Source organism: Lithobates pipiens, unplaced genomic scaffold (assembly GCF_037356315.1).
Source record: "Lithobates pipiens isolate NorthernLeopardFrog02 unplaced genomic scaffold, aLitPip1_a1.2 Scaffold_22, whole genome shotgun sequence".
NCBI classification, from domain to species: domain Eukaryota; kingdom Metazoa; phylum Chordata; class Amphibia; order Anura; family Ranidae; genus Lithobates; species Lithobates pipiens.
This window is the reverse complement of record NW_027507784.1, coordinates 280,548,799-280,692,977: the sequence shown is the minus strand read 5'-3', so window position 1 is coordinate 280,692,977 and position 144,179 is coordinate 280,548,799. Positions and strand designations below refer to the sequence as shown.

The window sequence follows — 144,179 nt, the reverse complement described above, 5'->3', positions numbered from 1 at the left end:
TTTCACCTAGTGATCCTGCCAGTAACACACTTCCTGTCTTAAGCTGACCATAGATGGATCAGAATTAATCAGGTTCAGCAGGGACCTGTAAAACTTTGATTCATCTATGGCCATTCCCATTGCAGAGAAGTTGACCAAACGATTACCCTTTCTCTCAAACCGGCTTGTTGGAAAGTTTTCCTTCAATCAGCACTGCCACCAATCAGTGTATTCTGACAGCGTAAAAGTCCCTGGTGTCAGAATGCAATAACACAGCAGGAAGATTCCTCCATCCACCTCGCTTGTGTGAGATAGGGAATGTACATAGTGCAGGGGTCTGGGGTGGGGAAATTTTAATAGTGCAGGGGTCTGGGGTGGGGAAATGTTCATAGTGCAGGAGTCTGGAGTGGGAGATGTACATAGTGCAGGGGTCTGGGGTGAGTACTGTACATAGTGCAGGGGTCTATGGTGGGAAATGCACATAGTGCAGGGGTCTGGGGTGAGTACTGTACATAGTGCAGGGGTCTGGGGTGAGTACTGTACATAGTGCAGTGGTCTGGGGTGGGTAATGTACATAGTGCAGGAGCCTGGGGTGGGAAATGTACATAGTGCACAGGTCTGGGTTGGGAAATGTACATAGTGCAGGGGTCTGGCAATCTTTAATATGGTTTGGGCCCTGGGCAAACATTTTTTTTGCCCCCCCCCCCACCCCCCACCCCAATGCAATTTTTCTCTTCACCCCAATATCTCAAAAAACAGACACACACATAGAATTGTCAAAAAAAAAAAAAAAAAAAAAAAAACTTCACAGCAGTCCTACGGTGTCCTCAGTTCCCTTTCATGTCACAGCACTCCATTACATTGCAGCCTGTTCACATCACAGCCCCCATTACATCGCAGACATTTCCACATTATAGTGACCTTTTAAACATCACAGTGCACCAGCACACAGCGACAGGGTTGCTGTTAGAAATTATGGGTCCCATAAAGTCTACCTGACAAAGCTCCCTACACCTGACAGGGGTACAATGTTCTATGAGGTGGGGCAGGGTGTATAGTGAGGGGTACAGTGTTCTATGAGGTAGGGGCAGGGTGTATAGTGAGGGGTGCAGGGTTCTATGAGGTGGGAGCATGGTGAACTTGCCTGGCAGTGATCTCCCACTGTCCTCCTTACTCCCGTGCCTCCTGTCCAGGACACATCTGTGGTTTTAGGAAGGTCTGGTCCGCACCCGAGCCAAGGTCCAAGGTCAACCCCCTCAGTCTGGGGAGCTCTCTCCAAGGCCACGACAGTATACTCCAGTTTCAACCCAAACTACTCCTCCCCAGCTGGGCTGTCCCCGAGTATTTGAGGGAGGCTGCCCCCTGCCAATCGAAGTTGGGGATTTGTCAGGGCCCTCAGAATACTGAGTCATCCAACTCTCCCTGGATTTCTATCAACCCAGGAAAAAAGACAGACAGCCAAGACTGCATAAATTTACCTACACTTACAAAAAGAAGAACTGTCTACATTTCTAGCACTGGAGGGTGCTACACATCTGAAAGACAATTAGTGCAAATCCATTTTTCTGACTTAACAATCACCTTGTAAAAAAAAAATAATAATTCAATTTAAGGCTACTTTTACACTGAGGCGCTTTACAGGCATTTTAGCGCTAAAAAAAGTGCCTGTAAAGCGCCTCTCCTGTCACTCCAGTGTGAAAGCCTGAGTGCTTTCACACTGGAGCAGTGTGCTTGTGGGACGTTATAAAAAGTCCTGCAAGCAGCATCTTTGGGGCAGTTTAGGATCGGTGTAAGCTCCTAAAGCTCCCCTGCCCATTCAAATCAATGGTCAGCGCCGCCAGATCAATTCCTGGGGACCGCCAGCATCTAAAAAAAGGAGAAATGCTGTGTCGCATTCATCGCAATCAGTGGAAGGCCACTGAACCAAATGCAATCTCGAATCATATTGATAATAATGGTGAGTCTGACCCCTACAACCACCGGGCAAGGGTTGTAGGGATGAGGCCCTTGTCCTCATCAACATGGGGACAAGGTGCTTTGGGGGCTTCTCCAAAGCACCTTCCCCATGTTGAGGGCATGTGGCCTGGTACAGTTCAGGAGGGAAGGCGCTCTCTTGTCCCCCTCTTTTTCTGCGGCCTGCCAGGTTGCATGCTCAGATAAGGGTCTGGTATGTATTTTGGGGGGACCCCTACACCATTTTTTTTTAAAATTTGGCGCAGGGTTCCCCTTAATATTCATACCAGACCCAAAGGGCCTGGTAATAGACTGGGGTGGAAATGTTTTTTCAATGAGTTTTATCTATATTGCCAAGACCCAACAATTCCTTACAGCGGTGATAAGTTTTAAATTACTTTTTTCCTTTAGAAATTTAATTTTGCTGTGGTACTGTTCTAAACATGGGAAAACTGCCACTTTATAGGAATACTATAGACACCCTGCCCCCCCCCCCCCCCCGGCACGATATTTAAAGGAATATTAATTTCTTTTTATTGTTTCACTTTAAGCATTATTAAAATCACTGCTCCCAAAAAACACCCTTTTTTAAAACTTTTTTTTGCATTGATACATGTCCCCTGGGGCAGGACCCGGATCCCCAAGTACTTTTTATGACAATAACTTGCCTTTAAAATGAGCACTTTTGATTTTTCATGTTCGTGTCCCATAGATTTTAACGGTGTTCATGTGTTCTTCCGAATTTTTTGCCTATTTAGATGTTCTGGTGTGAACCAACCGGAGGGTGTTTGGCTCATCCTTACTCTCGATCCTTTGGAAACAAATATCGTCCACTTCAGTCTTTTCAGCCCTTCCCTTTTAAAAAAGGTTTATGCTTCGGGTGCAATGAAGGGCAATATAAATGGCCCAATTCATGTTGGTACAAACATAAATGCGCTACTTGTTCTGGAGCTCATCCAGCTCTTTGCGGCTTCAAAAAACGAAGATCTTCTGCTTCTAAGTCTCAATCTAGAGATCATTTTCGTTCTGGCAATAACGCCTGTGAAGTTAACCGCCATGTTGCCATTTCTTCAAATTTGACCAGACCATCCGATGGCGGATCTATTAATAAAAGTTTTTTCTTTTGGTTTTCAAATACTGGAAATGTACTTGCGTGGTTGTGTTTGTTACAATAACCTCCCTTCAGTTCCTCGCTTCTCCAACAGTTTCTGAAAATTTTTTGAAAGAAGTTACAGAGGGTAGAGTTGATGGCCCCTTTCAGTCACCACCATTTGAGAATTTTAGAGTTTCGCCTCTTGGCTTGATACCTAAGAAAGAAAAACACAGTTTTCGTTTTATACATCACCTGCCGTATCCTTCTGGTTCATCTCTTAATGATGATATTAATGCGTTGCAAGTTCTGTTTCTTATGCATCCCTTGATGACGCAGTGGTTAAAATCCGTATGTTTGGAAGGTCTCCTTTGCTTTCAAAAGCAGATACTAAGTCAGCTTTCTGCCTGTTACCAAGCCATCGTTCAGATTTTAATTCTTTTGGTTTTTGTTTCGACGGAGCCTATTATTATGATAAATGCTTGCCCATGGGCTGCCCCTTGTCTTGCAAATATTTTGAAGGTTTTGCTTCCTTTCTTGAATGGACAGTGTCGTTTCAAGCAGATTCTACTCACATAATACACTATTTAGATGATTTCCTATTTATGGGTCCGGCTAAATCTTCACATTGTCTACATTTATTTTGTGAATTTAGAGTAATTTGTAGAGGTTTTGGTATTTCCCTAGCTGAGGACAAATCAGTTTGGCCTACTACTTGCCTCAAATTTTTGGGCATTACCATTGATACGGCCTTGATGGAGTGTCATCTCCCTCATGTTAAAATTTGCTGTTTGCGTGCTTTAGTCTTATCTTATTCTTTCTAAACCTAAAGTGACCGTTCAAATTTTACAATCCTTATTAGGTTTGTTTGCAGTTGCAACTCGGATCATTCCAATTGGTCAGGTTTTTTCTAAATGGTTATATAAAGCTATAGCGGCTTTTAAATCTCCTTATTTTGTACGCATCACATCTGAACTGGTTTTGGATCTTTTAGTTTGGAATGAATTTTTGGCATCTTACAACGGTTGCTCTTTCTGGCAAACCCTACTTCTGTGATGCCTCATTGTTCACTGATGCAGCAGGATCTATTGGTTACGGTGCATTTTGGCCTGGTCCTTAGTCCATGGATTTTTGGCCTACTTCTTGGATAGAGAAGGGATTGACTAAAAATATTGTGTTACTTGAGATATTTCTTATTTTGGTAGCCCTAGAGCTCTGGGGCGATCAACTGTGTGATTCTCATATTTTATTTCATTCTGATAACAAGGGTGTTGCTTTTGCAATCAATTGTATATCATCTAAATCTTTACCTGTTTTAGCTGTATTGAGACGTTAAGTTCTCAAATGCCTTTAATTTATGGATTAAAGTAAAATATATTCCTGGTCATGTTAACATTGTTGCTGATTCTTTATCCCGATTCAGTTGGATCGATTCCGAAGTTTGGTGCCAGATTTGGATCTGCTTGGTTCCCCATGCTGGAGCAGTTATGGTCGGTGGTTAGTCCTCGGTGACTGTAGCTTTTACAAATTCTTTAGCTGCTTCCATGTGGCGCGTGGTCTTTGTGGTGGTCTTTTTTTAAACTCTGTTCATTTGCCTATTCATTCCTTCTCTGAACTATTGGTTTTGTCTTTTCTGGATTCTGAATGAATAGAGCCTATTCTTATTCTGAAAATGAATCAGATAATTCCAATAGATTAAGTGAAATCAGCTAGAACAATTCATATACAATCAAAATTAAGTGATAAATGCTCAAAATTAAATATGATTAAATTAATATAGTGATTAATAACAATTAAAAAGTGAATAAATAATTATAAATGAATAAATTAATTAATTGACTATAAATAAATTTAAATTAACTATATTCAATAAACAAATAATTATAAATAAATACAGTGATTATTAATTATAATTAAATAAGATAAAGACCCAGTGACAAATTAATAAAAAATTATATCCATAAAAAAGTGAACCAGTGACCCACAACCAATGAGAAAAGTCCAAACAAAAAGTATAATGGAAGAGATATCTCTTTAAGAGGGTGCCAGTCAGTCGTGTGATCCACCTTCACCAAGCCAGAAACCTGTGAGTCATCAGTGGGAATGCACGCTTACCAGAAGGTGGTATGTAAATGCTCATTAAATTTGTCACCCGAACTGCACCAATCCTGACCCCTATTACGGAAACACTTTCGAATGGACCATGGAGATTTTCACATAAGCAGGCAATGGTTTAGATGGTAACTCGGAAAACATAAAGAAAGCCTCCCATAGCGTAAACCAGGCAGGATATTTTTATTTAAATAAATAAAATATACTCACAAACATATCAGTAAAAAAAGTATGAAATGCCGGCCGGCATGCGAACCGCCCCTGACAGAAGGTCAACGTAATTGCGTCAGCACATCTGGACCACCCATCATGCGTTTCGCCGTATGGTGACATCGTCTGGGGTATCTATACCCCATTTTCATATGTGGGCGGGACTTACGTATGCGCTCGCTTCTGCGTACGAGCTCACGGGGACAGGGGCGCTTTAATTTATTTTTTTATTGTTAATTTTACTTTTATTTTTTTAGTTTGACACTTTTATTCCTATTACAAGGAATGTAAACATCCCTTGTAATAGGAATATGGCACAATCGGACCTATTTACAGTGAGATATGGGGTCAATAAGACCCCATATCTCACCTCTAGGCTGGGAAGCCTAAAATAAAAAAATTTAAAAAACAATCACGGCTTCCCAGCCAAATCGGTGCCGTTATTTTAAATGCAGAGGCCTGGCGTGACGTCATAACATCGCGCCCAGCCTCCGAACGATCATAGAGACTCCGGGGACCATCTGGTCCACCGGAAATCTCTATGGTATCATCCAGGGGCCGGCGGATCCTGTGACGGAACTCACCGATGGAAGCGGTGAGTCGGTAGAAGCACTGGAGGGTGGCGGGAGGGGGGGGGACGCCCCCTCCCGCCGCCTGTAAGAACGATCAAGCAGTGGAACAGATGCTATGATCATTCTTATGGTGTAGGGAATCGCCGGCTGAAAATGCCGATATTTGAATGATGTCTGTGGCCTCAGGCATCATTCAGATATAACCACCGAAAGCCGAGGCTGTCCCTGGATGTCCTACCGGCGCGAAGTGGTTAAATCTTCTGCCCTTGTTGTTTTAACTTTGGAATGTAAAACATTGTTTCTTGTCTGGTAAAAAGCCTAGGCTTATAATACCATGTGCATCTCGCTCTCGCTCTCTCTCTCTCTGAGTCATAAGAGGGCCAATAAGAGCTGCAGAGCTTGAGGTGTTTGTGTTTGTGTAAATCCAGGAAGTGAACAGGCAGCAGCTTCAGCTACCCACAGTTAAAATGGATGCAGCCAAACTCAGTGGAGGGAGATTTCTGCAGCATATTTGGCAACTACAGAATCGCAATATATATATATATATATATATATATATATATATATATATATATATATATATATATATATATATATATATATATATATATATATTGTGACAGCAGGCAGGTAAAATCACCTGGTTGTATCCAGGATGGAAAATATGTATGCCCTAGATTCAGGCTTTATGCGGACTTGTACAACTAGAGGGAAGTGCTGGGAGTCCTATAGGGTAAGAGTTAATGAGCCCAGCTGAAGTAAGTGGGCTCATTAAGACCTCTACAAAAACCCCAGCATGCTTAGGGAGATGCTCCATCCTGGAACCAGTTTTGTGTTTGTATAGTCTGGGGAGTGTGACACCTGTTCTGTGCGGTGAGTTAACGCCTGTGTGGCAATCCTCTACAACAGAGACAGAGACAGGGACTGGTGCAGCACAAGGCTGCACTCAGTTGTTAGACAGGGAATCTATGTGTGTAATTAGAGGTCAAGCTGACCAGGATTTATTTTCATGTTTTTTTTTTGTTTGGCTGTTATATTTTTCACTGCATGTAGCATAAATAAACCGCACCTTTTGTTTTTTTCACCTACAACGCTGTCTGCTGTGCCTGATTTTGTGTTGTGAACCCATCCAGGGGGTCACACACACCCGCTGCCGAGCTAACCCCTCACAGTTGGTGGAGAATGCGGGCAGTTTTGTTTTTTTAAGGCCAGCATTGAGGAGATACTGAGACAGCTGGCTCTAGCAAATGCAAATCAGCAGCAAACAAATGCGGGTTTACAAAAGAGCCTTGCAGCTCAACAACAGAGCCTTGCAGCCCAGCAGCAGACAAATGCAACTTTGCAGCAGAGTCTGGAAGCTCAGCAGAAAGCTCACCTGCAGAGTCTGGAAGCTCAGCAACAAGCCCAGCAGCAATCTGAAGCCCGCTTCATAGACCTGTTGCAGAAGCAAGAGCAGAGTTTTCAACAGCAAATAGAGACATTAATACAGCAACGTTCGCAGACCAATGAGGCAAGTGGTTACACTAATACCACATCCTTTGGTGTGAGCCGTTTACTGACAAAAATGACTGGAGAGGATGATCCGGAGGTGTTTTTGACCACATTTGAAAGGACTGCTGAAAGGGAAAAGTGGCCTAAGGAGCAGTGGGCTGGACTGGTGGCCCCTCTGTTAACTGGGGAATCGCAGAAAGCTTATTATGACCTAGAGCCTGACCAAGCAAAAGACTATGTGGTGCTAAAAACAGAAATATTGGCACGGCTGGGTGTCACCCTGGCCGTCCGGGCTCAGTGTGTGCATAATTGGACTTTTCAGGTTGGAAAACCCCCCAGGTCTCAAATGTATGATCTCATTCACCTGAGCAGGAAGTGGCTGCAGCCAGAGACTTTGACCGCACCAAACATTGTGGAACGTGTTGTTATGGATCGTTTCCTGAGAGCTCTTCCTACTGCCATCCAAAAATGGGTAAGCCATGGAGACCCAGAAAATGCAGATAAACTTGTGGATCTGGTTGAGAGGTACTTGGCTACAGAGAACCTGACCACCTCTTCCAGGGACTCACGGACTTTCCACCCTAAAACCAGATCATCCCCAGTGGCAGGTAAGATGACTCCAAGGGGTGAGGGTGGAGAGAGTGAAAGGGTGGGAGTTCTACCTAAGGTCTGGCGGGAGCAGCCCGGGAAGCCCAGGCTGCAAGAGGCAGCGAAAAGATTATTTGCTACCGCTGCCGGCAAGAGGGACATATTGCAGCCAATTGCCCAGTTGTGGATGAGCCTATGCAATGTGACTTTATAAGGGAGAGACGTCAGTCGCTGTTTGCGACAGTTGCATGCACTGCCATTCGGGGACCTGAGAAACATTTATGTAAAATGTGTATTAATGGTAGAAATGTTGATGTGTTGCTGGATTCAGGTAGCCTGGTAACATTGATAAAAGCTGAATTAGTTACTACAGAGGTCTCTGGGAAGAACAAGGTGGCTGTTATTTGTGTGCATGGGGACACCCGAGAGTATCCTGTAACTTCAGTGTTTTTTGAGACCCCCAAAGGTAACCTCTCACATCAGGTGGGGTTAGTGTCTCACTTACCACATGATGCTATTGTGGGAAGGGATTTTCCAAAGTTCTGGGAACTCTGGGATTGTCCTGAGCCCCCCACTGGTGCCCCTATTGACCAGGAAGATGACCAGAATTCCTCTGGGAGTGGTGAGGACTCTCCTGAATTTCCCTTGTCGGTATTGGCGGGGGAAACTCGAGAAACTGGGGAGGAGCCAACATCCTCAGATGAAAACATCTCTGTCTGTGGAGTTTTCGGATCTTGAGGTTCACAGGGAAAATTTTGCTACAGAACAGTTAAAAGACCCCACCCTAATAAAGGCATGGGAAAATGTGGTGAAAATAGATGGCGAGTTAGTGAACCCAGATAAGACTTGCACTTACCCGTACTTCACTATGGAAAGGGACCTGCTGTATCGAGTGGCTCAAAGGGCAGAAGAAACCATTGAGCAACTTGTGGTGCCCAAACCTTACAGGAAGTTGGTGTTAGAATTGGCCCATGGGCACATTCTGGGAGGTCATCTGGGGACAGAGAAAACCAGAGAGAGGGTATTGCAGAGATTCTATTGGCCTGGGGTCATGAAGGAAACAGAAAATGATTGTTCCTCCTGCCCTGTGTGTCAGAAGTCGGCACCTATGCCACATTTCCGTAACCCGCTGGTACCTCTTCCTATCATTGAGGTCCCCTTTGAGAGGATCGCAATGGATTTGGTAGGTCCGATAATGAAGTCCGCTAGGGGGCATCAGTACATTTTGGTTATATTGGACTATGCCACCCGTTATCCGAAAGCAATTCCTCTTCGAAATACCTCGGCCAAAACCATAGCTAAAGAGCTATCTCTTGTTTTTAGCCGCCTGGGTATTTGTAAGGAACTGCTTACGGACCAAGGTACACCCTTTATATCCCGGATTATGAAAGAACTATGCAAGTTGTTCAAAGTGACACAATGGCAAGGTCCATACGAAGTAATTGGAAAAATTAGTGAGGTGAACTACAGAGTTAGACAGCCAGGAAGGCGAAAGCCGGAACAGATCTATCACGTCAATGTGCTGAAAGCCTGGAAGGATAGGGAATCCCTAGTCGCAGAGACTTTGTCACAAGCCCAGTCTGATTGCTTAGTTCCTGAGGTTGGAATAGCAGTCACCTTATCGAAACCCCAACAACAGGAGGTTAAAGAGTTTGTACTTCGTAATAAAGAGATTTTCTCTGAGCTGCCGGGACAAACATCTGGCGTAGAGCATGACATTATCACCCCGTCAGGAGAAAGGGTAAAACTAAAACCTTATAGAATACCAGAGGCCCGACGGGAGGCAATACGTGGGGAGGTTCAAAGGATGCTGGAATTGGGTGTGATAGAGGAGTCCCAGAGTGACTGGTCCAGTCCTATCATACTAGTGCCCAAACCTGATGGGAGCTGGCGGTTTTTACACCTACCCCATGCTGCGTATAGATGAGTTAATTGACCGGCTGGGAACAGCCCGATATATGACAACTCTTGATCTCACCAAAGGGTATTGGCAAATTCCCCTGGCTGAGTCGGCCAAGGAGAAAACTGCGTTTGTAACCCCAGATGGGGCATTCCAATATAAGAGAATGCCATTTGGGTTACAGAATGCACTGGCAACATTCCAGCGGAAAATGGATAAGATTCTGAGGCCCCATCAGAAATATACTGCAGCTTACCTGGATGATGTGATTATCCATAGCACAGACTGGGTCTCACATTTGCCAAAAGTACAAGCAGTCCTAGTCCTAGACTCTATCCGGGAAGCTGGGTTTACGGCCAATCCAAAGAAGTGTACCATTGGACAGGAGGAGGCCAAATATCTTGGGTACACTATTGGGAGGGGGGTGATAAAACCCCAAGTCAATAAAGTCGAGGCCATACAGAGTTGGCCACGTCCCAACAGCAAGAAACAGAGCCTTTCTGGGAACCGCAGGCTATTATCGACGATTCATTCCCCATTTTGCTTCTCAGCCCCTCACCAACCTGACAAAAGAGAAAGAGTCTGTCATGGTTAAATGGTCCCCAGAGGCTGAAGAAGCATTTCAGTCCTTAAAAACAGCCTTATGTAGCCAGCCAGTGTTGTACTCACCAGACTTCTCTAAGGACTTCGTTGTACAAACTGATGCATCAGACGTTGGGTTAGGAGCAGTGTTATCCCAGGTCTGGAACGGGGAAGAGCACCCAGTCATTTACCTCAGCAGGAAGTTGAAGTCCCATGAGGTAAATTACGCCACGATTGAGAAGGAATGTTTAGCAGTGAAGTGGGCTCTAGATTCCCTTCGGTACTATCTGCTAGGTAGGCACTTTGACCTGGTGACTGATCACGCTCCTTTAAAGTGGATGGCTCAAAACAAGGAGACCAATAGAAAGGTAAATAGGTGGTTCCTGGCCCTACAGGAATTTAACTTTACAGTTAAGCATCGCCCTGGTGTTAAAATGGGGAATGTGGATGCTTTGTCTCGGATACATGCGTGTCTGACTGCTTGTGTTACAACCCCAAGGTTGAAACAAGAGGGGGGGTATGTGACAGCAGGCAGGTAAAATCACCTGGTTGTATCCAGGATGGAAAATATGTATGCCCTAGATTCAGGCTTTATGCGGACTTGTACAACTAGAGGGGAGTGCTGGGAGTCCTATAGGGGAAGAGTTAATGAGCCCAGCTGAAGTAAGTGGGCTCATTAAGACCTCTACAAAAAACCCCAGCATGCTTAGGGAGATGCTCCATCCTGGAACCAGTTTTGTGTTTGTATAGACTGGGGAGTGTGACACCTGTTCTGTGCGGTGAGTTAACGCCTGTGTGGCAATCCTCTACAACAGAGACAGAGACAGGGACTGGTGCAAACAAGGCTGCACTCAGTTGTTAGACAGGGAATCTATGTGTGTAATTAGAGGTCAAGCTGACCAGGATTTATTTTCATGTTTCTTTTTGTTTGGCTGTTATATTTTTCACTGCATGTAGCATAAATAAACCGCACCTTTTGTTTTTTTCACCTACAACGCTGTCTGCTGTGCCTGATTTTGTGTTGTGAACCCATCCAGGGGGTCACACACACCCGTTGCCGAGCTAACCCCTCACAATATATATATATATATATATATATATATATATATATATATATATATATATAAAATAATATGCAAAGATGTTTTTACTACAAATTGTGTGAGCAGACTGTAGTTCCACTTCAAAGAAAATGGGTGAAAAATCTTGAGTGTCGGTAATGTCTTTAAAAATATATAAGCAGCTGACCTCAGATGGAGTGATTTGGAACAGTTATCAGATTTTAAAATATCACAGGAAAAAACACTGGTACTGCCCAACCACAGATAGCTTCAAAGGTCAAAACTTACATTTGCAGTTTTGCATTTGATCATGGTATGCAGCCAACTATGTGCCCCAATTATTTGCAGTTATGCTTTGAAGGAAGAAGCAGTAAGAGACACTCACAGCAGGTTCAGGCATAGCAACTCCTTATCAGGGCACTTGGACTAAAGACCATGGAGTCAGTGTTGTAGTTAAAGCTGAACTCCGGCAGATGGAACAGGACACAAGTCCATGTAGGTACTGTATGTGGTCCTTAATAAATCCTAGCTGCAGAGCCCAAATTCATGTTTAGCACTGACTCCCGAAGGAGCGGCTGATTTTATGGGCTTACCATTACCTTCTTCACCTTGATTTGCGTCTAGGGGTTTCCCATGGTAGATGGCCCAAGAACTATAGAGACTGACGACAGATCCACTTAAAGGGATTTTTATTTGCAAAAACTTAGTGAACAAACAGTCTCTCAGTATAGGATCAGAGGGCTTAGGTGAAAAGTGCAGGTACTCTTATTGTCAAAGACATTATAGGAGAACTCTCTTACTTTGAATAAATCCAGAGAATAGACCATTCACAGCTGGATCTTCACCGTAGTCGGATAGTCCTTCTCTCACCAGGCCTAGCAGCCAACAGGGTGCTTGAGTCAGGAACAAGTCTCTGACACAGACTTTATGATAAAAGACGTGTAAGGAAACTTTAGAACTTGTAGAACGCTTGTGTGGTACCAGTATCTTGCAGCCGGTCCGGCGATATCCCGCACGAGATTGGATTCGCTTAGGTCCTTCAGCTTTACCAGGCTCTTGTCGAGAAGCCAACCCTTGCATGGCCCTCTCACGAAGAGTCCTCCTCTGGATAACTTTGAAGTTGCTGGGCCTCTCCACAACCTGAGACGGCACCGGACCACCTCCGAATCCTTCCTTTAGATTCCTCACCTCGTGCTAGACAGCCCCGAGACATAAAGTTGGGTGGATCCGCACCCCGGGCCATAGGCGTCCTGGGGGATGGTCACGAGGACCAGGACCATGTAGTCAGAACATAATTCTGGACCGGAACCCCGAAACACGTGACATCCGCATCTTAAGTACCCTCTCCCAGAAGGCACAGCAAGAATTACACTCCCACTGGGCTGACTCCGAGAGAAAGTAACCTTAAAGCACCCAACCAGACTGTGTTACCATGCCTACCAGAAGTGACAGACCCCCCCCCCCCCCCCATGGCCAGGCAGAACATCTTGTAGCCTAGTCAGACTGATGCTGAGGTCAAAATTTGGAGTAATCAAACCCAAACCAAACTGCGGTTCTGATTAAGCATTACATTTCAAAAACACATAGCACATGCTCTTCAGGAGCCGGCTCTACACATGGAACATGCTGACGAGGGAAAGCAGCTCTTCAGTCTGCTGCCTCTTATTTTCAGTCAAATCACAAGGTGGCAGAGGGAACGTACCTAGTTGTATTACTGATCTAAACCCACAAGCAAAATGTAGTATATCACAAGGTGAATACAACGGGAAAATGCCTAAAAAAGAAAACAAATGCAGACACCACATTTAAATAGTATGAACTCCCAAACCAAAAATTGAATATATTGCAGCTTACTAATCATTAGATGTGGTGGCTGCCTTAGTTTTCTTTTGTTTTTCTTTTTCTCCTTTGTTTTCACCTGATGATCTGGCCAGTAAAACACCCCCTGTATTATTGTAACACAACTCTGGAGAAATGATCACAGGAGGCACAGCAGACAGCATCATTATCAGTATGGGTGTTAAATGTACGAACATATTTAAACACAATAACAAATACCAAACTCCAGCTACACTTTAAAATCGGTTATAGAAATATTTGTTTTCCTTTTTGGGTAAAGGTTTTAAATGAATAGATAAAAGACGATCATATTAATTACCCCTGTCAGTGTTAAGTGGTCTGTCTCATCCTTGTAATCGGATACATTCTGCTGTAGAGCTTGTGCTTCTGAAAAACAACAGACTTACTGGCCAGATCACCAGATGGAACTAGAAGAAAGAGCCTAAAAAACTAATGCAACCATCACATCTAAAGCTTCGCACACACGATCGGATTTTCTGACGGGAAATGTGTGATGACAGGCTGTTGGCGGAAAATCCGACCGTGTTTGCTCCATCGGACAATTGTTGTCGTATTTTCCGCTGAGAAATGTTGGATCACAGGTTTTCCGAGGACAAATGTCTGTTGTCGGATTTTCCGAGTGTGTGTACACAAGTCCGTCAGACAAAAGTCCAATGTACAAACACGCATTCTCGGAAGCATGGATGAGCCGGAAGCAGTCGGTCTTGTAAACTAGCGTTCGTAATGGAGAAATTCTCTTCTTTAGTGGGATAATAATGAAGCTGCTTTGCTGGTGATACTGATGGAGTTATTGCAAATGAATTTTCAAAGGCTTTTTTTTTTCTAGTGATATCAAGAATAATATTATTATGGTTTTTTTTTTATTATTTGGCCAAGTTACCACAACACCATTATCCCGTCGTGTTTAAGATCAAAGATACAACTATGTTGGTATCTCTTGTCAATTTTACATTGTATTTTTTAAATGTAACTGCCTATTCCCAAACTGTCATTTGAAGTAAAACACATAGCCAAGTATTATTCTACACAATTGTTTTCTTGTGCATTAAAAAAAGAAAACAAATAAAATTAGACATCCTATATGTCAATAGAACTTAAAGAAAAAAATGCATTCTATGCATCCAAAAATATAGAAAATATAACAAATCAAATCATTATTCAACCAAAAAAATAATGTCAAAGCAATAACTCTAAAGCCAATAATAAATAACACGTTATCTCCTCCGATTCCACAACATGGCTGGTTGACAAACGGCCGTTCAGAAACAAAATGAAAAGCGCAAACTAAAAAGCGCAAAATGAAAACCGCACATTAACACTCACCAAACTTCTACTAACACAAAATTAGCAGAAGGAGCCCAAACGACGGTGCTAAAGAGCTGAAAAACCACATAGTACGTCACTACGTTTGTTTTTGTTGGCCGACAATTCCTTGTATGCAAGACAAGTTTGGGCCAACATCCTTCGGGCAAAAGTCCACGGTTTTGTCGGCCAATAATCCGATCCTATGTACGAGGCTTAAGAATTGGTAAATTTCAATATAATAAATGTTTGCTTTTGGGCTTAGTACCACTTTAAAGTGATTGTAAATTATCACCTCGCAAAATAACCCATTCAGTTTAAAACTGAAATGAAAGGCAAGACATTTGTGTATAGATATAAAAAAAACATTATAAATACCTTTTTTTCTTTTTTTATAAGTGATCACATAATCTCTGTTCCCAGCTGCATAAGACCTGCCAGAGGAGAAGCAACAGCACACTGAACTTCCCAGTAAATGGCTGTGCGGGGGGGGGGGGCGTGTCAGGACCAGTCTGATCATTGGAGGACAGTAGGGTGAGTTCCCAGCATAGCTAGAGAACTGACCCCAGTGTGCTCTCCTGCTTAGTGTTGTCAGTTTCTAATGAGGGACTGGCAGGAACACAGGGGATTTCACACAAAGGAGGCAATATAAGTAGAGCAGGATTCACTATATCTGATCTCCCACAGTACACAGAACATGGAAATGCAATTATTTTAGTAAATATAAACTGCTAAATACCCTTTCTCATCAGCAGTATATAGCAGTCTTGTGACTTGTATAAGTGTCTGGCCAAGCACTGGTTAAAGCTTGTAGGAGGAGTTTTCATTCTCCTCTGACTGTCCTATGAGGCTGCATTGCCCCTAACCCTCTGTCTGGACAGTGCTGAATGGCCCTGTGCTGATCACATGCACCCTCCCCCCCCAAAAAAAAAAAAAAACTCTCTAAAAATACACACCAAACTGAACATGTGCAGAGTGACTCCAAGGTTCTGTACTATCACCAGTTGGATTGGGGTCAGTAAGAGAAGGGGAGGACCAGAGAAGGCAGGATTAAACAGCTTTTTTACACAGTGCAGAGTATTAGCCCCTTAGGTGCAGCAGTGAGTATAAAAAGCATGCTTTACTGCATATACACACGGATTTGACTGTTGTGGGTTTAATAACACTTTAAAGGCAAAGCACATGGAGCACTTTTCTTGGAAGTGGACTTTATTTTATGATTGACTTTAATGTTTTAAATTAAAGTTTCTGCACAATTGCTGTTTACACTAAGCACTGTAGCTGCATACATAAGCCGTACTTGCTATCAGTGAGAAATTAATCTATAGACTGTATCTCTTTGCTGCGAAATAACAACCACGTACAAGTACACGGTAACAGATGCTTCAATTATGTCACCAGTCCCCCTCATCCTGTGACCATCCAGTCCTTTATTTTCTACGAAACTCTGCTGTAAACACACAAAAATAATTGCAATAATGGTAACAAGAAGGCAAATTCTAGAAAAAAACAACTAGAGTAATAACAATAAAATAAAAGGAGATTCATCCATTTGTTTTATATAATAAATATATTAGAACAATAGTATGATGGAACTTACTGCAGTACATCTATTCTTCTGAAAAGCAATAACTTCAGAAATACAGCTATTCCAATTAACCTGAAAAGCCCTAGATTTGTATTCCCATTGAAATTCTAAGAAATTAGCTCTTTGCCATTACTTTCCCATTTCCTTCTCGTAGGTTTTAGATAAGTATTTGCCAGTTCTTATTATCATTATCTTGCTTCCTTGCTTTATTATGTAAAATTTGTAAAAGTCACTTTATTTATTGGATTACAAGGTCAAGTTTCCATTCACTCTAAAGCCTCATACACATGATAGGACTTTGTACAAACTTTCCCTTGGATTTTTGTACAAAGGGCGTCGGCCCTGAATTTGTGTTGCATACACACAGCAGGACTTTTTCAGCCAACTTTCACCAAACCACGTGGTTTTTCTGCTCTTTACCGCCACCTTTGGTCAACTTCTGTATTGTTTTCTGATCTTTTGCATTGGTTCTGAGCATGCCTGTTTGTACTTTGTACAAAAGTCCTATGGTTTTCTGTACACAGGATCAGACTTTGCTCCATCGTACTTTTGTTGCCAGAAAGTTTGTCCATTCGCACAGCCAACAAAAGTCAGATGAAAACCAAAAATGTTTGTCCGACGGAGCGTACACACGGTCGGATGTTGCTCCAAAACAGCTAATTTGCATGTTTGTTGTCAGAAAGTCTGATTGTGTGTATGGGCCTTAACATGCTGAGGAAGGATTCCAAAGTGACATAGCACTGCAGTAAGGCAGGCCATAAATTATACTTTTTTTTGTCCAACCCTTGGATTTTTGTACAAAGGGCGTCGGCCCTGAATTTGTGTTGCATACACACAGCAGGACTTTTTCAGCCAACTTTCACCAAACCACGTGGTTTTTCTGCTCTTTACCGCCACCTTTGGTCAACTTCTGTATTGTTTTCTGATCTTTTGCATTGGTTCTGAGCATGCCTGTTTGTACTTTGTACAAAAGTCCTATGGTTTTCTGTACACAGGATCAGACTTTGCTCCATCGTACTTTTGTTGCCAGAAAGTTTGTCCATTCGCACAGCCAACAAAAGTCAGATGAAAACCAAAAATTTTTGTCCGACGGAGCGTACACACGGTCGGATGTTGCTCCAAAACAGCTAATTTGCATGTTTGTTGTCAGAAAGTCTGATTGTGTGTATGGGCCTTAACATGCTGAGGAAGGATTCCAAAGTGACATAGCACTGCAGTAAGGCAGGCCATAAATTATACTTTTTTTTGTCCAACCAGAGGGTTGAACAGAAAAAAAAAAGTGTGAATTTCCCCATCCACACATTCGAGGTGGATGTGGGAATCCCTGTCGCTGTGAAATTTTATTCTGCTGGAGGTGAGCCTTCCTTGCCTGCAGAATACAATGATCAGTGCTGCCAGCTATAGCACTGATTGTTTTGGGGAAAAAACAGACAGTCTGGTCATGCACAAGTTGATATTAGAGGTTGTTAGATGGTGATCGATAAATTACCAAGTGTAATTTGAGAATTTGCCCTTGACAAATGGTGACTCAGTGAAGGGGCACAAAATGAATCCCCGGGCCAGCTCAGTCTGCAACAGATTGTCAATAGCCTGATCGTCAGTGGAGGCTGAGCAGAGGTTCCTGCACTCATGGATGGTGTGGGGTAGGGTGATGAATCCAGAGATATACCCTCACACCAGGAATATGCGGGTGACGGGTGAGAGGAAAGGTAGAACTTCAGCCATCATACATTCACCTGGCTCAGTCAGGATGAGTTGGGATGCTTGAGGGTGCACCTGCTCTTGGGATGAGCTTGATGACAGTTGACACAAATGTGGAACTGTCGGCATTGGTTGAAGCTGTAGGTGCCATAGTTGAAGTTGTTGCAGATAGGCGTCTTGCCTAGTAACTCGACGGGCCATCTCAACTTGTCCACCTAAGGATGTTGCATAGGGGCAGGCATGCCCTGAGCACTAGAGAGGTAGAAAGGAAGGTCAAGGAACGTCTGACATCCATGTTAGGGCACCAATTTTCCGTGTGCGTGGAGGACTGGCAAACGGCTCAAAGCGTAGGGAATGCAGACTCGCAAAGTGGCGGCAGAACAACTCTGTGTTCACAATGCTCCAATTTGTGCTGGTTTGGAACTGGGCAAGTTTAGCTGCAGCTCTGGCTGCGAATGAGCAGTGGTAGTCGTAAAGGGCAGAGCCTCCGTATTTGTACCCCAAGTCAACCACAACATGGAGGTACAAATCCGTCTCTTCCTTCCTGCTGGGGTTGGCCGAGATCAACATGTCCCTAAACATGCCGAGGGCCAGCACAAACTCGGTGATTGACAGTTTGCGTTTGAGCCTGGGGTTTTGTCCTTCAGAACCAAGGACACTTCCTCCCAGGGGTAGGACTTATTCACGGCCAGATCGTGGACCGAGATGAGCAGAGAGGACAGGTTAATATCCTTTCCCTCCAGGATGTTCTTCCTGATGCCGACAAAGACAATGTGTGTAGAAAAATAGTGTAACTAATGTCCCGGGTACCTTTGGGTGGTAGTGCCAAGATGGGTGTCTAGGGGGGTCACTATTGGGCGCAACTCTAGGACTCCTACTCTCACCTGCAGGTCGGAGACTGCTGTAGTCAATGTTCTGATCATGGTGTGCAGCTGAGCGAGAGCAGAGGAGATGGACTGCAGGGATGCCTGCTGGGTGCCGGGTGCAGCTGCTCCTGGTGTTGGGAACAGCAGCCTAAATAATTTGGCTTCCCTGGCTGTGGTGGGGTAGGATATGGCCCTACGCCACAGCTCTGCTGTGAGCTTGGGGATAGTCCATCTCCTAAGGGATTGAGTGTTGCCTGGCTCTGTGGTGGGTGACAGAGGGGCAGAGACAAGGTCCTTGATGCTGGACCGTGACATGACTCCAGCTATGAGAAAAGAGGGGAGGGGGGAGGGTGTATGTTTAAGAAGAGTTTTTAGAAAATGAGAACAGCGGAGGAGAGACGTAGTATGTAAGATTAAGTAAGAAGCAAGGGGGAGGAATAACAGAAAAAGGAACGACAGGCTTAGTGAAGAACACAATGCATTCTGGCGAAATGCTGAAGAGTGGTAATTTAGAAAACTCGAAGCGTGTGGGGCAACCGAGGTTAGCTAGGAGGTGAGTGGCCAAATAACCGATAGATGGGGCCGAGAAAATAAGCAAGAAGCAAGGGGGAGGAAGAACAGAAAAAGGAACGACAGGCTTAGTGAAGAACACAATGTGTTCCGGAGAATGCTGAAGAGTGGAAATTTAAAAAACTCGAAGCGTGTGAGGCAACGGACCTGTGAACCAGAGCCCCATACTGGGGTGAAAAGCTGCAGTCTAGTTGTGGTCTAAGTAGGAATGTTGCGTTTTGTAGTAGGTTATGTATGGTTGGCCTACTAATTAGTGATAGACGAACTTCCGACGGGACGTTTCGCGAATGCGGACTGCGAACGCGGCCGATAGTTCACGAACCGTAACGTTCACGGCGGGCCCCATTGACTTCAATGGGAGGCAAACTTTGCAAACCTGCAGGTCAAATTTGCAGCCACAAAATAATTACTAGCTGTGCAAACATAGTCCCACCACATGGCCAATGACATAACACATGTATGAGGTGAATCTGGGATCGACAACTACAAGCATTCTTTTTTTATATGTGAAATTGTTGTGACAATTCAGGACTGTGAAGCGCAAGAAGGCAATGGAGGAGAGGGAAGGTCAGGGTAGGCAAAGAAGAGGGTGCAGGAGATGATCACCAGCAGCGTGACATACAGCAATGACACCTGCACCGTGATAGAGTGATCTGACACCAGCACCGTGATAAAGAGCACTGACATCAGCAGCGTGACATACAGCAATGACACCTGCACCATGATAGAGTGATCTGACACCAGCACCATGATAGAGAGCACTGACATCAGCAGCGTGACATAAAGCACTGACACCAGCACGGTGATATACAGCACTGACACCAGCACCGTGATATACAGTACTGACATCAGCAGCGTGACATACAGCAATGACACCTGCACTGTGATAGAGTGATCTGACACCAGCACCGTGATAGAGAGCACTGACATCAGCAGCGTGACATAAAGCACTCACACCAGCACCGTGATATACAGCACTGACACCAGCAACGTGATATACGGCACTGACACCTGCACTGTAAGCAGCCCCAGGAGGAAGTCACCATAGCACAGGGATGGTGGGAGCCCCTCATAATGAGCATAGCACAGGGATGGTGGGAGCCCCTCATAATATGCACAGCAGAGGTACAGCCCCAGGAGGAAGTCAGCACAGCACATGGATGGTGGGAGCCCCTCATAATAAGCAGCCCCAGGAGGAAGTCAGCACAGCACAGGGATGGTGGGAGCCCCTCATAATGAGCATAGCACAGGGATGGTGGGAGCCCCTCATAATATGCACAGCAGAGGTACAGCCCCAGGAGGAAATCAGCACAGCACAGGGATGGTGGGAGCCCCTCATAATAAGCAGCCCCAGGAGGATGTCAGCACAGGGATGGTGGGAGCCCCTCATAATAAGCAGCCCCAGTAGAAATATGACACCGCTCAACCTCTTCAAACAGGAGGGTACGGGCATATAGTACAGTGTGCTTTTTTTGGACAAGGAAGTGAGCCAAATGAAGAAAGAAGGTCTGTGTGCTCGATTAAAAAAATTGTTTATAGACATATACATGATCCATGCCTCATTCATTTTTAGAAATGTGAGGTAGTTAACACTGTCGTGAGCTAGGCGAGTACGCTTATCGGTCACGATCCCCCCTGCTGCGCTGAATGTCCTTTCGGACAGGACACTGGACGAGGGGCAAGCCAACAGTTCGATTGCAAATTGGGCAAGCTCTGGCCAGAGGTCAAGCCTGCCCACCCAGTAGTCCAGGGGTTCATCACTCCTCAGAGCATCCACATCGGCCGTTAACCCGATGTAGTCGGACACCTGGCGGTCTAGGCGTTCCCTGATGCTGGATCCGGATGACACCTGTTGATGGGTCGGCTGAAAGAATGACCTCATATCCGAAGTCACCAACACATCTTCAAACCGGCCTCTTCTTGCAGGCGCTGTTGGATTGGTACCCGCAACTCCTTCTCTGGGAGTGGGAATTGCTCCTCTGCCAGTGCACACAAAAGCAGAATGCAGCATTTCTCGAAACAAGGCCTGGAAGTGCTCCATTCTGACAGCCCTCTGTGACGGCGGCAACATTTCCGCCATTTTGTGTTTGTACCGGGGGTCTAAGTATGTTGCCACCCAGTACTGGTCCTTCACCCTTATGCTTTTTATACGGGGGTCCCTATTAAAACACTGGAGAATGAAGGCCCCCATTTGCACTAAACTGGAAGCGGTGTGGTGGCCTGGCTCCTGCTCATCATCCAGGATAATGTCATCCTCTTCATTCTCCTCTCCCCATCCACGCACAACAACGGGGATCCCAGAAAGGTTTAAAGCATCCTCCTCTGACTCCTCTTCAGACTCCTGTTGTTCACTTGTCTCAGATAGAGTAGCCCCCCCTGGGAATTCATCCAGCATTGCGACTTTCTCATCTTCCCGCTCCTGCTCCTCCACAGCTTGATCAATGACAAGACGTAATGCACGCTCCATAAAGAAGGCATAAGGTACCATGTCACTGATGGCACCATGGCTGCGACTGACCAGTTTGGTGATCTCCTCAAATGGGCGCAGAAGTCTGCATGCGTCGTGCATGAGCAGCCACTGGCGCGGTGAAAAAAACCCCAGCTCCCCAGAACCTGTTCTGCTGCAGAGTTCATACAGGTAGACGTTAACTGCACGTTTCTGCTGGAGCAGCCTATCAAGCATATAGAAGGTTGAGTTCCATCGCGTCGGGCAATCGCAAATGAGACATCTGACTGGCAGATTGTGTTGCCGCTGAATGTCAGCAAGGCGAGCCATGGCCGTGTAAGATCTTCTGAAATGAGCCGAGATTTTCCTTGCCTGCCGCAAGATGTCCTGGACCCCAGGGTATTTGACAATGAATCGCTGCACGACCAAGTTTAAGACGTGTGCCATGCATGGCACGTGCGTAATTTTGCCCTGTTTCAATGCGCTAAGCAGATTGACACTGTTGTCACACACCACTTTACCAACTGTCAAATTGAGCAGTGTTAGCCACTGATCTGCCTGTGAACGCAAAGCTGAAAGGAGTGCCGGGCCAGTGTGGCTCTTGGCTTCCAGGCACAACAGACGCAGCACGGCATGGCAACGTCTCACCTGGCATGTCGAATAGGTTCTGGGGAGCTTGGGCGGCACAGCGGAAGAGACGCTAGCAGCGGAAAAGGAGGAGTCAGCCGAGGAGGAGAGGGAGGAGGATGGAGTAGGAGGAGGAGAAGAAGAGCCAGGCCTGCATGCAATCCGTGGTGGTAAAACCAAATCCACACGGGTGCCACAGGTTACATGCTTGACGGCCGTCAGAAGGTTCACCCAGTGGGCAGTAAAAGTGATATACCTTCCCTTCCCGTGTTTGCTAGACCACGTGTCTGTGGTCAGATGTATCTTGGCACCGACACTGTGTGCCAGAGATACATTCACTTGCCGCTGAACATGGCCATATAGCTCTGGGATGCCCTTCTCTGAGAAATACTTCCTTCCTGGGACCTTCCATTGTGGTGTTCCAATAGCCACAAATTTTCGAAAGGCCTCCGAGTCCACCAGTTTATATGGCAGTAGTTGGCGGGCTATCAGTTGTGACAAGCCAGCCGTCAACCGTTGGGCAAGAGGGTTATCCGGCGTCATCATTTTTTTACGCTCGAACATTAGGTCCACGGAAGCCTGCCTTTTTGCAGAAAAACGTGAGCTTGGCGTGATGGTAGGTGGAGTGGAGGACAATTGTGAGGAGAGAGGAGAAGGAGAAGTAGAAGACGAGGCTGGACGGTGAGAGCCTGGAGTGTGGCTTTGTGCGTTCCGTTGCTCCCACTGGGCTTGGTGATGGCTGCTCATGTGCCTTCTTAAGGCGGTCGTCACTAGGTGAGTGTTGGGCTTACCGTGACTAAAGCGTTGACTGCAAAGATTGCAGATGGCAACGCTATTGTCAGCAGCGGACACGTTAAAAAAAGCCCACACTGCGGAGCCATGTGCCGGCGTCCTGGGAGCGCCAGATGTGACCGTACATGGTCGATGACTCGCTCCTGATACATTAGCAGTCTGCTTTGTCCCTCCTGTGCAATGTAAGTTATTCCTGCTTCTCCTCCCTATCTGCTGGTCCATATCTCCCTCTGAACTCCCCTCCTCTTCCTCTCTTGTGGGGACCCACGTGACATCACTAGACACGTCATCATCGACGTCACCTTCCCCACCGCTATAAGTAGAGATCTCGGAGTAGGCAGCAACACCGGGGACCAACCTCCTCCTTGGGCTGATCTGGGTACTGTCGTCAGACTGCTGAGTGGCGGTTGTTGCTACCTCCTCTTCCTGATCCAATGCCTAGCGTGGCTGCGCATCAGAAATGTCTTGATATGGATCGGAAAATAATTTCTGTGACTCAAACGGAAGGTATGTGGTGGTGGTGGTGGTGTTGTTGGTGGTAGTGTCTTTGGGGGTGCACATAGCAGAGAGTGAAGAAGAGGGTGCATATCGAGAGGATGAGGAGGGTGCAGAAGAGTAAGGCTGAGTGAGCCACTCAACCAAGTCTGGTGCATCCTTTAAAGTAATTGAACGCACCTTCTGCAACTTCCCACTTTGGCTCAAGCCTGTTGCTCCTGCCCTACCCCTACCACCCCTGCGGAAGGGCCTGCCTCTTCCTCTGCCTGTCATTTTTTAAATGACCCTGTGACAAAACTCTCAGTCCCTATACTGATAAAGGACTGCTGCAGAATAGGGCAGCAGTCAGCAGTAGTGCACCTCAACCCTATATATTGTGGACCTATACCAGTCCTTAAGGATTAGCAGACTGTACCTCACTCAACCCTATGTACTGTAGTACCCTATACCTTACCAGTCCTTATAAGGACCTTTGTGGAACTAGTAGGTTGTGAATGATAAGCAGACTGTACTTCAGTCCCTATACTCATAAAGGACTACTGCAGTATAGGGCAGCAGTCAGCAGTAGTGCACCTCAACCCTATATATTGTGGACCTATACCAGTCCTTAAGGAATAGCATACTGTACCTCACTCAACCCTATGTACTGTAGTACCCTATACCTTACCAGTCCTTATAAGGACCTTTGTGGAACTAGTAGGTTGTGAATGATTAGCAGACTGTACTTCAGTCCCTATACTCATAAAGGACTACTGCAGTATAGGGCAGCAGTCAGCAGTAGTGAACCTCAGCCCTATATATTGTGGACCTATACCAGTCCTTAAGGAATAGCAGACTGTACCTCACTCAACCTTATGTACTGTAGTACCCTATACTTTACCAGTCCTTATAAAGACCTTTGTGGAACTAGTAGGTTGTGAATGATTAGCAGACTGTACCTCAGTCCCTATACTGATAAAGGACTGCTGCAGTATAGGGCAGCAGTCAGCAGTAGTGCACCTCAACCCTATATATTGTGGACCTATACCAGTCCTTAAGGAATAGCAGACTGTACCTCACTCAACCCTATGTACTGTAGTACCCTATACTTTACCAGTCCTTATAAGGACCTTTGTGGAACTAGTAGGTTGTGAATGATTAGCAGACTGTACCTCAGTCCCTATACTCATAAAGGACTACTGCAGCAGAAGGGCAGCAGTCAGCAGTAGTGCACCTCAACCCTATATATTGTGGATCTATACCAGTCCTTAAGGAATAGCAGACTGTACCTCACTCAACCCTATGTACTGTAGTACCCTATACCTTACCAGTCCTTATAAGGACCTTTGTGGAACTAGTAGGTTGTGAATGATTAGCAGACTGTACCTCAGTCCCTATACTCATAAAGGACTACTGCAGCAGAAGGGCAGCAGTCAAGTATAATATTCTTTGTATATTTGGAAGAAAGAATATTATACGTGTACAAGCCTATTACCATACCAGTCCTGAAAAGAACCTTTGTGGACCTAATAGTAACAGCTACTGATTAAACTGACTGTCCCTCACTGCCACACACAGCTTCCTGCCTGTCCCTATTTAAACTGACAAAACACAGGCTGCTGGAACAATAACTTGAATAGAACTCAAAACTATATCCTGTACTACTTTACCATACCAGTCCTGAAAAGGACTTTTGTGGACCTAATAGTAACAGCTAATGATTAAACTGACTGTCCCTGCTGCACAAAGCGTCCTGTCTCTCTCTCTACACTGAGAAAAGACAGGCTGCTGCAACAATCACTAGCACAGCACTGCCTCAAACCTATATCCTGAACTACACCTAACACCTATACCATACCAGTCCTGAAAATAACTTTTGTGGACCTAATAGCTAGCGATTTGGGTCACTGAAGTCTCTCCCTGCTCCACACAGCAACCTCTCCCTATAGTGACATATGAAAGAATGTAAAATGGGCGGCGGATCGGGTCTGTTTATAAGTTAGGGGGAATGTCCAAGTGTCCATGTGCTGTAATGTCTCATTTGGCTGTCCTGTACCCCCATGTTGGATGTGTCATCATAGGTCAAAGTTCTTTTACACAATGAACACGGAAGTCCGCCGAACTATTGGCAATAGTCCGCCAATCGGGCGGACGGCGAACAGCCGAATTTTGCCGCGAAATGACCGCCGGGCGAACCGTTCGGCCATCCCTACTGCTAATGCCTGCACTATCAGCAAACAACTGTTTAGCAATCATGTCTGCGTAGTTTGAAGGTGATGTGCTTCAGAAAATAGGTGAGAAAGAAAATGTGACCGTAGCTAAGCGCCAGACCGGCAGCCAAATTTATGTGTATGAGGTACCGAGATGGCTAAAGGGTGCTGCGGGTTGATGTGGAAAAGTGTCAGGTGTACTACCCACCTGGCTCGTGCCCTGATAGACTAGAGGCCCTGGTTGTGGCCGAGACTAATCTTGCAACCGGGAACCTGAAAAAGGTAAGATGGAGGTCCAGGTTTACCCTGGTGTGGAAACCCTAAACCCCTCTCCCCCTAAAACGTGATAACTATGCTTTGTTTTTGTTTTTTTTGTAGAAAGCATGTCTAACAACTGGTTGCTCACAAGAGACACCAAGCTGCAGGAAGCTTATGATGTGTGTGACAACTGGAATCCACTTGTGTCATGCCAAGGATACAAAACACCATGTCAACGACACCACCGGGATTCAAATTGAGCCATCATAAAGTGTTAGGGTGGCACTCCCTTCTCCAAAACTAACACCCAGCCTCTGAGGCTAATCAAAGTGCATACAAGGCTCTAGGTGGGTCTAATTATCACCTCAATCAGCTACAGAACCTGTGAAATCAATACATGCTAATCTCCAAATGGATGAGGCGGCAACCCCATAGGCAATGAATCCTATAACCAGCCTGTGTCGAGTGATATTGGATGACTGACAGGGGCTCGTTGGCTTGGATCTGCAAATGAATCGTATGTTTGTGGATGGGATGACAAACAAGGCAGAGGGAACCTACAGATCTACTATGCCTGTGCAAAATTATGTCGGGACACGACCGTCAACAACCTGGGGCAGGGACAGCTAAGTACGAAAGGGATGCAGGATAGGAAACATAATGAATGGTAACATTGCGTATGAAACGAACAAGGTTCAAATTCTACCTGCAACAGCGAGCGAGAACCGCCGACGAAGACCACAAACTGAGAAGCAGCAAAACAGACATCCCAACCTGCAAAAACTAATTTCAGGGAGGTGGCAAACTCGTTTCAGGGGGTGGCACTCCACGCCTGCAATCGCTCACCCCCCCCCCTCCAAATTTTTAAATCACCTCTTCAATATTTTTTCACAGTGCCTCTGGGGAAGGAAGTCGAGGGTATGTGGCATTGGAGGGTGTCAGTAGTTTTCTATTTTTACGTATTGATTTTTTTACAATTTTATTTATTTTTATTTTTTTCACAATGCTTTTTGGGGGAGGGGGTTGGGGCAGTGGACAGTGTTGGTAAGGCAGGGATGAGTGGTATCAGTTGTTTTTTATTAAATTTTTTTTACATTTTCATTTTTTAGAATTTTTTTTACAATAATTTTTTTATATTTTTTGGGGGCTTTGGTGAGATATCAGGGAGTCTAAACTGTTGTCCTTACCTGTCAGAACGGCTATCTGCCTTGTTAACATAGACATATCGCCGATCTGCCTCTTTGGTGGAACGATCGTGGGTGGCCAGTGGACATCAGGTCCATTGGACCCACTGATTGTCTCCCTTCCTGTCCAATGGGCGTGCGTGCCCACAGTATCTATTGCATGAAATGACGTACAGGTACATCATTTCACGCAATAGAGTCACCCTGCCGCAGTATATATGTGGTAGGCAGTCTTTAAGTGGTTAAAGTACAATTAAAGGCACATGTGTTACAGGTAAACAAGTAACAAAACCAGTTACTATATGCACATGCCACATAAATAAAATAAGAATCTTCCTTTACCCTTTTCGACTAAGCCAAATCCTCCTTCATTTGTGTCTCACGTGCTCCCCCTTTCAGACACTGCAGTTTACAATGGGAGGAATTCAGCAACAAAAGCAGTGCTGTCAGTCCAGAAAGCAGTGGACAGGACTAGGTTTGGCCAGACAGGTGGTGACTGATAAGCTACAGGCTTGTGAATTAACAGTGACAATGCTGATAGCTACACCCACTACAACATCCTCTCATCCCACTGTGTTAGGCACAGCCAATATGGGGGTTGCTCTTAATTCAGGAGCAGTGCAGTATTGTTGTCATCCCATCACAGGAAGCTGCATTGGGTGAACTTCACTGGCAGGTTCAACAGCTTTGTTTTACTTTTCATGTGGTCCAAGTGAAAACTATAGGTGCAGATACACATATTCTTTTTAGTGGTTCCTTTCAGAAGTTTGAAGAACCTTGATAGATACCAAGATGGTCATGTTTTTTTAAACATGTAAAAGCAGTGGCAGCCCATCCATGGGGGTGCTTGGGTGCAAGCTTTTGGCAAAAACCCCCCCCCCAAAAAAGTCACTTTTAGCCTTTGTACACGCGGTCAGAGATTCCGACGGAATGTGTCCTATTGGACCGTTTTGTCGGATGCTCGCACGCATGCTCAGATCAAATTCCTAGACCAAAGCTATTGGCTACTAGGCTGAACGTAGTCCCGTCATAACTAAATAACGTCATCACGTTATGTACAATTGGATTTTCCGAAAACTTTGTCCGACCGTGTGTATGCAACAGTTTCGGACAAAATCCGTCGGACAAAATCCAACGGATTTGGTTGTTAGAATGTCCGACCGTGTGTACAAGGGCTAAGAGTGACTGGGCGCTGGACACACATCAGTCTATGGGAAGCTTCCCAGCTTGCAGTCAGCTGATTGCAAGCTGGGAAGTTGATTTGCCTGTGTGTAGGGCATGTGCAGGGCATAAGCCATGCGCCTATACACACTCCTACTCTCCAGTGATTTGTCCCTGGCTCTTTGTCCATTTTCATTGGACGGGACCGAAGGGCGACTGGGCGGTGCTTTTTCAGCACTACAGTGTCACTTCCAGTTTCGCTGGAGTCAGAGTGGAGTACTTTATTACTGCAACCCGGGACCCTGTGATGTGAGGCAGGGAGCGAATCACAGATGCGGCGGATGGGTGCAGAGCTGAGCCCGAACGCGGTGTACCAGAGCAGAAGGTGAGTGACTGAGTGTGGGGATTGGAGGTGATCTCTCTCACTGACTGTGAATGACAGAGGATTTTTGCATGTCTCTCCCTCCTGGCAACATGCTTCCCCATCCCCCGAGTCATCAGACTCCTCTGCAGGGCGACTACAGAGTGACTGCTCCACCCGGTATGCAGTGTGTCCTGCCGTGAGCCTGGCTCCCTCTTCCCCCATCTCTGTTCACATTTCTCAGCTGCTGCCGAGCTTCATGGAGGGGGGAGGGTGGGCCTGCTGAGTGTTGTGGTGCAGGTCAGTGACTGGCAGCTGTGGGGTTCCCAAACCCCCCTTTCCTGCATCCTAAAGCAGCCCCCCTCCCTGCCTCTCTACTCTAAAACCCCCCGCCTCTCCACCCTAAAACAGCCCACCCCTGCATCTCCACCCTAAAATGGCCCCCTCTCCCTGCCTCTGCATCCTAAAATGGCCCCCTCTCATTGCCTCTCCACCCTAAAATGGCCCCCACTCCCTGCCTCTCCACCCTAAAATGGCCCCCCTCCCTGCCTCTCCACCCTAAAACGGCCCCCTGCCCCTCCACCCTAAAACGCCCCCTGCCTCTCCACCCTAAACAATAACCCCCTCCCTGCCTCCACACTAAACAATAACCCCCCTCCCTGCTTATCCACCCTAAACAATAACCCCCTCCCTGCCTCCACCCTAAACAGTAACCCCCCCCGCCACCACCCTAAAAAATAACCCTCCTCCCTGCCATTCCACCCTAAACAATAACCCCCCTCCCTGGCCCTCCATCCTAAACAATAACCTCCATGCCTCCAGCCTAAACAATAACCCCCTCCCTGCTTCTCCACCCTAAACAATAACCCCCTCCCTGCTTCTCCACCCTAAACAATAACCCCCTTCCTGCCTCCACCCTAAACAAATCCCCCTCCCTGCCTCACCACCCTAAACAGTAACCCCCTCCCTGCCTCTCCACCCTTAACAATCACCCCCTTCCTGCCTTCACACTAAACAAACCTCTCTCCCTGCCTCTCCACCCTAAACAATAACCCCCTTCCTGCCTCCACCCTAAACAAACTCCCCTCCCTGCCTCTCCACCCTAAACAGTAACCTCCCTCCCTGCCTTTCCACCCTAAACAATAACCCCTTTCCTGCCTCCACACTAAACAAATCCCCCCGCCTCCCCACCCTAAACAATCTTTATACCGTATCTGTGGTGCTGATCTATATACTGTATCTGTGGTGCTGATATCTATACATATCTGTAGTGCTGATCTGTATGCCGTATCTGTGGTGCTGATCTATATACCATATCTGTAATGCTGATCTATATACCGTATCTGCGGTGCTGATCTGTATACCTTATCTTTGGTGCTGATCTATATAGCGTATCTGTGGTGCTAATCTATATACAGTATCTGTGTTGGTGTGCTATATACCGTATCGTTGATGCTGAGCCGTATATACTCCTGACACTATGGTTGGAAGCAAATGGAATATAGGGGACGGAGTGGGTGGATTCGATAAGGGGTGGGGCTTATAAGAAGTGGGAGTGGTCAAAATGGAAGGGTGGGGTCTGTTGCCCCCCCCCATCCTATAACTTCACCAGCCGCCACTGTGTAAAAGTATGTAAAAAGCTATTTTTCTAACCTTACCTTACTGTGCAAGTGTAGCATTGACAGTAACATATGAAGCTTTTAACAGTCGCGTGTACCTCCTACTTATTTCAGAACTAACTTCTTTAGAAATTAGAAGACAAGTCCCTGGAGGAGATGTCAACTATTTATAACTATCAAATGATCGCAACGCCTCTCCAACAGGAAATGAAGCAGTGATTTTCCTGAAGATAAGAGTCTTCTAATATTTCTCACTCTGACACACACACAGTAAACTTTCACAATATTGGGAAGGACACTGACAGGTATGATTTTTGCATTTAATATTTCTTTACTTGTTAAAGCCTCCAAAGCATGCAGTTTGTGTTGAAATTAAAGCAGAACAACCTTTTTTCTGTATTTCAAATGCAATATTTTAATTTTAACTGTAAACATGTGCCAATTTTAAATAATGCAAACAACAATTTAATGATTTTTTTTTAAATTCTGTTTAAAGAATAAATGCTTTTTTATGTTTTTAAAAAACAAAACATTTTTATAGCTTTATGTATTACTTTAATGTTGGATAAATGCCGGTTCACACAGGGTGGCTTCAAAGTGGTCGGACTCTAAAGCCACCCCATACAGCATGACTTTAGCACGGTTTGCAAAATGACTTCTGTATAGAAGTCAATGCAAGCTGCTCCAAAGTAGTACAGGAACCTTTTTCTAAGTTGGAACGACTTGAGTCGCTCCTATTAGAACGGTTCCATTGCAATGCATGGAGCGTTACTTGTCAGGCTGACTGTTTTTGTTTTTGTTGTATTATTGTCCATTTTGCAACTTTTAAAAATGATTTTGTATAACAGTTTGAAGGTAGAATTGTATTTAATTGTCTACATGCTATACAACCAATAAAATGTGGCAAAATATTAATTTCTAATTTGATTCCAGTAGGTTAAGGTTTGATATATCTTTATTTTTTGAGTAATAGAACTGATAAGAATATGTAAGAATAATTAGATGTGTTTTAGATGGTGGGTTTCTCTTTAGATTTGTGTTGTTATGGTGTAGATTTTTGCATTAACGGGTACGGCCCAGTAGTGTTTGATTGTGTACCTTTCAAAGATCAATAATATCTATTGAGTAGTCTACAAAATGGTAATGAGCGGATATCCTCATTTACACTGGCATTGGATTCCTGAAAGTGCATGTCATTTATAAAATTGTTTATTATTACTGAAAATAATGGACATTGCTGTAATTGGTCTTCACACATGCAGTTTAGACTCTACGTGCACCTTATAGATGTGATTGAGGAGACCTGCTGTACACTAGCAAACCAGCATGTGCCAGAATAGGTCAAACCACAGTGAGGATCCATGTATTGTACTATATCTACGCTACAGCACTATCTGCTCTCAAACAATTGTGAAAATAAAATTAAATAATAAAAAAAAAGAAAGCCATTGCACTAAATATCAAAATTATACTGTCCACATAAAGGCAGCGCTATGCACATGAACTGTTACATTCAAAATCATATACAAATGCATATGATTAACAAACAATAAATAAAAAGTTCCTTAAATTTCAAAGTCCAAAATACATTTTGTGAACATAAATCTTCACCTATCTACCAAGTGATTCATAAAATCAAAATGCACTTTGTGATAATGCATCACCACCTTCAGAAGATACTCTATACAATATAAAATTAGGATTATATAGGACATAATGTAATCCAAATCCGAGTTAATTCCACTTTGTGAACATCTCTCACCCTCCCTCCACATATGATCATCATTAGCAGAGAAGCAAAAGACAATTTATTAGGGTATTTCCACTTAAAAAGTACACACAGAATTATGGATAATCTGTTCGTGGATAAAATGTAAAAAAACATGCATCTTCAAGTGCACTCATATAGCAACGTGATGATGTCACTTACCTGGTCCTTTCCAACATGTTTCATTAATGAGACATCGTTATGAGCCAGTGATGAAGTCATATTCATGAAACGTGTTGGGCAGGAAAAGACAGGTGATGCCATTTGGGACTTTGGAAGTTAAGGAACTTTTAATTTATTGTTTTTTACATGCATTTCTATGATGATTTTGTATGTGACAGTTTAGGTGTAAAGTGCTGGTTATGTGTGGACACTGTGTCTGTAATGTCTGTAATGTGCCTGCTAGCAGAAATCGAAACCAGAGAGTATCCTATATTTGTAAATCTCTATAAATAGAGTACTGCAATACCTTCACACTTTGTGCACCATCACATCTACTCACATTCTCTCATCCTCAGTGTGCCTTGCTATCGTGTTATTTCAAACCAAGCTTTGTAATTGCAAGGAAACATACTGAGCCAAATAGTTAGTCTTCCTTTGCTGACCTTCTTCTAAAAATGATTGGTACCTGACTGTAATAATCTCGTAGTCACTGATCCAGGCATGTAGAAACTGAAAGCAGAACACCTGCTTTGTCTGTTAAGATTTTCACTTATCAATGCCATATTATGGCTAGGATTAGTTAGTTACATTCATTAGGACTTTATTTATTTGTTACAGGTGCTTATATAGCACCGAAAATTTACACAGCACTTTACATATATATTGTACATTCACATCAGTCGCTGCCCTCAAGGAGCTTACAATATAAAGTCCATAACTCACATTCATGCACACACATACTAAGGTCAATTTAGTCAGGAGCCATTTAACCTACCAGCATATCAATGGAGCATGGGAGGAAACCGGGGTACCCGAAGGAAAGGGATTGTTATAAAAAAGGGCAGACGTTTCAGCACTTATCCAAGTTGCTTCTTCAGTCCTCTAATTCATACACATGTGCAATGGTGGCTCTGTCACCATAATTCAAACAGCATGTGCGGTGTGGGCAGTGTGTGTAGATCAGCGTTCCTAAGAGATGGATTTCGCATTACAGTTCTGTACTCTCCTCCATTTTGGAGGAGTCTCACCAATAGCAGCCTTCCCATTCACTTCAAAGCAAACTGGAAGCGGCGTGTTGTCACTTCCTGAAGACGCCAATCATGGCGAAACATATGTCGGAGAGAAGGATCCGCTACTTCCGGGTCCTAACTTGACAACCCACACTAGGCTTTGCCCTCCGGAGAGAGATGTGGAACCTCTAAATTTTTAACCCTTTGTTAGGACAGGCAGTGTTCAAATCTAGTTACAGTTGATAATATAGATCTGCCTGCACAGAACAGACAGATATAATTATGGCAAACACAGTCCCCCTACCGTTCAACAAATTATGATGACCATACACCAGTGGAAGAAACATTGCATTTCTCTGCTTGGTCGCATTGCATCCATAGAAATGTCGATACTCCCTAAACTCCTATACTTGTTTGAAACGTTTCCCATTCCTGTCCCTGCTTTGCATCTTAAAAAGCCATTTATAGACTTACTAAACTTTGTCTGGAACTATAAACGGTATAGAATACCTTGCACAGTCCTTCCGGCATCGCAATTGGATCATGGCTAGCATTTCAAAACCTTTGAAAGTACTATCAAGCAGCCCCTCATAAAAAAGAAAACTATGTAAGATTTTTTCCTTGCTAAAGGGTCAAGAGTAGAGCATCTAAAAAAGGTATACTACAATTTTGTATATCTTTTTTAATTTATGCTAATTTAATGGGGAAAAACAACAAATATAAAAGAGGTGTTATTCAAATGTGGCATGCAAATGCGGAAATACAATTTAGGAGTTATCCATGTTGCTGACTTTGCTGCAGTTGACCAGTATTTTTGTAGTCTCACTTTTCAAAATAGTTTTTTTCAGTTCTCCAGTACACTGTCCTGTAGATGTCTGCTTATACATAGTAAAGTAGTTACTGGTTCTGTATTTATTTCAATAACTGCCAAAGCATGACATTGTAGCTAGATTCACACCGTGCCCCATTGTATTTTTCCCAAAATATGGTAAAAAACTGAAACGTCACCTATCCAGATTATGACATTATATTTTCTGCTATATATTGTGATTGGATTGTGTATGTGTGCTACCTTTGTTTTGCTTTTGATAAAATGTTAAGTTAAAGAAAAAACTTATGTCTAGGTTTGCACTAGTTACATGTTTTTTGATGCATTTTCATGCTTCATGCATTTTTTTGTAGGAGACCTTGCCAAAAATGCACCAAAAATGCATGTGCTCACGTTTTTCATGTACTCCCATTGAAATCCATGGGGCCAAAAACAGACTATGCTGCACTAAAAGAAGCATCATGTTGTATTCATGTGAATAGTTACCCTAGAGAAGAATGTGATTACCATTGTTGTGCATAGCAGTGCAACAGCAGACACAGGAGTAGTCACTCTAGTGTGTACAGACCCTTAGTGGGCATGGAAACATGTCTTCTCTGCAAGGCGGTAACTACCTATGAAAAGCTTTCATTGCAAAAATATTAACAGGCCCCTCTCACTTTAACCACTTAAGCCCCGGAACATTTTGCTGGCCAAAGACCAGAGCACTTTTTGTGATTCGGCACTGCGTCGCTTTAACTGACAATTGCGCAGTCGTGCGACGTGGCTCCCAAACAAAATTGACGTCCTTTTTTCCCCACAAATAGAGCTTTCTTTTGGTGGTATTTGATCACCACCATGGCTTTTATTTTTTGTGCTATAAACAAAAAAATAGCCACAATTTTGAAAAAAACACATTTTTTTTACATTTTGCTATAATAAATATCCCCCAAAAATATATAAAAACAAATTTTATTTCCTCAGTTTAGGCCAATACGTAGTCTTCTACATATTTTTGGTAAAAAAAAAAATCGATAAATTGCGCAATAAGCTTTTATTGATCGATTTGTGCAAAAGTTATAATATTTACAAAATAGGGGATAGTTTTATGGCATTTTTATTAATAATTCGTTTTTTTACTAGTAATGGTGGCAATCAGCGATTTTTATCATGACTGCAACATTATGGCGGACACATCAGACATTTTTGACAAATTTTTGGGACTATTGTCATTTATACAGCAATCATTGGTATACAAATGCACTGATTCCTGTGTAAATGACACTGACAGTAAAGGGGTTAACCACTAGGGGGCAGTGTAGGGGTTAAGTGTGTCCTGGGGCGTGTTTCTAACTGTGGGGGGTGTGGCTGTGTGTGACACGTCACTGATCTCTGCTCCCAATGACAGGGAGAAGAGATCAGTGACACTGTCACTAGGCAGAACGGGGAGATGCTCGTTTACATTAGAATCTCCCCATTCTTCCTCCCTGTGAGACTATCGTGGGTATCCCCACGGCGATCGAGTTCACGGGACCCATGATCCGACTCACAGAGGTCCCGGCCGGCATGCGCGCGCGCCGCCGTCGGCGCGCACGCGATTGCACGGCGGCAAATTTAAAAGGACGTACAGGTACACCCATTTGCCTGTCTGTGCCATTCTGCCGACGTACATCGGTGTGTGCCGGTCGGGAAGTGGTTAAGCTCCACATAATAATGATAATAATTGTTCTCAAAGCTGTTCCCTAACAGTATATACATTAATTTCAACCAAAAATGATTTGACAAATGCTCTTGCAGTCTGCACAATTCATAGTGTAGCCAGGCAGCTCTGGGTCACCTTTGTTTCTGTTGGAGGAACAACAGCAATCTGCTTACATACTGTGACTGTGTATATGTATTATACCTATCTATCCAGCAGGTGGCACTGTAGTATAATAGTGTGTTATCTATGGTAAGGTAATCAGAGGACGTACCATCCTTATTATGTTATATGCACTTGTTTGTGTTCTCTTCCTCTTCTCTTCCTGTTCTATGATAAAAGGCATGTAATGTATTTCTCCATGAAAGTAAAGGTGTTCTGCTGCATACAAGAAGCTTCCAGCATGTAATTTCAATACTCTGCATAACAGGTTATGGGTCCCAGGCACCCAGGTACATTCAGGCACATCCAGACATTGGAGAGGATACTACAAACAGCAGCAAACCCAGCACCGCCCCAGGCACTGAAAAAAAGGGAATTCTGCAAGACAGTGAGTACAGTGAGTCTGTGAATATTGTATGCAAGAAGATGAAAGATGGCAAATAGTTCAGATGTGAAGTTTGCAATTGCAAAGCTTAACTATGCCAATTACCAGCTGTGGAAGTTTAAACTGGATATTCTTTTTTTTAGCATGGATGACTTGTGGCAAGTGCTAAATACAGATAGACCCACAAATAGAGAGACGGAGACTGGGATAGGAAGGATAGGCAGGCAAAAGTATTATAAGCTTGCTAGTGCAAGATGACCAGCTTATCCACATAAGAAAATGACAAAAGGTATGTGGACTTCATTACAAAAGCTGCATTAGTGTTCAAGTCTAAACAACAAACAATTTTTGCTATGAAAGTTGTATAGGATGAGACTCGAAGAAGGCCAGAAAATGTGTAACTATGTGAAATCTGTGCTAGAGATCATAGGGAAGCTACGGAACATCGGATAGGACATCAAAGATAACCATATTGTTGCCCTGCTCTTGTGCAGCCTTCCAGAGACATATAATGCTCTTATTAACACTTTAGAAACCAGACCCAAGCAGGAACTAACACTAGATTATGCCAAAGGGAAATTAATTGATGAATTTGACAGAAGGAAAGAAAATACGCACCAGGATGACAAAACTCTTAAGATGTACAAAGGCAAAGAACACAACAAAGAAAGCAGATCCTGTTTTCGCTGTAAAAGGACCGGTCACTTAAAAAAGGACAGTTCTATCTGGAAAGCCAAACATGAAAGCTAGAGCTATCCATAGGGCTGGACTACGACAAAAATTTGGCCCTGGACTTTATCATGACCGGCCCACTTTAATTTTCAGTGTCCCCACCAGCAGCCCCCTTCACATCAGAGTCCCCATCAGAAGCCCTTCACATCAGAGTCCCCACCAGCAGCCCTCTTCACATCAGAGTCCCCATCAAAGCCCCCTTCACATCACTCCCCATCAGCAGCCCCCTTCACTTTAGAGTCCCCACTTCACATCAGAGTCCCCATCAGAAGCCCCCTTTACATCAGAGTCCCCATCAGAAGTCCCCTTCACATAAGAGTCCTCATCAGAAGCCCCCTTCACATCAGAGTCCCCACCAGAAGTACCCTTCACATCAGAGTCCCCACCAGAAGCCCACTTCACATCAATCCCCATCCGAAGCCCCCTTCACATCAGAGTCCCCACCAGTAGCCCCTTCACATCAGAGTCCCCATCAGTAGCCCCCTTCACATCAGAGTCCCCATCAGAAGCTCCCTTCACATCAGAGTGTCCTCCCTCTCCTCCCCATCCCACATGTACTCACAGTTTTGAAGGCAGCTTTTCTTCCTCTCTCCAGTCATGTGATAACAAGTGATAAGGGGAGAGAGAAAGGAAAGTCTGGCAGCTGTCTATCTCCCCCTGCTCCCTAATGCTCTCTCCAGCAAGTGACAGAGCTGCTCCTCCTGACAGGAGTGAAATCGCAATCACTCACTGTCAGAGAGGAGTGGCTCCACGACTGCACTTGACCGGTCCACTGAGCCATCTGCCCACCGGGAATCTCCCGGTAGTCCCGATGGCCAGTCTATGCCTGGCTATCCACAAAAGAAAGAGCCAAAGCAGCCACAAAGGAAACTGCATGACAGCCAGGAAGTGGTTCAGTTATCCTGACTGGGCGTCATATGATGTCCAGCAGGATAGGCCATGATCACGTGCCCGTGGGGGCACGCATCGCATCAATCGGTGGTGTGGTGTATCAGTCTGACACACCGCATCAATGATCTCGGTAAAGAGCCTCTGACTGAGGCTCTTTACCATGTGATCAGTCATGTCCAATCACGGCTGATCACAACTTAAACAGAAAGAGCCATTTATCGGCTTTTCCTCACTCACGTCTGAAGACGCGAGTAGAGGAGAGTCGATTGGCAGCTCTCCTGACAGGGGGGTTTGTGCTAATTGTTTATCAGCGCAGCCCCCCACATATGCCCGCCCAGGACCACCAGGGATGCTGCCAGGACCACCAGGGATGCCCACAAAAGGAATCCCAACAAGTATGCCACCCTAGACCACCAGAGATGTGACAATTAGTGCCAAGGCAGCTGCCAATCAGTGCCCATTAATAATGCCTGCCAGCGGCATCAGTGATGCCTATCAGTACAATCTATCAGTGCCACCCATCAGTGCCACCTATCAGTGCCCAGCAGTGCTGCCTACCATTGGCCAGCAGTGCCCCTTACCAGTGCCAGTGCCACCCATATGTAGCCATCAGTGCAGCCTTTCAGTGACCATCAGTGTTGTCTATCAGTGCCCACCAGTGCCACCTATGAGTGCCCATCAGTGCCGCCTATCAATGCCCATCAGTGCCGCATATCAGTGCCACCTATAAGTTCCACCTATCAGTGCCCATCAGTGACGCCTTTCAATGCCTATCAGTGTCACCTCATCGGTGCCGCCTTATCAGTGCCCATCAGTGCAGCTTATCAGTGCCCATAAGTCAAGGAGAAAACATATTTTTTTTAAAGATTTTATAACAGAAACAAAGAAAACTTTTTTTACACAATTTTCAGTGTTTTTTTATTTGTTTAGCAAAAAATAAAAACTGCAGAGGTGATTAAATACCGGCAAAAGAAAGCTCTGTTTGTGGGAATAAAGTGCAAAAAATGTTGTTTGGTTACAGTGTAGCATGCCCACGCAATTGTCGTTGAAAAGTGACAGCGCTGAAAGCTGCAAATTGGCTTGGGCAAGAAGGGGGGTAAGTGCCTGGTATTGAAGTGGTTAAAGTAACACAGAGCAGCAAGCCACGTGGCTGGTGCATAGACTCAGGAGTGACAAACCACATGACTAGTGATGAGACCTTCTTCACAAACTTTGATTACAGTGCAAAAGACAACGTTTTCCTAGCAAACGGGAAAAGCATCACCTCAGAAGGTAAGGGCTTCCTGAACTGCATTACACCACAAGGTAAACAGAGTATCCTTGTAAAGAAAATGTTCCAGAACTAGAAGGCAGCCTTCTATCAGTGAAAAGTCTTGCAAACAACGGTCTCACCATTAAGTTCCAGGGTGATGAATGCACAGTTTACAATAATAAGCGATTCCTCACAAAAGGAAAACGAAATGATCACCTATACAAGCTCATCACCACAGACCAGGAAGCCAATATAGTCTCTAATGACCTACACAGAAAATGTATTCATTTATGGCACAAGTGGCTGGGGCACAGAAGTCCAGAAGCTATACAGGACATTATAAAGAGAGGCTTATCAAAAGATTTGACAATAGCGCCTTGCAGAAATTCAAGTGCTGCATTGAAGCAAAAGCCACACGTGCTCCCCTTCCAAAGGCACCTCAAAGAAAAACTACCCACCCCCTACAGCTCATAAACAGAGGTATGTGGTCCAATGAAAACCCAACGTCAGGCGGGAACAGATATCTACTGAATTTCATTGATTATTCCAGGTACACCTATCTGATGAAACAAAAGAATGAAACATCAGAGAAACTTCAAGAGTTTGTTGGCATGTCTAGCAACAAATTCCAAAGGAAACCAGGAACAAAACGCACTGACAATGGGGGAGAATACATTAGCAAAGAAGTGACCTCATGCCTAAAGAGACAAGGAATAATATACCAGACAACCACACCATACACTCCTGAACAAAATGGTGTAGCAGAAAGTAAAAACCGCACAATTATAGAAATGGCCTGATGCATGTTGTCGGATGGCAACCTACCTCACAAGTACTGGGGAGAAGTAGTCATGACGGCAACCTACTAAAGAACAGACTACTCTCAAGAGCCATTAAAAGCACTCCCTTCGAAATGTGGCATGGATCAAAGCCTAGCACAGGGCACATCAGAGTGTTTGGATGTAAAGCATATGCCTATATTCCAAGTGCAAAGCGATTTAAGCTGGAGAACAAAGCCATAGAGGGCATTCTAGTAGGCTACAATGAGCAAATTAAGGGTTACAGAATCCTACACCCAAAGACTGACAAAGTAACAATAAGCTGTAGTGTTTTGTTTTGATGAGAACCCATCACCAGACACACTGATCCCTGAAAGCTGTGAAGTAAATATGGCAAGCAAACCAGAAGACAAGGTCGACCAAAGCGAACCTGTGAAGGAGTCTGAACAAGAGGTGGAACTCACAATACCCAAACCAAGTTCCCACCAGATCTTGCTGATCTGCCTGAAATCAGAAAATCCACCCGGACTAAAAAAGGGAATACCACCCACAAGCTGTCATACACTGTCAAAACACACAGCATACTTGAACCAATATCCTGGGAAGACATAGAAAAACTGCCAAAACATGAAGTCAATGAACGGAGAAAGGCAGCAGAAGAAAAATTAAGGTCACTTCAAGAAAATAAAACCTGGACACTCACAGAGCTCCCCTCTAACTGCAAAACTATAGAATGTAAGGCCGCGTACACACGCGGGGACTGTTCGCTCAACTTTGTCCGTCAAACAGTTTCAGCGGACAGTCCGCTCAAAATTAGCATGGACGGACTTGCCCACACACGACGAACGAACAGTCCGCTGAAACCGTGCGCGATGACGTGAACGGCACGTACGACGGGACGAAAAATACGACGTCCTATACACTGCAATGCAAACTTCGGCGTGTAAATCCTTTCTGAGCATGCGCGGAACTTAGTTTGACGAACAAGCCTACACACGAGGGGACTGTTCGCTGAAACAAAGTTTCAGCGGACAGTTTTTCGGAATTTCCGAAAAACTTTGTTCAGCAGACTGTCCGCTGAAACTGTCCGCTGAAAGCCCACACACGAGCGGACTGTCCGCCGAAACACTGTTCAGCGGACAAAGTTGAGCGAACAGTCCCCGCGTGTGTACGCGGCCTAAGTGGTCTTTCAAAGTAAAGTAAGACACAGAAGTGAATATACACAAATACAAAGCCAAACTAATTGCCAAGGGTTACTCCCAGATATTTAGTGAAGATTACGATGAAACATTTGCTTCCGTCGTAAAACACTCCACCATTAGGCCGCGTACACACGCGGGGACTGTTCGTTCAACTTTGTCCGCTGAACAGTGTTTCAGCGGACAGTCCGCTCGTGTGTGGGCTTCAGCGGACAGTTTCAGCGGACAGTTTGACGAACAAAGTTTTTCGGAAATCCGGAAAAACTGTCCGCTGAAACTTGGTTTGAGCGGACAGTCCCCGCGTGTGTACGCGGCCTTAGAGTGCTTCTTAGCTGGGAAGGGCATGCAAGTGAAAAACCTAGAAGTTAAAACTGCTTTCCTATATGGAGACATTAAGGAAGACCTCTAAATGGATCAACCACTAATATGGGGCGCTCGCGGAATGCTTCTTAATGCACTGCGAGATTGCAGTGCATTGCTGTATAATGATTGGCCAAAGCATGCATCTGACCTGCATGCTTTGGCTAATCACAGCGCGCTCTGCTGAGAGAGCCATAATTGGCCAAAGGCAGGGTACCTTTGGCCAATCATGGCTCTGGGAGACTAAGTCCACACCCCACACTATATAAGGCTGCTTACATAGCGGCCATGTATAGTGTGTGGACGGAGATAGATCAAGCTAGATTAGGCAGGCAGGTTAGTCAGTGGCAGTGTATTTATCATCTACCATTTATTATCAAGCAACTGTGTTTACTCTTTTTAAATCATAATCACAACAGAAACTACCCAAATTACCCTGATCAGAAGTTTACATACCCCAGTTTTTAATACCATGTATTGCCCTCTTTAACATCAATGACAGCTTGAAGTCTTTTGTGGTATCTGTGGGTGAGGCTCTTTATCTTCTCAGATGGTAAAGCTGCCCATTCCTCTTGGCAAAAAGCCTCCAGTTCCTGTAAATTCTTGGGCTGTCTTGCATGAACTGCACGTTTGAGATCTCCCCAGAGTGGCTCAAATATATAAGGAGATATGTCAGGAGACTGAGATGGCCACTCCAGAACCTTCACTTTATTCTGCTGTAGCCAATGACAGGTCGACTTGGCTTTGTGTTTTGGATCATTGTCATGTTGAAATGTCCAATTATGTCTCATGTGCAGCTTCCTGGCTGATGAATGCAAATGTTCCTCCAGTATTTCTTGATAACATACTGCATTCATTTTGTCATAAATTTTGACCAAATTTCCCATGCCTTTGTAGCTCACATATCCCCAAAACATCAGCAATCCACCTTCATGTTTCACAGAAGGAAGGGTGTACCTTTCATCATAGGCCTTGTTGACTCCTCTCCAAATATAGCGTTTATGGTTGTGGCAAAAAAGCTCAATTTTGGTCTTATCACTCAAACTGACTTTGTGCCAGAAGGTTTGAGGCTTGTCTCTGTGCTGTTTGGCGTATTGTTAGTTGTGATACTTTGTGGCATTTGCGTTGTAATGGCTTTCTTCTGGCAAATCCACCATGCAGCCCATCTTTCTTCAAGTGCCTTGAAACAGCCACACCACATGTTTTCAGAGAGTCCTGTATTTCACCTGAATTTATTTGTGGGTTTTTCTTAGCATTCCAAACAATTTTCCTGGCAGTTGTGGCTAAAATTTTAGTTGTTCTACCTGACCAAGGTTTAGTTTCAACAGAACCACTCATTTTTTACTTCTTGATTACAGTTTGAACAGATCCGTTGACAATTCTTTTGCTTTCCCCATGACTCAGAATCCAGAAACTTCAGTGCAGCACTGGATGAAAGATGCAAGGGTCTGTCAGGAGTCCAGAAACTCATTGACCTTTTAAAACACACACACTATTTACAAGCAAACAGATCACAGGTGAGGATAGTTACCTTTAACCACTTCAGCCCCGGAAGATTTGGCTGCTCAATGATCGGAGCATTTTTTGCGATATGGCACTGCAACGCTTTAACTGACAATTGCGCAGTACGCTGTACCCAAACAAAATTGATGTCCTTTTTTTCCACAAATAGAGCTTTCTTTTGGCGGTATTTGATCATCTCTGTGTTTTTTGTTTTTTGCACTATAAACAAAAAAAGAGTGTCAATTTTGAAAAAAACACAATATTTTCTACTTTTTGCTATAATATCCCAATTTTTTTTTTAAAAAGCTATTTTTTTTTAGTTGAGGCCGATAGGTATTCTTCTTCATATTTTTGGTAAAAAAATCGCAATAAGCATATATTGATTTGTGTGCGCAAAAGTTATAGCGTCTACAAAATAGGGGATAGATTTATGGAATTTATTTTTACTAGTAATGGCGGCGATCTGCAATTTTTATTGTGACTGCAACATTATGGCTGACACATGGGACACTTCTGACACATTTTTCGAACGATTGAAAATCATGCAGCAATCAGTGCTATAAAAATGCACTGATTACTGTATAAATGCCACTGGCAGGGAAGGGGTTAACACTAGGGGGCGATCAAGGGGTTAACTGTGTTCCCTGACTGTATGTTCTAACTGTAGGGGGAGGGGACTGACTATAGGAGATGACAGATCATGGTTCCTAGCTATTAGGAACTCACAATCTGCATCTCCTCACAGAACAGGGATTTGTGTGTTTACACACACATGGCCCTGTTCTGCCTCTCAAACCTGCGATAACTCATGGCCGGTGGTCATCGCGACTGCCGATCACGAGCATCAGCACCCCCGCAGTGCATCTGGTGCATGCGTGCACCTTTGGCAATACATTACAGCCCGAGCAATTTACATGACTTTTTTTTCCTTTAGAAATGTCATTTTGCTGCAGTACCACTATAAAAATTGGAAAATTGCGCTACTTTACAGGCAGACTAAGGGGGCCCCCTAGGCACAATATTTAAATGAATATTTCATTTTTATTGTTTCACTTTAAGCATTCTAAAAATCACTGCTCCTGAAAAAACTGCTGTTTTAAGAACTTTTTTTTTTTTTGCATTGATACATGTCCCCTGGGGAAGGACCCGGGTCCCCAAACACTTTCTATGGCAATAACTTGCATATAAGCCTTTAAAATTAGCACTTTTGATTTTTCACGTCCGTGCCCCATAGAATTTAATGATGTTTGCATGTTCGCACAAGCTTTTACTCTGTTCGCACGTTCTGGTGCAAGCTGAATCTGGAGTTGTTCGGTTCATTCGTAGTAATGACATCATAACTTGCTTTGAACAAGAAGGGGATTACAATCAGATAGTTCAGAAGCTGAAAGAAAATTTTGAAATAATAGAGCTAGGGAACATTAGCTACTATCTGGGAATGCAAATAAAGAGAGAAGAAGATGGAAGTTATCTTCTCAACCAATCTCAGAAAAGCTCCAAAATATTGGAACTACTCGAATCTTGCTCTAGTCAAAAGCAAGCAACTGTTGCTCTATCTTCAACTGAAGCAGAGTACATTGCAGCAGCACACGCATGTCAAGAAGCAATATGGATTTGTCAACTTTTTGTGGACATTGGGATAGACATGAAAAAACCAATTCCCATTTTCAAAGACAACCAGGGATGTATAAAGCTTACGTAATCAGAAAGGGTCAATCTTAGGACCAAACACATTGATGTAAAGTATCACCAACTGAGGGACAATCAAGAGCAAGGTGTTATTGACATTCAATGCTGCCTGTCAGAGGAGATGATTGCTGATGCACTCAACAAGCCTTTGTTGAAGGAACATCATAGTTATTTCCAGAGCTGAATATAATTTGACAAAGCACATGCTGTTGAGAAGGGGTGTTGGAAGAACAACATCAATCTGCTTACAAATTGTGAGTGTGGCACTGAAGGTGAAGGTGGCACTGTAGTATAATAGTGTGTCATCTATGGTAAGGTAATCAAAGGAAGCACCATCCTTATTGTGTTATATGCACTTGTTTGTGTTCTCTTCCCCTTCTATGATAAAATGCATGTAATGTATTTCTCCATGAAAGTAAAGGTGTTCTGCTGCATACAATAAGCTTCCAGCACATAATTTCAATACTCTGCATAACAGTTTCTGGGTGCTAAAGCGGCCGCATGGCTATAGTTCAATTTTTGCGTCTCAGTAAGCTAGAAGAGATTTTTTCACATCTTTGTGTTTTTTTTTGCAGTATTATTACTTATACAATTGACTCATTTCACTAATTTGTTTTTTCCCCCTTAAAATCTGCAGTAAAATAGGGCATAGTGCTTTTACATTTTTTCTGCAATTCACTAAGCAACGTTACTAAAACACTGCATGTGCTATTTCTTTAAGTGCAGTATTTTAGTAGTGAAAAAACATGCAGTATATTAATGCTGGCACCTGCGGGCATTCTTAACAACCAGGAAATAGTAAATAATGGTTATTAAGGAGCCGCCACTCGCGGTGTCCTTAACAACTATGACTCATCTGCTGTCAACAGGCGTGCTCTCTGAGAGCAGAATATAAATAAAAAGAGAGCCAGCATAATAAAAAAAAAGAAAAAGAGAGTGGCTCCCCAATCCATACCAGACCTTTATCTGAGTATGCAGGCCAGGCCACATGACCTCAACATGGGGGGGTGCTTTGGAGGGGGGATTCCACCTCCCTCCAAAGCACCTCGTACCCTCTCCATGCATCTTCAGTGCTGAGAAAGGGACTGGGGAATCTGTGTCCTCAGTCTCTTTCTCTGTCTGAAAGGGGAGATGTCAGGGGTCTGTTTAGACCCCTGATATATCTCACCAAAGCTTCCAAAAAAGTGTAAAAAAATTCAAAAACAATAAAATTTTAAAAACAAACAAAAAACTGACACCACTCATCCCTGCCCTACCAACACTGTGTACTGCTCCAAACCCCCACCCCAAAAGCATTGTGATAAAAATATAAGAAACCGAAATTAAATTGTAAAAAAATTAATACGTAAAATTAGAAAACTACTACTGACACCCTCCACTGCCACATACCCCCCACCTCCTTTCCTAGAGGCACTTGGAAAAATTATTGAAATAGTGATTTAAATTTTTTTTTTCCGTGATGGTGGGGGGGGGGAGGGGGTTGCAGAAGGGGAGCGCCACCTCCCTGAAATTAGTTTTTGCAGGTTGGGATGTCTGCTATAGCGGTATATGGCTTGGTCAAATTTCATGTCTGAGGTTTACAACCACTATAAAGCACAAACAAGGGCACTAGATCTTCTATTATTGGTGTCAGGTGGTATCAGGGACCATCGCAATAATCACACTTAACCACTTCATCCCCAGAAGGATTTACCCCTTTCCTGACCAGAGCACTTTTTGAGATTCGGCACTGCATCGCTTTAATTGACAATTGCGCAGTCGGGCGAAGTAGCTCCAAAACAAAGTTGGCGTCCTTTTTTTCCCACAAATAGAGCTTTCTTTTGGTGGTATTTGATCGCCCCTTTGGTTTTTATTTTTTGCGCTATAATCAAAAAAATAGGGACAATTTTGAAAAAAAAAAAATTTTGAAATTTTTTACTTTTTGTTATAATAAATATCCTCCAAAAATAAATAAAAAAAATTTTTTTTTTCCTCAGTTTAGGCCGATACGTATTCTTTTACATATTTTTGGTAAAAAAAAAAAAAATTGGGAGCAGACGATCAGTATCCTGTCATTAGGCAGAACGGGGAGAAGCTGTTTACATCGGCATCTCCCTGTTCTTGAGCTCCATGACACAATCACGGGTATCGAGTCTGCGGGTCCTGCGGGCATGTTCACGGAGCTTGCGGCAGGCGCGCTCACTCGCGCATGGTGGGAATTTCAAACTAACGCACGAGTAAGTTACTTTGCCCAGCCATGCCCTTCTGCCGACGTATATATCCCGACAGCGGTCTGCAAGTGGTTAAGCAAGATATACACCCATAGTTTTTCTTTTGTTCAACCAGCTGGTAAAAGAAAAAAAAACACATAGATCCCACCATCCACACAAGCGAGGTAGATGCAGGGATCTCTCCTGCTGCACTACTGCACTATTGTATTCTCATAGTGGGGGGTCTCCCCCACCCATCAGGATACACTGATAAATGCTGCAGCCATTGGCTGCAGTAGCTAATCTGCAGGACCATTCAACAGAAGCCAGTCATTAGATAGCGGTACACACATACTGAAATTCGGTATACGCAACATAATGCTGGCTAGAAATGGATTGTTTTTTTTTGTTCAGCCAGCAGTCGCTTGGCTTCAGCAGCTGACTGTTCGGCAATGCTTAGACTGACATGTGTTGAATGACAGTGGCTACCGATGGATCTCAAATTCATTTCCTGCTGAACCAGCCAAATTTTGAGCCATCTATGTGTAGCACTGACACCCGAAGGAGCTGCTGGTTTTTATTGGGCTTACCGTTACCTCACCTGCTCGCCTCTCCGTCTCAGGGATCCCGTTGGAATGTAAACCCAAAGAATGTTAGTTCCGACACTTAGTCCTTTTACAAGATTTTACAAGATTTATTTGGAATAAACACAAAGTCTTTCAATAGAGGGTTGGAGGGTTAAGGGGAGTTCAGGTACCTGGTAAATGCGGGTTAGAGGTATTTTCCTGATCCAGAGGACAAACAGCTTCCACAGACTTGATCCAGCAATCAACAGATAGGCCCCTCTCACTGACCTAGCAGCCAGTGAGATGCTCAAACAAAGTCTCTGCCACAGCTTTGTCAATTTAAATTGAACTTTCTTGTAATATTAAAGAACTGTCACACAGTATCAGTTTCCTTTCAGCCGAGCCGGTGATACTGTATGGTTGGTCATCCGGGTTGCGTCCTCCAACTAAGTTTCCAGGCTCCTCCAGAGATACCAGCCTTGTGCTCGGTCCTCTCCTGGAAAAGTCCTCCCCTGGATCCTCCAGTCTCTCGGCTTCTCCCCGGAGTAAGACAGCACAGGACCACCCCTTGATCAGTAGGCCCCAAGATTTTTGGGCCTACCATTTCAGTTGTGAAACCTCGGGCCAACCGGCCCGAGACACAGGAACATGCAGCACACACCCCAAGCCAGGAGGGCCATGAGGTCGGGATAGTGAACCCCGGAAAAGGACCCCAGAAAATTGCATCGCTACCTTAAATACCACCACCCAGAATGCACAGCAGGTGAACCAGTCCCACTGGGCTATTTCCGAGCAAGGTGGCATCCAATGCATCTGGCCTGTTGCATTTCTACACTTACCGGTGGTGACAGCGACACCTAAGTTCAAGTGGAAATTAGCGCAATCCAGCTGAACTGGTACAGAAACTAGAACTTTGGAATAATTAGCCTGAGCCAAACTACAGCTCAGACAACATAAAAAGGGAAAAAAAACAATAGGGTCTGCTCATCAGGAGCAGGGCGCTACATACTCCCCCCTCCGCATTAGACAATGTCCCCATTGTCTGGGAAAAAATAAAGACTCCTGAGAGTCTGATACCTGAACTCCAAATTTTTGGATAGGAAAAGGGAAAAGGGTAAGGCAAACACATAACATAATGAACAATTTCACACATAGGCAAGTTACAACACATATCTCCCAACACCTAACTATCTAAACCACCCACTCTCCAGCAGCTTGACAGTATATCTCGTTTGAATCCTGAAACAAAACACAGGAAAAGGAAAAACAAGAACATATACAGTGTACAACAATAGGAAGCAAAGCCCCATTTCCGTAAAAATTACACTTTCTTTCCATTTAGTTTGTCTGTAGTGTCTAAGTGCAAGAGTCCAATCTGTTGTGCAAACGTCCACCATCTAGTGGCAGAAACATTGTAACACTAGTCCTTTATGCAAGTACTATAGCCGGTAGACAGTCTTGACCCGAAGCTTCTCTCAAAAAAACTAACACTACCTAGCTAGTCCCCACAGTCCTTGTATTTTGTAAATTACTTTTTTATTTTTTTGAACTGGCACTGATAGAATAGTCACTGTAATCCATCACCAATAAATCACCAATAAAAACGAGGATCTGGCAAAGTCACAGCTTTCCCCTTAGCATCCACAGTTGTGTTGAAATATACAATGTTGTCCTTTCCCGGCCGGCACATGATTACTTTGTCTGCATAAATGTGTCTCCCATAGCTCCAATGTTGAAGACACCCAGTGAACCGATCATCCATGCTGGGAGAACATCCTGGCTTCTTGAAGGGTTTTGGTACTTTTAATAGTCCCAAACATCGTCAGCGTACCAGTTTTCTCGGTTCCTCTCAATCTCCTGCATGACCTCTTTAGGAACATAAGGGAATTCCAGCCCATACTCTGTAGTCATCCGTTTGTTCAGCAACTGCTGGGATCGAGCGAGTCTTGGCAGAGATCTGACACTTCCCAATCCAGGAGGCACACATGAATTCGGCGACTTTTGCACCATGGCATAAATGGGAAATTTCTTTGACCCGAACAAACTAACATCCTTGGGCAAAGTCTCACTAGTAGTAGCAGGGGTTTTCGACCCGAGGCGATGTACTCCTCGAATTTATGGCTAGCCAGCCAGATACATTACACTTTGAGGCAACATCATGAGCATTTGCCCACAGCATCTCCTGGGACATAGTTTCAAAAAGGTCATCATCCCCAGATATGTCAGACAGAAGGTCTATCTCAGAGTCCCGTAACTCTTCTGCTGGTACATATCTACACACAGTCCCGCTATGTACATTTTCCCCAGAGTTTCCATCCGTTCCTGTAGTGAATTCCTCTGGAGTGATCTCTTTCTCCGTATCCGGTCCAGGCAATCTCTGGAGTAGGCCTCAACCGTGGCTGCGGGAGGCTTTCCCATATCCCACCTTCTTTTGAACAGATGCAGTAAAGTGGGTAGTGGTAGAAGAAGCAGCTTTCATGATGTCCACAGTTGTTCCTCTGATGGCAGTAACAGCACAATCTCCCTCGGGAACACTTGTTGTAGCAGGCTTTGAGGATGTAGGCCCGGCCATAGGAGTAAATGTAGTGGTCTCCTCAGTGGCGATGCCCGTTGCCCAATCCCTCCTGTAAGCACGTGGTGGCACGGTGGATTGCTCCACCGTGAACAGGTACTCCCCGCAATGCAAGCATCGGACAAACAGACTCCACCTACAGCTCACGTGCCAGGCAGTGACCTGCAATCAACCCCTTTTAAAAAGTATGGCGCAGTCCAGAACCCTCTATTGCATAGATTTCCAATAAACAGTTTCCTTGAGTTGCGAGAGGTAATGGCAAATCCCGGATGTACGAGCTCCCACAAGTAGAACTGACCCCCGAAGGAGCTGCCGGTTTTTATTGGGCTTGCCGTTACCACACCTGCTCGCTTTGTTAAGCTCAGAATTGTTACAGAAGATACTGTAAGCGGTGCATGTTTCTAATACAACACATAGTGGCAGCTATTGCCACAGAGTTAGCCAACCTCCAGTGATGATCACCCTCAGTCGGCTTGCATGTAGATTGTTCCAGGAGCTGGAAAATCTGTGTGCAGAGTGAAGTTGGCAGTGGTTGGTTTTGAGATGACCACTGTCACATTGCCCACTGCCCAGATTGGAGGAAACAAGGGGTAATGTAAGTAATAGAATTGCTTCCTCTACCTCTACCCCTAGAGTTAACAAGCATTTCATCTTTTCTGTGCAGAAGGGCCCCAACTGCAAGGGATTTTATTCCATCCCATAGCTGGGCTTTGAATACCTTTGACTTATTTTTACAGTCCTGTGTCAAACACAGCAGTACCTAATATCTGAATCTAACAGGCAAATTGTGTATGATTAGTACCACCTTAGGAGCAGGTTTTATAAACTACATTAAACACATAGACAGCTATGTAGGACTTTGTATTTAACAACATTGAGAGCTATGTTTGTAAAATAGAAAACAATTCACTTTTCTGATGGCCAGAACTAAGTTTAGAACAAGTTTTGAATTTATATACACTTGCAAGTTGCATTGACTGGCTTTGGTTTAAGTCAGTGATTTCCAAAACTGCGGCCCTTTGCCTGCTTATATCCGGCCCTTGGGGCATTACTCCCAGTGACACCAAGGAGAGGGCATATTTCCTCCCACTGACACCAATGGTATAACACTATTCCTCCAACTAATACCAAGGATGGGGCACCATTCATCCCACTGATACCAATGATGGGGAACTATTCCTCCCACTAACACCAATGATGAGGCATCATTTACTCTTATTGGTGCCAGGGCATTTTCCACTCACACAGACAGACCAGCTCCCCCCCAAAAATGTGAAAAACAAGAGGAGAAACGGGAGAGTCCTTTTAATGTAGTACTGTACATGGATGGTATTAGTAGGAAGTAAGTAAGGTGAGAGTAGGCAGAAAAGGAAACAATTTACATTTGGTGAGGTTGAAAATGACCACCTTGCATGGCAGACGCAATCTTCCAAGTATGTGTGTGGATAATATCTTTGTCCCTATGAAGGACAAAGGGTAGGTCCCACTCAATATTTTTTGGAACTGGGTCCTAGGTTCACATGGGGGACATCAGGGGGGTGATCGGCTGGATTATAAAGGAGTCTGTTTCAATGGCAGAGGCATTGATGTTTAGGTCAAAGTCACTGTTTTTTATTCAGACATAAAATGTAATCAAAACATGTGTTTCATAGCTAAAATATGCCACTTCCTAAGTTTAATGATGTTCACACAGTTCTGCTGGTGCTTGTTTTCGTGTGTTCAGCAGCATGAACATTGTCCTTTCTAAAACTTCAAAATAAAAAATAAAACTTAAAACTTCAAATAAATGTATAAATACTGTAGATGCTGACTTTTAGGGCACTTACCTGTCCAGGCATTCATAGGTGTCCTCACCAGAGCCGATTCTTCAATCTTCTATCAGGTTCTGGTGCTGCCATCCTGACCAAGGGAAACCATCAGTGGAGCCTTTTTGCTTCACAGGCGGTTTCCTACTGCGCATATGAATGGGCCGCAGTCTTCTGGGACCTGTGAAGTTTCCCAGATGGCTGCGGGGGAAGGACGGGGGGGCCAAAACCAGGTACCTGCTCCCCCCCCCCCCAAAAGGTGCAAAATATGGCAGCGGAGGGGAGGAGGGGGCAGACAAGTGGGGCTTCCCCTTTTGGGTGGGACTCTGCTTTCATGTATGGCAGGTTTATTTACCCACTGATTTTTACTTATGCTTAGGAAATTGCCTTTATGTGCTTCTTAAGTCTTGGGGTTGCTTAATTTGTATTTCTGGGTATTACATTCTATAATATAGTTTATGTGCATGAACATCTTTGGAGAACTTAAGGTTTTTTTATTTTATTTATAGGAAATTGGATAAAATCTAATCATAAATATTAGGTCAGAAACCACTTACACTGTAACACGCAATTCTCTTTCCAAGCAATATAATTTTGTGTGTGCAAAAAAAAAATATATAAGAATAAATCTCAGATCGAGATCCAAGTGACTGCCTGCTGTTCTACGTTTGGAGTGCCAGAGGTAGCTCTCTCTGAGACAAACCTCAAAGGGTCTCAGATACTGGCCATTCCTCTGTCCTCAGCAGGATTATGGAATGTGTGGTTTGTGTACTTTCCTGTACTGTGCAGTGTTCCTAAAGTTGCACTGGTTACCTACAGCTGTGCAATTGTACAGGGTAACCAGGTGCCAAAGAAACCTTTCACATGGTCCCCAGCTGCGAGTCTTTAAGACTGTACAGAAAAATACCGCATGGTCCCCAGCTGTGAAGGTTTAGACTGTCCTCCAATTGGTGTTAGGACTGTTCTCTCATTAATTTAAAGAGAGATAAAAGGCACATTTTAAAAATTGTCAAGGAAGCTAGTGAAGAGTGCAATGCCAATGTTGTTGTGCACATTGGCACAAATGCTTTGTCCCAGAATGATGTGTGTTCTGTACAGAAGGATTTTAAGAATTTGGGCCAGGACCTTCAACAGTTAGGGTGTACTCTTACATTTTCAGAGGTCTTACCTCTCCATAATGGACAACAAGAGAAAGTACGTTGTCTAGCAAAGTTCAATGTTTGGTTAAAGGATTGGTGCAAAACTGAAGGTTTTGGTTATGTTAGTCATCATGCTAGCAGGTGGTCTGATCTTGAGCTGTAAAAGAGAGATGGTTTGCATCCCTGACACAAAGGCACTGAGCTCCTTAGTATGTAATTTTGTAATTTTTCTGGACATGCATTTAAACTGAGAAAATGGGTGCAGAGATGTAATTGGCGAGGAGCATTTCTATCTCTTCTTAAAAAAATGTGATGGTATGTGCTACTAAAGACTGGGCTGATGGGGTAGTCACTTCAGTTAAAATTTCTGGTGCTAAAAATAAAGCAGTAGATAGCAATGTTTGTTATGTCATGTGCACTAATGCTTGTAGTTTAGGCGACAAGCTTTGTGCGCTGGCAGCTCTTTTGCTTAGGCACAACTTGGACCTTGTTGCAATTACAAAGACGGTTCAATGATTCAAGTGGCTGGGAAATAACTATACCAGGGTATACACTATGCAGGAATGCCGAGTAGGGAAGAGGCGAGGTGGTGTTGCCATATGTGAAAAATAGCATAATGCTAACAATAATTCAAAAAACAAATTAAATACTCAGATTATGATAACTTGGTGAATGACATGATAACTCAAGTGGCAATGAAATTGAAGGTTTTGATTATGAGTGACTTCAAAATGCTTGACATTAACTGAAATTTTCAATTTGCTATTACAACCAGGGAGCAGAGATGTAATAGGGGCAATGAATAAGGTTTCTCTGAAACAGTTAGTAAAAAGCCCAATCCAAGGGGATCGTATTCTTTACATAATACTGACAAATGGGGATCGATTGTTAGATGTTGAGGTGGGAGAAAATTTGGGTTCTAGTGATTACCAATGTTTTTGGTTTGATATTAAAACAAGAACTGAAAAAGTTTTACATTTCAAAAGGACTGATTTTGCTGAAACAGAGGAAATTCTGAAAAATGAATTGAAAGGTTGGAGTAAAACCACAGGAGTCAGTAATCAGTGGACACTGTTGAAGTCTACCATCCTAGTGGAAAATAGATTGTATGTCAGGCAAATTAGTAAGAGTAAACAGAATTAAAAACCAATGTAGTTCACAGATACCTGTCAAATCCAGGTATTTGCTCCCACTTCCGGGCATAGATCGCCACACTTTCTGCAGCAAAGTACGTCATGTCCAGCCCAACCCCCCCCCCCCCCCCCCGCTGTCTTCTGGGAGGTACACAGGTCCCAGAAGACAGCAGGGACCATTTAGAGCATGCAGCGTGACTCGCTCATGCGCAGTAGGGACCAGAAGTGAAGCTGAAAGTCTTCACTTCCTGGCTCCCTTATCAGGAATGGCAGTGACATTCGATCCAAAGATCGGCTTTGGGTGCCGACATTGTGGGCTCCCTGGACAGGTAAGTGTACATATATTATTTTATATTTTTTTTTATTTTCCCAGGCAGAACTCCACTTTAAGAAATGAGACAAAACCTTTTTTAGTTTCAGCGAGGGAAGGAATAAATACAATGGGATCACTAAAACCATTTAAACAATTACTTCTGTTCAGTCTTCTAAGAAATAAATTGTACTAACAATAATAAGTTGGGGAATCATATTGGTTCTAGTAATGATGATTCCTGAACATAGGAGTAGCAGAGGAACTGGTTCAGTTAAAACTTAATAAAGCAATGGGCCCTGATGGTATTCATCCCAGAATCCTAAAAGAACTTCAAGGTATAGTTGTTGGACAATTAATGGTTCTTTTTAATCACTCTCTTCTAACAGGAGATGTTCCCCATGACTGGTGGACAGCTAATATTGTACCTATCCACAAGAAGGGTAGCCAAGTAGAAGCTGGCAATTATAGGCCAGTGGGTTTAACATCTGTTGTGGTCAAATCACTCCTGAAAAGATGGACCATTGATCACCTAAAAACATGCAACTTGCTGGAGGCAAAGCATCATGGCTTTACTGAGGGCAAATCATGTCCGACTAATCTCATTGAAATTTTTGACTATATCACTAATGTTATACACGTCACTTCCTAGTCTGTGCACAGGAAAGAAGCTTAACGGACCGAGGTCTGCTCAGTTCCCACCACTCCTCCCAGTGACACATGCAATGACTGCGCCGGGCCCACAGGTAGGACAATAAAGCCCGGTGAACATGGTGGGGGTGGTCGCAGCACAGTGGAGTGGTGGTTGTGGAATTGATAGGCGGCTTCTCAGCTGCTTGTATCGCTTCGACATGAAAGCTGGCAGGCAGCTTTGCCAAAGTACACGGGCCGGGAATGTGCAGAAAAACACATGTCTGCAGATCAGTTAAAGCTCTGAATCCCCAGCAAGGGGCTGGGGATTTCGATTTTACCCCCCATGCTGGAGCCCTAAGGTGGCTGTCAGACATGCACGAAGCTTAACAAAGTATAAGCGAAGGGCATACATGACAAGGTGAAAGTATACCAGGCTGCAGTGGGTTAAAATTAGGGGTTTGGTTTTAAAAAAAAGGTCAGTGCTCTTACCTGAGTGGACGAGCAGATGGGGTGATTGGAGGAGCAGGAGAGATAGTAGTTCAGGGGAGGAGGCGTCACTTTCAGTCTGAAATCGCCCTCCTGCCCTGGTGACCTGGTTTGGTCAAGGTTTCTTCCCGAGTGAGAAGGTTGGTGGTTGGGGTCCTTGATGAGGGTCGAAAACATTGGTCGATTGGTGAAACAGTCGGACCCATCTCAGGTATGGAGTCCTCCGGTTGGTCTTGTTCAGTTTAGACTGACCGGGTGTTAAGGTGGTAGGGGTCTGTGGTCAGTTAGGATTGTTCTCGAGGCCGTGTATGGTGGCTGGGGACTGAACCTAGCTTTACGGTATCACAGACTCCAAAGTTGTGGGTGATGGTGTCATCAAGGAACTGCAACCATTTTCTTCTTCTTCGATCTGGGGTGTTTATTAATATTCAAGTCTAATTATAATTTTGGTTTAATAAAAGGCCAAACTGGCCATTTAACTCAATACAGTTTAGTGTCATTATTGAAGAAAGGGGGGCGGTGTTGGTTATTTATTATTGATAGTAAACAGGTATATCTGAACTACCTCAGTCATGAGCCTCCTTATGGTTGCACCAGCCCTGCAGACAGGTATACCTCTTGCAAAGAGCAAAGCTGTGGTTATGGCACTCATGGATGAGTGAAATAGATTAGGTCTGTGTCTGCCCTCTCCATTGTGTCATGCAAACATAGCTTATGCATGACCAAAAAAGGTAGAGTTTACTACATTATTGGAGCTGAGCTATACAAAAAAAGAGAGAGAGCCAGCATGACGGATTATCACGGTACCACAAAGGAGGTAAAGAAGTAATACTTACCAATATATTTATTTACAAAAATTCATACATAGAAAGCATATGTTAAAAACATTACCATGTCATCTTGGTTACAACAATAATGGTTAAAGTGTCAGAAACCAATGGTTGACACGTTTTGCAAGACAGCTTTCTCAGAACCACAATACTGACTGATAACCAAGGAACCTTTAAAATGGAAGAACAAAAGAGATACATGTGTTAGACACAGATACCCATCCAGCATTGCATACATGTATCAGATATAAATCCAAAAAAACATGAAAAACAATACAGCCCCCCCCCCCCCCATTTTACTTACCTGAGCCCCATAATTCTGTTGGCGGCATCACACTCTCCATCTCTGCACGAGGTCCTGGCTCTTGATTGGATAGATTGATAGCAGCGCAGCCATTGGCTCCCACTGCTGTCAATCAAATCAATGACGTGGGCGCCGGGGGGGCGGGCCAAATCCAGAATTTGGCGGCTATGGATGCAAATGCTGGAATCCGGAGAGCACCTGCAAGGGGGTTATTCGATGCGCGGAGGGGCCACGAGGGCCGCCGGGGGACCCCAGAAGACACGATCCGGAGCCACTCTGTGCAAAACAAACTGCACAGTGGAGATAAATATGATATGTTTATTTTTTTTTAAACTAACCCTTACAGTCACTTTAATGGATTGTTATGTTTTTTTTTTTTTAAATAGGGTTATGTTATATGGCTATTCTACATGTAAATATTATATGGTTGTGATATTTTTTTATCAATTCTCCCATTTAATGTAGTGGTGAAAACAGCTGACAAGTTCTTTTTACACTTTTGTATTTTTAGGATTGATTTAGAAATGAGGAACTGTATTGTGACCATGAAACTGCTGATTAGTGTCTATCTGACAATGCATGTTGGCATTTACGCATGCACTGAAGGTAAGTAGGAAATGAATAAGTCAAGGAAAACCAGCAGTGAAAATTTGTTTGGCAGCATATGATTTGCAATCAGTATCAAAGATAAATGATCAAAATTGGGTTTACCAAGATCCAAGTGAGATTATGGTTATATTCACAGTTTATATTGCAGTGGGAGCATTTTACAGATTATACTCTTTTCTACCAACTCCTCCTTTCCCATTGACGACTGTATTATATTATGATGTAAATAAAATCACAACATGCTTTTGGAAACAATACTATCTATTTACTGTTTATCCAGTGGCCTAGCCTTACTATGAAGTTTACATATCAAGAGCCTTCAAAGAGAATGAGATAGAAGGTTGAAAACTGGGCTGCAGAGAGTCCTCTCAGCATCTCTCAACCCTTATGTTACTGAGTTTACCCAAAAAGTATTCAGAGGCAGTTAAAGTTAACCAAGTAAAGCTTCTCTATTAGGAATGGGTACTACTGCATTATAAGCAGTGGATACTGACTTATCAAATGGAGAGACAACAGATTCTACAACCCTAGATGCACTGTGCTTACCTGCTCCTTTATTAAAGTGGATGTAAACCCTCTCCTATACCCAGTGAAGTTAACATCCTCAGATGATACACAGGTATGAAACAAATCTCCCTACATAAATTTTACTTGTTTATCTGCAGTCTTCCACTTTCTACACTCTTTGAAAAGTGCAGATCTGTTAGAAATCTTTCTTCATCTTCCAGCAGTACATAGGGGTGGGTGGGGAGACTGCACTAACACTCAGGGCCATCTTTAACATTGATTGGACCCTGGGCAAACATTTTCTTGGGCACCCCTACATGCAATTTCGCTCTCCACATTCTTTGAGACATTCAATAAATAGCAGCTAGACTCAAAATTAGTTTACTAAATGAGATCAGGCAACAATTGCAATTTCTTGCCAGAGGTTACAGTGTATCATTTCCGCAAACTGTCTGGCTGCTAGAGGTTACAGCACACATTATGGGTCACTGTTTATTTTATAGAGGATACAGCACATGACTTCTGCTTGTTGATTGGTTGCTAGAGATTACTGTACATCAATACTGCTCACTGCTTGGTTGCTAGAGGTTACTGGTCATCTATACCACTCACTGATTGGTTCCTAGAGGTTACTGCATATCTTTACCGCTCAATAATTGGTTGCTAGAGGCTACAGCACATCATCTCCTCACTGCATGCACACCATGGACTGGGGAGGTGAGGGGGCCCATCAATAGACAGAAAGCTCCTAGGAATCCTAGGACTCCTGGGATCAGTGGCAGTGCTGGGGGAGGGGGCATTTGGATCAGTGGCAGTGGGATGGGAGGGGTGGGATTAGTTAGGAGGCAGTACACTGTGGCAAATTCTGAATCATATAAAGCAAAGCTCATCAGCATTAGTAACAGAACTTCCCACTGAGATATCGGGACGCAGCCCAGGACTAAAACTTCAAGGGATAAGGACATTTAAACCAGGATAGTTGGCAAGTATGAGGCAGCTGCTTTGGGCCCCACAATGATGATGGGGCCCAAGGCAGCTTCCGCTTTTGCCCTGCCTTAAAAACGATCCTGCTAACACTGTGTGAGAGCTGATTGGAGGGAAGGGATACCCGCCTCCACAGAAGCAGAGGAACGAAGGAACATACAGACCTGAATAGACAAGCTCCCTGCTAATCTCCCTCTAAGCACTCTTCCCAACACAAATTTTCAACTCTTATCTCATGTGTCGGAAGCACCAGAGAAAAAGGACACTTACGCCCCATACACACTATAAGATTTTCTGATGATTTTTTCCTTCAGATTTACCAAAACCATGTAGTGCAAGGGCCTGCCTGATTGCATACAAATTGAAACTCCTAAGTTTTGATCTCATATTATATGGTTTTGGTAAATCTGAAGAAAAAATCTGCAGAAAATCTGATAGTGTGTATGGGGCTTTAGCGCTTTGGAGAGAGATGTGTAAACACTACAGATATATGTGCTTAGATCAGATTTCGTGAATAGGGTTTACAACCACTTTAGGCGGGGTTCACAATATGTGTGGCCGCAGGGCACAGCAGGGGGTCCGTTGCATCCCTGTTCACCGTTTCAGGTCCAAATTAGGTCTGAATTTGTTCCTAAAACTGAGCCAAAAACACACAGCACCCTTCTGCTATGAGCTCTGCAGCTTCCCTGGAGATGTGAATGGGCTCCATTGAGAGGCAGTTACAATCTCCTGTCATGCAAATTGGTTGCGGGCATCCGATTTGCATAAGTGTGAACCCAGTCTCAAGAAAAAACCCTAATGCCGTTTGGTTTTTCCATCAGAATAAACTCTGACGTTTTTTTCAACGGAGTTTCAACAGAGTTCAGCTGAAACGGACTTGCCTACACACGATCACACTAAAGTCCGATCGTTTAGAATGCAGTGACGTACGACGGGACTAGAAAAAGGAAGTTCAATAGCCAGTAGCCAATAGCTGCCCTTGCGTCGTTTTTGGTCTGTTGGAACAGTTTTCCAGATAGAAATTGATTCAGTCGAAAAGATTTAAAACATGTTCTATTTCTAGGTCCGTCAGAAAAGTCTGCTGAAGCCCACACACGATCAGAATATCCGATGAAACGATTCCGTCTGACTTTTGTGTACATGGCATTACAGTGAGCAAACAAGTTGCTCTTTATATGATCATAACAACCTTTGTCTAATATTTGAATATGTGTATTTAAGATTTTGTTAGACTCTTTTCCCCTTTTCTCTTCTCTCTCTATTTCTTCATTCATTCATTTTTTTTTTACTTCATACAGAATATATGCCAGAAAATTTCAGCTGCTTTAGTAGCTTTGCTAGTTATACCAGTTGCACTTGGTACAGCAATTCACACCCTGACGATGGACCTTTCTTAGTGTAAGTAGGTATTTCTTCTTAAATATTAAGGAAAAAGTATCACACTTATTAACAGGCTATGTTGTGCAGAAAAGTGCTGTTTTATCTTTTCCAGAATGCCAGAATTAATGCTGCTTAACAGATTTTTTTGGGGAGGTTCTTTTTTTTGCATTGCAAATTACAAAAAGAAAACATTTTTTTTAAAGCAGCAAGTTTTTTATCCCAGCTTCAGGGCCTATATGGACTAAGGTATTAGCATGGTCCTGGCAGCATCAATAAGGTTCAGGAGTGTCCTCTAAGGGAGGAAAGGATAGCAGGCTTTGGTCACGGTAGATCATAAATAACGGCTAGCCCTCTTACACCCCTTTTTCTGGAGTGCATGCTCACCCCTTTAGAAACTGCAGCGAGCACTGGAGGATGTAAATAATGTGCCAATCCCAAACAGGCCTCTAAATTGGGGTTACATATTTTGCTTTATATGAGCACACATAGTGTAAATATTAATACTTTGGCAGCTTATAAATTGCCCATTTTTAACCACTTCGGCCCCGGAAGAATTTAACCCCTTCCTGACCAGAGCACTTTTTGCGATTCGGCACTGCGTTGCTTTAACTGAAAATTGCACGTTCGTGCGACGTGACTCCCAAAAAAAATGACTTCCTTTTTTTTTCTCCCCCAAATAGGGCTTTCTTTTGGTGGTATTTGATCACCTCTGTGGTTTTAATTTTTTGTGCTATAAACAAAAAAAGAGTAACAATTTTGAAAAAAAACGCATTATTTTTTACTTTTTGCTATAATAAATATACCCCAAAAATATATAAAAAAAAACATTTTTTTCCTCAGTTTAGGCCGATACGTATGCTTCTACATATTTTTGGTAAAAAATAAATAAAGAAAATTGCAATAAGCGTTTATTGATTGGTTTGCGCAAAAGTTATAGCGTCTACAAAATAGGGGATAGTTTTATGGCATATTTATTAATAAAATTTTTTTTTTACTTGTAATGGCGGTGATCAGCGATTTTTATTGTGACTGCGACATTATGGCGGACACATCGGACATTTTTGACACATTTTTGGGACCATTGTCATTTATACAGCAATCATTGCTATACAAATGCACGGATTCTTGTGTAAATGACACTGGCAGTGAAGGGGTTAACCACTAGGGGGTAGTGTAAGTGTTAAGTGTGCCCTGGGGAGTGTTTCTAACTGTAGGGGGGCGTGGCTACATGTGACATGTCACTGATCTCTGCTCCTGATGACAGGGAGCAGAGATCAGTGACACTGTCACTAGGCAGAATTGGGAGATGCTTGTTTACAATAGCATCTCCCCATTCTTCCTCCCCATGAGACGATCGCGGGTATCCCCCCTGAACACTGTACAATGTATGTAGCACACCCCTGAACTCTGTATGATGTATGTAGCACACCCCTGAACACTGTATGATGTATGTAGTACACCCCTGAACTCTGTGTGTAGTGCACCCATTGAACTCTGCACTTTGTATGTAGCACACCCCTGAATTCTGTATGATGTATGTAGCATATGTATGTAGCATACCCCTGAACTCTGTATTATGTATGTAGCACACCCCTGAACACTGTACGATGTATGCAGCACACCCCTGAACACTGTACGATGTATGTAGCAAACCCCTAAACACTGTACGATTTATGTAGCACACCCCTGAACTCTGTATGATGTACAGTATGTAGCACACCCCTGAACACTGTACAATGTATGTAGTATACCCCTGAACTCTGTATGATGTATGTAGCACACCCCGAACACTGTACGATGTATGTAGCACACCCCTGAACACTGTACGATGTATGTAGCACACCCCTGAACACTGTATGATGTATGTATCACACCCCTAAACACTGTACGATTTATGTAGCACACCCCTGAACTCTGTATGATGTACAGTATGTAGCACACCCCTGAACACTGTATGATGTATGTAGTACACCCCTGAACATTGTATGATGTATGTAGCACACCCCTAAACACTGTACGATTTATGTAGCACACCCCTGAACTCTGTATGATGTACAGTATGTAGCACACCCCTGAACACTGTATGATGTATGTAGTACACCCCTGAATTCTGTATGATGTCTGTAGCACACCCCGGAACTCTTTATGATGTATGTAGCCCACCCCTGAACACTGTATGATGCATGTAGCACACCCTTGAACTCTGTATGATGTAAATAGCACACCGCTGAACACTGTACCATGTATGTAGCACATCCCTGAACATTGTATGGTGTATGTAGTACACCCTTGAACTCTGTATGATGTATGTAGCACACCCCTGTACTCTGTATGATGTACAGTATGTAGCACACCCCTGAACACTGTATGATGTACAGTATGTAGCACACCCCTGAAAACTGTACGATGTATGTAGTACACCCCTGAACTCTGTATGATGTATGTAGCACACCCCTGAACTTTGCACTCTGTATGCAGCACACCCCTGAACTCTTTATGATGTATGTAGCACACCCCTGAACACTGTATGATGTATGTAGCACACCCCTGATCTCTGTATGATGTACAGTATGTAGCACACCCCGGCGCCCCCCCGTGAGCTGGATGGCTCACGGGGGGGTTAGCTGCCAGCTGGGAGGCTCGGTGGGTGGACTCGCCAATCAGTGGGTGGCGAAGCAGAGAGATTACATCATCTCTCACCGCCCTGCATCCTGGCAGTTCCGCCCTCACTCACTGTGCAGGCATGCAGGCAGCAGAGAGATTACATCATCTCTCTGCTGCCTGACTCAGACTGGGACACAGAAAGTGACAAGCCCTTTTCCCCACCTTAGCAAGAAAGTGACAATCTGCAACTTGTAGCAGGTGATGTGGCAAGTGGACAATCCGCAATGTGTGGCAGGTGACCTGGCAAGTGGACAATTTGCAACTTTTGGTAAGTGTGTGGCAGGTGACCTGGCAAGTGGACAATTTGCAACTTGTGGTAAGTGACAGTCCGTGACTTGTGGCAGGTGACGTGGCAAGTGGACAATCCACAATGTGTGGCAGGTGACGTGGCAAGTGGACAATCTGCAATGTGTGGCAGGTGACCTGGCAAGTGGATAATTTGCAACTTGTGGTAAGTGACAGTCCGTGACTTGTGGCAGGTGACGTGGCAAGTGGACAATCCACAATGTGTGGCAGGTAATTTGGCAAGTGAACAATTTGAAACCTGTGGCAAGTGACAAGGGAGGTGACATGTCAAGTGGTCAATCCGCAACGGGTGGTAGGTAACATGGCAAGTGGACAATTTGCAACGCGTGGCAAGTGACAATCGGGAACTTTTGGCTGGTGACGTCGCAAGTGGACAATCCGCAATGTGTGGCAGATGATAGTGGACAATTTGCAACGTGCGGCAGGTGACGTGGCAAGTGAAAATCCACAATGTGTGACAGGTGACGTGGCAAGTGACAATCTGCAACATGTGACAAGTGACAATCTGCATCTGGTGGCAGGCAACTGTGGCAAGTGACACACTCGGTGGCAAGCACTTATTCTGCATTATGGTGAGTTGAACTATTTCATTTTCTATAACAATGTAATAATACAAATAATCAGTTTCAATCATCCTGACACCATAACAACTATGGTGCCCTGATGATTGAAGAGCCAACATCAGCCATCGCCCAGATAAATTGCCCCCAACAAAAAGTATTTTCTGGCAGTGCCCCTCCTGAAACTAGACTCTGGATCTGCCCTTGGGTGAGGGTGAGGGGGGTGGCCATAAAATTTTGCTGTGGGGCCCTGTGATTTATAGTTACGCCCCTACCCTGAACTCTGTACGATGTATGTAGCACACTCCTGAACTCTGCATGATGTATGTAGCAGACTCCTGAACTCTGCATGATGTATGTAGCAGACTCCTGAACTCTGTACGATGTATGTAGCACACCCCTGAACTCTGTACGATGTATGTAGCACACCCTTGAACTCTGTACGATGTATGTAGCACACCCCTGAACTCTGTATGATGTATGTAGCACACTCCTGAACACTGTACGATGTATGTAGTACACCCCTGAACTCTGTACAATGTATGTAGCACACCCCTGAACACTGTACGATGTATGTAGCACACCCCTGAACCCTGTACGATGTATTTAGTACACCCCTGAACTCTGTACGATGTATGTAGCACACCCCTGAACTCTGTACAATGTATGTAGCACACTCCTGAACTCTGTATGATGTATGCAGCACACCCCTGAACACTGTACGATGTATGTAGCAAACCCCTAAACACTGTACGATTTATGTAGCACACCCCTGAACTCTGTATGATGTACAGTATGTAGCACACCCCTGAACACTGTACAATGTATGTAGTATACCCCTGAACTCTGTATGATGTATGTAGCACACCCCGAACACTGTACGATGTATGTAGCACACCCCTGAACACTGTACGATGTATGTAGCACACCCCTGAACACTGTATGATGTATGTATCACACCCCTAAACACTGTACGATTTATGTAGCACACCCCTGAACTCTGTATGATGTACAGTATGTAGCACACCCCTGAACACTGTATGATGTATGTAGTACACCCCTGAACATTGTATGATGTATGTAGCACACCCCTAAACACTGTACGATTTATGTAGCACACCCCTGAACTCTGTATGATGTACAGTATGTAGCACACCCCTGAACACTGTATGATGTATGTAGTACACCCCTGAATTCTGTATGATGTCTGTAGCACACCCCGGAACTCTTTATGATGTATGTAGCCCACCCCTGAACACTGTATGATGCATGTAGCACACCCTTGAACTCTGTATGATGTAAATAGCACACCGCTGAACACTGTACCATGTATGTAGCACATCCCTGAACATTGTATGGTGTATGTAGTACACCCTTGAACTCTGTATGATGTATGTAGCACACCCCTGTACTCTGTATGATGTACAGTATGTAGCACACCCCTGAACACTGTATGATGTACAGTATGTAGCACACCCCTGAAAACTGTACGATGTATGTAGTACACCCCTGAACTCTGTATGATGTATGTAGCACACCCCTGAACTTTGCACTCTGTATGCAGCACACCCCTGAACTCTTTATGATGTATGTAGCACACCCCTGAACACTGTATGATGTATGTAGCACACCCCTGATCTCTGTATGATGTACAGTATGTAGCACACCCCGGCGCCCCCCCGTGAGCTGGATGGCTCACGGGGGGGTTAGCTGCCAGCTGGGAGGCTCGGTGGGTGGACTCGCCAATCAGTGGGTGGCGAAGCAGAGAGATTACATCATCTCTCACCGCCCTGCATCCTGGCAGTTCCGCCCTCACTCACTGTGCAGGCATGCAGGCAGCAGAGAGATTACATCATCTCTCTGCTGCCTGACTCAGACTGGGACACAGAAAGTGACAAGCCCTTTTCCCCACCTTAGCAAGAAAGTGACAATCTGCAACTTGTAGCAGGTGATGTGGCAAGTGGACAATCCGCAATGTGTGGCAGGTGACCTGGCAAGTGGACAATTTGCAACTTTTGGTAAGTGTGTGGCAGGTGACCTGGCAAGTGGACAATTTGCAACTTGTGGTAAGTGACAGTCCGTGACTTGTGGCAGGTGACGTGGCAAGTGGACAATCCACAATGTGTGGCAGGTGACGTGGCAAGTGGACAATCTGCAATGTGTGGCAGGTGACCTGGCAAGTGGATAATTTGCAACTTGTGGTAAGTGACAGTCCGTGACTTGTGGCAGGTGACGTGGCAAGTGGACAATCCACAATGTGTGGCAGGTAATTTGGCAAGTGAACAATTTGAAACCTGTGGCAAGTGACAAGGGAGGTGACATGTCAAGTGGTCAATCCGCAACGGGTGGTAGGTAACATGGCAAGTGGACAATTTGCAACGCGTGGCAAGTGACAATCGGGAACTTTTGGCTGGTGACGTCGCAAGTGGACAATCCGCAATGTGTGGCAGATGATAGTGGACAATTTGCAACGTGCGGCAGGTGACGTGGCAAGTGAAAATCCACAATGTGTGACAGGTGACGTGGCAAGTGACAATCTGCAACATGTGACAAGTGACAATCTGCATCTGGTGGCAGGCAACTGTGGCAAGTGACACACTCGGTGGCAAGCACTTATTCTGCATTATGGTGAGTTGAACTATTTCATTTTCTATAACAATGTAATAATACAAATAATCAGTTTCAATCATCCTGACACCATAACAACTATGGTGCCCTGATGATTGAAGAGCCAACATCAGCCATCGCCCAGATAAATTGCCCCCAACAAAAAGTATTTTCTGGCAGTGCCCCTCCTGAAACTAGACTCTGGATCTGCCCTTGGGTGAGGGTGAGGGGGGTGGCCATAAAATTTTGCTGTGGGGCCCTGTGATTTATAGTTACGCCCCTACCCTGAACTCTGTACGATGTATGTAGCACACTCCTGAACTCTGCATGATGTATGTAGCAGACTCCTGAACTCTGCATGATGTATGTAGCAGACTCCTGAACTCTGTACGATGTATGTAGCACACCCCTGAACTCTGTACGATGTATGTAGCACACCCTTGAACTCTGTACGATGTATGTAGCACACCCCTGAACTCTGTATGATGTATGTAGCACACTCCTGAACACTGTACGATGTATGTAGTACACCCCTGAACTCTGTACAATGTATGTAGCACACCCCTGAACCCTGTACGATGTATGTAGCACACCCCTGAACCCTGTACGATGTATTTAGTACACCCCTGAACTCTGTACGATGTATGTAGCACACCCCTGAACTCTGTACAATGTATGTAGCACACTCCTGAACTCTGTATGATGTATGTAGCACACTCCCGAACTCTGAATTCTGTGTGTAAACCCCCCCCCCCCCCCTTAAACTCTGCACTGTGTAATTAATTCACTCCTGGTATGTTATTTCCCTTTTAAGACTCTTCAACTGTTGGTGAAATTTGACCACATTCACTATTTGATTTGGTTCGGAGGGTGTGTGTGGGGGAGGGGGGGTTGTGGTTAAGTTCCTGCACCTATTTCCTGAGAAAAAAAGCCCCAGAATTAAGTAATATCCTTGGTGCTGTATAGTAAACATTTTTGAATTGAGCTAGATAAAAATATCTGATGAGCACATTTATTTTTGACAAACAGATTGAATTTATCTAAAAGTGACAGGGTTCACTTTCATGTGTGGCCCTAAAATATGAACATATGGAATTGACAAAACTACTGTAGTAACAGCTGCATGTGATAGATAAGAGCATATATCCTTCACTTCAAGTTTTCACTGTAGTCCTTATAACATTGTTCCAGTCTCATACTGACTTTCATGGAATGTGCAATTAAAGTGAACTTGATGCCTGCATGGGAAAAGCACAGGTTTATTATGATCAAAGCCCATCTCACGTTGTACAACTGTATTGCACAGTACTGTATGGCTACAGTACGCACCTGTCTCTTTTGCAGCTCATTCTAACTTGCAATCAACAGAGGGGGGAAAATACACCTTATACTGATCACTGGACTAAATGCTCAGGGGGAATACCTGCCCTTCCTGGCAATATGATACGCTTCAGTAAAAATCCAGTAATAACTCACTGAAGCACTGTACCATAGAGGAGTTTTTTTTTTTTAAGTTTACAGAAGTTCACAGTTGAACTCTGGGCCCAAAAGCTTTCAATAAAATATATTTCTCAATAGTCACAAAGGTGATGTAAATCTACTTTTGTGTACACATTGCCTTTGCAAATCTAGATACCTCCTCCCGCCACAGTGACAATGATCCCCAAATTTCACACCAAGGTGGACCTCAGGGCTATGCTACGGAGCTCCGGACATACAGACTGATAGCTTGGCAGTATTCTGATTCAAGTAGCGGGTTAGCACAAGACACAGGTGCGGATTTGACCACTAAACAAGTGATGAGGTGCTGTAATGTCCTGGGGTCCACCAGCAAGGGACCTGGGTGTAAATCTTGGTTCCCAAGGATTTCATTTGTATCACGATGATGAGGAGATGAGCACCCTGACCCCACTGTTTATGTTAATATTGAACTGCTTGTCTATGTTCTGATAGGCTGCATCACTAAATGGGGTCTGTATATTCTCTTTCCCACTGAACTGTTGTGTGACCAGTTCCAACTATCTTGGATGGATGCCTGAGAAATAGCCACTACCTGGCTGATAGATCTACATTGTGAGCATCTATCTGATCCAAAACTCCCATATTAAATGGAGTAGATAAAAAATGCCAAGGTTTAGCGTACCCTCATCCTTGTGAACTTGGTTTATTTGGAGGGTGTGGTCCAGAGATGCAGGCGGACAAAGCCCCGCTCCTTTCCCCCTCCTCTCCGTGGCACCAGCATTGTTACGGTGGGCGCTCGGCTGTAACTTCACATGCTCGACCTGTGACGTGTCCCAGAAAATTGCAGGGAGGGAGGAGGAAAGGGGATCTTCCTTCCGGCACCGCAGCTCCAGGAAGGAGGTGGGAGCTGGGTGCCTGTAACAACAGAGTACCCACTCCTCCCCCCCAAAAAATTACATGCCAAATGTGGCATGTCAGGGGTCACCTACATTTAAAGCGGAAGTTTCATTTTGTGCTTTAAGAGAGACTGAACAGCAATCTGACTTGTGATTCAACTGAAGTGTTCCTTGAATTCACAATCAACATATCCCTTGGATCAATTACATCCAGTTAAACACAAACCAAGATGGTATAAATAACTTACCTTGGATCGCCAACCTGTCACTCCCTGAGTAAATTAACAATTCACCACCTAATGCTCATGCCACTTTATAATTAAAAAACACTTAATGGCAATGGTCGTGATCTAAGGATCCTATACAGCATGTTATGCCATGATTAGTCAGCATGTTTTTTTTTTTTTTACCTGCTTTGATCTTTCCCCAATTTTTGTACAAGTGTCTTTGCTTTTTGGATATATTATGTAAATTTAGCATTGGGGAGATCCCATGTGGCAAAAAACTCAGCTGACAATTGCTTTAATATTGTCCGGACTCTGGTTATTTTAATTGATGAAAACATTGTCACTTTTTAATATTATGGCAGGTGGAGGTATTAATTATTATTGTTTTGTGAATATTTGATGTCCAATAATAAAGTTATTTTTGCATTTTGTCATACTAATGCCGCGTACACACGATTGAATTGTCCGGCGTACTTAGTCCAGCAAACAATCCGGCGGATAGTCCGGCGGACTTTCTACCGAACGGATTTGGCCACACACGGACACATGGAAAGTCCGGCGATTGCTAGCGCGATGACGTACATCACGCACGACGGGACTAGAAAAAGGAAGTTCAATAGCCAGTAGCCAATAGCTTCCTTTTCATACTTGCTTCTGAGCATGCGTCATTCTTAGTCCGCCGGACTAGCACACTCACGAACGTATTGTCCACTGAAACCCAAGTCCGGAAAGATTGGACTGCAAAACTACTTTCTAAGTCCGCCGGACTTTACCCTAAAAAAGTCCGCTGAAGCCCACACACGATCGGATTGTCCGGTGAAATGCGGTCCGGCGGACTAAGTCGCCGGACAATTTGATTGTGTGTACGCGGCATTACTCATACTAACAGGATCACTTTTGGTACTTACTTTTTTTCTGGGTCCTTTTAGTTCCTTTTTTGCATATGACGTTGGGTGCAGTGATCCACACCAATTTGGTGAATTAGTGGACAGTTTAACAGTGGTCCCTCTCTCCTAGGGGATGTCTTTATGACAATCCCCAATCTATTGTTTATATTCAACTTTAAGGAGAATAATCCTTTTTCTTTCTATCAATAAGCTGCTCACTGCTGACTCCTAAAGCCAGCCATAGACAGTTTGAATGTCGGCCAGTTAAGCAGAGACCATTTATGGCCAGCTTAATGCTTGGGGTCACAGAATGAAACTTCACCCAAACAGTCCGCTCAAACTTTTGAATGAACGAACACGCCCACACACGGCACTTTTTGAGCGGACAAATACGGCAAACTTTGTTCGTCGTACTAAGTCCGCGCAACTTTTGAAATGAACGGACTCGCCCACACACGAGGCAACAGTCCGCTCATTACGAGCGCGTGTGCAGGTAGGCGGGGCCCGCGACGGAGACGTCGCGGGCTCCGCCGCCTGGAATGTACTTAAAGGGGAACCCCAACGCCGAAAAAAAATCGGCGTGGGGGTCCCCCCAAAGTCCACAACAGACCCTTGTCCGAGCACGCTACCCGGCCGGCCAGGAAAGGGGGGCGAGCGAGCGCGCCCCCCCTCCCGAGCCGTACCAGGCCGCGTGCCCTCAACATGGGGGTGCCTTGGGGAAGGGGGGGCCGCGCGGCCCCCCCACCCCAAAGCACCTTGTCCCCATGTTGATGAGGACAAGGGCCTCTTCCCGACAACCCTGGCAGTTGGTTGTCGGGGTCTACGGGCGGGGGGCTTATCGGAATCCGGGAGCCCCCTTTAATAAGGGGGCCCCCGGATACCGGCCCCCCACCCTATGTGAATGAATATGGGGTACAATGTACCCCTACCCATTCACCTGTAAAATAAAAGTACCCAAAAAAAAACACAACACACGAGATAAAATATTTTATTGCACAGCTCCGGGGGTCTTCCGTCTTCGGGGGTCTTCTCGCCGGACTCCTCCGCTATCTTCTTGTAGCTCTTTTGCTAGCGGAGGAGTCCGGCTTTCTTCCTCCCCGCCGCCGGCCTCTTCTCCCGACTTCGGGGGTCTTGTCCCCCTCTTCGGTTCTTCTGCCGGGCCACCGCGCCTTCTTATAGCTCTTTTGCAAGCGGTGGCCCGGTCTTCTGTCGCCGCCGCCTTCCGTTCTTCTGCAGGGCCACCGCGCCTTCTTATAGCTCTTTTGCAGGCGGTGGCTCGGTCTTCTGTCGCCGCTGTCGCCGTCGCCTTCCCTTCTTCTTCTTCTTCTTCTTCTTCTTCTTCTTCTTCTTCTCCAGGAGATGTTGACACGTCGCTCTCTCCGGCCGGAATGGCTGAGCGGTCACTTATATAGTGACAATGGGGCGGTGTCACATGGTATATGTCACATGGGTTGGTCACATGGGTTGATGTCACATGGGGACTATGACATCGTAAGGGGGCGGGGTCACCATGTGACCAACCCATGTGACATATACCATGTGACACCGCCCCATTGTCACTATATAAGTGGCCGCACAGCGCAGCTCTGCCATTCCGGCCGGAGAGAGCGACGTGTCAACATCTCCTGGAGAAGAAGAAGAACAAGAAGAAGAAGAAGAAGAACGGAAGGCGACGGCGACAGCGGCGACAGAAGACCGAGCCACCGCCTGCAAAAGAGCTATAAGAAGGCGCAGTGGCCCGGCAGAAGAACGGAAGGCGGCGGCGACAGAAGAACCGAAGAGGGGTACAAGACCCCCGAAGTCGGGAGAAGAGGCCGGCGGCGGGGAGGAAGAAAGCCGGACTCCTCCGCTAGCAAAAGAGCTACAAGAAGATAGCGGAGGAGTCCGGCGAGAAGACCCCCGAAGACGGAAGACCCCCGGAGCTGTGCAATAAAATATTTTATCTCGTGTGTTGTGGTTTTTTTTGGGGTACTTTTATTTTACAGGTGAATGGGTAGGGGTACATTGTACCCCATACTCATTCACATAGGGTGGGGGGCCGGTATCCGGGGGCCCCCTTATTAAAGGGGGCTCCCGGATTCCGATAAGCCCCCCACCCGCAGACCCCGACAACCAACGGCCAGGGTTGTCGGGAAGAGGCCCTTGTCCTCATCAACATGGGGACAAGGTGCTTTGGGGTGGGGGGGCCGCGCGGCCCCCCCTTCCCCAAGGCACCCCCCATGTTAAGGGCACGCGGCCTGGTACGGCTCGGGAGGGGGGGCGCGCTCGCTCGCCCCCCTTTCCTGGCCGGCCGGGTAGCGTGCTCGGACAAGGGTCTGTTGTGGACTTTGGGGGGACCCCCACGCCGATTTTTTTTCGGCGTTGGGGTTCCCCTTTAAGTCCATACCAGGCGGCGGGGCCCGCGACGTCTCCTTCGCGGGCCCCGCCTACCTGGAGACGCGCTCGAAATGAGCAGACTTTCCTCCGAGCGGGAACAGTTTGCTCATTTCGAAAGTGGCCTACACACGGGCGGACTGTCCGCTCAAACCAAGTTTCAGCGGACAGTTTTTCGGAATTTCCGAAAAACTTTGTTCGTCAAACTGTCCGCTGAAACTGTCCGCTGAAGCCCCACACACGAGCGGACTGTCCGCTGAAACACTGTTCAGCGGACAAAGTTGAGCGAACAGTCCGCCCGTGTGTACGCGGCCCAAGAGTTTCAACTCAATAAACTCAAATGAAATGTACATTTTTATAGGTAGACTATATGGATACCCCTCTGATTTATTGAGGCTCCATTCACGCTTGTTTGACTTGTCATGCAACTTTAGACATCAAATTTGCGTGACAAGTCGTTCCCCAATGTTTTCCAATGATAACCATTCATTTATGGCCCAGAGCCCTCTGACCGATACGGATAAGGATGACAAACAAGGATAACACAAAACTCGCTTACTTGAACCGGACCTGAAAGTGTGCCCTGGCCTAACGTAGGGTATACCAAAATAAGGGGGCATACCCTTGATAGAGAAATGAGTAATGAATGAAATGAAAATGAAATGGAGTGAAATGAGTACTCGCCCGGGAGTATAATGCTTGAGAAACGCCCTGACAGGGGATGGGTGGGTGGGTATCGCGCACCGGAACCGACGAGGGAGCCAGGCGAACGGGCTGGTTATATACTCCACCGGGCTCCACCCATAATTCCAGGCCACCATACTGGCCTTTCCATTTATGGCCCAGAGCCCTCTGACCGATACGGATAAGGATGACAAACAAGGATAACACAAAACTCGCTTACTTGAACCGGACCTGAAAGTGTGCCCTGGCCTAACGTAGGGTATACCAAAATAAGGGGGCAAAAACATACAGGTAGGGAATGCCTTTATTGATTCGAGTTTGTTACTGGGTGAGCTTGATGAAGGCCTGGGCCATCTCTACTTGCGGATTGGGTATGTAACGGGCGAAGCAGGCGGATTTCCACCTACCCAACTTTTTGATGATGTGGACCGGGACCCCTTGGCGGGAGGCAGTTGAAGCTGCTCCGATCCGAAACGAATGTCCGGAGTAGTGAGCCGGATCGAGGTGAAGGATGCCCAGGAGTATCCTGACATGCTCCATGAACTGGGCTGCGTTCAGTGGCTTACCGTGGAATGGTAGAAGCGGGCCAGTTCCTGGTTGATCGGCCAGAAGGGTCAACAAGCGGGTGAGCATGGCGACCGGGCACCAGCGGTTGTTAGTTTTATAAAAATGTATGTCCGTCCCCGGGCCAAGTTGTTGCGTCTTGGACACTGCTATATGCAGGATGAAATGGTCTCCGTGCCTGACCAGGTGGTGCTTGCATAGCGTGCGAGCTGAGGGGCTACTGGAGGTAAACTCGCCTGGCCGCAGAAAGCCGTAGAAGGCCAGGTGTATGGCTGCTTGTATAATGGTACTAGTGTGGAGTCCGAAAGGTGCAGTGGCCAAAATATCGGACATGTTTCTGAAAATGTCTCCTGTGATAGGCAAGCGTTTGAGGGAGGCCGCAGGCTGGCGTTTCTGGATGCCACGCATGACGGCCCGAATGGCGTGGAAAGTGAACAAGGAGGGTTCAGCGGGGTCCTGGAGGGACGTAAAATGTTGTACCCCGGCCAGGTATAGTCGGATCGTGTTGACGGATAGCGCCAAGTCCGAGTGGCAATGGGCAACGAAGGCCAGAACTTGCTTGACCCGGGAGGTCTCTGTGGAGTGAGACGTTAAGAAGCGGTTAAAGGCCCTCCAGGCTGTTTGGTAGGCCTTGCGGGTATTGTCTGCGAGGGAGTGATTGATGAGTTGAGTCGCGGCTACTAGGTGAGGGGTTAATCCAGGGTCAGTTGAGACCAGTCCGGGATAACTGCTGACGTTGGTCCGGCTCCGGGCACCTGATCAAAAAAGGAAACTAAGTTAAAGCGGGAAAGGGCGTCCGCTGCCCGGTTACATTTACCGGGGATAAAGGCACAATGGACATTAAATTGAAACAATAACGAGAGCTGGACCAGTCGCCGCAGGAAGGACATAATCTCCAGAGACTTGGACCTGCCTTTGTTAATGATTTCCGCAGTGGCGAGATTGTCCGTTGAAAAGGTCACTGTTTGACCGGACCAACTGCGGCCCCACGTATGGGCAGCGGCTACGATGGGGTACAACTCAAATAGGGAGGACGTCTCGGTGAAGCCCGGAATAGCCAGTATCTGAGGAGGCCAAGGGGCTGCAAGCCAGAGGTGGCCAAAAATTGCCGCGAAACCCGTGGAGGCCGCTGCGTCGGTCACGACCTGCGGCGATGAGGAGGACACGGAGGGAATGAAGAGGGACACGCCATTCCAGGACGTCAGGAATTCTTCCCACATGGCAAGGTCTGCTATAGCTGCGGGGTCCAGGCTGAGGATATGCTCCGGGTCTTGTGAATGAGACAGTAGGACTAACAGGCGTGATATGAAAGCGCGACCTTGAGGGATGATGCGCATGGCAAAATTAAGCATACCGAGAAGGGACTGTAACTGCCTCTTGGTACAAGTTCTGGTGCGGGTGAAGTCCCTCATGACCGACCTGATGCGGCTTAGTTTATCCGGGGGAAGGCTGGCCTGCATAGTGCTGGTATTTAAGCTGACCCCGAGGAAGGTGATTGCCTGCGCAGGGCCCTCTACCTTGTGCTCAGCAATCGGGACGTCAAGATTATTGAAGACCACCCTTAGTTTATCCAAATCCCCTGGAAGGGAGCCAGGTGACTCGACCAGCAGGAAGTCATCCAAGTAGTGTATGACTCCCTGGCACTGGGCTACGTGCAGCAAGATCCATTCGAGAGCCTGCGCAAACGAGTCGAAGAGCCAGGGGCTACTCTTGGACCCGAAGGTCAGCTTAGTGGCAAAATAGTAGAGCTCCCTCCATTTGATGCCATGCCAGCACCAGAGAGATGGATGGATAGGAAGGAGCTTGAAGGCGTCCGAGATGTCGGCCTTGGAGAGCCATGTACCTGTGCCTGACTTGAGAATGGCCTGGATGGCCATGTCTACGGACGCGTATTTGAGGGAGAACTCCTCGGAGGGGATAAGAGAATTAAGACTGGGGACAGAGGAAGAATAAGGCGCTGACAAGTCGTAGACCAACCTAAGTTTATTTGAGAACTTGCCCTTGACAAGCCCAATAGGGCTGACTCGCCAGGTGTTAAATGGGGGCTTCGTGAAAGGGCCTATGATGAAATTCCGGTCTAGTTCTGCCTGTAACAGCTGGTCGATGGCCTGTACGTCGGTGGCTGCTGACCGCAGGTTCTGGCACTCGTGTGTGAGGTGAGGGAGGGAAATAAGTCCTGTATGAAAGCCCTGAGTAAAGCCCTGGACTAGGTAGGTGGCAAGTGAGGGGGTGGGGTGATTGGCGAGGTAGACACCGAGCCACGACACGTTGACCCGGCTCAGTCATGATTTCCTAGCCTGCTTAAGCTCGCACATGAGCCTAGGATGAGCTCTATTACACCGTGAGCATACATGGAGCAGCCTGCACTGGCTGAAATTGCACGACCCACTGTTATAGTTGTTACAGATGGCTGCGCCACCCAAGGTCTTGACCGGGCGCCCCAGTTTATCTGTCTGAGGCAGGCGTGCCGGTGCTGGTAGGGCCTGGGCAGAACCTGAGGTCGATGGACCGTCTACAGGCGGGGTTGCCACCGAGCTGGCACACCAAGTCGCGGTGTGAGTAGCTGACTGGCAGATGGCACAAAGAGGAGACCGCAGCCCTGCGAAGTGTCGGCAGAACAACTCGGTGTCCAAGGCACTCCAATCCGTAGGTAACTGAAATTGGGAGAGCCTGGCGGCCGCCTTAGCGGAGAAGGAGCGGTGATAGTCATAAAAAGCGAAACCGCCGTATTTGTACCCCAGGTCGACTACTACGTGGAGGTAACGATCCAGTTCCTCCCTTCTGCCGGGGGAGGCCGAGCAGATGACATCCCTCAGCATGCCGAAGGCCAGGGTGAACTCGGTGACTGACAGCTTTCTGTCCAGCCTGGGGTCTTTGGCTTTGAGGACCACCGACACGTCCCCCCAAGTATAAGCTTTATTTTCTGCCAGCTCGTGAATGGATATCAGTAGCGAGGCCAGATTGACGTCCTTTCCCTCTAGGATGTCCTTCCTGATGTTGGCTGATATTAAATGGGAAGGGTACACTACTGGTGTACACCCGGGGGTACCTGCGCTGGTGTTCTCCACTGCTTGTGAAGCTGGTATAGGAGGAGAAACGACTGGGCGGGTCTCGAGGAGGGCCACCCGACTCTGAACTTCTGACATTGAGGTCGTCAGGGATGACACCAGCGTGTGAAGCTGCGTGATGGAGGCAGCGATGGAGCCCAGGGAGGCCTGCTGGGCACTATCCTCAACCGCGGCTGGGGGAGGAAAAAGGAGCCTGAAGAGCTCGGCCTTTCTGGCTGTAGCTGGGAAGGGTACACCCCTACGCCTCAACTCGGCCGTCAGCCTGGGGATGGTCCATGTTCTGAAGGACCTTTGGCTGCCGCTCTCTGAGAAAAGAGACGGAGACAACGGAGCCGTGTAGTCCTCGCTGCCAGCCTGGGACATGGTGGCAAAATCCGGGCTTGGTAAGCTTTATTAATCCCTGGGACCGGGTTTTTCTCCTATACGAAACCTAAGAGGGTGACATGGATTACAAGACTCGTAGGAGACTCCTAAGCAAACTTTTTTTTTTTTTTTTTTTTTTTTTTTTTTGAGAAGGGTACTACCGCTTGTGGGCGTTTCCCTTCCCGAAGATTCTCTTACCTAAGGAGGCACCGTCCGACCCGGTGCAGGTTGGACCTACTGAAAACTCGACTGATCTGAGGAGATGAAGGTAAGTTTGTATGAGACTCCTATGCCTGCAGAGAGATGTCTAGCTAAATCGTGGAGGTAAGACTGGAAAATGTGAAGAAAGACATAACTGAAACGAGCTGCATAAATGAAACGAGCAGACAACCGAATTTAGAATAATGTGCGTATGGCGACAGAGACGTGACTTGGTTGCGTCGTAGATGCAAAATTTCCTTTTCCCTTCCCCGTTTTTTTTTTTTTTTTTTTTTTTTTCCACGCAGATGCGCATAGAACGTGGGGCTTAAGCGGAGGTGGACCCGCCACGTGGAGCTCAGGCGGAGGTGGAGCCTGCCACGTGGAGCTCAGGCAGGGGAGGGGGGGGGGGGGGGGCTGCCGCGTGGAGCTCGGGCGGGGGGGAACCCCGCCACGTGGAGCTCAGGCAGGGGAGAGGGGGGGGGGGATCTGCCGCGTGGAGCTCAGGCGGAGGTGGAGCCCGCCACGTGGAGCTCAGGCAGGGGAGGGGAAGGGGGGGGATCTGCCGCGTGGAGCTCAGGCGGAGGTGGAGCCCGCCACGTGGAGCTCAGGCAGGGGGGGGAGGGGGGGCCTGCCGCGTGGAGCTCAGGCGAGGGGTGAACCCTGCCACGTGGAGCTCAGGCAGGGGAGAGGAGGGGGGGGATCTGCCGCGTGGAGCTCAGGCGGAGGTGGAGCCCGCCACGTGGAGCTCAGGCAGGGGGGGGAGGGGGGACCCTGCCACGTGGAGCTCAGGCGAGGGGTGAACCCCGCCACGTGGAGCTCAGGCAGGGGGGGGGAGGGGACTTTGCCGCGTGGAGATCAGGCAGGGGGGGGGGACCCTGCCACGTGGAGCTCAGGCAAAAAGGGGGGGGGTACTGAAATGAGGCGTGCAGCTGGGCGCACCAGAACGAATCGATGCATGAGGAATGCGATGGGATTCGAATTGGAGCGTAATAAGTGACAGAAATGATATGCCATGACAAAGAAAATTAAATGATCCGACATCACCGACTGACATGATTGAAGTGACTGCAATGATTGACATGAAAGGAAATGACATGACGGACATAGTACAAACGGTATGACATGATTTTTTTTTTTTTTTTTTTTGGTTTTTGAACAACCTGAGATTGACATTGCCCGGACTGCTCAATTTAGCGCGACAAGCAGACGGCTGTGATTTCGAGATGGTTCGATCGGTTCGAACACAACAAGAGTCATTCGGTTTAGCAACGACGTGCTACGAAACGAAGTGCCAGTTGGCACGAACGACATGTATCGAAAAGGTGACAACGACTTCTACGAAGAAGGGGTAGTGACAGTGAGGTACCGAATACAAGTGTCGCGGTTAAGCCGTTCGTGTGACCTAGAGTGAGTGGTTCGTGAGTTCAGGAATCTATTTTTCGTGACTTTAATAACACATGAAACGAAAAGGGTGCCGAAGCCCTACCTGCGACAGCCGGCCCAGACGTGTTGTACGACAACGAAACTTTCGATTAGAGTATAGCGACTCAGACGGCGACCGGACGGACGCTGATAAACGACAAGGTTTTGTCGACACGAGGCGGACGAAAACGTAGGAACTCACGAACCCGGCTCACTGTGAAGTCTCGTGGATAGTCGGCCCTTGATTTCTGACGTATCAGATATCGCGCACCGGAACCGACGAGGGAGCCAGGCGAACGGGCTGGTTATATACTCCACCGGGCTCCACCCATAATTCCAGGCCACCATACTGGCCTTTCCATATATGAGAGACATAAAGTTGCAGTAACTTCAAAGTAGTTCATAGTTTCATAGTTAGTAAGGTTGAATAAAGACACCAGTCCATCCAGTTCAACCTGAGTGAGTGTCTACCCCTATCCCTGTACATTGCACACTCATATTGGTCCCTACGCTCAAGGAGCCCAACATTTAAGGTCCCCATTCATATACTAAGGCCAATTTTGGACAGAAGCCAATTAACCTACCTGTGTGCACTACTTTGGTCTAAATTTCATGCAACTTGAGGGCCATAGCCCTCAATGTTAACCCTCAGAAGTTCCATGAATGAAAGTCATACTTGAATGTTATACAGTGCAACTTGTGTGCAACAGTTGTCTATTATCACTGGTCAAAGCCAAAGTCATATCCAAGTTGTACCCATCCAAAGTTGCCTGAAAGTTGCATCAAAGTTGCACCAAGGTTGCACTTGGAGTCGTACAAGTGTGAATGGAGCCTTAACTACAGCTTACAAAGACATGTTAAACAATTGTGAGCTTCCAACTGGCAACAGTTTGGAGAAGGCCTTTTTCTGTTCTAAGATAACTGTCCCTCTGTGCCCAAAGCCAGCTTTGCAAATACATGGTTTGATTTGGAGCTTGGGTGGCCTGCACAGAACCTGAACTCAAACTTAATGAACATTTTAGAGATGAATTGGAGCCAAGACTTCTAGTCCAACATCAGTTTCTGACCTCAGTTAGAGAACCAGATGCCATGGGCGAAGGTATTTTATTTGGAAGGGCAGGGACCACGTGGCAACACATGTGGGAGAAACTGCCCTGGCTGTTAATAGATGTGCTGCCCTTCCGCAGCTCCGATTGCTGTCTCCCACCAGCAGTCTCCGCAGCTCACCCCAGGACAGCGTAAACAGTTTAAAGGATGGAGGGAAGGCTGTATATGCACTGCCTGCTGAGTCCCAACTTCCCTCCCAGTCTTTACCATGCTGTGCTATAAACCTGTCATGCACTCTGCAAAAAACATTAGCCAGGTACAGTGAAGGTATGTGGGCGTGAGTGTGTCGATTAAAGTGATTATGTGTTTGTATGTGGGTGTGAGCGTGTGAATGTATGTGAGTGTATATAAAGGTTACACACTCTTGACCCCTGCACTCTGTACGTTATGCGCTCTTGAGCCTTGCACTCTGTTTGGTACTTATACCTGTTTGCTGCACTCTGCAGGTTTACGTACTAGTGACCCCTGCACTCTGTACGTTACACACTCCTGACTCCTGAACTCTGTATGTTACACACTCCTGACTCCTGAACTCTGTATGTTACACACTCCTGACTCCTGAACTCTGTATGTTACGCACTCCTGACTCCTGAACTCTGTATGTTACACACTCCTGACTCCTGCACTCTGTATGTTACACACTCCTGACTCCTGCACTCTGTATGTTACGCACTCCTGACTCCTGAACTCTGTATGTTACACACTCCTGACTCCTGCACTCTGTATGTTACACACTCCTGACTCCTGCACTCTGTATGCTACACACTCCTGACCCTTGAACTCTGTATGCTACACACTCCTGACCCCTGAACTCTGTATGTTACACACTCCTGACTCCTGAACTCTGTATGCTACACACTCCTGACCCCTGAACTCTGTATGCTATACACTCCTGACCCCTGAACTCTGTATGTTACTCACTCCTGACCCCTGTACGCTGTACATTACACTTCTGACCCCTGGTGGGGAAACTAGTCATAAGTTATAAAGTTACTGTCATGTTAACTGATACATACTGATCCTGCCACATTTTACCTGGAGATCTACACTTCAGTGACCCTGAAAAAGGCAATTTTTTGCCAGGTATCCTCACCAGTAAAAACCTTTTCCTCGTTGGTGACTTGCAGTGTTGAAATAAGTTTGACCAATTTACTGATCGCCAGACAGTTAGCATTTCCAGTAGAGGTCAGCAATGGCAGCCTCTGTGTTTTGTTTATTACAGACTCTTTTTAAATATCAGTTTTTGGTTTAAGTTGCCATATATATTCTTAGGCTTCATGCACACTGTATTCTACTGCCACTTTTTTCACTGTAAAAAGTAGCGTTTTCGCATGCATGTTCACACATCTGCCATTAATATATTCTATTGACCGAAATTCTTCCCATTACAATGTAGTAACGCAGGAACGGGCCTAAACACGCTTAGCGTTGATGTACGTTTATGCGCCTTTATGTGCTTTAGAGAGCTTTTTATGCTCAAAAGCCCCTCTCCTGAGCGCACAAGCGATGGCTTTTTTTTTCTGCCTCTAAACGCCACTGCCTCTAAATGCTTATAAACTCCTATGTGTGCATGGACAGATAAGTTAATATGAAGAGGCGTTTGGAGGCAGAAAAAAAAAGCTCAAGCGCTTGTAAAAGCAGCATTTTTTAGCTACAGTAAAGTGTGCATGCTTTTCCACAATGAATATTTATAATGGAAATATAGTTATACACAAATGTATTTTTGATTACCCTTCTCATTTCACTACAGAATTTTAGATGACAAGAAATGCACCCTAACTAAAATGGCACATGATGAAAAGAAATTCAGTTGTAATATAACAGATCTGATGCCCGACATCACTGATGATCCTTTTAAAGTAGAAGTGCAAAATGATATCACTAAAGAGGTCTTGGCCGAGATTCCGAAATTTACAACAACTTGCCACAGTAAGTACAACTTATTTGTATGTATATTGAACTAGAATATGGAGAGCTCAAACACACAGGCGCTTTATAGAGAAGCTTATCCATTCTTGTGGCTTCCATACTGCTGCGCTTCAGTCATCTTGGCAGTGGGACCTAGGGTCACACCTTAGCGCTTTTTCAGCCCACGTTCAAATTAATGGGCTGCTGTGCCTGCGTTTGCATGCACCTTTTAAAAAATGCAGCCGCAGGGAAATGGCATGGTCTTTTTGACCATGCCATTTCCCTGCGGTTCCCACATCCACAAGCGCCCTGTGTTTTTACATGCTTTGGTGTGCCACTCAAAATGAATGGCAGCCCCGCGCATCTCCTAAGAGCAGTGCATTTTCACTGCGGGTGATTGTGGTTGAGGGAATCGCTGTGATTCCCTGACCCTAAGGCCGCGTACACACGGGCGGATTGTCTGCCCAACTAAGTTCGTCAGACAATCCGACAGACAGTCCGTTCAAAATTTGCATGAACGGACTTGACCACACACGATGAGCAGACAGTCCGCTGAAAGCGTGCGCGATGACGTGTACAGCACGTACGACGGGACTAGAAAAACGACGTCCTATACACTGCAATGCAACCTTCGGCCGTGTAAATCCTTTCTGAGCATGCGCCATACTTAGTCCGTCCAACTTGCCTACACACGAGCGGACTGTCCGCTGAAACCAAGTTTGGACGGACAAAACCAAGTTTGAACGGACAAAATTTCGGAAATTCCGTAAGACTTTGTTCGTCAGACAGTCCGCTGAAAAAGTCCGCTGAAGCCCACACACGAGCGGATTGTCCGCTGAAACACGGTTCAGCGGACTAAGTTGGACAGACAATCCGCCCGTGTGTACGCGGCCTCAGCCACACACAGAGGTGTGAACCAAGCCTTAGCCCTTGTACACACGGTCGGAGAATCTGTCGGAATGAGTCTTATCGGACCGTGTCGTCAGATAATCCGACTGTGTGTGGTATGCATCGGACTGATTCCGTTCGAATCTCCGTCCGACCCAATTTTCCAACATGTTGGAAAGATTTCCCGACCAACTGGGCCGGACGGACCTAATCCGATCATGTGTAGAGCATTTTCATCGGACCAAGTGCCACGCATGCTCAGATCAAATTCCTACATCAAAGCTATTGGCTACTAGCCTGAATATAGTTCCATCGTAACGAAATTACATCATCACGTTCTGAAAGATCGGATTTTTCGCCAACTTGGCCCGACCGTGTGTATGCAACAGTTTCGGACACAATCCGTCGGACTAAATCCGACGGGCAAAATCCGACGGATTTGGTTGGCAAAATCCGACGGATTTGGTTGGCAAAATCTCCGACCGTGTGTACGTGGGCTAAGAAGGGACCAATGCACTTGTAACACTTGTACAGAAGCTGCCAGTGCTCCAGCAGTACAGCGCCCACAGTGCAGATAGTGTGCACTGTAGAGCTCTCTGTTTGCCAAAAATGCATGAACTGACCTAACACAGTGCCTTAATGCAGAAAAACGCACTGACTGACCTTCACATATACCCACACACAAATGTTGCGCATTTATAAATGAATGATGTAAAATTTAAATGTATGAACATGTATTTTTTTTTTTTAGCTCTTTTGTAATCAGCATAATATGATTTAGAAAAAAGAAAGAACTTCAGTAAGGGCCAGTTCACACCACAGAAACGCAGTCCGGATGCGTTCCAGGTGCTTTTCTGCATGCGTGTTTTTGATGCGTTCCAGTGCGTTTTTGATGCATTTTTAGTGCAGTTTTGATGCTGTCCAGTGCTCCCCCCTCTTTTTTCTTAATCTTAAATAAGGACAGGTGTGTTGCAGTGCATTTTTGGTGCATTTAGGTGCGTTCCGGTGCCTTTTTTATGTGTTTTAGAGCGTTCCAGTACAGTCCAGTGCAGAAAAAAATGCAGCATGTTCTACTTTTTTTTTCTGGAACGCACTGGAAATGACCGCACTGGTGTGAACTATTCCATTGAAAACCATATAACCTACTTTCCATGCTTTTTTGATGCAGAAAAAACACTGGACTGCATGTGGTGGGAACTGGCCCTTAACTTAAGCAAAGAAATTCTTAAAGTGATTCTTGGCCACCGTACACACGGTCGGACATTCCGACAAAAAAATCCGTCTGATTTTTATCGATGGATTTTGTCCAAAACTGGTGTTGCATACACACGGTCAGACAAAGTTTTCGGAAAATCAGATCATTCAGAACGTGATGATGTTCATTTGTTAAGACGGGACTACGTTGTGGCTAGTAGCCAATAGCTTTGGTCTCGTAATTTGATCTGATCATGCGTGGCACTTTGTCCGATCGTAATTCTCTACAAACTTTTGTTGTCGGAAAATTTGAGGTCCTGCTCTCAAATTTTTTACGTCAGAAGTTCCAACGGAAAAAGTCCGATAGAGCCCACACACGATCGGATTTTCCGACAATATAATCCGATCGGACCTTTTCGGTCGGAATTTCCGACCGTGTGTACAGGGGCTAAGGCATCGGCGGTAAAACTGTGTTATTTTTAGCCCCGCTTTACCGCTGTTTTAGCGGCCGTGAAAGGGTAAAAAAACACAGCAAAGCGCTGCTGCAGGAGTGCTTTGCCAGCAGTATAGCTGCGCTGGCCCATTTTTTTTCATTGGGCAGGAGCGGTAAAGGAGCGTACACACTGCTCCTTCACCACTCCAAATATGCTGCTAGCAGGACTTTTTTTACCGTCCTGCTAGCACACCGCTCCAGTGTGAAAGCCCTCGGGGCTTCTTATTGGAGAGACAGCAGCGGCTGTTTCAGTTCGGTTTGCAGGCGCTATTTTTAGCGCAATAGCGCCTGCAAAACGACCCAGTGTGGAAGGGGTCTAAAGGTTGGAATTTAAAAAAAGCAAAAAAAACAAACAAACATGGTATATTTACCTGCTCTGTGCAAATCCAAGCCTCTTTTTTTGGGTCCTCCACCAGCAGGACTGGCTACTCCCTCCTGTTGAGTGCCCCCAATTACAAGCCTCTTGCTATGGGGGCATGAAACAGGAGGGAGGAGCCAGGCTCGCTGGTGGAGGACCCAAAAAAAGAGGATTGGAGCAAAAGGAGGGCTCTGATGGGTCCCCATCAGAGCCCTCCTTTTGTATCAGATTCCCCATCAGTGTCCTCCCTTACATTGAGTCCTCCTTACCTCAGGGTCCTTATCCAAGTTGTCTTTTACATCAGGATCACCATCAGAGTCTCCCCTTACAATGGGGGCCCCATCAGAGTCCTTCCTTAACCACTTCAGCTCCGGAAGGTTTTACCCCCTTCCTGACCAGGCCATTTTTTATGATACGGCACTGCATTGCTTTAACTGACAATTGCGCGTGCAATGTTGTACCCAAATAAAATGTATGTCCTTTTTTTCCCACAAATAGAACATTCTTTTGGTGGTATTTGATTACATCTGCGGTTTTATTCTTTGTGCTATAAACAAAAGACCGACAATTTTGAAAAAAATAAAAATAATATTTTTACTTTCTGCTGTAAAGCATACCCAATAAAAAAATTTAAAATCGCATTTCTTCATCAGTTTAGGCCAATATGTATTCTGGTACATATTTTTGGTTAAAAAAATCCCAATAAGTGTATATTAATTGGTTTGTGCAAAAGTTATAGCGTCTACAAACTATGGGATATTTTTATGGACTTTTAATTATTTGTTATTGTTTTTACTAGTAATGGTGGCGATCAGCAATTTTTTGCGGGACTGCAACATTGCAGCGGACAAATCTGACACTAATGCCGCGTACACACGACAGGACTTAAGTCCGGCAGACTTTCGACGGAGTTCTGACGGAGTTCTGACAGAGTTCTGACAGACTTTCCGAATGAACGGACTTGGCCACACACAATCACACCAAAGTCCGACGGATTCGAACGTGATGACGTACGACTGGACTCGAATAAGGAAGTTCATAGCCAGTAGCCAATAGCTGCCCTAGCGTCGGTTTTAGTCCGTCAGACTAGCACACACACAAGCGGATTTCTGGGTCCGGCAGAGTTCTGGCGGAAAAATTTGAAGCATGTTCCATTTCTAAAGTCTGTCAGACTTTTGTGAATCAAAAGTCCGTTGCAGCCCACACATGATCGAATAGTCTGCCGGAATCATTCCGTCAGACTTTTGATGTTGAAAAGTCCGGTCGTGTGTACGGGGCATTAGTGACACTTTTTGGGGAGCAGTGACACCAATACAGTGATCAGTATTGATACAGTGATACAGTGATCAGTGTTAAAAAAATGCACTGTCACTATATAAATGAGACTGGCAGGGAAGGGGTTAACACCCGGGCGATCAAGGGGTTAATTATACTCCTAGGGAATGCTTTCTAACTGTGGGGGGGAGTGAATGCACTGGAGGAAACTGCTTACCAGAAACACAAGATCTCTCTTTTACTCCTTGACAGAATGGCTGTTCTGCCTTTTTTCAGAATGATTGGTGGGTCCTCCGAACGATTGGCTCCCGCTGTGTCCAATCACAGCAGGACTGGCGCTCTGGCGGTGCACACGTGTGCCCCAGATTGCATGCACAAAAATCACGTACAGATACATGATTTTGCACAGCCAGGCCGCCCTGCCTCAGTATATATGTGGTGGGCGGTCCAGAAGTGATTAAAATAAAACTATAGGCAAAACTTTTTTTTTCATTTTGGATAGAGCAAGGGTTATAACCCCTGTCAGTTTTTTTTGCCATCTATGCCCCATTCAGAAGATTGGGGATAGGTGGTAAGGCATGAGGAGTGAGTCCGAAGGGGGACCAACCAACATGAGGTGTAGGCCTGCACCTCAACTTAATGCAGATAATAGCGCAGCAGTTGAAGGGAATGTGGGAGCCCCCAGTGTAACTGGGAAGTCCACAGAGATCAGTTCAGCCAGTTAGGTTCTCCCTCGGGGGGGGGGGGGGGGGGTAGGAAGGATGCAGGGCCTGACCAGAGGAGCCTCCCCTGGGGCCAATGCGCACTTTACAAAGGACACGATCGTGGCATTTCTGAAGGGATCATGCCATGACTGGCAGCTCCCGCTAACAGTAGCCACTTCATATCAATCTATTATGATTATTTTTTATTATGGCTGGATTTAGACTTTAAGGAACGTGTCAACCCAGAATTTCATATTACTAATATGTGCCAGCTGTACCATGTACTTATATGAAAAAGTATCCTGTACTCTTTGTATTGCTTCCTTTGCGTGAAATACCTGGTGATCCTGCCAGTCACTCAGCTAGTTTTCCTCCAATGATCACACTTGTGCTGACATGTTCCCATTGCACAGCCATTCACTGGGACGACCAGTGTGCTGCTGCTTCTTCTCCCCCAGCTCTCTAAGATTCTTATACAGCTGAGAACAGAGGGAATGTGATCACTTATAAAAAAGGGGAAAAAGGGTAATTATAATGTTTTTTATATACACAATTGTTTTGCCTTTCATTTCTATTTTAAACTAAATGGGTTGTTTTACAAGGTTGGGGTTTACATATGTAGCACCGCCTCCTGAAGAGCATGCGCTATGTGTTTTTCAAAGTTAAAGTTACACCTGAACTGCAGTTTGGTTTGGGTACAATTGTCTAAATTTAGACTTCAGCATCAATCTGACTGGGCTATGAGATGTTCAGCCTGGCCACAGGGGGCACTGTCTCTTCTGGCAGGCATGGAACTATGGCCTGGTCAGGTGCTTAAATTACTCTCTCTCTGAGCCGCCCAGTGGGAGTGACGCTATTGCTGTGCTTTCTGGGAGAGGGTATTTAAGATGCGGACGTCACGTGGTTCAGGGTTCCGGTCCAGAAGGATGTACTGACTTCATGGTCCTGGTCCTCCTGACCAGCCCCCAGGAAGGCTATGGCCTGGAGTGCGGATCCACCCGATCTTGTTGTCTCTGGGCTGGCTAGCCTGAGGCAAGGAAACTAAAGAAGGATTCTGAGGTGTTTGGGAGAGACCCAGTGACTTTATGCTATCCAGGGGAGGACTCTTCAGAAGAAGGCCACGTACGGGTTGGTTTCTTAGTAAGAGCCTGGAGGAGCTGAAGTACCCAAGAGAATCCGGTCTCGTGGATATCGCCAATCTGGCTGAAAGATCCAGGTATCCCACGAGTGTTCTTCAAGTTTAGTTTTCCTACATGTTCTACAACAACATTTGTGGCAGAGACACATCTTGTATGTTCTACAACAGGCTTTCTCAACCTTTTCAACACAGAGGGACCCTGGAAATAGTTCTCTGGTCTCGAGGAACCCCTGCTAAAAATGTACAACTCATGATACATTAGTGTGATGGTCAGTGAGAGGAATGGTCCTTACACTTGTGGTCATTGGGAAGAGTTACCTCCTTACAGATAGCTAAAAGGATCAATTGTGTCAGTGGGAACTTATCTGAAAGGCAGAAATTGCCCAATACTGAAGGAACCCCTAGCAACCTCTGGAGGAACCCTAGGGTTCCACGGAACCCTGGTTGAGAATCACTGTTCTACAACAACGTCTGTGGCAGAGACTTGTTCCTGAGTAAGCACCTTGTTGGCTGCTAGGCCTTGTGAGAGAGGGACTGTCCAACTTGAGTGATCATCCAGTTGCGAATGGCTATTCTGTGGATGCAGTCAAAGTAAGCAAGTTCTTCAATACTAACTTTGACACTAAGAGTACCTGAACTTCCTTTCCAACCCTCTGATCCCATTCTAAAGAGACTGTTCATTGTCTACGTTTTTGCAAATAAAATCCATTCAAGTGGATCTGTTGTCAGTCTCTTGAGTTACTGGGCCATCTGTCACGGGACACCCCTAGATGTGACGTGAGGAGAAAAGAAGGTAACAGTAAGCCCAATCTAACCAGCAGCTCCTTCAGGGGTTTGTGCTACACATATATTTTAAATAATACTTGTGTGAGGCTTTAGTACTTTCTGGGTTGCTGGTCTGAAACAAACATGCAGCCATTTAAGTAAGTTAGAATGGCATACTTGTTCTAGGAAAGTGATTTAGAAAGTCCGGAATTTACTAAATGAGCATGACAGTCAGGCAACTTGTATTTTTGAAGATGAGATCAGCAATGGATACCCACATACGCCTTCAGTCCACATTATCTTTAACATCATCATTTATAAACTGATGAAATCTTTTTGCTCAGTTTCAGTTTGTGCTGTATATATGGGCAAAGCATAGTATAGAAGTAAATATATGATCATTACTTTTATTATTGTTATTGCTGTTCCTTGTACAGTCAAGCTGGATCCACCTGTCAACCTTTCATACAAGATCAATGGAACTATATATACATTAATGTGGAATGGTTATGAAGATTATTATGAAGATGCCAATTTAGATTATGAATTACAGTTGAAGAGGCATACATCAACCTGGAAGGTAACATTTTGCAATCTGTTAATGGCTATAACAGATACATATTTACTACAGTAAAAGTGTCATATAAATGTGTTCAACTGTGTGCAAAATAATGCAGATTCTAACAAGATTACCAGAAAACAAATATGATACAAAAGGACGACACACATCAGGAAAACGGACCATCTGTCAGTTAGAAAAGTCTATGTAGAAAGTACAGCCATGGCCAAGAGTTTGGGGAATGACACAAATATAAATTTTTACAAAGTCTGCTGCCTTAGATTTTATGATGGCAATTTCTAAATAATCCAGAATGTTATGAAGAGTGATCAGATGAATTGCAATTCATTTCAAAGTTCCTCTGCCATGAAAATGAACTTAGTCCCATAGATAAAACATTTCCACTGCTTTAGAGGAGAAGGCTTCAAGAAGCCTGAGAAAGTCCAGCAAGCACCAGGACCATCTCCTACAGTTGATTTAGTTGTGGGATCAGGGCACCACCAGTGCAGAGCTTGCTCAGGAATAGCAGCAGGCAGGTGTGAGTATATCTGCACACACAGTGAGGTAAAGACTTTTGGAGGTTGGCCTGGTGTCAAGAAGGGCAGTAAAGAAGCCATTTCTCTCCAGGAAAAACATCAGGGACAGACTGGTATTCTGGAAAAGGTACAGGGATTGGACGGCTGAGGACTGGGGTAAAGTCATTTTCTCTGATGAATCCCCCTTTCCGATTGTTTAGGGCATCTGGAAAAAAAACCTTGTATAGAGAGGAAAAGGCCTCAGCCATCAGCCCTGTGTCATGCCAATAAAGAATGGTACAAAAAACATCCTCTGAGAGCAACTTCTCCCAACCATCCAACAAGAGTTTGGTGAGGAACAATGCCTTTGCCGGCATGATGGAGCACCTTGCCATAAGGCAAAAGTGATAACTTAAGTGGCTTGAAGAACAAAGCATTGACATTTTGGGTCCATGGCCAGGAAACTCCCCAGACCATAATCCCATTGGGAACTTGTGGTGAATCCTCAAGAGGCAGGTGAACAAAAAAAAGTCCCACAAATTCTGACAAACTCCAAGCATTAATTATACAAGAGTGGGCTGCCATCAGTCAGGATGTGACCCAGAAGTTGATTGACAGCGTGCCAGGGCGACTTGCAGAGGTCTTGAAAAAGAAGGGTCAACACTGCAAATATTGACTCTTTGCATAAACTTATTGTAATTGTCAATAAAAGCCTTTGAGACTTATGAAATGCTTAAAATTATTCTTCAGTATACCATAGTAACATCTGACAAGAATATCTAAAAACACTGAATCACTAAACTGTGAAAATTATTATTTGTGTTATTCTCAAAACATTTGGCCACGGCTGTATGTATGTGTTTGCGCCACTGTATCTCCTGTTATAACTATCCAATGAGTGTGGACAGTCAGAGCTTGCTATCTCAGGTGAGACTGCTTTTGCAAAACAGTGTACCCCTATGTGCTGCAGAGGCAGATTAAAGTGGTTTTAAAGGTGTAAGGTTTGCAGCCTCCCTAATACTTACCTGAGCCCCATCTCAAAACAGTGATGTGCACAAGAGTCTCGGCTCTCTAGGGACTCTCCCTCCTCACTTTTGTATCCTCCCTTATACCCCAATGCAGTGGTGGCATGTCCATACGGGCCGCCACTGCATTGGGGTATAAGGGAGGATACCCCCTAATCCATGTGTCTGGCCTCTAATCTAACCAAGCAGGGCACTGAAAACATGAATTCCAATGTTTTTTTGTTTTTTTTAGAAGCACGTGATTAGAGCGAGAGGCTCTTATTGGCTTCAAAAAAGGGTGGGTTTGGGGTGCAGAGCACTGCGCCCTGAGCCCACCAAGTTATGTGGCAATAGCAAATTAATATTCGCTATTGTCTTCCTTATCCTTCCCGACCAATCAGGAAGCGGGTTCTGCAGGGGAAGCTGCCATGATGCCGAGGAGGAGACGCGGGGTGAAGCCGACGAAGGGGTAGTGCGGGGCTGGTGGGCTGACGATCAAGCAACGGGGGGTAGGGGGGTGCTACCAACTGGGGGGTTGCCGCCCCCCCAAAACATGGAGCACCAGCCACCAATAGGATGAAAGCTCTTTCATCTCCTGCAACACCTCCCATATCCGAATAGAGCTCTTCCATATAATGTATCCTTCCTTATACTGTAACAGATGGTAAGCTCTTCCACCTTCTGTAACTCACCTCCCTTACGCTAGTAGCTTGTAAGCGTTTTGACTTTTCGTATCCCCCCTTACACCCTGATAGACTGTAAGCTTATCCAACTTCTGTATCCTCCTTTATATGCTAATAGATTATAAATTCTTCCACCTTTTAAATCCTCCCTTATACCTTAATAGACTGTAAGCTCTTCTAACGTCTCTATTGCCCCTACACTGTAATAGATTGTAAACTCTTTTGCTTTCTGTATAAGCCCTTATATCCTAATAAATTGTATGATTTTCCACCTTCTGCATTCTCCTATATATTCCAATGGATTGTAAGCTCTTCTACCTTCTATAACACCTTACATATCCAATTTAGAGATGCTCCCGATGTTCAACTCGAACATTGGATGTTCGCCAGTTCGGTGAACACTGAGCATTATGGGGCATTTGCAGGAAATTCAAGCGCCGCGGAATGGCCCATAATGCACTTCGAGATCACAGTGCATTGACGTCTGATGATCTGACCTGCATGCTTTGGCCAATCACTGTGAACTCTGCGGCGAGAGCCATTGTTGGCCAAGGGCAGGGTGCTTTTAGCCAATCATGACTCATGGGGCTAATTCCACGCCCTACACTATATAAGGCTGCTTACACAGCGGCCAAATGTAGTGCTGGAGTGGACAGAGCTAGAGCTAACTTGAGCTAGATTAGGCAGTTAGTGGCTTTCCAGCAGTGTATTCAGTGTAGACTATATATACAGTCAGTGCGGGCAGTGTATTAATATATATATATATACATACACAGTATCTCACGAAAGTGAGTACACTCCTCACATTTTTGTAAATATTTTATTATATCTTTTCATGTGACAACATTGAAGAAATTACATTTTGCTACAATGTAAATTAGTGAGTGTACAGCTTATGTAACAGTGTAAATTTGCTGTTCACTCAAAACAATTCAACACACAGCCATTAATGTCTAAACCACTGACAACAAAAGTGATTACATCCCAAGTGAAAATGTCCAAATTGGTGTCTATATTTGTGTTATTTTGTGTTATTTTCCAGCAATCCCTTTTGGGTATGGAGTTCTCCAGAGCTTCATAGGTTGCCACTGGAGTCCTCTTCCACCCCTCCATGATGACATCATGTAGCTGGAGGATGTTAGAGACCTTGCACTCCTCCATCTTCCGTTTTGAGGATGCCACACAGATGCTCAATAGGGTTTAGATCTAGAGACATGCTTGGCCAGTCCATCACCTTTACTCTAACTTTCTTTAGCAAGGCAGTGGTCACCTTGGAGGTGTGTTTGGGGTCATTATCATGTTGGAATACTGCCCTGCGGTCCAGTCTCTGAAGGGAGGGGATCATGCACTGCTTCTGTATGTCACAATGCATGTTGGCATTCATGGTTCCCTCAATGAACTGTAACTCCCCAGTGCCAACAGCATTCATGCAGCCCCAGACCATGACACTCCCACCACCATGCTTGACTGTAGGCAAGACACCCTTTATGCAGATAGCATTCCTGTGGGGCCTCCAAACACACAGGAAGAAGAGATGGAGGAGGAGGATTGTGTCAGCATGGATGTGGAGGATAATACGCAGCAGTCTCAAAGGGATCATTGTCGGTCCCCAGAAACCCAAAGAGTCGTACGTGGCTGGGGGGAGGTAGTGTGTGACAATGTCATCTGCAGTGATCCAGGATGCCTCTGCAAACTTACACTGCATGTGCTCCCTGATTTTGCAAAGCCTGCAAAAGGACCCTAGGATTTCTGGTATCGAGGAGAGGGATCATTACTGGCTGGCAACCCTTCTTGAACCATGTTAAAAGGATAAAGTTGCAGAATTCATCCCACCTTTGCAGAGAGATCAGAGGATGAAACATCTTCAGAAGGCCTTGAAGAAAAGTTTGTGTAACGCCTTTCCAGACCCTGGGAGGTTACCATTTCCTGGTGCTGGAAAATGTGTTTCTGAGGCTTTGTTCGGTCAGAGGAAGAGAAGTGGAGAAGGTGGCTGGCTGACCAATACTTTTAAACAATTTTTCAGTCCTCTGCACCAAGGGCTGATCGGTTCAAGCAACCATCGCCAAGGTCTGCATTATATGGTGCAGGAATATCTAGGGGCAAGAGGAGACTTGGAGACCTTTCCAACAGAGCATCCACTGGGTTACTGGATCTTGAAGATAGACCACTGGCCATAACTTTCTCAATATGCAATCGAGCTACTGGCCTGTCCTGCATCCAGTGTGCTTTCTGAATGGACATTCAGTGCTGCAGGAGGGTTTGTAATGGATCAAAGAGTGCTCCTGTCCACAGACTCCGTTAATAGGCTCACATTTATAAAAAATGAATCAGTCCTGGATCAGCAGCTATCAAGCCCCTGATGCTGATGCAACTGTTTGAATTTGCTAGGGATGTGGGATCCCTTGAAGACTGCCTATGCTGCCTATCCTATTCCTCCTGAATCTTGATGCTAGCTTCCAACAATATTTTTGGTTTAGGGCACCACCAACACTCAAGGCCCAATTTTTCTGTCCCTATTTAACAGGGGCATGTCATATCAATTTTTGAACACATTTTTAACAGCAGGGCCCGTTCCTGCACCCAACAAGAGTAACTGTGAGGGGTTACAGTGTTCTGGCACCATCAACACCCAAGGCCCAATTCTTCTGCAGAGTATATAGTGAAATCTGTATAATATGTATACTGCAATTCAGAGTATATAGTGCAGTCCGTATAGTGTGTATATATATATATATATATATATATATATATATATATATATACTGCAGTTCAGAGTATATAGTGCAGTCATTGTAGTATATATAATACAGTGCAGGGTATATAGTGCAGTGTACAATATATAATATAGTGTATTGAATTAGTTAAGGGGAACCCTATGACAGAATAAAAAAAATGGCACAATAAACAGTTTTTGTCAATTCCTTTATTAAAAAAAGAAGAAAAAAGTGGCCCACAAGTTCCATCCATCTTCAATCACGCTGCCCGACGGATCCAACAAATAGAAGAAAAAACCCCAGCCTCGATGGGAGGCGCCACGCCGACTCCTGTCTCTTGGCTGTGACAGCTGATATATAAGCAAGGGCGGGACCACGCAGTGACGTAACTGAGTGACCCAGTCCCATCTGACGCCATGTGCCGTCAGAGGGGGGCTGGGTCATCCTGTTACATCAGTGGAGTATTTTCGTTCTTTTTTTCTATTTTTCGGGTCCGTCGGGTGGCATGATTGACAATGGATGTACATCACAGGACTTTTTTTTTTTTTTAATAAAGGAATTGTCAAGAACTGTGTATTGTGGTTTTAGCTTTTTGAGACTTTTTTTGGTAAATAGGTAGGGGTACAATGTACCCCATACCCATTCACATAGGGATGGCGGGATCTGGGGGCCTGTTAAAGGGGGCTTCCAGATTCCGACAAGCCCCCCAACCGCAGACCCCCACAACCAATTGCCAGGGTTGTGGGGATGAGGCCCTTGTCCCCATCAACATGGGGACCAAGTGCTTTGAGGGGACCATGTTTAGGGCATGTGGCCTGGTATGGTTCAGGAGGGGGGCGCACGCTTACCCCACCATCCTGTCCTCCAGGCTGCATGCTCAGATCAGGGTCTGGTATGGATTTTGAGGGGATCCCACACCAATTTTATTTTTTCATTTTGAGGTGGAGTGCCCCCAAAGGGTCTCGTATGGACTGGGGGGAGGGGGTGCCCATGCCGGCAACACATTACATCTGCAAGCAAGTTTGAATAAAAATTTTTCCTTTAGAAAAAGATGTGCCGCTTTACAGGCAGACTAAGGGGACCCCCCAAGCACAATATTTAAAGGAATATTTAATTTATATTTTTTCACTTTAAGCATTATTTAAGCATTATTAAAATCACTGCTCCTGAAAAAACTGTAGCTTTAACAATGTTTTTTGCATTGATACATTTATCCGAGGGCAGGACCCAGGTCCCCCAAAAATTTTTGGGCAATAACTTGCATATAAGCCTTTAAAATGAGCACTTTTGATTTTTCATGTTCAGGCTGCATTGATGGGCAATTGTGAGGCTACAGATGGGTATTGATAAAGCTGCATTGATGGGCAATTGTGAGGCTGTAGATGGCATTGATCAGGCTGCAGATGGCATTGATCAGGCTGCATTGATGGGCAATTGTGAGGCTACAGATATGCATTGATCAGGCTGCATTGATGGGCAATTGTGAGGCTGTAGATGGCATTGATCAGGCTGCATTGATGGGCAATTGTGAGGTTGTAGATGGGCATTGATCAGGGTGCATTAATGGGCAATTGTGAGGCTGCAGATGTGCATTGATCAAGCTGCATTGATGGGCAATTGTGAGGCTGTAGATGGGCATTGACAAGGCTGCGTTGATGGGCAATTGTGAGGCTGCAGATGGGTATTGATCAGGCTGCATTGATGGGCAAGTGTGAGGGTGTAGATGGGCATTGATCAGGCTGCATTGATGGGCAATTGTGAGGCTGCAGGTGGTTATTGATCAAGCTGCATTGATGGGCAATTGTGAGGCAGTAGATGGGCATTGATCAGGCTGCATTGATGGGCAATTCTGAGGCTGCAGATGAGTATTGATCAAGATGCATTGATGGGCAATTGTGAGGTTGTAGATGGTATTGATCAAGCTGCAGATGGCATTGATCAGGCTGCATTGATGGGCAATTGTGAGGCTGTAGATGGCATTGATCAGGCTGCATTGATTGGCAATTGTGAGGTTGTAGAGGGGCATTGATCAGGCTGCATTGATGGGCAATTGTGAGGTTGCAGATGTGCATTGATCAGGCTGCATTGATGGTCAGTTGTGAGGCTACAGGTATGCATTGATCAGGCTGCATTGATGGGCAATTGTGAGGCTGTAGATGGCATTGATCAGGCTGCATTGATGGGCAATTGTGAGGTTGTAGTTGGGCATTGATCAGGGTGCATTGATGGGCAATTGTGAGGCTGCAGATGTGCATTGATCAAGCTGCATTGATGGGCTATTGTGAGGCTGCAGATGTGCATTGATAAAGCTGCATTGATGGGCAATTGTGAGGCTGCAGATGGGTATTGATCAGGCTGCATTGATGGGCAATTGTGAGGCTGTAGATGGGCATTGATCAGGCTGCATTGATGGGCAATTGTGAGGCTGCAGATGGGTATTGATCAAGCTGCATTGATGGGCAATTGTGTGGCTACAGGTATGCATTGATCAGGCTGCATTGATGGGCAATTGTGAGGTTGTAGATGGGCATTGATCAGGCTGCATTGATGGGCAATTGTGAGGTTGTAGATGGGCATTGATCAGGGTGCATTGATGGGCAATTGTGAGGCTGCAGATGTGCATTGATCAAGCTGCATTGATGGGCAATTGTGAGGCTGCAGATGGGTATTGATCAGGCTGCATTGATGGGCAATTGTGAGGCTGTAGATAGGCATTGATCAGGCTGCATTGATTGGCAATTGTGAGGCTGCAGATGGGTATTGATCAAGCTGCATTGATGGGCAATTGTGAGGCAGTAGATGGGCATTGATCAGGCTGCATTGATGGGCAATTGTGAGGCTGCAGATGGGCATTGATCAGGCTGCATTGATGGGCAATTGTGAGGTTGTAGATGGTATTGATCAGGCTGCATTGATGGGCAATTGTGAGGCTGTAGATGGCATTAATCAGGCTGCATTGATGGGCAATTCTGAGGCTGCAGATGTGCATTGATCAAGCTGCATTGATGGGCAATTGTGAGGCTGCAGATGTGCATTGATAAAGCTGCATTGATGGGCAATTGTGTGCTGCAGATGGGTATTGATCAGGCTGCATTGATGGGCAATTGTGAGGCTGTAGATGGGCATTGATCAGGCTGCATTGATGGGCAATTGTGAGGCCGCAGATGAGTATTGATCAAGCTGCATTGATGGGCAATTGTGAGGCTACAGGTATGCATTGATCAAGCTGCATTGATGGGCAATTGTGAGGTTGTAGATGGGCATTGATCAGGGTGCATTGATGGGCAATTGTGAGGCTGCAGATGTGCATTGATCAAGCTGCATTGATGGGCAATTGTGAGGCTGCAGATGGGTATTGATCAGGCTGCATTGATGGGCAATTGTGAGGCTGTAGATAGGCATTGATCAGGCTGCATTGATGGGCAATTGTGAGGCTGCAGATGGGTATTGATCAAACTGCATTGATGGGCAATTGTGAGGTTGTAGGTGGTATTGATCAAGCTGCAGATGGCATTGATCAGGCTGCATTGATGGGCAATTGTGAGGCTGCAGATGTGTATTGATCAGGCTGCATTGATGGGCAATTGTGAGGCTGTAGATGGAATTGATCAGGCTGCATTGATGGGCAATTGTGAGGTTGTAGATGGGCATTGATCAGGCTGCATTGATGGGCAATTGTGAGGCTGCAGATGTGCATTGATCAGGCTGCATTGATGGTCAGTTGTGAGGCTACAGGTATGCATTGATCAGGCTGCATTGATGGGCAATTGTGAGGCTGTAGATGGCATTGATCAGGCTGCATTGATGGGCAATTGTGAGGTTGTAGATGGGCATTGATCAGGCTGCATTGATGGGCAATTGTGAGGTTGTAGAGGGGCATTGATCAGGGTGCATTGATGGGCAATTGTGAGGCTGCAGATGTGCATTGATAACGCTGCATTGATGGGCAATTGTGAGGCTGCAGATGGGTATTGATCAGGCTGCATTGATGGGCAATTGTGAGGCTGTAGATGGGCATTGATCAGGCTGCATTGATGGGCAATTGTGAGGCTGCAGATGGGTATTGATCAAGCTGCATTGATGGGCAATTGTGAGGCAGTAGATGGGCATTGATCAGGCTGCATTGATGGGCAATTGTGAGGCTGCAGATAGGTATTGATCAAGCTGCAGATGGCATTGATCAGGCTGCATTGATGGGCAATTGGGAGGCTGCAGATGTGCATTGATCAGGCTGCATTGATGGGCAATTGTGAGGCTGTAGATGGAATTGATCAGGCTGCATTGATGAGCAATTGTGAGGCTGTAGATGGGCACTGATCAGGCTGCGTTGATGGGCAATTGTGAGGCTGCAGATGGGTATTGATCAAGCTGCATTGATGGGCAATTGTGAGGCTGTAGATGGCATTGATCAGGCTGCAGATGGCATTGATCAGGCTGCAGATGGGCAATGGTGAGGCTGCATTGATGGGAACTGACCCTTATTTTGCTTCAAAGTTATTTATTTAAAATGTATGTTTTTTTTCCTGAAACTTTCCTCCTGAAATGAAGGTGTGTATTATACGCATATGCCAATAAATACGGTATTTATTCAAAGCCAGAACATACCTGGACATACTGTATATTTAAATTTGAACTGTGATTGTCACTCAGGATTTGGGGCTGTTTTGGGGGTTACTATCCATCTGGTTTTAAATAGCAATCTCCATTTACAAATGTTTTTTATTCTCTTGCTCACTTGCCCATATGTCTGCCAGATTCCAACAGGGGTCCGCTCAGCCTCTGCCTCTGCAAACTGTCACTGTCGACTGCAGTAGGTAAAATGTATGACTGAGCCCATCGCACTTAGAGTTGTCACTTTTTCGTCAAGCCAAACCCAAACACTTTAGAGGTGCAGTCATCTTTTTTTTTTGTAAACACTATAGGATTGTAACAGACCTGGGACACCTTTTGACACTCCAAAGAGAATAGTAATGTGGCGCACATAGTGCCCCCTCACCCTTCTGTCAGGTCCTGTTTCCGAACCACATTCCTGTCTGAATTATGTGTCCCGTTTTCAGGTGGACTGAAACCTGGACACATGATTCCAAACCCGGACTGTTCAGGTGAATCCTGGACAGGTGACAACCCTAATCTCACTGCTTACTTATTTTTGTTTGCTTTATCTTTATTTGAAGTGTCATATAGTGACACTTCATTCATGTCACTGCAAAGCATGTCATTCATGTCACTGCACAGCAACGTAGTGTGTTCACCGGCTGTGTGCTGACATGCAGTGTCATCCAGTGTGCTGCAGAAAATTGTAGAAGCACTAATAAGCTTAGGCCCTACGATTCCTCCTGTACTGAATTGTATTGTACCTGTATGGTCTACTTTATGTTGTAAAGCACTGCGCAAAATATTGACATTATATAATAATAATAATAATATAATACACTATATAATCCCTTACTGTTAAAAAAAGGAGGTATTCTTACTCAAGCAGCAGCCAAGATTTTTAGGGCCAGAGATGCAATTATACATACACCTGCTTTGCCATCTACTGGCTAGAATTGGTATTGCGGCACTAATGTGCATGTACAGTGTACTCCAATGGTTGTCATAGATTAGGCATAGCTCCCAACTAGGGATGAGCTTCGAGTTCGAGTCAAACTCATGTTCGACTCGAACATTGCCTGTTCCCCTGCTCGGCAAACAGTGAACTATTTGGAGCGTTTGTGGCAAATTCGAAAAGCCGCGGAACACCCTGTACAATTCTATGGGAGAAATCTAAAGTGCTAATTTTAAAGGCTAATAAGCAAGTTATTGTCCTAAAAAGTGTTTGGGGACCTGGGTCCTGCCCCAGGGGACATGTATCAATGCAAAAAAAAAGTTATAAAAATGGCAGTTTTTTTCGGGAGCAGTGATTTTAATAATGCTTAAAGTGAAACATTAAAAGTGTAATATTCCTTTAAATTTCGTACCTGGGGGGTGTCTATAGTATGCTTGTGAATGGGGCGCATGTTTCCCATGCTTAGAACTGTCCCTGCACAAAGTGTCATTTTTGCAAGAAAAAAAGTCATTTAAAATCACTCGCGGCTATAATGAATTGTCAGCTCCGTAATACAGAGAACAGTCATTGAAAGTCATTGATAAAAAAAAAAAAGCGTGGAGTTCCCCCAAATTCAATTACCAGGCCCTTCGGGTCTGGTATGGATATTAAGGGTAACCCCGTGTCAGATTAAAAAAAAAATGACGTGCGGTTCCCTCCCAAATATCCATACCAGACCTGAAGAACTCCACGTCAAATAAAAAAAAAAATGGCGTGGAGTTCCTCCTAAAAATCCATACCAGACCTTTTATCCGAGCACGCAACCTGGCAGGCCGCAGGAAAAGAGGGGGGACGAGAGAGTGCCCCCCTCCCTCCTGAACCGTATCAGGCCACATGCCCTCAACATTGGGAGGATGCTTTGGGGGTCTGTGACCCCTCAAAGCACCTTGTCCCCATGTTGATGAGGAAAAAAGGGCCTCATCCCCACAACCCTGGCGAGTGGTTGTGGAGGTCTGCGGGCGGGGGGCTTATCAGAATCTGGAAGCCCCCTTTAACAAGGGGACCCACAGATCCCGGCCTCCCCCCTGTTTGAAATGGTAAGGGGTACTTTTGTACCCCCTTACCATTTCAAACAGGGGGTGTCTGGGGTCCCCTTGTTAAAGGAGGCTTCCAGATTCTGATAAGCCCCCCACCCACAGACCCCCACAACCACCGGCCGGGGTTGTGGGGATGAGGCCCTTGTCCTCATCAACATGTGGACAAGGTGCTTTGAGGGGTCACAGACCCCCAAAGCATCCTCCCAATGTTGAGGGCATGTGGCCTGGTACAGTTCAGGAGGGGGAGAGCGCTCTCTTGTCCTTCCCTCTTTTCCTGTGGCTTGCCAGGTTGCGTGCTCGGATAAAGGGTCTGGTATGGATTTTTAGGGGGAACTCAACGCCATTTGTTTTTAAAATTTGACGTGGAGTTCCCCTTAAAATCCATACCAGACCTGAAGGGTCTGGTATGGATATTTGGGGGAACCCCACGTTATTTTTCTTTTATTTGACGCGGGGTTCCCCTTAATATCCATACCAGACCTGAAGGGCCTGGTAATTGAATTTGGAGGAACCTCACGCTTTTTTTTTTTTGCTTTTTGTTTTTTCAATGACTGTTATCAGTATTACGGGGAGCCACAATTCATTATAGCCGCGAGTAATTTTAAATGACTTTTTTTCCTGCAGAAATGACACTTTGTACAGGGACAGTTCTAAACCTTTACAAACCACTTTGACCTACAGGTAAGCCTAGATTAAGCCTTACCTGTAGGTCCAAGAAATATCTCCTACACGGTTTAGGAGATATTTGCCAAAAGACAGGCACCGCTGTCTACGGCGCATGCGCCATAGACAGCGGCACGCAGGCGCACTGAGCGCGCCGCTGTCAACGGCGATATGCTGCGCGTGGCGGCTCCCGTGCGCATACGTGGGAGTGACATCATCGCGGCTTCGTCGAATGACAGCGGCAGAGCAGCAAGACCCACCGAGAAGATGGATGCTCCAGACTACAGGGGACATCGGTGACTTCGCTGGCTCCTGTGTCAGATAAGTGACACATAATGGACTACTATGCGATGTATAGTAGTCCATTATGCTTTACCTTTGCAGGAAATCAAAGAGGAAGTAAATCCATCAGGTTTTACTTCCTCTTTAAAGGAATATTACACTTTTATTGTTTCACTTTAAGCATTATTAAAATCACTGCTCCCGAAAAACCTGACGGTTTAAAAAAAAAATTGCATTGATCCATGTACCCTGGGGCAGGACCCAGGTCCCCAAACACTTTTGAACTTGCATATTAGCCTTTAAAATTAGCACTTTAGATTTTGAATGTTTGAGTCCCATAGACTTTAATAGGGTTCTAAAGATCACACGAAGTTTAGGTCTGTTCACAGGTTCTGGTGCCAATCGAACCGGGGGGTGTTCGGCTCATTCTTACTCCTAACTGTCCCTGATTGCGAGGGACTGTGCCTGATTTGGAACAAAGTCCCTCTGTCCCTCTTTCCTCCCCATCAGTCCTTTATTTTGGTCTGATCTATATAGTTCTATATAAAATGCACTTTTTATCTATCAAAAAGTGTTTCCCAGTGCTAAACCTTTTATCCAATTTCTAAATTTCTGCATTTGTGAATTTCAAAAGCCAATATAAACGAATAGTAATTGTAAAACAAAAAACTTGTGGGTTTAACTAATCTTTTTTTTTTTTTTATAATTCTCCTTTAAGTTGGCATGGCAGGGGGTGTGTCCTACAACTACATTCATTTGTTTTTCCCAACCGTACCTGGAACGTTTCCCACTTCCTTTGTGGTACTGGAAAAGTGTGAATTCGTCCTTCCCAACTCAGTAACCAGGCACTTCTCAGGATGCCACTTGCCAGCCCTCCTCCGAAGAATCCTCCCCGGTCACTTCCACGAGCTGTGGTGTCCCTCCAAGCCGAGAGCACACCCAGACACTTTGATTTCTCCCTCAGTTACAGCTCCTCGGACCAGCCGGTTCCGAGACTCGGGAATGCACGGATCCCTACCCCAGACCAAGCAGGTCTATGAGGGGCCACTGACAGGAACATGTTGCAGGATGTCAAACACCCTTTGACCGGGACCCCTCAAGGGCTACCCCGGTCCTGGAACCAGAACAGACCACACGGGTCTCACGAACAACTCCGGAACCCTGAACACGTGACCCACACCTATTTAAGTACCCCCTCCCAGACTCCTCAGCGGGCCCCGGCACTCCCGCTGATTTGCTCCGAGAGGGCCGATACCAAAACATCCAACCAGACTCGGTTCTAGCCTGTCATGTGCACCTCACCGTTCACATGACCAGGCAGAACTTCTAAACACAGCCTGGCCAGACTGGTGTTAGGCCTACCTACAATAATTAACCCTCAGAACCTTTATTGTCCTGAGGTCAAAAACTAAATTTACAATGCGTGTGACATTTGATCTCAAATGTCATCCACTACACAAGGAATGCATTGAAGTAAAAAATCCTAAGACACAGCGCGCCCCGATCTCTGTAAAGAGCCGTGGCTGTGGCTCTTTAACCATGTGATCGGCTGTGTCCAATCACAGCCGGTCACATGTAAACATGGAGATGGTGGTAATCGACTCTCCTCACCTCACACTGACAGAGTTTGAGGAGAGGAGAGCAGAACAACGGCATCTCCTAGCAGGTATGTATTGATCATCAGCAGAGGAGGGTAATATGGCGCTTGCTGGGGATTCCAAAAATATATTGTAGTATGATCACAAAATGTTAGTATAAAAGATTGGTCGTCTTTATATAGCCAAAGTATATCGATTTTTGTGTGAGTTTTGGGTATATCCACACACCAGTATCCTCGATGAGAAGTTCAGGGTCTTTGTAGATCATCAAGGTGGTCCGTGAGGGGGATCAGCAGTACAGGCTGTACCCTAAAGAGCTGCCAGTCTTAAAGCAAGAAGTAGCTCTAGGAAACAATGGAATAGAGAAAGAGACGGCGCCCTCTAAGTGCAGCAATAAAGTTGCTCAAATTTATTAAAAATGGTTAAAAAACACTCACATTAAATTAGTGGTGTACAGGCACATCAGGGATGTAATGTTTCATCCGTATGTCCATGGGGGCGACTCCCAGGCTGTAAGGCAAGGTTTCAGGCATCTGACTTTTTGACCAATGGTTTGTGTTTTGGTCTATTCCATGTATTTCCTCGGAATGGTCAGAGCAGTCGGGGTAGTGCTGGTAGCTGTGGTGCCTTTGGTCTGATGTTCAAGGAGTCGGTGTCCTCAGGAGACGGGCTGGGCAAAGCGGCGCTTCGGAGCATGCATGCTCCTTCATCAGGCTTACCTAAAGCCTGATGAAGGAGCATGCATGCTCCGAAGCGCCGCTTTGCCCAGCCCGTCTCCTGAGGACACCGCCTGATGAAGGAGCATGCATGCTCCGAAGCGCCGCTTTGCCCAGCCCGTCTCCTGAGGACACCGACTCCTTGAACATCGGACCAAAGGCACCACAGCTACCAGCACTACCCCAACTGCTCTGACCATTCCGAGGAAATACATGGAATAGACCAAAACACCAACCATCGGTCAAAAAGTCAGATGCCTGAAACCTTGCCTTACAGCCCTGCGAGTCGCCCCCATGGACATACGGATGAAACATTACATCCCTGATGTGCCTGTACACCACTAATTTAATGTGAGTGTTTTTTAACCATTTTTAATAAATTTGAGCAACTTTATTGCTGCACTTAGAGGGTGCCGTCTCTTTCTCTATTCCATGTATTGATCATCAGTGCCCTGATTACAATAAAGCCCCATCAGTGCCAGCAATCTGTGCCCACAAGTGCCAGCAATCAGTGGCTATTAGTAATGTCAGTCAGAACTGGCTATCAGTGCTGCCCATCAGTGCCCATCACTGCTGCCCATCAGTGCTGCCCATCAATGCCCATAAGTGCCGCCTATCTTTGCCCACCAGTACCGCCTATCTTTGCCCACCAGTACCGCCTATCTTTGCCCACCAGAGCCACATATCAGTGCCACCTATCAGTGCCCATAAGTGCGTCATATTTGTGCCTCCTCATCATTTTTTTTTTTTTTTTTTAGGAAAAGATAAAGAAGTGATTAATACCACCAAAGGAAGCTTTATTTGTGTGAAGAAAATTATAAAAATTTCACATGAATACAGTGTAGCATGCAATTGTCATTCAAAGTGTGACAGCGCTGAAAGCTGAAAAATGAGGGTGTAAGTGTCTGGTATTGAGGTGGTTAAACTTTTCACACTCTCATTTCCAGATCATTCAACTAATTACTAAGAAAATCTTCAAGGAGTTTTTTCAGGATTATGGGCTGAACCAGGTAGAAAGATTTCTCCATTAGATGTGAGATATACTGTATTATGTTAACATGTACAGTATTAGGCTACTTTCACACTGGGGCAGGGGGACATCAGCGGTAAAGCGGTGCTAATTTTAGTGGCGCTTTACTGCTGTAATAGTGGTGCTTTACAGCCACTAGTGGGGAGTTTTTAACTCCCGCTAACAGCCGGATAAAGGGTTAAAAACACCAGCAAAGTGCCGCTGCCGAAGCGATTTGCAGGCACTTCAGTAGCGGTGCCCATTGATTCCAATGGCAGGGGCGATTGAGGAGCAGTGTATACACCACTCCGGCACCACCCAAAAGATGCTGCTTGCAGGACTTTTTCTAATGTCCTGCAAGCGCACCGCCCCAGTGTGAAAGCACTCAGGCTCTCACAATGGGGCTGCAGGGGGGGCGTTTTTCAGGCGCTTTACAGGCACTATTTTTAGCCCAAAAGCACCTAAAAAACTCCCCAGTGTGAAAGAGGTCTTAGCCCTTGTCCACACGGTCGGACATTTCAACAACCAAATCCGTTGAATTTTGTCCGACGGATTTTGTCTGACGGATTGTGTCTGAAACTGTTGCATACACACGGTCAGACAAAGTTGTCGGAAAATCCGATCTTTCAGAACGTGATGATGTAATTTTGCTACGATGGGACTAGGTTCAGGCTAGTAGCCAATAGCTTTGATGTAGGAATTTGATCTGAGCATGCGTGGCACTTTGTCCGATCGGAATTCTCTACACATGATCGGAGTATGTCCGATCGGACCAGTTTGTCGGAAAATATTTCCAGCAAGTTGGAAAATTTGGTCCAACGGATATTCCGACGGAAACAGTCCGATGCATACCACACACAGTCGGATTATCCGGCAAAACGGTCCGATAGGACACATTCCGACGGATTCTCCGACCGTGTGTACAAGGGCTAAGACAAAGACTTTGTAACTCTAGTAAGTTCCAATGAAGGCTTAACATTACCATTAATAATAATCAAACTAATAATAAAAATAAAATGAAAACATAATGAAACCTTGTTAACCAAGAGCAATACTAAAAATATGCACCATTCCTGAATGAAAAAACAAGGAGAGGGGCGCCTCTGAGTATATATCATAAAACAATTTATTAAAATAACAATATCCACTCACATGGAGGAAAGAAGAGTTGCATTAAATTCCGTTAGCTGGGCTGAAGAGATGGAGTGGGACTGCAAGTCACAGCAGATCCTATGAGGCTGGCACCACATCAGATCCAGGCAGGAAAGGTGGGATGGCTGAGCAGAATGCTATCTCTTTCAGCTGGTCCAGACTTATACAGGCTAATTCACATCACAGTCAGGTGGAAAAAAAAACAGAGACAAAAAATCAGACACAGATATGGGTTCCAGAAAAAAGATATAAGTGGGGAAGGATAGACGCCAGTGCCTCTAGCAACCTGCGCCGTGTCTACAGAATGATAATTTCGCCTTAGTGGTGTAGAGATCTGTGCTGAGAAATCCCCCCCCCCAACATTTCTGCCCATGGTCATCCTGAGTGAGGGCAGATAGTTCATGTAGCATTTACTTCCTGGAATCCATCTGCCCCTAGCTCAGGCATGCATGCAGGCGGGTGTGTTTAGCTGAGAAACCCCCTTATACCCTCCTGAAGACTTTTGGGATGTATGACAAAATTTGCCCTAAATGTAAAAAAATTAAAGCTTAAAACAAGTATGTAAGCAAGCGCTTCCAAAATGGTTTTGAAGAGTTAAAAAGGAAGTAACCCCTGATTTTACTTCCTCTTTATTCCCCTGCAAAGTAAAAGCATAATGGGCTTTGCATACTAGCCCAATATGTGGCGCTTACCTGCAAATGAAGCCCGCAATGTCCCCGCTTGTGGAAGCATCCATCTTCACCCCTCTGTGACTGGCCGGAGCTGGGTGACGAAGCCGCCAGTCATGGCACACGCTGGAGAAGAAACTGTGCGCAGGGCCGTTCCTTCACTGTGCATGTGCCGATGATATTGGCGCACTACAAGGCAAATATCTCCTAAACGGCGCACGTTGAGGAGATATTTTCAGCACATATAGGTAAGCCTTATTATAGGCTTACCTATATGAAAAAATAGGTCAGGGGGTTTACAACCACTTTAATGCTTTTTAATTGCTGTGTTCATGCTGTTCAGTTAATTAGATCAGCCAGGTGCAAATTATTACCCTGTCTTGATGTTGTCAATGTGTCCTTGACCTGCTGAACTGGTGGTGCCTGAGAAGGAAGGGTTAATGTTTTTCCCGCTCTTTTCAGCAAGGTCACTGCTCCCTGCAGGTCATACTATATAGATAGGGCTCACTAAGTGCCCTTAGAGTTGGTTGGGAAAAGATTGCCAAAATGTAGCGGTTACTCTCCCACAGTGATCACCCCCTCGGGGCGGCAGAAGCTCAGTTGGGGATCCCAGGGGATCTGTAGCCTGTAGACCCTCATGGACTTATAGCTGTCAGTTATGGACGTTAATCCCTTTATGGATTACTGCCAAATCATGGACCCTAAGAGACTATTTCTACCTCTTGTGAATTTACTGCCTGTTATGGACTCTTGCCCTGAAAGGATTGACTTTGTCATCTATATAATGTATGGTAACTTTATGGAGCACTAGAGAGATTTGTATAGGAAACTGTGGAAGATGTGTTTGAGACTGTTACTTTTTACCTGAAACGACTTCACTAAAAGTTCTTTATTTGTTCATCTGAATCTGCCTGGTCTGAAGTCTCTCTAAAGGGCTGCATGCATGGCATATAAAAAAAAACAGGGTTTACAACTAGGGGACTGAAGTTACAGAAGATACAGTACAGAGTCTAATAAATAGAATGCTGTCCAGAGGAAGCTATGTTGCCGTTGCTAATGACAAAAGTATTTGTTTCACTTGCTAACTCAGCCAACCAGCCAGGAGACGGGTGACATGGCTAAAATGAGTTACTCTGGTAGTAAAGGGGTGTTATGCTTGGCCCCTTCACTAACAGCCAGTTCCCCACATTCTGTCACCGTCCCCCATGGCACAGAGTACCTATAGACCCAGCCTGGAGTCACTGGAGAGAGAGATGGGGCCTCAGGAAAGAGAACAAACATGGAGTTATGGAGAAGGTTCCTGTATCCATTTTCAACTATGGAGCAAGTCACTGGGTGATGGGAATACTGAGCTTATGGAGGCCAGTGCATGCTCCGCGGTACCAACTCAGAAATGCTGCACACTGGGAGAAAGAGGAGTTCTCTAACAGAAGTGTGTCTGAAGTGCTCAATGTTAACAGAGTGAGAAGTAGACCAAGAAGAACCCCCTAGATGGGACTTTGACAGACCACCAACACATGCAAAGCAACTATAAAATATAGTGTTTATTGATACAAAATGTATTAAAAACAGACGACTAGCATCTGAGCAATATACAATACAATACATATATAAAACTACCACAGATCCAAGCCCCAAATGTGGCCCCAGGAGGTCCCCTGTTTATTTGGATGCCTTGTTGGAAAAACCAGGAAGGAGGTCCTGTGAAGCGTCATGTCTGGATCTGATGCAGCCCCTTAGTGACGCTTCACAGGATTGGTTGGTTTTTCCAACAAGGGATCCAAATAAACAGGGGACCTCCTGGGGGCCACATTTGGGTCTCGGATCCACGTTGGTGGTAGTTTTATTCAACCCCCTATATTTTCAGGGAGGTAGTGGATCTTTAACTCAATTTCCACACCAGCCTGCGAACTCTGCGGAGGGGCATACCAGTCTCCGGGGGAATCAGTCACTAGGGACCTTGTTCTGGGGTCCAGCTGCATCTGCATCTGATACGTTTATATCTCATTGAGGATTGGCTCCATCGTGAGCTGTTATTACATTGTATCTCACCTTACTCTCCACCCCTGATGAAAGTTTTCAAGCAAAACTGGAAACGCGTCGGGTTTGGGGTATCCTACCCCCATGAGAGCACAAGTGTTGTTGTAATGTTCTATTTGTATTGTATTGTATATAGCTCAGATGCTAGTCGTCTGTTTTAATATTTTTTGTATCAATAAACACTATAGGGGGTTCTTTTTGGTCTCTATATAGGGATGGGACCACCACACTGTTATTGCTGACACAGTGGGAGCCCTCTTTTTCTTATCTACAGTGTGAGAAGTATGGCCATAGATTACAAGGAGTTAACTATGCAAGTTACTGCTAAATCTGGAGACCTGCCTTAATTTCACATGACCAAAGCTCTTTCCTGTGATTCAGGCATTAACGAGTGCAGTTCCACTTTGTCCCCACTAGGGCACCTCAAGCCCTGTCCACACATAAATATAGTTTAGTTTTCTTTCCTGTCTATTTACTAATGCTAGCAGCATAAGGATTAAAAAAAATTCAATGCTGATTGACAGAGTGTTCAACTTTAAAGTGGTTGTAAAGTTATAAGGTTTTTTCACCTTAATGCATTCTATGCATTTAGATAAAAAAAAAACTTCTGTGGTCAGCATCATAGGTGTGCGCAGCATATTGCGTTAGGGTGTGCACCAAAAAGCTCGAACACGCATGCCTTTCTTTGCATCCTCAGCAACACAGGACATTGAATAAATGGGTAGTGGTCTGTGCTGAGCAGTTTCTTGTTCATTCACAAATTGAAGCATAGTAAACACATTTTACTATGCTTCAGTTAAGAATAAACACAGTGAGTGAGTGTTTTCATTGTGTTCATTTAATTACTTAAGGGCCAGGCCTATTTTTCAGACTTGGTGTTTACAAGTTAAAATCATTTTTTTTTTGCTTAGATCCCCCAAACGTTATATCCTTTTTTTCAAACACCCTAGATAATAAAATGGCGGTCATTGCAATACGTTACGTCACACCGTATTTGCGTAGTGGTCTTACAAGCCCAATGTTTTGAGAAACAATACACGTTTTTGAATTAAAAAATAAGACAGCAGTAAAGTTAGCCCAATTTTTTTTATACTGTGAAAGATAATGTTACGCCGAGTAAATTGATACCCAACATGTGATGCTTCAAAATTGTGCCCGCTCGTGGAATGCCAACAAACTTTGACACTTAAAAATGTCTACAGGTTATCAGTTTTGAGTTACAGATGAGGTCTAGTGCTAGAATTATTGCTCTCGCTCTAACAATCACAGCAATACCTCACATGTGTGGTTTGAACGACTTATGTATGCATTTGATTCTGCGAGTGGGCTTGATGGGGCGCTTTCAATTTTTTATTTTTTTTCTTATTTATTTTACTTTTTATTTTTACACTGTCCTTTTAAAAAAGGGTCACTTTTATTCCTATTACAAGTAATGTAAACATCCCTTGTAATAGAAAAAAAAGCATGACAGGACCCCTTAAATGTTTACATTTAACTAAAGTGCAATAAATAAATAATGTCTTTTTTTTTTTTTCTTACAAAAAAAAATAATCCCCTTTAAGACCATTGGATGGAAGAGACGGCGACCATCTTTCCCTCACTCAGCTCCAGGCTGGTCAGGGGGAAGGATGGGAGCTGTTGGTAGCGGAGTGTGTCAGGAGGAGGGGCCTCACCCGCCCCCGATAAAAGTGATCTTGTGATGAATTATCTGAAAGCAGACTGCCCGCTGTTGAAGAGGATAACGGGTTATGGCAGCTATCTGCTGCCATAACAACGGTATTTCACTTCAAACAGCTGACGTACAATGATGGCGGGCGGTCCAGAAGTAGTTAAAAAAAGTTAAATTACATATTTACTAGCCCCTTTCCCCACTCTCCATCCTAAAACATCCCACCACAGCAGCTGGGGAGAGAGGGGAGGAGGGAAGTCAGCAGCACTGTGGGGCTAGAGGCCAACATGGAGGAAGCCTGAGCAGTAGAGGGAATCAGCACTGCATGTAGGGATTAGGGTGTGCCCAGGCACAACTGGCAGACCCCCTGCACATGCTTATGGGTGGCATTAAGAGTAAATGGTACCCCTGTGCATCTGCTAACAGCAGTGCGTTTGTGCTGCGGGTACAGGAAAGTGTGCGATTTACACGCAGTCCTGCACTTGCAGAAGCGGGACCTAGCCTTTAGGGGAAATGTTCACTTTGACAAGTGAATAGTAGTAAATAAAGCAAACCTGTGTTCAGTTGTTCACCTTAACTACCCAGTTGCGGGAAGAAATTAATACTTGTTGGAAGATGATTGGCTCATTGAAGGGAACAGAACTTTATTGCATTTACTAAGCTCAGTCAGGACCGTTTTTAAGGCAGGGCAAAAGGGTCAGTTGCCCTGGGCCCCATCATTATTGTGGGGCCCAAAACAGCTGCCTCATACTTGCCAAATATCCTGGTTTAAATTCCCTTATCCCTTGAAGATTTAGTCCTGTGATGTGTCCCGATATCTCAATGTGAAGTTCTGTTACTAATGCTGCCGAGTTTTGCTCTACATAATTCAGAATTTGCCACAGTACTGCCTCCTAACTAATCTTATCCCACCCCACTGTCACTGATCCAAACAAACGCCCCCTCCCCCAGCACTGCCACTGATCCCAGGAGTCCTAGGATTCCTAGGAGTTTTCTGTCTATTGATGGGTCCCTTCACCTCCCCAGTCAATGGTGTGCATGCATTGAGGAGATGATGTGCTGTAACCTCTAGCAACCAATCACTGAGCGGTAAGGATATGCAGTAACCTCTAGGAACCAATCAATGAGTGGTATAGATGTCCAGTAACCTGTAGCAACCAAGCAGTGAGCAGTATTGATGTACAGTAATCTGTAACTACCAATCAACAAGCAGAAGTCATGTGCTGTAACTTCTAGAAAATGAACAGTGACCCATAATGTGTGTTGTAACCTCTAGCAGACAGTCAGTGAGCAGTAATGATACATTGTAACCTCTGGCAACAAATCGCAATCGTTGCCTGATCTCATTCAATAAACAGATTTTGAGTCTAGCTGCTATTTAATGTATGTCTCAAAGCATGTGAAGAGCGAAATTGCATGTAGGGGGGCCCAAGAAAATGTTTGCCCAGGGTCCAATCAAAGTTAAAGACGGCCCTGAGCTCAGTGAATATTCACTTGGCTGAATGAACAGTCTCTATTCCTTTCGTAAATCAGCCCGAGTATCCTCTTCTTACCTGCAAAATTATTCTTGACATCTGACAACAGTGGCATGTGATGATGTGGTTTTCCTGTCTGTTATGTTTCTACAGGAAGCAAAGCAGAAGACATTTCATGACAAACATCACTTAGAGCAGTCTGGGGAATTACTGGCATCAGAGTTTGAAACGGGCTCAGATTATGATCTTCGCCTTCGCTGTAAAATAATGGAGACAAAGGATTATAGCAGCCAATGGAGCGAGTGGAGTTCAGAGCTCAGGATACTTGCTCTAGGTACCATCAATCTGCTCAGCTTTTATCTATTAAATTAAAGATTACCTTTTAGTATCTTTACAAGTCTGTACAAAAAAAAATCCTGACATGTCACAAAATACAGCAACAGTATCTTTTTCTTTTGTTTTTTTTTATTTTATTTTATTTTTTTATATTTATCATTAAAAAGCCATCCTTGAGCTCCAGTTCAGTAATTTTTGCCTAGGCTGAAAAGATGTCACCAGTCTGTGGCAGACAGGAGCAAGTCTTTCCCCAGTCTCCTCCCTCCCAGTGTTACCAACTTACCAGATTCAAATTTACTGACATGACACCAAAAATTTACTAGCACAACCAAGTTTTTACTGGCATATCCAAAAGTTACAAAGTTACAGTTTTAAGTGCAAATTTCAGTATTTAGGCTACAAACAAGTTACAATATGCAATTAGCAAAGTGATTTAAGGTAGATATTAAGGCAAAAACATTATTCTTATTTTATTTTTGATGTAGTAAATAAGTAGTTCAGGGACAGGAATCGAGAGGACAAGAAATTAGAATGGGAGAGCAAACACACATGAAATTGACTCTCACTGTGACACTGATAGCAGTGTGCAGCAGCACAGATGACGATGGCACCTCGCCAACATGACACGTCCCCCACTAAGTCACAGTCATCCTCTATCTCCATGCCAGTTGGCCCCTTCAGCCCAATCCTGGCTTGCATTCCTCCCGTTCCTGGAGACCTGCACATGAAGCTCCAGGTGTTCCGTTCCCTTGTACCATGACTTCACGTGACACACTGCCACCAACACAGTCCGAACACACTGTAGCAGCCACTCGGATGGTCTCAGCCAAGCATCATAGCCAAATTTTTACTGGCAACCTTTTTCTTTCACTGGCATTTACTGGCAGGAGAAAAGTGCCAATTTTTTACTGGCTGCCAGTAAAAATACTGGCAATTAGTAACACTGCTCCCTCCCAGTTATCAGACTGCAAAATTGTAACTTTGTAACTAGCCGCAAGGTGAGAAGTTTGTGAACACAGAACTGTACAGATTCCAGTATGAACGTAAATGCTTCATCTCTAAGCCAGCTTCTCAGTCAAGGAAGTAAATGGTGATTGTAGATGATAACGGAACAAAGATGGCTCTGCTCTCTGGAGAAAAGCAGATGGAGGCATTTTCATGAGGAATACCATTATCTCTATGAGATGTAATAAACACCTGCAAGTGTTACATCTGTACATTTCATAGCATGCGTGTACTTAAAGGGTAACCCCTAAAGCAGGGTTAAACTCAGTGATACCGCTAATTCAACAGTTCGACAACAGCTTTAGTTCCGCATTAACCCCTTGGCAGGTTTTTATTGCTATCCAGGGGGCGGTTAGAGGTCATTTACATTTGCGTATGGCACGAGTAGTTGCATAGGCAGTATGTGGGGGTGTACACATGCTGAAGCCACGATGGCGGGCACTACCACATGCTGAATGGGACTTATTGTAGTGAATGGGGCCAGACTGCAAGCGCCCCTCAACCAAGTGCAATGTACGTGGTTGTAGCGCAGTGCGCCAGCATTTGCAGAAGTAAAACAAGCACTGAGGAAATTAAATATTGCCTCCTCACTATCTGTCAAACGCCTCTGAAAAGCCATCTGACCGATGAACGCTTTTGCTGCATGTGTAAACAAGCCCATAGAGAGATTTCCTCTCACGTCCTGTCTTGCTGACAACCGTTTCACCAGACAGAATGTAAAGGGAACATTTTTAACAGTGACTTCGGACAGATATATAGATCTGGCAGAGGTTCTAGCCTTCCTTTACAATAGTAAAAAAGTGTATCTTTTCTGTCTATTTTGCTGTTGGAGAGCTTCCTTTACGTTTATACCTGGTAAAATGTTGTCAGCAAGATAGACAGTAAGGGGATATCCCAGATCATGAATAGCAGCAACCACCACCCAGCCAGGGTGTTAACTAATCCCCAGCAGCATGGTGCAGAGACAATAATTCACACAGGCAGGTGCAATAAACTTCTATTGAAGAGATGCAGCAACAGTTCACAACAAACACTGTGGGAGAGCTAGCCAGTCAGGCACACTCACAGTTCAGTAGCATGACAGGAGTAGATTCCCAGTGGAATGACAGCGTCTGTTGGCCATCTGGTCCCAATCGGGAGAATGTCCATTAGAGATGAGGCCCTACGCTTACCCTCCTTGTCAGGAACCTTTCTCTAGCATTATTACTTTCCCTCACAGACGGGGAACCTGTCCCTACTCTGTCCACTCACCAAACTGCACCAAAACCTAGGAGCCAGGGACTTAAAAGGGCTCTTCCTGACCCAAGATGGCTACTTGAGTCACAAGGGGCCGCAGCAGATGTGGCGTGTCCAAGATGACGCAGGGAGCAGACGTGTTCTAGACAAGCTCCTGACTCCGGCCTATGATCCTTCCTCTATCCTGGTGTAGATTGACAATTTACAGCCCACTCTTCTCCCGGCTATCTGTGGGTGTGCTGGGCGATGACCAAGGGAAAACGTTTTGGCCAGAAGAAGAGTGCAGCAGACTCTGTGAGTACCTCGCCCGTGCCACCAGCTCGGGGCACAGAATGGAGACCCAGACTGACTCCCCGCCTGACGGTACCATCCAGCCCAGCTCGGCTGCTTTTGATGCCCTAATGCTGGCTATCACAACATGCCATTCCACCCTAACAGTAAAAATAGACCACGTGCAAACTGAAATGGCCCTTATCTGTAGGGACTTGGACAAATTTCGAGACCGGGTGACGGAGGTGCAGAGACAGGTCTCTGAAACGGAGGATGCACAGAGAGACTGCCAAGCGGGCTTGCAGGCCCTGAAACTCAAGGTCAAATACCTAGAGACCAGAGAAGAGGACACGGAAAATCGGAACCACCGCAACAACTTGTGGGTTCTGGGCCTCCCTTAGGGTGCTGAGCGGTCAGATCCTGTGACCTTCATGGTAACGGCTGATAGTTCTTTTAAGTTACTGCCCCTGGGGACCCTGGTGATCTACATTAACAATCCTTGCCGTGAGAGATTGAGCACCTCTTGCACATTTGCCTCCCTGTCCAGCCGGCGAGTTGGTGTTTTGGGGATACAAACCCTCCCTCAGTGTCGGGGGTTGCCAAAATTGGAAAAAAAAATTATGTGGGTCCCTTCCAAGGACTATTTAGTCTGCTATGGATTTGAGAGAAAACCCCATGCAAAAAAAAAAATGTCATGGTCCCCCCTAAATCCATAATAAACCCTTATCCAAGCACAGGTCAGAAAAGGGGGGCGAGCGAGCGCCCCCCCCCCCCCCCGCTCCTGGACCATACCAGGCCATATGCTCTGAACATGGGGGGGTGGGTGGCTTTGGGGTGGGGGGCTCTGTGCTCCCACCCAAAAACACCTTGTCCCCATGTTGATGGAGACAAGGGCCTCTTCCCGACAACCATGGGCGGTGATTGTGGGGGTCTGTGGGCAGGGGGCTTATCTGGAGGCCCCCTCTAACAAGGGGGCCCCCCACCCTATGTGAATGAGTATAACCATGGGCGTGGCCACCCTATGACATCATCCGGAGACCCCACTCTTGTGATGTCGCCATCCGGGGCATGATGGGACGGTGATGTCACAAGGGTCTCCGGATGACATAACAGGAGGGCCTCACCCATGGCTATATGAGTAATAACACACGCCGGAGCTAACACAACAGCGGGAGCTAACATTGGGAGAAGACATCAGGAGGGAGAAGAACCAGAGGCAGAAAAACCAGAGGAAGCAGACAGTGGAGGGATAAGAACCGGGGGAAGAAGACATCAGCGGAGGGAGAAGAACCGAAGGAAGAAGATATCACCAGAGAGAAAAACCAGAGGGAGAAAACCGGAGGGAGAAGACACATTGGAGCTACTTTAACCACTTCCTGACCGCCGCACGACGATGTACGTCGACAGAATGGCACGGGCAGGCATATGGGCGTACCTGTACGTCCCTGACTTCCCGCGGGTGGGGGGCCGGATCGGGCCCCCCCCCCCGGTGCCTGCGGCGGTCGGTAATCGTTCGGGAGCGATCCGGGATGAGGGGGCGGCCATTCATTCATGGCCACCCCCTCGCGATCGCTCCCGACGAATGAAATGGCAGCGTGACATCACTTCCTCTCCTGTAATGTAAACACAGGAGAGGAAGTGATGTAATCTCTCCTCGTGTCGGTCTTTTTCGTTCCGACACCGAGGAGAGAGGATCGGTGAGTTGCACCCAACACTACACTTACAGTAGAACACGCCAGGCACACTTTTCACCCCCCCCGATCACCCCCCAATCACCCCCCAATCACCCCTGCCCCCCCCCCCCCCCCGTCACAGTGACACCAATTGCATTTTTTTTTTTTTTTGCATTGGTGTCATTTGTGACTGTAATAACTGTTAGGGCAGTTAGGGTTAGCCCCCTTTAGCTCTAGGGTGCCCCCCTAACCCCCCCAATAAAGGTTTAACCCCGTGATCACCCCCCGTCGCCAGTGTCACTAATAAGCGATCGTTTTTCTGATCGCTGTATTAGTGTCACAGGTGACGCTAGTTAGGCAGGTAAGTATTTAGGTTCGCCGCAGCTTTTTATAGCGTCAGGGACCCCCATATACTACCGCATAGCCCCCTGATTGCCCCCCAGTTAACCCTTTCACCAGTGATCACCATATAACTGTTACAGGTGACGCTGGTTGGTTAGTTATTTTTTTTTTGTTTCAGGGCACCCGCCATTTATTACCTAATAAAGGTTTAACCCCCTGATCACCCGGCGGGTGATATAAGTTTGAGGGTCAGATAAGGTCTGCGTCGCCCCAGCGTCAGGTTAGTGCCAGTACCGCTAACACCCACGCGCAAAGCATACACCTCCCTTAGTAATATAGTATCTGATCAGATCTATATTAGCGTTGCCAGCATTTTAGGTTTCCCAAAACGCATTGTTAGCGGGATCAGCCCAGATACCTGCTAGCACCTGCGTTTAGCCCCTCCGCCAAGCCCAGCCCAGCCCACCCAAGTGCAGTATCGATCGATCACTGTCACTTACAAAACACAACACACATAACTGCAGCGTTCGCAGAGTCAGGCTTGATCCCTGCGATCGCTAACAGTTTTTTTTGTAGCGTTTTGAAACAGTCGCTGACAGGCTAGGTGCTTTTTTACCTGTGAGTCTCACTAGTGTACCCCTAAATTTAGAGCCCAAAATGGCAAAGCGAAGGTACACTAGTGAAGAGGCCTACACGTTTCTGAGCATGACAGATAGTAAAGAGGACGTCACTCATAAGTCAGATTCAGGCTCAGAATACGATCCTGTAGAGGACAGCGGCTCCATGACAGATAGCTCTGACGACGGAGATGAGGCCCCTGTTAAGAACAGGTGTGCCCAATCCCGAATGTATTCTGTTGTTCAGGTGCAGAAACCGCAGGTCACTCGTATGGAGCAGAGACGTACTAGAGCCGCTCATCCTTCTGGTGAACTGGCAAGCACCAGCGGCCTAGTACACCCTGGACCTACATCCAGCACTGCAGTAACACGTGGTGACGTGGCGAGTCCCATAAGTGCAGTTCAAGCTGGCGAGGTGGCAAGCACAAGTAGTGTCCCGCTGCCACCAAGAAGAAGACAAAGACAGGCCCGTCGTACCCATAGTGCCCTTCCTGCAGAATTCGCCAATCCTATTTGGGTGCCCACATTTTCTGCAGAACCCGTACTTCCCCCATTCACTGGCCAACCTGGCATTAACGTGGAAACAGTTGATTTTACGACACTTGACTTTTACTCACTGTTTTTCACCGAAGATCTCTTTAGATCTATTGTGGACCAAACCAATTCGTACGCTGGTCAACACATCGCCACTATTCCCCAGTCCGCCCTTGCCAAACAATGGAAACCAGTTACGGTTTCCGAATTTAAAATCTTTCTGGGCCTCTCCCTCAACATGGGCATAACCAAAAAGAGTGAGTTGCGGTCATATTGGTCCACTGACCCAATTCACCATATGCGCGTGTTCTCTGCTTCCATGTCCAGGGCACGATACGAGATGATTTTGCGGTTTATGCACTTCAGCGACAATGAACTCTGTCGTCCTTGTGGAGACCCTGAATACGATCGGCTCTACAAAATTCGGCCCCTCATAAACCACTTCAACCAACGTTTTGCAGACTTGTTTACTCCCAATCAAGTTGTCTGCGTTGATGAGTCCCTGATTAAGTTTTCTGGTCGCTTGTCATTCAAACAATACGTCCCCAACAAGCGTTCCAGATACGGGGTCAAGATGTATAAGCTCTGTGACAGGGTCACATACACGTAGTTTCATGGTTTATGAGGGTAAAGATAGTCACGTAGAGCCGGAGAACTGCCCTGACTACATAGGAAGCGCTGGCAAGATAGTGTGGGACATGGTGTCACCCTTATTCGGAAAGGGGTACCACTTGTACGTGGACAATTATTACACAAGCGTGCCACTGTTTAGTCACTTGTTTGATCAGCAGATTGGAGCATGTGGCACCGTGCGACCTAATCGCCGGGGCTTTCCCCAGCGGCTTGTAGAGTCCCGTCTTAGGCTGGGGGAGAGAGCCTGCTTGCGCAGTAAAAATTTGCTCGCTATGAAGTGGAGGGATAATAAGAATGTTTTCGTTCTTACCTCCCTTCATGCAGACACGACGGTCCAAATTCCTACGGCGACTGGTATTGTGGAGAAACCCCTCTGTGTCCACAAATATAACCTTAACATGGGAGGGGTGGACCTCAATGACCAGTTGTTGGCACCGTATCTAGTTGCCCGTAAGGCCAGACGCTGGTACAAAAAAGTGTCTGTTTATTTATTCCAATTGGCTATACTGAATGCTTATGTACTACACAAAGCTTCAGGACGGACTGGATCCTTCCTTAAATTCCAGGAGGATATCGTCAGAGCCCTTCTGTATCCAGACGGTGCTCCACCTCACGTTCCCCTACCAGATGCAGTAAGCCGGCTGCATGAGAGGCATTATTCTTATGTCATCCCGAGTACCCCTACCCAACGAGCCCCCCAAAGAAAATGTCGTGTCTGCAGAAAGCGCGGATATAGGCGTGACACCCGTCATTATTGTCCCCACTGTCCTGACAATCCTGGTCTTTGCATTGGTGAATGTTTTGAACGCTACCATTCACTAGTTGAGTATTAGCGTAGGGTACAGCATTGCACAGGCTAGGCACACGTTCACAGGGTCTCCCAAGATGCCATCGCATTTTGAGAGACCCAAACCGCTGGAACCGTTACAACAGAAGTGTTAAAGTTACATAAAAAAGTGTTTAAAAAAAAAAAAAAGTAAAAAAACCAAAAAACCAAAAAAAATATAAAATAAAAAAACCAAAAATAGTTGTCGTTTTATTGTTCTCTCTCTCTCTATTCTCTCTCTATTGTTCTGCTCCTTTGTACTGTATTCTATTCTGCAATGTTTTATTGTTAACCATTTTTTGTTTTCAGGTACGCCATTCAGCTGTAGCGTGGATTTATTTATCTTGACAGCAACAGCGTTTGCTCCCACGATACGTAAAGCCACGACTCCAGCGCTGTCGGAGGTGATTTCACCACCACAGTTAAAAAAGAGCATATATGCCGAAGCATGGGGGCATAAGGGGTGGAGGAGCGATTTTGCTCCGAATGCCGCGTACATACAGTCAAAATTCCGACGGAGGGCTTGCCCGTGGAAAAGTTTGAATGTATGTACGCGGCATAACTTTTTTGCGGGAGGATGCCCCCATGCTTCGGCATATATATATTTTAGGCACAGATTGTGTTAAATGTGTTATTTTTTGCTATTTTTTTTGTATTTGCTTTGCAGGTATGGTAAGTCCTACTGTTATACTGTAATGTTACTTTGTTTTATTGTTAACCATCATTTGCTTAGCAGGTACGCCATTCTGCTGCAGAGCGGATTTATTTATCTTGACAGCAACAGCACTGTCCGAGGTGATTTCACCACCACAGTTAAAAAAGAGCATATATGCCGAAGCATGGGGGCATACGGGGTGGAGGAGCGATCTGCTCCTACCTTTTGCGGGAGGATGCCCCCATGCTTCGGCATATATAAATGGTGCATGTATGCCCACCATTAAAAGTGGGTGGATGAAGGGTGGTATCTAATGGTGGGCATACCCACCGATCAATATTTTTTTTTCGTTCAGCCCACAGGCTGCATGAAAAAAAAATTACAATATATACATTATTATTTTTTTTTTTTGCACAAAGTTGTCATTAAATGATATATTGCTCAAACATGCCATGGTTATATGTAAAATTACACCCCAAAATACATTCTGTTGCTTCTCCTGAGTACGGGGATACCACAAGTGTGAGACCTTTTGGGAGCCTAACCGCGTACAGTACCCCAAAATCCAAGCACCACCTTCAGGATTTCTAAGGGTGTAAATTTTTGATTTCATTCCTCACTGCCTATCACAGTTTCGGAGGCCATGGAATGCCCAGATAGCACAAAATCCCCCCAAGTGACCCCATTTTGGAAAGGAGACACCCCAAGCTATTTGCCGAGAGGTATGGTTAGTATTTTGCAGACCTTCATTTTTGTCACAAAGTTTTGAAAATTGAAAAAAAGAAAAAAAATATACATTATTTTTTTTTTCTTCATTTTCAAAAACAAATGAGAGCTGCAAAATACTCACCATGCCTCTCAGCAAATAGCTTGGGGTGTCTACTTTCCAAAATGGGGTCATTTTGGGGGGTTTTGTGCTATTTTGGCATTTTATGGCCTTCAAAACTGTGATAGGTAGTGAGGTGTGAAATCAAAAATTTACACCCTTAGAAATCCTGAAGGCGGTTCTTGGATTTCGGGGCCCCGTACGTGACTAGGCTCCCAAAAAGTCCCACACATGTGGTATCCCCGTACTCAGGAGAAGCAGCAGAATTTATTTTGGGGTGTCATTTCACATACGCCCCTGGCATGTGTGAGCAATATATCATTTAGTGACAACTTTGTGAAAAAAAAATAAAAAAAAATAAAAGTTTGTAATTTTCCCGCAACTTGTGGCAAAATATAAAATATTCCATGGACTCAACATGCCTCTCAGCAAATAGCTTGGGGTGTCTACTTTCTAAAATGGGGTCATTTGTGGGGGTTTTGTGCCATCTTGGCATTTTATGGCCTTCAAAACTGTAATAGGTTTTGAGGCGTGAAATCAAAAATGTACGCCCTTAGAAAGCCTGAAGGCGGTTCTTGGCTTTCGGGGCCCCGTACGCAGCTAGGTTCCCAAAAAATCCCACACATGTGGTATCCCCGTACTCAGGAGAAGCAGCAGAATTTATTTTGGGGTGTCATTTCACATATGCCCATGGCATGCGTGAGCAATATATCATTTAGTGACAACTTTGTGAAAAAAAAAAAAGTTTGTAATTTTCCCGCAACTTGTGGCAAAATATAAAATATTCCATGGACTCAACATGCCTCTCAGCAAATAGCTTGGGGTGTCTACTTTCTAAAATGGGGTCATTTGTGGGGGTTTTGTGCCATCTTGGCATTTTATGGCCTTCAAAACTGTGATAGGTAGTGAGGAGTAAAATGACATATGTATGCCCTTAGAAATCCTGAAGGCGGTGCTTGGCTTTCGGGGCCCCGTACGCGGCTAGGCTTCCAAAAAGTCGACCACATGTGGTATCCCCGTACTCAGGAGAAGCAGCAGATTGTATTTTGGGGTACAATTCCACATATAACCATGGCATGTGTGAGCAATATATCATTTAGTGACAACTTTGTGTAAAAAAAAAAATTTTTTTTTTGTCATTATTCAATCGCTTGCGGCAAAAAAATAAAATATTCAATGGGCTCAACATGCCTCTTATCAATTTCCTTAGGGTGTCTACTTTCCAAAATGGGGTCATTTGGGGGGGTTTTGTACTGCCCTGCCATTTTAGCACCTCAAGAAATGAGATAGGCAGTCATAAACTAAAAGCTGCGTAAATTCCAGAAAATGTACCTTAGTTTGTAGATGTGACAACTTTTGCGCAAACCAATAAATATACAGTTATTGACTTTTTTTTTACCAAAGACATGTGGCTGAATACATTTTGGCCTAAATGTATGACTAAAATTGAGTTTATTAGATTTTTCTAATAACAAAAAGTAGAAAATATCTTTTTTTTTCAAAATTTGCGGTCTTTTTACGTTTATATCGCAAAAAATAAAAATCGCAGAGTCAGTCAAATACCTTTAAAAGAAAGCTCTATTTGTGGGAAGAAAAGGACGCAAATTTCGTTTGGGTACAACATTGCATGACCGCGCAATTAACAGTTAAAGCAGCGCAGTGCCAAATTGTAAAAAGACCTCTGGTCATTTACCAGCAAAATGGTCCGGTCTGAAAGTGGTTAATAAAGGGCTTTGTCAAAAACATGTGTACTGGTTTTATTTATTTTTGACACTTTTTTGGGTCAATGAGTAGGGGTACAATGTACCCCTACTCATTCACATAGGGTGGGGGGCCTGGATCTGGGGGGCTCCCTTGTTAAAGGGGGCTTCAAGATTCTGATAAGCCCCCTGCCCGCAGACTCCCACAACCACCTCCCACAGTTGTTGGGAAGAGACCCCACCTGGCCCAAAGCACCCACCCCACCCATGTTGAGGGCATGTGGTTTGGTATGTTCCAGGAAGGAGGGGGGGCGCCCACTCATCCTCCCCTTTTCTGACCTAAGGGATATGGATTTTGGGGGAACCACACACCGTTTATTTAAATTCTGGTGTAGGATTCCCACCCTCAAGATTCATACCAGACTCAAAGGGCCTGATATTGTCGGATCAAAGTCGAATCCCTTTAATTGTAGTCGCATTGGAAGTCTTACATGAAGCCATGGTGCAAATTCGGATCGAAAGTCGTCCGACTACTATATCGAAGCAGTGTGAACCTGGCATTACTCTCAGCAGGAATTGCACACTGAAAATGTTTCCAAATTCTAGATATTGGTCTCATCATTTTACTGAGAGGAGAAAAAGAAAAAACTATTTACTGACCAGACTATAGGGAAACATTATGCTGTGATGGTGGAGAACAGTAACATGAATCATTTAAAGGTTAAAAAAAGATAAACAAATTTGTCAGACAAATGTACCATCTTAAGGCCTGAGAGGTCAGAAACTATAATCCACTATCCCAATAATTATCCAGCTGTATGAGGAACAAGATAAAGCCCACAAGCAAACTAAACTGGAGCCTTTCCCCTGCAGTACCCCCTAGTGGCAGAAATGCATATTTCTGTTGTTTGAGAACTGCATTGAGAGGTACAGTATTTTTTTAACTGTATTCCAGGATTTGTTTGTCTTCAGCTGAGAGAAATAATTTAAGACTTTACATAATGTCTCAGAAATCTTTCAATAAGGTATTCATCTTATATCCTAAAAACCCGTTGAAAAACAGCGCTGGCCAAAAAGTGTTGGAATTAGAAATAATCAAGTGTTAATGAAACAAAAAATAATAATGGTGATAAGTTCTTGCTGCAACCCAATGTGAGACATACACAATATACAATAATCTTAAAGAAAACAGCTGCGCTAAAACTTATACAAAACCAGAATTGTAAAGTGACATAATCTTTCCCATTTTTTGCAAAAATCTCAAAGGCTGCAAAATAGTGAAAAAATCTCAAAGGTTGCAAAATAGTAATAATAATTGTCAAAAGTGGACTTCTTCCACTGTGTACAGAATATCTACAGGTAGCCATATTGCATTTTCAGAAAATTACAGCCGCTGCAGATTGATAAGAAAAGGTAATTTTTAATAACATTCAATTATAATATGATTTGTGTTGCAATTGTATACACTATAATATTTTTTCTTTATTTGCTTTTTTTTTCCCCACAAAAGTGGAGTTACCCTTTAACCAATTGCCAACCAGCCGCATCATTATACTGCAGCAGGTTGGCTCGACTGTGCAAATTGCAGTAGGTGTACATCGGCCACTTTAAGAGCAACAGCAGGCTCACGCCCACGGTGTGTCGCCTGAGCCGATGAGCATGGTCGGCAGCCACGATGTCCACCGACCACCGGCGATCGCTCCACAGAGAGCCAGAATGGGGATCTGTAAATTTAAACAAACAGATCCCCGTTCTGACAGGGTAGTAGAGAGAGATGTCTGTTCCTAGTGATCAGGAACAGCGATCTCTCTCCTCCCCCAGTCAGTACACTCCCCCCACAGTTAGAAAAACCTCCCTAGGGAACACTTAACCCCTTGATAGCCCCCTAGTGTTACCCCCTTCCCTGCCAGTGTAATTTATACAGTAACCAGTGGCTATTTTTAGCTCTGATCACTGTATAAATGTCACTGGTCCCAAAAAAATGTCTGACCTGTCCGCCGCAAAAAAAATCTGGCAGTGGTTAAAATTCTCCCTTGTATTCAAAATTAGAACGTTTTCTCTACAGTTCTACTTTAAAGTACATAAACCATAGAAATCAGGTTTACATTACTGTTAGTAGATGATCTTCTTTTAGCTTTCACTTTATAAAAAAATGTTGGTTCAACCTACGTACGTTTAATGTACAGTAGTGATGGTCATTTCCATCTAGCAGCTGACATGCACACTACTTACGTAAATGTTATCCCACTACAGCACGTGCATGAGAAACCTAGAAACCTGCGAGGGGAGCCCCAAGTTTTCAACTGCCTAGGGGCTTCCACAGAATTTAATCCAACACTGCTCTGAAGGTTACAACCATGCCTTCAGGGGGGGCTACATCTACAACAATAAAAAGAGGATGGTGAGGCTTTTGTGCTTGTAAATTATGGTATCTGCTGATGTCAAGGCTGGGCACACAAGGTAGAAGATCCTGATACCCATACAAAAATTAGATATTTTCACAGCTAGGGTACCCCAAATATTGTACTATCTACTAATCTTGTAGGGGTTCATTCACACTATACAACACACATACCTTGGTGGGCATTTTAGATTAAACCTTTACCCTTTTCCTTTCCCAGCCGATCCTGTGACATCAGAGCAGTTTTCTCTACTTCTCCCAGTGGCAGTGGGGGGGGGGGGGGGCTTGTGGGAAAGGGGGGGTGTTCTTCCAGGACTGATCAGTGCTTACATAGTGCCATGTGAATGTCACTTAGTCTTGTAGCGCTGTGAGCCCACGCTTACATAATGTGGCCCCCTATTGGGGCATGTACTGTAAATGACATACTAGGCTAGCAGAAAATGGGAAGAATAACATAGGATTGGCAGCGCTGAACTAGGATGAAAGTCAGGGACAGGACTTGAGCATGCTAGAAGGGGTATATAAAAATTTGTGTAGAAGTCACCCCAAAAATATTAGTTGGCGTTCTTCCTTTTAAATGACACCTCAACACATAACAAAATAAGCTTGCACTATTTTATAGAAAAGCAGTGCACTATAATGTATGGATAGTTCATATCTATGTGTTTTGGTGCATGTGCACTTAGATGCCATTTGCAACCATAGCACAACACACATATATGAATGAATTTGCATGTGTTGCAGTAATGTGTGGCAAACTGCGTGATTTGCTGGGCTACATTAAAATGACTGTTGATTTAGCATATGGACTAGCTGCCTTGTACATTTATGTATGTCCAGACACTGATGTTTTAATCAATTATAGAACTCTTATGTGTTATAACTTTTTATTTTAAGGAGTTAAAGATGAAGGCAAAGTCAACATCGTTTATATAATAATCGTAGTATGCCCACTGGCAACAGCATGTATCTTGCTGTACTTGGTTTTCTGTTCCAGCTTAGGCAGAAGGTAAGGAAAGAATGCAAGTGTGCCATAATTTTGCACAGTACACATACAGAGAAAACTGAAAAAACACCAATTTTCAAGTTGACTTAACCTGAAACCACTTATGTGTGGTACCTGACATCTCCAGAGGGCAGGCATGTACTGGCCATCGGGACTACTGGGAGTTTCCCGGTGGGCCGATGGCTCGGTGGGCCAGTCAGGTGCAGTCCTGGAGCCGCTCCTCTCTGTCAGTGAGTGATCACGATTACACTCCTATCAGTCATATGCTGAAGAGAGCCTTAGGCTTCCTGTTCCCTCCAGCCTGCAGGGGGAGATAGACGGCCAGCAGGCTTTCCTTCTTCTCTCCCCTTATCACTTGTCACATGACTGGAGAGAGGAAGAAGAGAAGCTGCCTTCAGAACTGTGAGTACACGTGGGAGGGGACACTCTGATGTAAGGGGCTGGTGATGGGACTCTGATGTAAGGGGGCTGGTGATGGGACTCTGATGTTAGGGGCTGGTGATGGGACTCTGAAGTAAGGGGGTTGGTGATGGGACTCTGATGTAAGGGGGCTGGTGATGGGACTCTGATGTAAGGGGGCTGCTGATGGGACGCTGATGTAAGGGGGCTGGTGATGGGATGCTGATGTAAAGGGGCTGCTGATGGGACACTCAAAATGTAAGTGGGCTGGTCTGGATGAAGTCCAGGACCAAATTTCTGTCCCAGCCTAGCCCTGCCAGAGGGCTTTCTTTTTGTAAACTTGCTGTTATTGAATGAAGACGAACTTCACCAAGTTTTTATAAATTAAAAGTCGGTAGTGATAGGGAAAAACCCATAACTTAAGGGCTTTCAGTAACGTTGACTGCTGAAGCAGAATTCAAGATGATGTGTTTTAATATACAAGCCTATGGTTTTAGCCATAGGCAGGGAGAACAACTTTGTATCAGTACATGGTATACATTCAAATATATTGTTCTGCCTAACGCTGGGAGCCTGAATACATTTATACACTCTAAAAGGGGCTGTGGAGGTCTTGTGAGTCTTCTTTTAAGGTCTGATCAAGTTGTAATTGTATTTATATTCACTAAAGGGATGGTCACTTCGCACCTAGGTGTCACTTCCAGATTCTCTGGGAAAATGCCCCCTCACAGCTGGAGGCGTGAATGGCATTTGGACACTATCAAGACAGCAATAAAAACACATCCTGTGTATTTGAAACAAATACACTTGCTTAATCAGAATACATGTTTTTGATAATCATGACAAAATTGTTTATAAATAAATGGCAATTCCATTTACCCGCTCAGTAGCTACAAATATTGCAATCCTCGAGATTACCTTTTCTACCAGGCGCTCCTCCATACACATTTAAGAACCTATCTGGCTAGCACTTCCTAGTGTCGCTATCAGAGAGGTAGCAGCCTGGGACCAGAACAGGGTCCACCCATACTAGATTTCAGTCATGGATTCGCTTTATGGTAGATCCATCAGAACCAATTTTTACTTCTCTTTTGCAAACTGACACTCAACCTGACAGGGACAGCATACAAGTTAATTTTAACAAAATCAAATAATCCCTGGGAATTAAAGCTAAAACTATTAAAACAAATTAAGGAAGGATGTTCAGAGTTTTACAGATACCGATTTATGACTGTTTCTTAAGACTATTTCTTTTTAAAGCTGTGGTCTTTGGGGCTCTCATCTTGACTATGACTTCATTAACTAGTGAGTCAGTGACCTGAAATGAGTATTTAAGAACTCAACTTCAGATTTTACAAGTTTCAAGCTTTTTCCAGGTTACTGCATCAGGTTGACAGTCTGAAAGTCTGCATCTTTAAAGATAAGTCGGTAGTGGTAGTTCACATATTTCTATCCTCATAGATTACCTTTATTTTGTGTTGCTGATTTTGGTACGGTCTGATAATTGCTTTCTTTATATTAAAGGTTAAAGATACCATTTTTAAAGGAGGTCCCTACAGCAGCCAACTTCTTTAGGCCTCTGTACATTGTGCACAATGGTAATTTCCAGGTAAATACATACAGTACAGTAAAAATCAATAGTATAAATAGAAAGTAACTTCCTGTTTGTAATGGATTCTTGCACACATTCAATGTTACACCCTCAGGGAACTTGCACCACCTCATTTTATGTTATCATCCTCAGTGTTCCATTCCCACTTCTTCAGCTGACCTTTTCAGAGTTTTTGCTCCTTCTCTGTTGCCCCTTCTCTCTTCTTCCCCTGGCATCCTCTGTATTGCTGTCATCTTCATTGCAGTTCCTGAACCTAGACTACTCTGCTTGTAAAAGGGCTTGTGATTGGCTAGATAGTCCCAGATTGGGAGGGACTTACCCGCATTTAAAGCTTTGTCCCACGGTCCTGGTGTACAGAGACTTTGTCCCGCATTACTCCATTGCGGAAAGCCTAGCCTAGCAGGACATGCAGCAGTGTGAAGAGATGGGTAGGCAAGCCGGCGGGGGTATGGCCGCAGTAAGAGTAAGTGGAGCTGTCAAATCCAACCTCTGATGTCGGGGGTGGGTGGGGCCGATACGTGGGGCTCCCCTCTCTTTGTCAGACAACTGCATAGACAAACAGCCAGTGTTTATACATTGCTGGCAGGGGAAGAAGGTGGCAGGGGGCAGGACCAATTGTAACTACTGTATGAGCACCCACAGCAGTGTATAATAAACCTGTGTGGGTGCACATACAGTAGTTACAATTGGTCCTGCCCCTTACCACCTCCCCCCCCCCGGCTAGCAATGTATAAATGCCAGCTGTTTGTCTATGCAGTTGTCTGACAAAGAGAGCGGGGCCCCACATATCGACCCCACCCACCCCCGACATCAGAGGTTGGATTTGACACCTCCACTCACTCTCACTGCGGCCATACCCCCAATGGCTTGCCTACCCATCTCTGGCTGCGTTCACACTGCTGCATGTCCTGCTAGGCTAGGCTGTCCGCAATAGAGTAATGCGGGACAAAGTCTCTGTACACCAGGACCGTGGGACAAAGCTTTACATGCATGTTGTTCCAGAGACAGGACTGCTGCAGCTACTCCTCTAGTGCATGTACGCTTCTCTCAGGACCTCCAGGGGATAGCACTCATTGCAGAGAACAATTGGCCTGCTTAAAAGGTCTTTTGCAATCTGCTTATAGCCTCCAGCACCAGAAAGAGACAGGAGACTATAGCTGGCTCTTCTGGGTGTAAGCCTATTTCACCCAGTCCTTCTGCCCTATGCAGGGCCTTAACTGTGTTGACTACATAATGGTATGGGGTGGCTGGCTCCTATGCCCTATCTGCACTAGGCTCCTCCCAACCTGGGATATACATGGGCACTAACTCCACCCATTACATCGCTACTGGAATCCTTGGCCTAAAAGGGCCCTAACACCCCATTACACTATTTACTGTTAACATACACTTTTTTGGGAGAGAGACGCCTAGTGGCAGACTGGATAACTACACCTGCATACACATTTGTAGGGTAGGCGGGTGACACTTCCTCCATGTTCCCCTCCTCATTGGGCAGTAAGTGTGGGCACCTTGAACAGGGTCACCTGTCTTGCACAGGGGGTACCTTTTAATTGTAAACAAAACAAAAAAAACGAAAGGCGCACTGACCAATGTGAAAGCACTCGGGCTTTCACATTGAGATTGCAGATGAGGCTTATTTCAAGCGCTTTACAGGCTCTTTTTTTAATGCTAAAGCGCCTGAAAAACACCTGAAAAACGCCCCAGGTGAAGGGGGTCTAAGTTTAAATGGAGCAGTGCTCTCCACCCATCAGCTCCATCTTTACTATGTAGCACAGACCTCGGACAGGCCCCGCTGATTAATGAGATCCCTTTCACACTGGGGCATTTTTCAAGCGATTTAGCTCAAAAAAGAGCGCCTGAAAGCCCGAACTGCAATCCCAATGTGAAAGCCCGAGTGCCTTCACACTGAGGCTCTGTGCTGGCAGGGCGTGAAAAAAGTCCTGCAAGCAGCTTTTTTGCAGTGAAATCAATGGGAAACGCCTGCAAAACGTCTGAAAAGTGCCTGCAAAGCGCTTTTGGCAGCAGCGCTTTGTGGGCGCTTTTAACCCTTTATTTGGCCACTAGCAGGGGTTAAAAGCTCCCCATTAGCGCTCGAAAAACGCTGGTAAAGCACCGCTAGTTTAGCCACTTTCAGATCGGACCATTTTGCTGGCTTAAGACCAGACCACTTTTTGCGATTCGGCACTGTGTCGCTTTAACTGACAATTGCGCGGTCGTGCAACGTGGCTCCCAAACAAAATTGACGTCCTTTTTTTCCTACAAATAGAGCTTTCTTTTGGTGATATTTGATCACCTCTGCGGTTTTTATTTTTTGCGCTATAAACAAAAATAGAGCGTCAATTTTGAAAAAAATGCATTATTTTTAACTTTTTGTTATAATAAATATCCCCCAAAAATATATAAAAAAAACATTTTTCCTCAGTTTAGGCTGATACGTATTCTTCTACATATTTTTGGTAAAAAAAAAATTGCAATAAGCGATTATTGATTGGTTTGCGCAAAAGTTATAGCGTTTACAAAATAGGGGATAGTTTTATGGCATTTTTATAAAAAAAATTTTTTTTACTAGTAATGGTAGCAATCAGCGATTTTTATTGTGACTGCGACATTATGGTGGACACATCGGACATTTTTGACACATTTTTGGGACCATTGTCATTTATACAGCAATCAGTGCTATACAAATGCATTGATTCCTGTGTAAATGACACTGGCAGTGAAGGGGTTAACCAAAGGGGGGCAGTGTAGAGGTTAAGTGTTCCTAGGGGTGTGTTACTAACTGTGGGGGGCTGGGCTTTGTGTTAGTGAACACTGATCTCTGCTCCAATCACATGGAGCAGAGATCAGCGTCACTTGTTGCTAGGCAGAACGGGGAAATGCTGTTTACAACGGCATCTCCCCGTTCAGCCTCCCCGTGAGACGATCGCGGGTATCCCCGCGGCAATCAAGTCCGCGGGACCCACGATCGAACTCACGGCGGTTCCGACCGGCACGCGCTGGCAGCAGCACGCGCTGGCGGCGGCACGCATGCGATGGCAGGGCAGCATATAAAAATGGACGTACCTGTACGCCAATATGCCTGCCCGTGCCATTCTGCCGACGTACATCGGCGTGCGCCAGTCGGGAACTGGTTAAGCAGCGCTTTACGAGTGTTTTTCAGGCGCTGCCAGTGTGAAAGGGCTCTTAAAGCACTTGGGCTTTCACATTGGGATTGTAGATGAGGCTTCTTTCAATCGCTTTACAGGCGCTTTTTTTAACACGTCTTACCAGAGGAAGCAAGTCGATTGATAGTTAGCTGGTTCCTGCTGGGAGAAAACACATGGAGTAGTTTTGGGGGTGAGAGCAAATCCCTCACCAGGGAGAAGTCAGGCCAGGGAATTTGCGAGGAGGAGATGGCTGCAATTAATAATCAGGGGTTAACACCAAAGCGGTGAAGCAAAGACCCAGGGCACCATCGAGCATTAGTTGTAGGGAATGGAGGGCATAGTTTGTGTGTAATCATTGTCAAAAGGAACCCTGCAGCCCAACACCAGGCTGTGGCCCCTACTGATGAGAAGCACTGGTGTAGACAATGTTCATGATTTTTATTTATAATTCATTAAAATATAATACTTAAAATAAAAAGTTGATACGGGTTTCAATGACTGTCATTTATCTTGGCCAATAATTCCACATTGTTAAAGAGGAAGTAAACCCTGACGAGTTTACTTCCTCTTTGATTACCTGCAAAGGTAAAGCATAATGGACTACTATGCATCGCATAGTAGCCCATTATGTGTCACTTACCTGACACAGGAGCCAGCAAAGTCACCGCTGTCCCCTGTAGTCCGGAGCATCCATCTTCTTGGTGGGTCTCGCTGCTCCAGCGCTGTCATTCGTCAGAGCCGCGATGACGTAGACAGCGGTGCCTGTCTTTTGGCAAATATCTCCTAAACCGTGAGAGATATTTCTTGGACCTACAGGTAAGCCTTAATCTAGGCTTACCTGTAGGTCAAAGTGGTTTGTAAGGGTTTACAACCACTTTAATTTCATCCAATGGTGGGACTGTACATAAACAATATAATCCACTGCTTTACAATATTTCTTGTCACAGTATAGAAAATGTATCATCACATGGGCATCCCCTCTGTGCATATGCCTCTGTGAGGGACCCAGGCAGATGCAGGAGGATTTTGAGGAGTCATGGATGGCCAGACCATTCTAGTGAGAGGAAACACACATAACCCTTTGAGTGTAAATGTTGACCAAGTAGGATTTGTATATAGATTGTGGGGACTTTTACATGGACATGGAAATGTTGGACTAGCTATCCCTGAGGAATGGTGCAGGGTGGAGTCAGCATTCTAATATTAAAGGGAATGCCACACCATTCACTGTGGTTTACAAAAATTGGTCAGATATAGTCCCTGTTAATGAATTGGGAACCCAGTATCAACCACGATTCATGGAGAGCTGATATATACTTGATCACTAACTTCTCCTTTCAGCTAAGGTGTACCTTTGTTGTCCCTTGTGGCTCCCTTGCCTGATCCAGATTGGCTATGCACAGACATCATAAACAATTTTATCTTTGCTGATATTTTAACATATCCGATTTTACCATATCAGAGCTGAGGAGCGATGACGAATCTTTCATTTGGGCAAAGAGAACACTCTTTCACATACTTAAATACATTTTGAGGGAAAGAAAAATTATCTTTGCGAATTCTCAGAGTCAAAAATAAATAATAAAGCAAATACAGTAAATGCATAGATATACACTACCATTTTTGTTGTTTCAGGACTGGACTAAGTATCCAAATAAATGCAGTCAAAAGAAGCAAGAGGGAAGGTACTGTAGATCTGCGGACTCGGTCCTTCGCGTTTCCACCATCCTGTGCTTTCAGAAGGACACCATTTCTCCTATTAAAGTTGAAGCCCCTGCTCCAGCAAATGAAGTTCCTGTGATAGATGAGGAATGCGATGTCACCTCTTGGTCTGGTCTACTCCAAAACAAGGACATATCTCTAAGTGAGCTTTATCCATCTATATATCCAAATATTTCCCTGTTTAATGAGGAGGAAGAGCAACATGTATCTGAGGTGGAATGCCCCACGGTCTATTTTACATACAATGGCACTTACATTGTTAATTCAGTAGAGGCAGTGGATTAGTTTAACATGGAATAGGTTGCTTTAAGACACACAATCTTTGAAGGCAAGATGATGGTATTCATAGTGTATTTCATTCAGAAATGGTCATCAGATCTGCCTGAGTAGCTGAGTGAAACTTGAGTGAAACGAATAAACCATGGAAATGCATGTTGCTGAGTAACACCGAACTTCAGAAAAAAAAGCAAGATTGCATAATACGGTCTATTTGAATCCACATTTTGGATGCACTGTTTGGCATAGAATGTCCTGGCCCTGTGTGTTGCGCAAGGTAGCATTAAACTCAAAAAGGGTTGACCCAATAATGGACCCACATGTTGACAAAACAGTCAAATAGACTCAGTTAAAGGGGAACTAAAGTCTGCAATACCTCTCCTTCAACTCTCCAAGATCCTGATTCTTCTACCTAGCTTCTTCAGTGTGCTAGGCTGTGGTGTGCTTTGCTGTCTCAGCACACGGGAACTGTGCTGGAATTTAATGTGCAGCTCAGTGTACATCCACAGGAAGGCTGTGAGCAGGTAGGTACATTTATTTTATTGCATGCCTCTTCTGCAATAAGAGTTGTCTGCTCACAGTTTTTTTTTTTTTAATGGAGGATTTAGCTCTGCTTTAATCTAATGATTATAGTGTAACTACTATATTCTGAAAAAAAAAAAAAAAAGAAGAAGAAATAAAAAGACAAAGGATCGGAAGAGTGTCCCACAAGGGAACAAAAATAACGTTACATTAAAGCAGATGTTGACAAAGAGGCTAGGTCTACCTATTAGATAATGTCTCCTCCTCCTCTTAAATCGTGCCTCTAAAAAAGCTATTTTTTTTAATGGGGGGGGGGGGGGGGAGACGCTATACTTACCTTACAGCCAGTTTTCACCCATGACACCTTGGCAGGGGTGATGTCACAATCCTGACAATATACTGGGAATTCTGAGAATCCAAAATCTTATGAGAAGATGCTCAGAAACCATGCTGGGGCAATGTAGTTGGGGCACAACTATCAGTCTGTCCCCACATGCCAATGTGCTAGGGGTAACCGTAGACTCTGAACTGTCTTTTTAAGCCCACATCCAATCCCTGTCCAAATCATGCCGCCTTAGCCTCTGCAACATCTCTAGAATATGCCCCTTTTTAACCAATGACACCACAAACTCCTAATTCACTGCCTGGTTATCTCTCGCCTCCACTACTGCAACTCCCTCCTCATTGGATTACCTTTACATACAGTACACTATCCCCCCCTTCAGTCCATAATAAATGCTACTGCAATACTCATCCACCTTACTGACCATTCAGTGTCCTCCACCCCTCTCTGCCAATCCCTCCACTGGCTTCCACTCACCCAATAAATAACATGAAAAGTACTAACAATCATTTACAAAGCCATAAACAACTCTGTCCCCAGCTATATCACTAATCTAGTCTCAAAATACCAACCAAGCCATTCTCTTCTGTCCTCCCAAGTCCTCCTGCTCTCTTGCTCCCCTGTCAACTCCTCCCATGCTCGCCTCCAGGATTTCTCCAGGGCTTCTCTCATCCTTTGGAACTCCCTACCCCAATCTGTCTGACTGTCCCCTAACCTATCCATCTTTAGATGATCCCTGAAAACCCTTCTCTTTAAAGAAGATTATCCTGCTTCTATCTAATACACTATTTTACTTTCTCCATTAGCTCATCCACCACAGCTATTACTTTTTGTATCAATTGACCCTCCCTCATAGATAGTAAGCACTAACAAGCAGGGCCCTCTGATTCCCCTTTTACCAAATTGTAATCTAACTGTAATGTTTGCCTTCATTGTGTTAAGTGCTGCACAAACTGGTGCTATATAAATCCTGTATAATAGAAAATAATAATAATAAATTTGGGATTCTCATAGAATTGCTAAAATATCAGACCTCGTGTTCTATCCCAAGGTACAAGTTAACAATCATTAAGTAAACTAAAGATCGTATAGCATTTGTTTGGAGGTTAAGATTTTGTAATGGATGTCAGCAAGAATAGTTTGAAAGATAAAAATCCTCTCTCATAGCTGTTCACTACACAGATATATTGCTTTAGTGTTCAAGAGATTGTGAGAGCTAGCAATTACCCAGATCTTATAACTTGTATTTGCTGAAAAAATAGGTGTTCCCTGAATGAGGGCAGCGATTACTTAATTTAAATAATTTTTAAATCCTAAACCTGAAATCCAGGCTGAACAAATATTGTTCAAATACAAAAAGCAGATTTATTCTTACTTAAAGGGTAACTCCACTTTCGTGGGAAAAAAGATTAGCAAAAAATAATAATAATATAGTGTATACAATTGTGACATAAGTCATATTGTAATTGAATGTTATTAAATATTACATTTCCTTTTCAAACTGCAGCGCTGTAATATGCTATGTAATATGGCTACCTAGAGGTGTTCTGTACAAAGATGGTGTACAAAACACCTCCCAGATATGTAACTTCCTGCTTGAGTGGTTGGCTTACCGATTTTCCCAGAAGTCTACACTAAGATACAAATTCGATTTTGACCAGCCCCTGCAACAAAAATTCCATTTTTGGTGAGATATTCCCAAAGCAAATCACAGCTAAAAGGATGCAGGCCCTGCAATTTTCCTTTTTAGAGCCCTGCAGCAGCAGCAGCTGATTGATAATTACAAAACCACTCCAATACAGAATATGGGCACAGACAAACAAACAGCTATTTCTACAGAATAACAAAAGTCTGCAGCATAGTTTGTTAAAATCTGTGTGATTTACATAGATCACTTAGAGGGGAATATTTATTTCTCAACAAAAGTGGAGTTACTCTTTAAAGTTTGATTTGTATCTTTTAGGATCTATGCATTAATCTAGATTTTAAAAAACTCTTGCACTTTGGCTTTGTGCAGGAGCTTCCTAGAATATAGACCAGGCACTGTTGCACTCTCTACTTGTGCAGGGTGACTGATTATGTATCTGCCCCCTCTTGTGGTTTTCTTTATGCATTCTCTAGCGTAAGGACCTGCCAGAACCCAAAGGTCTCTGCTCTTCGCGCAAAGGCTATGTGCAGCAATGTGATGATGTCATTGCTACTTCTACAAAACAATATCTGGGTTTGCAAAGGTATTGGGTGCACACATAGTGCATTCATATCCTTTTGGGGCCATTAAGGAATACATTTAATCAAAAGTTCCTATGCCAGGATTCCAGTTTTACCAGGTGCAGCCACTGACCTTCATTAGTTGATACTTTGACCAATCCAGAAGAAAATGTTTGGATACAATAGAAAATGTTAGTTATGTTTAAGCAAAATGCAGCATATGGGTGATTTTTATCATTTTGTATAACATTTTTTATAGATTTTTTTACAATGTGTGTAATTTCTTTTAAAAGGGAAAAGACTACTTTACATAAGAAAGTGAGTATGCAGTGCTGAAAATGCAGAAGTAAATGTAATGTGCAACAAATTTGAATAAAGATTATAGTATAATTGTGGCCTAGTCAGATTTAGATGAGCTAATTACATTTGAATCCCTCATTTATGAAACTTGTAGAAGAGACTCTTGACAGGGTATGTTTAATGAATTTATTTTTGTACTTATTTTTTATACTCTGGTGTCACATTTGGCACCTTTCAGGGAGGAGGGGGGGAACAGGAACCTATTTTTGACAGGTCCCCTTCCCCACTTCCAGGAAACCAGGCCACGGCCTGATATCCCGGAAGTTCGGCCCCTTCCTCCTTCCTCCGCTGCCGGGCCAATCAGAAAGCCCGGCGCGCTTCGTGCTTGCACAGTAGGGAATGAAAGGCTTCATTACCGGGTTCCCTTACCTGGAATGGTGATGGCTACACCAGACAGTCGATCCGAAGATTGGTTGGGGTGCCGACATCATGGGCTTCCGGGACAGGTAAGTGGCCATATTGTAACACTCAGCAGCTACAGTATTTGTAGCTGCTGAATTTTTTTTTTTTTTCCCCAAGGCGGAACTCTGCTTTATGTTTCTCAAGTTGCCAAATATTGAGTTATACTCTAATAAGCTGTATTGAATATTTGTGTCAATTTTATTTTATGTATTTATTCTTTCATGTTTATACAATATTTGTTTTACAATAAAACATTTATTACATGGCAAAGAATTCTCAGAGCACTGTTGGTCATCTTGTTTTTAGATGTGTCTTGATACTTTCTTAATTTACTTTTATTAAAAATAAGCATTTTTAAACTGTTACTAAAGCCAGGACCCTGCATTCACTATATCTGGTCTCCCACAGTTCACAGAATATGGAAATGCGATTATTTTTGTAGTGCACCCCCTAACGAGCCGCAAGTAAACTGGGATCCCCCACCCTGCACAGGCAGGTACACTAAATTTTCACAGGCACTCTTGAGTCAGAGCACAATCTGTGACTTTTTTTTTGTCTTGCTCTTTATTGAGGGTAATAACTTGGATAGGGATGGGAAGTTAATGGGATGTCCATTTAACTTCAATAACATTTTCAGGGACAACTCTTCCTATATACAGTCTCTATATACAGCTTCTCTTCTTCCTCCAGCACACACTTGCTTGCAGAACCCAGATGGATCACTGTGAATACCTGACAATCACTCAGTCAGATGAAAGCAATGGCCCATTACAGTCAGGAGCCCAAGGCCCCTTAGGTGTGTAGCTGAATTTCAGCATCCAGCTCACATCACTCCTGTGGCTACTGATCCCTGGCTGCAGCTGCCCCTTTAACTAGCCCTCTAGACTAACTTCTCTCCACAATGCTGCAGATTGATACTTACCAGCGCACCCATCTGACTCTCAGAAGATCTACCAGACATACTGACGTGCTCATACTGTCCTCTCTCCTTGCTCCCGTGCCTCCAGGAAGGGCTTCCTCTATGAGTTTTCATAGGATCCTTCCAGCACCTGGGCCCTGCCCCCCCCCCGACCCCCAGACTAGGGGGCACCCTCAAGGACCACCGACAGCCTCCTCGGCCCTCCATCTGTATCTTCCACCCAACTGTCACTCCCTGGCATTATTTATGCCTATTTTTGAGGTGGCCTGCCCCCTGCCAGCCCTTTACTGGGGATTGTCTTAGGCCCTCATACATATTCCAAATAGCTCCTCCTAACCTCCGCCCACTATGTCTGCAACATTCTCTAATGTCCCAGAAAACAGGGGTGGTACCAAAGAAGCCGCTATGATGAGTAACCCAGTCCTGAGTTACTGAACTCTGACCCAGATTCATAGCTTAAGCTTAGCTCTGAGTTAAAAATACATTTTACCTACACTAACACCAAATCTACATCTAGCACACTAGAGGGTGCTACATTTTAGTAAATATAAACTAGACATGTGCACATTGAAATATTTTGTTTCAGAATTTTGTTTTCGTCCGAAAAATACATTTATTTAGTTACTCCCGAAATTCGTATTTATTTATTTTGTTTTTCGTTAAAAATTGCATTCGTCCGAAAATCCAAATTAATTAAGGTTGAATCTGTCATTGAAGGCTTATGGTGTCTGTCGAATGTTCAAAAAAGATTAGACGGAGCAGCTAAACTGTATGACTCAATATAGTTTAGCTGCACCGTCGAATCTTCTTAGAACTTTCAACAGACACCATAAGACAAAGATTCGACATTTATATGTTTTTCCCTGCTTTGTCGAATCTTTGTCGTTCATGTTGAATGTATATAGTTCAAACAGAAAATGGACTGGTGATAGTGATCACTGACCAGACAGGTAGCAAGATAGGGTATATAGAATCTCAATCTATAATATAGAATCTATAATAATAAATCCTCCCCACAACACAGGCAGCCTCTGAGGCTATCACAACACACTAGCAACACTAGTATCACTATGAAGTTCACAACACTAACACAATAGCAGCAGATTATTATGAAATAGTTAAGTTGAACTGTAGCTTGCTTCACTATTGTTCTTCTGCTGTGCTTATGCTTAATTGCTAAATAATTCAGGTTCTCTGATAAACGGACCAGCTAAGATTGACTATCTTCTGAAATGATTCAGTGTGTGTGTCTCGCTCTGCTAGCAATCGTAAGTAAGTTGGCTGTATGTGTGTACTTAGTTCTAGCTATGTTACTGCTCCTCCTCTTTGGTTACAATCAGCCAATAACATTCATCAACATCATTATTTTTATTTTACTTCACCCACCCAATTCCAGCAGTGATCTTTTCTCTCTCTGTCGAATCTTTTCTCTCTGTCGAATCTATTCTCTCTATAATAATCCTGGACTAATAGAGGTAAGGTTAGGCACATTCGACCACAGGTTAGATAGACACAGATTATTATTGTCAGTGTCATGTCGAATCTCCTATCTATATCGAACTGTTGTTAAAACGAAAACAAAAATAAAGCATTTATTTATGTCGGATCTTTAATTTTTCGGATTCTGCACTCTCGTTATCGTTAGTTAAAGCGATAACGAAAATACCTGAAATTCGGACGAAAATGCATTCGGACGAAAACAAATGCACATGTCTAATATAAAATGCTAAATACCTTTTCTCATCAGCAGTATATAGCAGTCTTGTGACTTCTATCACTGGTTAAAGCTTGTAGGAGGAGTTTCCATTCTACTGATGTCTACTATCCTATGAGGCTACAGGACCCCTGACCCTCTATCTGAACAGTGCTGATTGGCCCTGTGCTAATCACATGCACCCTCCCAAGAAAAAAAAAAAATCTCACTAGCAATACACACCAAGCTGAGCATGTGCAGGCTCTGTCTTATCAGGAGATGGATTGGGCACTGTGGAAGAAGGGGGGAGGATCAGAATCAAACAGCCCTTTTACACAATGCATAGGATTAACCCCTTAGGTTCAACAGGGAGTATAACAAGCATGCTTTACTGCATATACAGACTGATTTTACAGTTGTGGGTTAAGTAACACTTTGAGGCTGAGCAGACAGTTAAAGGTTATTAATATATGGTCTGAAAGGGTCACAGTTTAAATTTTGTGTTAGGCCCTGGTGATTTTAAGATCCACTTTTGATGACCATTATTTGGTCTATACTTACAGTGGTGTGAAAAAGTGTTTGCCCCCTTCCTCATTTCCTGTTCCTTTGCATGTTTGTCACACTTAAGTGTTTCGGAACATCAAACCAATTTAAACAATAGTCAAGGACAACACAAGTAAACACAAAATGCAATTTGTAAATGAAGGTGTTTATTATTAAAGGTGAAAAAAAATCCAAACCATCATGGCCCTGTGTGAAAAAGTGATTGCCCCCCTTGTTAAAACATACTATAACTGTGGTTGTCCACACCTGAGTTCAATTTCTCTAGCCACACCCAGGCCTGATTATTGCCACACCTGTTCACAATCAAGGCATCACTTAAATAGGAGCTGCTTGACACAGTAAGGTCCACCAGAAGATCCTTAAAAGCTACACATCATGCCGAGACCCAAAGAAATTCAGGAACAATTGAGAAAGAAAGTAATTGAGATCTATCAGTCTGGAAAGGGTTATAAAGCCATTTCCAAAGCTTTGGGAATCCAGCGAACCACAGTGAGAGCCATTATCCACAAATGGCGAAGACATGGAACAGTGGTGAACCTTCCCAGGAGTGGCCGGCCACCCAAAATTACCCCAAGAGCGCAGCGACGACTCATCCAAGAGGTCACAAAAGACCCCACAACAACGTCCAAGGAACTGCAGGCCTCACTTGCCTCAGTTAAGGTCAGCGTTCATGCCTCCACCATCAGGAAAAGACTGGGCAAAAATGGCCTGCATGGCAGAGTTCCAAGGAGAAAACCACTGCTGAGCAAAAAGAACATCAAAGCTCGTCTCAATTTCTCCACAACACATCTTGATGATCCCCAAAACTTTTGGGACAACATTCTGTGGACCGATGAGACAAAAGTGGAACTCTTTGGAAGGTGTGTGTCCAAGTATATCTGGTGTAGAAGGAACACTGCATTTCATAAAAAGAACATTATACCAACAGTAAAATATGGTGGTGGTAGTGTGATGGTCTGGGGCTGTTTTGCTGCTTCAGGACCTGGAAGACTTGCCGTGATAAAAGGAACTATGAATTCTGCTGTCTACCAAGAGATCCTGAAGGAGAATGTCCGACCATCTGTTCGTGTACTCAAGCTGAAACGAACTTGGGTTCTGCAGCAGGACAATGATCCTAAACACACCAGCAAGTCCACCACCGAATGGCTGAAGAAAAACAAAATGAAGACTTTGGAGTGGCCTAGCCAAAGTCCTGACCTGAATCCTATTGAGATGTTGTGGTATGACCTTAAAAAGGCCGTTCATGCTCGAAAACCCTCTAATGTAACTGAATTAGGACAATTCTGCAAAGATGAGTGGGCCAAAATTCCTCCAGGACGCTGTAAAAGCCTCATTGCACGTTATCGCAAACGCTTGGTTGCAGTTGTTGCTGCTAAGGGTGGCCCAACCAGTTATTAGGTTTAGGGGGCAATCACTTTTTCACACAGGGCCATGATGGTTTGGATTTTTTTTCACCTTTAATAATAAACACCTTCATTTACAAATTGCATTTTGTGTTTACTTGTGTTGTCCTTGACTATTGTTTAAATTGGTTTGATGTTCCGAAACACTTAAGTGTGACAAACATGCAAAGGAACAGGAAATGAGGAAGGGGGCAAAAACTTTTTCACACCACTGTATAAGCCTCTGATGTGCCCCCTCCCATCTACAGAAAGTACTGCTGCAATATAATAATGTAGATATTGACATTTCATCACTAGTGCATTAACCAATGGTCACCATCAGTGCACCAAAAAAAAGTATATGGCAATACCGAAGTAATTATATGTCTCCCCATCATATATTACAATCATTTAAGTAAGTGAACTAATTTACCATCCAGACCCATTTTGGTTGCACTGCCAGTAATTCTGCACCAAAACCAACTTATTGATTTACAGTATATTTCGACTTTATAACTGAACGATATTAAACCTATGTATTTACCCTTTTTGTCTATCACTTGAAACATCTACCACACATTTTCATACCTGCAGAAACTATTTACGAATTATAAGTTAATGGGTTCTATGAAAAACCACAGAACAGTTGTATTATGACGAGTGAGTCAGAACTGAGCTTTGTACCAGATCCTAATGTGATTCTAAGAATAAAAGAACATTACCAGCCCACTAGCCGTAAAACCTCTCCTGTTTTGATACTTTTCAGTTTAGTCTGTTATTTGGTATGTGCCAGTAAGGACCCAGGTTGATCTCAAAAGCTTACGTTTGTCTACCAGATAGAAAAGACAAAACGAGAGAGCACACATCCGTACATCCATAGCTATTGCACTCACATTTAAAAGATGAGGAGCCAGCATGTATATGTGTAAATCCTCCTCTCCTGGGCTGTCCCAGATGTGGAGGAATCTGTATGCCGTAGACACCTGAAGACCTTGAAATGGATATTTTCTGATAGGCAACTCCTATCCTCATATTGACTAGTGGTTCCAAATTAATAACTACTGCAGTAGGGAACACACACAAAAGATACACTCAGCATCTTTCAAAATAACCGTTCTCCTTTATTATGACGCATTTGAAGGTTTTTATACACATGATTACGTAGGTATCACATTAATATTACAATTGTATGTTTATGGTAACAAGGGGCGTTACATAGGCAGGCTAATTCTAATCAGGACTCGAAAGAATGCCAAACATGTACTGAAAACATTATTAGTGCCGTGTGCACAGTGAGGGCATTGTGCAGTACATATAAAATAGAATACAATTATATACAGAACCTACAAATTTCCATTACAGTCTCCTCTCTTTTGATCAATATTTTGATCACTAACCATACCTGCTATCACCTTTAACCTGGAACCTCCACACGCTTAGGTGGAGGTAGTCCTGGCCAAAGAGGCAAAAACTCCATTGTGGAGAAAATAATAGCTGAGCAGCTTTTTTCATTACAAAATGACTTTTCACTGTGAAAAACAAATGATTGATAAGACATATTTACAGAGTACTGGCTGTACACTCCTGTGGCCAGAATGGCCTTCTAGCTTAAAGCGGAGGTCCACCCTAAAATGGACCTCCGCTCATCGGAATCCCCCCCCCCCTCCGGCGCCACAATTGGCACCTTTCAGGGGGGAGGGGGGTGCAGTTACCTGGATAATCCAGGTAACTGCACCCACTTCCGGGATAGCTGTCTGCGGAAAGGGGCGTAGATTACGCCCCTTTCCGCAACTGCCCGCCCCTTTGCGCAAGTGCCCCGCTGCCTGCTGGGAAACACACAGTTCCCAGAGGCAGCGGGGACCGTCCGGTGTAGTGTCACATTTTGCTGCCTATCACAGGATGCTGCGGAAGTGACGTTGCCGCCAGAAATTGCATACTGCGCATGCGCGATGCGTTCCAAACACTCGCGCCGTGCGTTCCAACATAGTTTCGGCAATACAGTTAAGCGAAACCATCACATAATGTTACGGAAGTGATGTTACACACAACACAAACACTGGGCCGTATGTTACAACACTAATACTTCCCTTGTTACCTAGTAGGTTTTGCATTGCTGGGACTTGTAGTGCCTCCTGAGCTACATGCTTCAATGTTCAGTGTCATCCTTATCCCCGAGCTTCAATGTTCAGTGTCCTCATCCCTATCCCCGAGCTTCAATGTTCAGTGTCCTCATCCCTATCCCCATGCTTCAATGTTCAGTGTCCTCATCCTTATCCCCGAGCTTCAATGTTCAGTGTCCTCATCCTTATCCCCGAGCTTCAATGTTCAGTGTCCTCATCCTTATCCCCGAGCTTCAATGTTCAGTGTCCTCATCCTTATCCCCGAGCTTCAATGTTCAGTGTCCTCATCCTTATCCCCGAGCTTCAATGTTCAGTGTCCTCATCCTTATCCCCGAGCTTCAATGTTCAGTGTCCTCATCCTTATCCCCGAGCTTCAATGTTCAGTGTCCTCATCCCTATCCCCATGCTTCAATGTTCAGTGTCCTCATCCTTATCCCCGAGCTTCAATGTTCAGTGTCCTCATCCTTATCCCCATGCTTCAATGTTCAGTGTCCTCATCCTTATCCCCGAGCTTCAATGTTCAGTGTCCTCATCCTTATCCCCGAGCTTCAATGTTCAGTG

At 44.8% G+C, this 144,179-nt stretch overlaps 1 protein-coding gene across 1 annotated transcript; it reads left to right on the top strand.

The window, feature by feature from the left end:
* Window positions 1–30,600: 30,600 nt before the first annotated feature.
* On the top strand, window positions 30,601–137,200 carry LOC143924690 (cytokine receptor common subunit beta-like). Its single transcript, XM_077449103.1, has 10 exons — window positions 30,601–30,862; window positions 36,435–36,554; window positions 57,435–57,529; window positions 60,322–60,421; window positions 81,544–81,722; window positions 88,954–89,096; window positions 112,041–112,221; window positions 125,839–125,950; window positions 127,871–127,955; window positions 132,743–137,200. Exons 3-10 carry the CDS (start codon window positions 57,448–57,450, stop codon window positions 133,112–133,114), a joined length of 1,254 nt encoding a protein of 417 aa, XP_077305229.1. The 5' UTR covers window positions 30,601–30,862; window positions 36,435–36,554; window positions 57,435–57,447; the 3' UTR covers window positions 133,115–137,200.
* The last annotated feature ends 6,979 nt before the right edge of the window (window positions 137,201–144,179 follow it).

Coding starts and splice junctions, on each gene's coding strand:
- LOC143924690 (XM_077449103.1), top strand. CDS start 57,448: ATGAGGAACTGTATTGTGACCATGAAACTGCTGATTAGTGTCTATCTG. Junction 81,723..88,953: donor ATTTACAACAACTTGCCACA/GTAAGTACAACT, acceptor TTCCTTGTACAG/TCAAGCTGGATCCACCTGTC. Junction 125,951..127,870: donor TGTTCCAGCTTAGGCAGAAG/GTAAGGAAAGAA, acceptor TTTATATTAAAG/GTTAAAGATACCATTTTTAA.